The sequence below is a fragment of the Numenius arquata genome, chromosome 14 (genome assembly GCF_964106895.1).
Source record: "Numenius arquata chromosome 14, bNumArq3.hap1.1, whole genome shotgun sequence".
Classification (NCBI taxonomy): Eukaryota; Metazoa; Chordata; class Aves; order Charadriiformes; family Scolopacidae; genus Numenius; species Numenius arquata.
In genome coordinates this window covers 6,594,076-6,695,431 of record NC_133589.1, presented here as the reverse complement: position 1 = coordinate 6,695,431, position 101,356 = coordinate 6,594,076, and the positions used below count along the sequence as shown (strand labels likewise).

The window sequence follows — 101,356 nt, the reverse complement described above, 5'->3', positions numbered from 1 at the left end:
GCTGAAAAAGAACATTTCATGAGTGGTTCCATCAGCCCTGTGCTGCTGGTGCAATCCTGCCAGCCCTGGCAGGGATGTGCATGAGGCCCTGGCAGATGGGCAGTGTCCTCTGCTCGCTTGGATGAGTTGTACTTGTTGGAATTATTTACTGCACTGATCAATAAATACTATAGGCAGTGGGCTGTATTTCATGAACACAACACTATACACGTGCCTACTACTATATTTCAGGAGCGTAAATTACACCAGGGCATCAGCAGAAATTAAAACCAAACAGGTATAACTTAAAAAAATTTACACCCAGAATTTCTCAGCAGAGAGGGGAAGGAAGAAAGGAAGGAAATGACAGTTTAGCTTCAGATGATGCTCCTGGGCTGTGCCTCTCACTTAATTGGGCCTTTCTCCTGCCTCTCCCCAGGTGTGGCTGCCCAGCCTGGTCTGGGGGCAACCAGCACTCTGGCTTTGCTCCTGCCTCCAGCTGAGGTGATATTGGCCGTTTCCCACCAGCACGGGCAAGCCACCTGCTTTCCCCACATCCGCTCGCATGTGGGGACACAGTCCCAGGCTGGCTGCTGCCACGTGTGATTTGAGAGCTGCCTTTGGCGTGTCCCGCCTGCCATCAGCTGGTCCCGGTGGTGGCACACCAGCGTTTATTTTGCTAGTGAGCATATAGTCCAGCTGCATGTGCTGCAGTCGCTAGGTTGTTTGTTTTCCTTCAAAATGCAATATAGATCTAATTGTATGAAAACAAACTATAATAAATAGAGGGGTTATTCAGTGCAGCCCCCAAAGCGCAGGCAGCAAGCGCTCGATTCCCCTTCCCTCTGGTAGCATTTAAGCGTTTCCCCCGCATCGGTGACACAGACGTTCTTCATAAATCAGCGGAGGTAGGAGCACATTTGCTCCCCCGTCTTTGAAGAGGCGTCAGATCTCCGAACAGAGGCTTCTTGCTGGGTGATCCTCCGGGGCTGGTTCTCATTTCCTTGTAGGAGGTGGGTCTGGAGCCCATTTTGTGCATTTGGGAAGGCTTGGGGAGGGGGGGGAGCGGGGAGGAAGGGAAAGGAAAAGGAATGACTTTGCTTCGTTGACAAAAAAAAAAAAGCCTTGACACCATGAGCACTGTGCACCATTAACATCCTACTGACACAATTATTTACCAGAAGACGCACATATTGATTTGGCAGTAACCGCACACGGCAGGGCTGAGGCTGATGCTGAAAGACTCCATAAGTGTAGTCTGGGCTCACCACCAGCCTTGGCTTGGCCTGATCCTGCCTAGGTGCTCAGCAGACCTGACCCTGGCTGGGTTCAGCCTATGTTACTTTAGGTACTGTTGTGGCTTTTGCCCCTCTGGTGTCATTTCTGGCCTTGCTGAATGCCTAGACCCCTACAAGGAGGGCAATGGCACTAAGGGACATTATGGAGGTGGTGGGGAGCAGCTGGTGGTGGTGAGGGATGAGAGATGGCTGCGCTGCCCATCAACAGGTACACCTCCTACGGGCTCTGCTCAGCATCTTTGGAGACCTTTGTGAAATGTTAGCCCTTGTTATGGCTCTTTGCTAAGAATTGCGTGTGTAGCCCCTTGGAAGAGGGGATGGTGAAGGATGGAGAGAACATGGGAAGCCTGTGGGTCCCCGGATGGGCAGTTGCTGCTCACTGCTGTGGGGTTCCTGCAGTGCTGGGGGGCTCAGGAAGGGTCCTTGCAGTGCCTGGAGGGTCCTCATGGCTGGTCCAGCTGATGTTGGGGCTGGCGGGGGCCCTGCACTGTGTCTCCACTGTAGCAAGGGGTTGCCTTGCTGTGGTCAGTGCTGTCAGCCCTCGGGAAGAGCCTCTGGGTGCACCCAGCCTTTGGCTGCACTAACTCCCAGGTGGATTGGGATGAATGGTGGCACTAGAAAAGGGCAGCATCTCTGGCTGAAGGGGATTGCATCTTCCCTTGTGCATTTTAAGGGAAGAAAAACTACTTAAGCAAGGCATTGAAACCCCAGAAGCTTCTGGGGGTGAGCTGCAAGGGAGGTCAATGAGGGAGGTCTCCTGTTCAGCTCTACCCAATTTTGACTGTCTTGGAGCAAGGGTGTTAATATATGACAGCTGCATGGTGGCACAAGACATCCATCTCTGTACCCAACCACTCTCATACCCCTCCTAAATCTCTCCTGTGTGTGCATTAACTGGGAAAGACTATTAGAGATGTGTCCCTGCACAAGCTCAAGCTCCATATTAGGGCCAGGTTGTCTGAAGGGGGGTATAAGATGCTTTTCCTGCTAGCCCATCACCTCCTGTGGCAGCCTTGGGATGTCCCAGGCCTCTGAGGAGCTGGGCACTAAGGACAGACACACTTTGGACATGCCCTGGGAGAAACCTTTACCTGGGAAGGGCCTGGTTTCTGCCCCAGGAGAGCATCGCTGGCCACAGCCAGGACTGTCATGGTCATGCAGGCGGCCACAGCAGGAAGAAACTCCCTGGAAGAATTTTAAGGAATTTATCTGGCAGTTTTTTAAAGGTAATTGTAACACGAAGGTTGAGCTGGAACACTTCTGTCTTGCTGGGCTGTTTCCACTGAGGAGCTGGCAGCAGGCAAGCTGCTGAGTGAGGAGTCGGCGTTGCCATATGGAGCTCTGCTCTGGCTGCTTGCTAAAGAAAAAAATCATACGGGGCCAGGACTTGGCAGCCCTTCTCCACAGAGACCACTTGTGTGAATAAATGTTACTCATCGGCGTTACTCAGTGCTACAGGATCTGGCCCACATTCATAGGGAAGAACTGAATTTTGGCCTGGGTTCAGCAAAGCACTCACATATGTGCTCAGTGCAAAGCACACGAGTGGTCCCGGTGACTCCCTGGGAGAAATTTTGTGCTTAAACACACTCTTTGCTCGATCTGCGCTTTCATCTGACTTGACTTTTGTGCCTTGAGTCTCCCTTGGCTTTCCCGGTGGAGGCAACCTCCTTGTCAGCAAAACCTGCGCTCCTTCCATGTCTCCATCGAGCTTGGCGGAGACAGGAATTTTATATTTTATAAGGGGAGCTGGGGAATCGCTGAAGAAGGTTGAAATGGGGAGGCTGAAACAGGCTGGCAGGGCTACGTCTTATTTCTATTGTTAAGAGCAGGGAAGAGGGAGGAAGAAATTCACTGAAATTGGAACACTGGGCATTTAAAAATGATAAAGGAAAAACCAAACAGCCAAAACCATTTTTGTGTTTTATGCAAAAATAAGAGTGGGAACTTGTAGCCACAAGGTCCTCCAGAATCTGAGTGCAGAAGATGAGACAAAGCATGACATCCAGGTAATGAAGTCAGCCCCATGGCTGTGAGATGGGAGATGCTTTGGAAGGGAATCAGACTTGAAGGCTGGAAGTCACAAACCCACCGCTCTCAAACCAGCCCGGTTCTCCGCAGGCTCCCTGCTGCCTCTTTGAAACCATGGATTCATCCACGAGACACAAGATCCTGAGTTAGACGGCCTTTCATCTGTGCGGCGATGGCTGCTCCTCTGTTTCCCCACTCATCTTTAATCTAACTCAACCGACTGCAGCGGAGTTACATCAGGGACACATTTGGCCTCCAGTATTTACACATGCGAGTGCCAATTTCCCCTTTCGTTTCATAAACGGGTAGTTAAGTACATTAGCGAGCCACGTGAATCGGGACAGCGATCATACAGGCGAGCTCCAGAAAGGAAATACTAATGTATAGCAAGACAAGAACAAATTCAAAAGAATAGAAGAAACTCTTGTTAGATACGAAGCGCGTTGCCAAGCCAGTGAATCTGGATGTAGTTAGAGAGGTGTACAGTACACAGAAGAAGTCTGTAATATTTTATTCCAGGGATATATATTTCCGGGACAAGTTGTTAGATTGACCTCTAGCGTTCATTTTCTTAAGGGAAAATTTCTTGATAAAGTCCCGTTTTGATCAGGTCTCGTACCTTTGCACTCTGGACAGGCTTTTTGGGGGAGGTTTTGTTTTTCTAATGGATAAAAACTGAAAATGTCAGTGTCAGTCTGCAGGAATTTTCTAACGAGCTGGCTGACAGGCAGCCAGGCGTACAGTGGAAATGTTGACATATGATTACCTAGGAAGGGGCTGGATGCGGTCCTGGCTTTCGGAGGCAATGGGAGACTTGCCACTGCCGCAACCGGGCCAAGCGCTCAGCCAGGAGATCAAAGGTACATTTTTTGCTGGAAAGTTTAGCTTGGACGGGTCGTTTGGATTTCGCTGGTGCTCTGTTCACTGAATTCTGCGGTGGGGGAAAAAATTTTATTTACTCTAAGATCCCGGTTTTCTCTTACAGCCATCCCCATCTGTCTTTGAGAATTATGTCTCAAGTTTTCCTCCTTATGAACTGCTCGTGCAGCTTTAGACTTGGTTGGGAACTGGAGCAACTGAAGGTTGGAAGGGTTTCCCCCCGGTTTTGTTGCTGGAAAACGCTCATCCAATGTGTCCTAATTGGTATTGTTCAGTATCGTGAGTCTCAAACTGAAATCCAGATAGAATTTATTTGGTTTTGGTTTCATTGATTTGAATAGCTAAAAATGTTTGAATGGCAGCCAACCAATGCTAAATATCTTCTTTTTTTCTCCCAAAGCATTCTTGCCCAGTCTCAGGGAGTTGTCACTAAAACTATTTTTAATTGGCATATTTTTTAATTCATGATGTTTTGTTGGAAAATAGTCATCATTTGTTTGCTCATAGAGGGAGGAAGAAATTCTGGTCTTGGGGAAAGTGATGAAAATCCAAGTAATTTCACTGACCTCACTAAAATTATTTTGGAATTATGTGTGGGAGAAGTTATCCTCTATAGCCTGAATGCTCTCATGTCACTTGTAGGCTCCAAAAAGGAGCACTTTCTAGCTCTATAGTTTGAGGCAAGCTAAAGAGCAGGCTGAGGGCTTTAAAATCTTAGGCAATCAAGGCCTGATCTTCAAAAAAGCAAGGTAGAATATGACTGTGCAGACAAAGGGAAGTGAAGAAAAAAAGACCCGTGTCAGTGTTTTCAAGCAGCAAATTCCTGTACGGACATCTTATTCTGACTTTTTGCTAGAAAAAAGGTGGAAGGAATAGTTTTTGGCATACATTTCTTTGCAAACAATTCGCTTCTATCCAGAAGGTCTTAGATTTCAATTGTGGTGCTTAATTTTTGCTAAAATTCTTGGATGGCCACCTGACGTGAGCTGATTTCAGTGCACGGGCTGGCGCCGACGGCTTGCTTTCCTCTCCGGGTCGTGCCGGCTTGCCTGCGTTGCGTGACGTTCCTGCTCCACCCTTGCGCGAATGTTGCAGAAGGGATTAATTAGCATTGAAATAGTTATGAATTGAGCTTGCTGATGAACGGGCATCCAGGCCCTGCCTTGAGGAGCAAGGTCGCTGCCTTCCCCCAGCACGGACCACTGCAGAAATGCCATGCTTGCTGCATTCGCGCCCTGCGGATGCCATTCACTCCCTGCCTGCGGGGAAGGCTGGGTCTGTTTTTAAGCAGTTTCATGTGAATTCATCAGAGAGAACAGGGAGACTTTGTTGTCTTGAGAGCAGCTGCTGTTTCAAAACACCATCCTTCCTGGACTGCTGGAAAGGGCAGCACTTGCATGTCCCACATAGTTTTACACCTGAAAGAAAGATTTTTTTTTTTTCTTCTCTGCCGGCAACAGGGCTTTCCTCGTGCAGACGAGAGCTGTTGGCATCCTCACCCGAGCTCTTGATGCGTGGTCCCATCTGCTCACGCAGTCATTCGGTGCCTGAGCTGCCCACAGGCACACAAGCATCGTTTATGTTGCTGCTGTGTGGATGCACCAGCCTCAGGTCTCAATGTCTTCCCTGGACCAAAGAAGCCAGAATTAGCATGGATTAGGCAGGAACTAGCCATGGTTCATGTTCATTTTCATTTTAAAATAAAATGCCGTGTTGCTGCATTTTCCTGCGCTGCAGGAGGTCACTGTGCTGCTCAGAGTGAGGAAATCCCACTGAAACCGCCCTGGGAGGACTCCAGCACTGGGGACAAGGAGGGGGGAGACAGAGGGTAAAGTGAGAGATGAACAATGACTCCCCGTCGTGGTGATGGGCAGAAATTTAGATTAAATGTCCCTCAACACACTGAGCACCTGTTGGCTGCATCAGCACCTGCATTACTTCTGCTAAAGATGCCCATCATTACTCCATCAGCACTCCCGATTCGCAGCCAGTTCAGGTATCAGCCAAAGCCGCTGAACAGTGAATACCTTTAATAATTTGCTGCTTTTAAAGCATTCAGTCAGGCCAATTACATAAAATTACAGGTCTGCCCTTTTCATTTTACAGATTCTTTTTGTCCTAAGAATGTATAAATATTCAATGACCTCACTCAGTAAATGCTGTAGGCAGTGTAAAACTCAGAGAGCAAATATTTTCATATTGCTCTAGCTTTGAGGATCCTTTTGAAGATGATTTCTGAAACGTCCCTGCTAGTGCTGGACGGAGACTAGCTTCCCAGGCATGCAAACGATACTGATCGTCACGTAACAAATTGCTAAGTGAATTACGAAATGGCATTTGCACTCCTTGACCATGCCAATGAGTGTAATTTAAATAAATCCATTCATGAAGGCCTAATTAGCAGGGACCATGCAATTTGCAGCCATATATGGGAAGTCTCTGGTAATCACAGATTGAATCTGGCAGAGTGCTAAGTGCTGTTGAAGTGCTGGAGAGTTATAATCGCTCAGACCTTTCAGGGATCAAGCAGTAGATCAGGAAAATACTGAATTAATATTGTTGCCTTCCTGCAGGGGCTGGTGCTAGCACTGGAGAGCGGAGCAGGTCCTTGTGTGGTGCATGGCCCTCAGGAAACTGCTGCTGGTCCTTCTCTTGCCTCTGTTTTTCCAGCTGTCAAGGGGAGATAATGATGCTGATCTCTTTTAGAGACCGCTTTGAGGTTGATGGAGGAGGAAAGCTTGAGTAAAGCTGAGTACAAGTTGAGTAACTTTTGTTTTTGCAGGCTCTCTTCAGTGTTTATATTACAAATTCCTAACTTGGGAGAATCAGCTGACATGGTAAATTAGCAGGAGACATTCAGGTTAGACATTGGTTTATTATAAGTACCAATAAAGATGTTATTTGTTTACAGTAACTGCAGGAGTCCAAACTGCTGACTGTCCCCCATTGTGCCATGTGCCGTCCGAGTGGCAGAAGTCACAGCATCACTGTGAGACAGGTACATCAATCAGATGAATTCTCATCTCAGCATCTACAACTTAGAAATTCGGCATCTAATCACATCTTCCAGGGAAGTAACTCTGGTCTCATGTCCGCTGCCTTTCTGCCTGTGGCCAGATGGGTGCATCCCTTCATGCTGGCCCTGATAACATCTCCCTAGCAGGAGCTATCATGGGAAAGCAAAAAGCAGCTTTTTTTTTTTTTTTCAAAATGTAGATGCATTGAAAATGGGAGTGGAACTAAACCACAAAGCAAAACCACCCGATCATTAGACATCTGCTGAGGCTACAGGGACGGCAAGGAGCAGCACACAACAGCATCCTTGTTCTGGTGGCTTTGAAACAAAACAAAGCTTGTGGCCCTGGGCTGGGGATGCCGCCAGCGTTGGGTTTCACCTGCGCTTTGTGATGGTGGGAGAAAAGCAGATCAACCTGGACAAAACATAATGAAAGTGGTGACTGGGTTGGGCAGCAGTGCAGGATCCCACTTGGTTCAGTGAGGCTCTATTTAAGCAGGTGCTTATGTCCCACCAAAACCTTGCTGAGATACTAGACAAGCTCAACGCCTGCAATCCCATGGTCTGTGATCCTGCTTTTATCACCCTCTGCAGCAGTGGAGACCCCACAGATATAATTTCATATTTTTTTTTCCTGGTTTACCTTACAGTCACGGTGGTAGGAATAAGACCTCTACCTTTGCCATCATCTTCCAGCTACTGTACAAGTTCTCCTTCCCATTAGGTTAGGATCCCATCGCCATGTTTGTCTTCTGCTTGTTCATTAGCTTGAGATAATTAGCATTAACTTGAGATAATTAAAACAACAGAACTAATAAAAAAATTACTTCATTCTGTTTACTGGAGACTTCAAACCTATGGAACAAAGTTAGATCCATGGATCATACTGTATAAAAGGTGACCTAAAAAAAAAAGCCACCAACCCACCCAGGCTGTCAGTTCTCTGGCATGCCGTTTGTCATCAGCACAGTGTAATTATCATGGGCTTTAGTGACACAATAAATATGAGAGCACAGGTGGTATCCATTTTCAGCTGTTTAATTGAAGAAGTGAAAGATCCTGTAATATAGAGTCAACACAGAGAATTTGTCAGGCTACACTAAAAACTTCAATAGCCATGACCTTGAGGCTATAAAATTATTCATCAAGAGCAAAATTTTTTATGGTACAGAAGTGAAGTGTATCGATTTTATAAAAAAATAATTTTATATGCAATATAAATGGACAAAATGGCTCATTCCAGTCTTCTCCATGGCCTGAAAACCCAGGAATTCTGTGTACAAATCAATACAAATAATATCTTAAACCATAAATTTTGATTCATTTGTAAAATACAGGCTGCATTTTTTTTTCCCTTAGAGCTACCACAAAAAAAAAAAAAAAAAGAACTTAGGTAATGGTTACTCCAGAGCTTTCTGAAACTTACTTTGTCTTGCTGGTGTGTTGTGCATTTATAAGTGTAGCAGAATAAGTTTGACTTTAGACTCCAGGGCTGCTGTTTTGTCCAGCGTTAAGTCCAGGGACTTGAGACCTGTTAGCGATCCTGGTGAATGCATTTGGTTAGGAAGAAAATCTTCCGGGGCTTGCCACAGAGTAGCACTGCAAGAAAATACAGAAATTTTGTTAGAACAGTAAGCAAAAGATGCAATCAGGTGGTTTAAATTAACATCCTTCCCGGGAAACCTGGTGTGTGTGGGGATGAAGCTGCTGCCCCGGCGGTGGCGATGGGGCAGTGATGGCGGGGGACTCAGGAAAGCCCCACAGATCAGCAATGTGCCCTTGTTGCCAAGAGGGCCAATGGGATCCTGGGCTGCATAGGGAGGAGTGTGGCCAGTAGGTGGAGGGAGGTCATTCTCCCCCTCTACTCTGCACTGGTGAGGCCACAACTGGAATACTGTGTCCAGTTCTGGGCTCCCCAGTTCAAGAGAGACAGGGAACTACTGGGGAGAGTCCAACACAGGGCAACTAAGATGATTAAGGGATTGGAGCATCTCCCTTACGAGGAAAGGCTCAAAGACCTGGGGCTCTTTAGCTTGGAGAAGAGAAGGCTGAGGGGAGACCTTATCTATGTTTACAAGTACCTAAAGGGTGGGTTGAAGGATGATGGAGCTGGACTCTTTTCAGTGGTTTCCAGCGATAGGACGAGGGGCAACGGGCACAAACTGGAACATAGGAAGTTCCATTTAAATATGAGGAGAAACTTCTTTATGGTCAGGGTGACAGAACCCTGGAACAGGCTGACCGGGGAGGTTGTGGAGTCCCCTTCTCTGGAGATTTTCAAGACCCACCTTGATGCAGTCCTGAGTAGTGTGCTCTAGGCAATCCTGCTTCAGCAGGGGAGTTGGACTAGATGATCTCTAGAGGTCCCTTCCAACTCTGACAATTCCGTGATTCCATGATCAGAGGACTCACAAAAAGCAAAACCCAAGCTCTGCACTCTCGGCTCTCAACCTGATGCAGGGCTCACTGACTGAAACCGAAGCTGATGGTGCCGTGCTCTGAGCTGATCCCTCTGGCCTGAGCGCTCGTCCACAGGTACGTGAAAACCACAAGACTCTGAATTTATGGTGGGGTTTTTTTGGCAGCCCCAGGGCTGTGGCCGGTACCTGCCGCACGGAGCCCTTGCCACCCTCAGGCCTATGCTGTCCTTTGAAGGAGGGTCACTCACAGAGAGAGGGCATGGAGTCCTTTTCCCGCCCACGGCACTCACCGCCATTTTGTCTCCCCATCCCGAGCACCTCACCAGTTCCGTTCAGGGCACTCCTGTCCCGGCTGGTCTGTGTCTCCCCTGACCCCTCATGCCTGTGGTAAGGGCTCCTGCCTGCCCAGCCTCCAAGCTGATGCTGTCCCTGCCTGTGTAGGATGGCTGCTATTCATGTTGCTTGAGTTTGGGCAGGGAAAGAAATGAGGATAATGATGGGCCCACACAAGAAAAATCTCTTTGCAGTGTAGAGCTAGGCCTGGCTTCAGGGGTGCTAGCTCCTCTGGTGCCAGACACTGATTTGGGATGGAGTGGCAGTGCCAAAAGCTTTATACTTTTATTTATTGTGATTTCCATCTTGTCCTGTCTCTCAGGAGAAGGTCTGATCCTGGGCGGTGGTGAAGGTTCCTCAGCTGCTCTCAGGAGCTCATCCCCTGCCTCTGAGGGGTGAGTGCATGCTCCAACTTCCTCTGTCACGGCCTGTAGTGTTTTAAATCCTAAATTACCTCTCTAATAATCTTCCTCCAATACATGTGTTCCCAGTGCTGTTATCTTTAAGCTGATTCAGCTGTGGTATGAGGTATGTCATTTAACAATATTTAACTCCTTTTGAGGCAAGAATATTAACGTGCCTTGGAGGGATAGTTGAGGTGACTTTCCTACATAAGTGAACGTGAATTCTTCCATATAATGGGATGGGAATAGGTTTGAGGGCTCCATTTTTCAGTAGGTTTTTTGTAAGGCAAATTTGGGATATCTTTCTGTGAGAGTTTAGTTTGGAATGCTCTTTTAGAGAAATTGCTTTATTCTCAGATAAATGCTTACATTTTTGAAGTCTAGGTTGTCTTTTCTAGTGTGCTCAGCAGATCATTATACTAATGCCCAATGAAATAGTTAACAATTCTCACACAAGGTGCCAGGTATAAAGACTGTGAAAGCCATTCAGGACTTTTGTTATAAAGTTTGAACAGGCATCCTCTGAAAAATGTCAGCAGTTCTCTCATATTAAAGGTTATTACGATTTGGACAACTTGATGATTCCTTTTACAAAAAAAAATAATAAATAGAATCTGACAACTATTTGCTAAATATCAGTAATGTCTCTGAGGGTACCCATGAAATAATAAGAGGTATTCAGATGGGCTAACAAAGCGTCCATGGCCCGACTTTGGCATCAATAGAGAGGACCTGAGTCCTGAGAGTGCAGTAGCTCACAGGGATGGGCAGTAATGCTTTGTTGGCAGCCTGAAAATAACTGATTTTTAAAAATTTTATTTTAATAAATTCAAATATTTGCTACTTTGAGGAAGGAATGACTTCACATTTTAAAGTAGTTTAATATTAAGTCCAAAACGTCAATTAAGGTGGTTTGCAAACCAATGCTTTTCTTTCCTCCCATGTAAATGGCCTTTTATATACGAACTGCCTCATTAAATTCAGTTGGACTTCTCAGACAGGAGAAGGAGGGTAAATATTTTTCAGAGGCTGGTGCTAATGGAGTCTTTTAATGCTGAATAAATAAATAAATAAAAATTACAGACCTTTATTTGAGAAGCATAGGTAGAGTAGTTATAGTAAAATTCATAACTTACTTTGCCAAATACAAACAATAAAGAATTGTCTACTTCAGATGGCTTGAAATGCTTTTTATTGAAAACAGATGCTATTTAGGTCAAAACATTTATATTAAAAAATAACTTGTTATTCTCACTATGAATAGTTTTAAGTTATTTGTTCAGATTAAAAAAAAATATCTAAATTAGTTTTCTCAAGTTACAGATAAAGAATGGCTTATTCTAGTTCAACACGGGACTTTGTTGCACTTTCAGATCTGCATCCAAATCTTGCTCGTCCTGTAAGTCTCATAGACATAGTACTTTTGTTCTCAAATGAAATTGTATATGACTGTATTATATTACTGCAAAATTATGTAATTGATGTGTATTTAGATACTAATAGCATTAGTATAATTGTTAGATATAAAGGACCTTACCTTCTTTGTGTATAAACCAGCAAAATGAAAATTGATGCTGCTGTTGTCCATAGTATGTGGATACCACAATTGTAGATATTGACTGGACAATTCAATGTCTGAAAGTATCAGAGGCTTCTTTGTAATGTTTTAAATGGATGCTGAGTTAGTAAAGACATGTACAGAGTCAGCATTATGTAGTCACAATACATTTGTAACCTACAGGAGTCTTTCACTACAAGCTATGAACGTAGGGCCCAATCCTGCAGCCTTCGCTTGTGTGCTCAATCTCTCTGAGCTAAACATTGAAACAAAACTCTTGTTGAATGGTAGGGTGTTTTAACTGGATAAAAATCTCACAATTGCATGTCAGATAGGGTCTTTTCTGTTTCCTTAGAACAAAAAGCAGGTTTTGCAGTTGTCCGTTTGTAAGGAGCTGAGAATTTTGCTCGTGGGAGTCCAGGAGAGTAGGAGGAACCAAAAAATAAATAGCAAAGCTTTGTAGTTAGTAGATTCATATGCATGTTTGAGTTTGGTTTTTGCTGTTGTTGTCCTAATAATGAGTGAGGACCATCACCACTGGAGGAGTAACTGAACAAGTGAGTGTGCTGTAAAACTCAGTATTTTCCTCTTTTGGGTTTTAGATGGTTGAATAAAAAATAAAAAGTCTGGGAGAGTGCAGTTTTTCATTCTTTGCTCTCCAAGATGATGTTTTAATATGGGAGGGAGAAGGCTACATTGCTCTCTGTTGCAGTATTTCCCACTCTTCACTGTGTAGCCCAACCAGCGATAATGTGTCTTCCCTGCTGGGAGCTGGAGCCCGGAGAACAGCAAGGCAGCACTTCCACATGGATGCACTGCGGGCTGTGGTGCGGTGCTACAGCCCTGACTCTCCATGCAACGTAAAGTAGATGCTCATCTACAGAGCTGTATGCCCCATGCAAGTCCTGACACTTGTGAAGAGGGTGAAAACAAGTTTTCCTGTTCCTGCAGATTTTTATTGGGGGGGGGGGACACAACACAATTTAGCCCTTTTTTCTCATTTATTTTAAACAAGTAAAAGAGAAATCTCAGAAAAAGGATGAACTAGGAGAAGGAGTTTTATATGTTCTCACAGTGGTGTTGTATATTCATTCCAACTTTTTATAACTCCTGGTCTCCAGCAAAGCCAATTTAATCTGTGATTCACAGTTACTCTCAAATAGAGTGATCCAATAACTCAGTCAAAAGCTTTTATTTTACAAATAAAACTAATCTTGAGTATTGCAATTAGCAACACATAGTAAATAAAGTATTTTTATAAAAAACTAATTCACTAGTATTTCATGACAGAATGATCAGTAGGTGTTTAGGACATTAAAAAAGCTGAGCATGCATCATCCAAAGTATCAAAATGCCATATTTTTTTACTTTGTATTTATTCTTTAACAGTGAAATAGATCAAAGTCTCAGAGACTTGCAGCGTGTTAATGCTGTAGTCTTGTGATTTGGTTGAGTGGCCTTAAGCAATGCTCTGCCAAAAAAGGCAGTACAGCCGGCTTCCTCATTGCAGGCATGTTCCGCTCCTCCTCTCTTGGTGAAACTAGTGCTTGTGCAGTTGCACAATAAGCTGACCAAGGAAATGGAAGTTTTTCTATCCTCTTTCTCCCCCCACCCCACCCCCCAAAATAGTTTCCAGCCAGATCACTTCCTTCTGCCAGCTTGCTGTGCAGGCTTAGTGCTAATATGAGAGGGGTGACTACATTCGCAGCAGGGACAGGGGAGGTCTCTTTTGGAAACTGCAGATTTACACCAGCTTAATTCATGTGAAGAGTCATCATTAATGTTAGTTCTTCCGACTGGTGGTGAGATACAGGGTATGTTGTACTCTGATTTAATTGAAATGTTTGGTTTTTAAGAAACAAAGCCAAAACTAGAACACTAAAATCCTAATCTAAATTACTGCATGTTGAGGACAGATAGAAAACATTCTGTTAGATAGATTGGAAGAATTAGGATGTTACAGTGTTGTACACATACATCCTCTCAATGAGTTTGTTTCCACCAGTGTAGGATAAGACAGTTACCTTGCTCCATCTAGTGATTCAAAGGAAACTGGGAACATGAGATCTAATTTTTGAGCACGTCAGTATCATTACAGGGAAGTCAGTCTGTTTGCATTGCTTTGTGAACGGATGCAAAATTCAGCCTGTGTTGATTCTTAAATTGTTACACTGCCCATTGCTGCTTCCTGCTGGGGTTCCCCTGCTTGAATGAGAAAGTCGGGCAGTACTGTGAGTAAGGGCACATGTGAAGTGGAAGAGATGTGGGACACTCCGTGTTTTGAAAGACCCTTGCAGTATTGCAATGTCAGTCCCTCCTTCAGGTCCTTGCTACCATCCCAGCTTTCACTGCTTACCTCTTAAATTCCCAAACTAGCACTGCAATACTCTTCTCTCGCACTGAAGAGGACCATTTAAAAAAAAAAAAAAACAACAACACAAAACCAAACCAAAACACTACCACACAGCTATACTTTTTATATATATATACCTTCCTCTGTGTGTTTGCTCCTAGTAGTTGTGTTTGACAGCTGAGATGGGGGTACTTTTGCATGATAAAGGTTTAGTGAAGCAGAATAAGATAAATTTTGTTTTGAATCATCTAAAAAGTTCATTGCCTAAGCTCCCTTTGTAGTTGGTTGAGAGACAGACAGCACGAAAGCAGCACCTGTAGAAATGTACGTTGCTTAGATGAGGATAGGATAAATGGCCCTTCCTGTGGATGTACATGTGTGTATCTCGGTGCTGACAGCAGGGGAAACCTTGGACGCTTAACTGTAAAATAAATCCTGTTCAGAGTTTTCATGGTGCATTTAAGGAGATCTGAGACCTGTGTGGAGAGCGTGAAAGAAAAATATTGCTGCCTACCTGAGGAGAGATTGCTGTATAACAGCCAAAATTGTGAATGTTTTGGGTGAACTTTTGTCCTCCCATTGTCTTTAGAAACAGAAACAGATGTATTTCTTTTAATATTTTTATTAGTCACTCTTTTTTTTTTAAAGTAAAGTTGTATGTTTATGTTTTAGTCCTTAGTTCATATGGTACTATGGAATAAATAGATTAAAATGATTACCAGTCAGAAATATGTTTATTATCATCAGTAGAGTACAAGTCCATGAAATCTAATTCATCGTGTACATCTGTGTTTAATACTTGTATTCTATAATCTCTTTATTTTTTAGAATGTAATCGGTGTGGTTATTGGGAAAACAGATGTCAGAAGCTTTCCAGACAGAAAAAGTACAGTCCCTTTTAGCTATTTTTACTTCATTTTCTTATACAGTATAATTTGCCATATATGACTGAAATTAATATTTAAATGATAAACAGAGTTCTTAGTGTAAAATATATAGAATAAAAATGTGCGACAAAAAAAGAAGTGTGTGGCTAGAATCGAGATGAAAGAGCAGCATTAGTTTGGCTAAACCTTATCAATTAGAATTTCTTTGGAAAAAGTCAGTCATGGAAGCGTTGCAGGGTCTGAAGAAGATGATACCAATATGAACCTACTATCATATAGATGCTGCTGGAATAGGTTCTGGTCCCTTCATATTCATTCTCTCTTAAAACAGAACTGGTAGGGAGATGTCTTGGCACTGGCATCGTGCTGAGCTGCTCTAGTGGTGAATTTTTAAAGGAAGTCATCATCGTCACCAGAAACAGTTCTACATAGTCTGAAAATGTAGTGTTCGTATTTATGCCTCCGTGGAACTACAGTCAGACTATGCTTACTATATGCAGATCACTATACAGTTTTCATTGGTAATTTGAAAATAACATTGCATAATGCTATGTCATGGAAAGCTTTGTTAATTAGCTGTAAGAGAAAAGCGAGGACAGCATTTCTGAGACTTTGATACCCTCTTGACCATTAACTTTCCGTAGAACTGGAAACACTTTGTTTTATGCAGTTTAACCCCTTGGTACTATCTGGACAGTGACACTGCCTGTGGTCTGCAGCCTTTTGTATCATCAAAGCGGTCTTGTACACGGCCACAGCCATCTAAAGATAACCTACCAACTACAAAATTTGGGCTAGTATGTACATTCATTCATAGCGTTGCTTGATGCATTAGCCCTGTCTATGTGTTTGCCCATGCCTCAAATGTAGCATGGTACAGTTCTTTTATTTCTCTTGCGTTAGAGCGGTAAATTCATATGGTGCTACCTAAAGTTAAGTGATATATAGATGGGATGGTACAGGTACAACTACTGCGGGGGTTGTAGCCATCCCCATTCATGAACACCAGCGTGTTTACTGAACAGTCTGCTGACCTCTAGTGGTAGCCGCCAGATTGCGGGTAGTAAATTGCCAAAATCTATGAAAGCATCGAAATAATGGTTTTTATACTCGTATTCTAGATTGAAATCAAGCTGTACTAATGAATTGTAATAGTGCTCTTTATTTTTGCAGACATTGGGTCTGAAAGATACACCTTCACTTTTACTATTCGTGATTCACCGACTTACTTTATAAATGTGAATCCTTGGGGTAGAGAAGAATATATTAGATCACTTTCAGAAAGCTTTAGAGTTGGTGACTGTGGTAAGCCGGAGTTTATTCTTAACATGTTTCTGTTTGAATGTGTTTTTTTTCCAGTAAATCAGTGTTATGTGTTTGTGGTTTTGCTATATTTTTCTCTGAGGACTCAGAAAACAGTCTAATTGGAAACATCATTCAGTTATGTTAAATATAAAGAGGAAAGGAGTAAGATTTCAAGGATTTAAATTCAAAACCAGTAAATATGTCAACGAAAAGGTCAGATACAAACCCACTGAGTGCAGCCACCCAGAGCTAACCTATAGTTAATCAATCTAAATTCTTGCATTATATTCAGTTCTTATAAATTATGAAAAATAAAATCTTTGAAGTAGTTTGGTGTTTTTCTTTGTCTTCATTTAATGATAGATATGACTATGATTGTTCATCAAAACACAACAAAAATCTTGTATTTATTTACAGTATGTGCTTTTATCTTGTTAAATTAATAGAAACACTTTGCTCCCCTTGGTTGCTAGATCAGAGTGTTTGGGTAAAACTTGTGACCTCAATGAAGAGTATACACGCAAGAACTCAGCGTCATTTTGTTTCCATTCAATGTCTTGAGGACTCCAGTGGGACTTTGGCTATAATGTGAGCTGTCGGACAGATATGGTTTTCAGTATGAAAACATTTAGCAGTAGTTTCTGCACGTATCTTTTCCTTTCCAATATCAACCTTGAAAGCAACCATTTTTAAAAGCCACTTCTCTTTATATGTATCTGTATTCCGTTTTCTAACATTACTTATCAATGTTTTATTTTAGTTACAATTGAAAATCCTTTAATTCAGTCAAAGGAAGCGGAAAGAGAAGAAAAATTCAACCCTGTAACTCCTAGGTAAATTTAAAATATAAACTGGTAGATCTTTCCAGGATGACTAAAGTTAACACTTGCTTTAGTTGCCAGCCATTTGCAGCAGCATGCAATTGGTACAAGTATTTGGGGTTAGTCTGATGTAGCCCACCTTCCTCCCTGGGTTCAACCACGTACGGCCAAGTAATCTCAAAAGAGAATATATTTCTCAGAAAATGGTCTTTGGAGACTTGTCGTAAAGTAGTTATGCACTTTGTAACTAAACAGAGTAAATTTCATTCTTTGAGTAAAGCCTCCAAAAAATATTTGAAATTGATTTGATTTTGCCAAAGTGTTTTATCAGATATAACTGTTTTATGGAAGGTGTATTCTTATCAAAATCCATTCGCATGACATGTTTATCTAGAAGCTATTTTAATACGCTGTAATGCTCTTTGTTACTCATTTGGTAAAGTATTGTCATTTGTTTTGTATCATGCAATGTATATATGTTGTCTTTCAGTGTAGTCTCTAAAATGAACACTTTGAACATTGCAAGTCTTAATTTAGATATGTTTTAACTTAACTTACATATCTAAGATGCAGATGTTAGGTAAAGATAGCCTAATACACCTGTTCCTTAATTAGAGTTTCTTTCCTAATTGGTCATATTCTAGTACTTTTAATTATATGGCTGTTAAAGGAGAAGCCGCTGCCTGAGCATTCACCCCCCATCCAAGGAGTCACACACACACCACCCCAGTCTGCCACTGCCCGGAGCAGGGTCCCTTTCCAGTGGGTGACCTTAGGGAGCCCATGGGGGTCTCTTTCCACTCCTCACACATGCACAAACACGTACTTGCGGGTGCGCTCCCTCCTTCAGGTTCAACCCTAGGTTTCCTGCAGCAGAGTCTCAGCTGTTGGATTTTATAAAAATAAATAATTTAATTGAAAGGCTCAGCAGGAGGGTCAGCCCGGGCTGGGTGTCCCCAGAGAGTGACATTGAACAAAGAAATCCCTGGGTAATGACACCCCTGTGATCTCCACACCTGACCCTCACATGCTCTTCACACATCTTTTAGTCCAATGGTGATTTTTGGTCTGGGGTCTTCTAACACCTTCTTGGATTCCTTTATTGTGTCCAGGCAGGCTGGCCGTTGGCTGCTCTTACCTTGATGACTGGCAGTTTCTGCTGAGGGTTGTCTCCTCCCTATCTTCTGGTTTGTGCTTCTTGTGCACCTGCGCTCACTGGCAGAACACGGGGAACTGAAAAATCCCAGACTTAGGGAAAACGCTACCAGAACATCAGTGTGTTATTGACATTTTTCATATACTAAATGACTAAACACAGCACTGAACCAGCTGCTAGGAAGATTACTAAGAAAATTAACTCTATTGCAGCCTAAAGGCTTCGGTGAATCTTGCCACTTGTGCTAACTAAAGTTAGGCAAACAGCATAAATCACACCATGTTATAAACCTAAGTGATTTAAATGAATTAAAACTTACTTATTTAAGCTAAACAACTAGTACCTCTCAACAATGGCAGTAATAAGAATTTTGCATATGTGCACATTAAATTGGCAAGTTAGAAGTTTTGTGTTCTTGCTTGTTCATCATCTCTAAGCTTTGTAGCAATACATAGCTGTAGTTGTCTCGCTACTTACTTCCTGGCTAAACAGAAAGAAGTAAAAGAAAAAATGTCGGATATAAACTTCACTGAGGAAGAGAGATCCTCTCTAAATCTACAGATTTCATAAACATTTGTAAAATAAATTTATACTGAATACACTGAATGTATCTTATTTCCACTGGCTAATAGTACCTTATAAATATACTTAGGTCATCGGACTATTCCTTTTGAAAGCACCTGACAAAATCCAGTCTGACTGTAGTAGTGTCTTATTATGTCCTGATGCCAAATCCTAGTTACCTGGTTTACAGACATTTCAGAACTTATTTTATTTTTAGTGATTGATAAGGTCTGAAAGATTTACAAATATGTATTGTACATACATACGTTGCCAGTATTTCAATTCTAATTAAGTATAAAGTACACAATAAGTCTTCCTTAAGAGTATATAATTTTTAAAAAATAATTTTAGAACTAATTCATTCAAACTTTTCCATAGCTTTAGAGAAAACAGTAGAGGAATAAATCAACAGTTATTTTCTCATGTGAATTAACATTTTACGCTGTTAATATATTGGTGAGTGAAAGATTGATCAATGTGATTTGTTTTGTGCATATTACCTAGTTGCTACAAATTACTGCTCAGTGAAAATCATTCCGTGGTCAAAACTTCTTCCTGTTATGAAACGGACACCAAACTACTTTCTCTGTTGCATCTGCCTGTCAAGGACCCTCAGGATTATTATTCACTGGGTGATATTATTGCAAATGGACAAAGCCTCGATGGAAGAATCCTTAATGTGCTTGCAGCTGTAATGTCAGTAAGTGAAGAAGCCACAACAGAGTAGTGTTTCTCTACTGTACTGTGGGTAACTTAATTGACTTAAGTGTGAACCTTTGGGGACTGATAGTGGAGAGGAATCACTGGTTTTGTTTGTTTTCTTAGCTTGGCAGTCACTTCAGCTGAGTTACAATAATCACAAGAGCTATTTAAGACTTTCATCAACATGACGGGGGAAATTAAGGGAATGGAAATGTCCTGCATCAGTTGTCTTTTTGAAATCATGCATGTGCAAGCAGTAGATAACTTGAAAATGTGTAAACTGCAGATTTTTATAAAATAAAATATGTCACTTTTTCTTGAAATAAAATTACTGTTGTTAAACCTCTAGTGGTGTACATGGGTTGGGTTGGGTTGGTTTATTTTAGTGTTCTATAGGGTATTTTCCCCCCTTATTTAACTCTTCTGTTTTCTAGGTTATCGCTTTTATTCTCCTAGCAGAGGAAAAGTGACTGCTTCTCTTTCTCCTTAAAGGTTGGGGAACCAAAGTATTTTATGACTTCAGACAAAAGAAAAGGTCAGAGGTGTGAAGTAAAGCTGTATGATGAAACAGAGATGTCTTTCCCAATAGTATGGTAAAACGCTTTTTAATTCACTAAAATACACAAATTAATGCAAGAGTAGGTAAAGAAATTAACTATAATACGTACTGTTATAACAATGTCTCTTAGTTTAAATGTATTGTTATTCGGGTGGCAACTGTGATAAGGCAGCAATAAGCAACAGAGGCTTAAAAAAGAGAATCATTAGAGCGGCTGTATATATATTGTCTAGTTTTATGACTTACTGACAGACTGCTAGCTCATGAATGGCAAAATGCAGCTCAGTTCCAAATAGTTACATTAATGTGGAAATTTGAACTAATTCAGGAAATGGCATTTAAAAACAGCTGCAGAGGCAGTACATTTCTCCACAAACTTGGGAGGGGCGGGAAGAGGAGCATGCTTCATTTTTAAAGCCAAGCAGAATTAATAAGTAGAATGGAAATAGGTTGAAATAGTTTTTAAATGTTTAAAATAGCACATTTTGATATTACTTTGTCCGTATTTTCAAACTCTATCCTATTTACAAACATGACTACATCCATACCACTTACGCATGTAAACAGTGATTTGTTTACACGGAAACATTTGCGTTTTGCCCATAGTTTGTTCAATAAACTCGTGGCTTATCTACGTGCAAGGGTATGTGGGTATTCATTTGCACTGGGTTTGCCGTCCGTTGATCGAAATGCTCTTTGTTCCCTGGATAGGAGTAGCAGGATAGCATTGCACTCTGTGTCTTGAATTAGAAACTGTATTATCATTCAGTGTAATGTTTAACACAGTTAATGTATACACATGGACGCTAATAAGCAGCTATGGTGTGAAGTTTTCTAGCCTTTGAGCTGCCAGTGATGTTAATTTGCAGCAGCAGCTCTGATACTCTTGTTTCAGTGCTGGTAGGTCGTGATAGAGGGCTGTAGACTTCAGGAGTCCGCAGAAGCAGAGAGCAGGTGGTGTTATTGTGGCTACCCTGAACACTGCCTTTTGCGTTTTCATGGAGCTGTAGGTAGAGGCAAAGATTCAGGAAACCCTTGAGCAACAGCATTGTAGTGAAGATATTTCAGAGGCCATCAGTGAAGAAGCGGTTGAGCAGTGCTAGATGTAAAGTAAATATCTTAAATCTTTTTCCAAGGATTAAGGAAAAAAAAACCACCAGAACAAAACTGTTTTGGCAGTATTCTTGCCATCCAAACTTAGGAAGAACTGAATGAGATTTTATCAAGGGATCTAACCATCAAATTATCATTTTTGAGGGATACCACTGACCTCACTCTGGTCTGATCATCCTCAGTTACAAGGACTCCAGTGTTGGAAAGCCGGCGGAACATCTGGCCTAGTGATGTGAGCAATCAGCTTGTTCCCACAGAAAAGGCTGAGCTGATAAGCAGTTACTTTAACAGTTATTTGCTTTAGTTAGAAATTACTTTTGTCAAAGCTTTGAAATACGCACAGTATTTTTCCAGGTATATTCTGCATTTAATAATTTTGAACAATCTAATAGTCCTTTATTTAATCCTGTTTGGCATAGGATAAAATAGGGATTATATTAGACCATACATAAGGCATCCTGGCTGGCTGCAAACTGGATGCCTGTAGATAATACGTGACATTTCATTTGCATGTAATAAAGAAGTTGTGTCCCCTTTGACCAATTTAATTATAACTATATAATTTAGTAGTTTAGTACTAAACAGTTTGAGTGCTGTTTCAAAAATGTTTTTATACATGAACTTTTTTTTTAACTTAGTTGGGATAATGAATCTATCCAGCTTGCACAGACTTGGATCCCACGAGAAACAGGTATAATAATCTGAGTTTTATGTTTTTACTGTAGTTCTTAATGTGATACTTACTCTACAGTAAGAGGGTTTTGGGTTTTTTTTCCGCACAGTAATATTTGCATCAGATGTGAGAATAAATTTTGACAAATTTAGGAACTGTATGACTGCAACTGTGATATCAAAAACCATCATTACAACTAATCCAGGTAAGAGCTGTTGAGGTATTGCTTTGGTATTAGCCATCATTATAGGCTGGAATGCATAAATGAATCTAATGGAGGTCTGATTTCTTCTGCTCCTTGCTTCTTGTCTGTTACGTAGTGACCAATGCTTTTGGCCTCTACTTATTTATTTATTTATTTAATTTTATCTGAGCAGCCTTCATATATTCCATGTAGAACTAACAAGTAAAGCAAAGAAGGGAAAAACATCTCTTGGCTAATTCCAAGAGACATGTTAGCGCTCTCAGAATAAAAAGTTGTAAAATATAATTGTGCCGTTATTTTTACATGTTACATTTACTAATAACTTTTTAAAATACATTTTCAAGAAACAGCAGAAGCAAATGTTCTCTTCAGCTTCATAAAGGAGAGTGCTCAATTTGGAGCTTTGCATGATAAAATGGAGGAGCAGTCAAAAGAATCTGTTAACTGTAAGCATGGATCTAAACACTTTGATTTTATTTAACTGTATAGCGTAGTTTCATAGCGCAGCTGAACTATCAAGTTCTTGCTCTGTGTGTTCATAGAAACAGAACTAAGATACAGCTGCCTGGCTGAATATTTAAAGTTTGGACAGTTGTTACTGGGGCTACCCCTTATATTATCAGTTATGTATCTTCAGGGTTGGTGACTATGCCAACTTGCAGCCTGTCTGGCATGTTCTTTCTGTCTTGAATAAGTATGAAAAATGGAGAGGGAAAGTTTTTGGCAAAAACTTGTTTTGGGGGATACAAAGGTTAAAAATTAGATATTTTCCTGATTTGAGTCCCCTTTTATTTTTTTTTGTCCCCAAATGATAAGCCTGCTTCAAAAAGAAGGTGTGTGGGGCTTTTCTGGTGCTTCAGATGAAATTCTCTCCTTTTTATCACCTTAAGATCCATTTTGGTTTTGCTCTTCTGCTCTGTTTCTTTCTCAGACGCACTTAACATGTCTTTTAAATTTTCAGTGGAGACTATAGTTGATGTCTATACTGTGGAACAGCTGAAAGAAAAAGCTTTACAGAGTGATGGGAAACTTGAACCAGTCTATGGCATTATTTATGGCTACATTTCTACACTGGACATTGATGATAATGCATCTAAAGTTATTCGCAACAGATGGTAAGCCAACTGCCTGTTTTAAATTTGTATTAAAAAGTGCCTGTCCTTCTTCCCCTGACCCAAATTAGATAGAACAATATTTTAGTCTAGTTCCAGACAAGAAATAAAAGTCCTCTGGGGGATGCCATGTGGATTCCTATTGTGTAGACTTCCAGAAGTAGCAAGGAAGTGGGGTTGGCTTTATGAAGGACTTGCTCTTTCTGGTCCTAGAAGAGAGAAGTAGAAAGAAGCCATTTCATCTCAAACAGACTTAAGAGTTTAGAAGATGAAGAATTTTTTTTAAAGATGAAAAGTCTCTTGGGAAATCTCAGCCTAGAAAACAGTTTCAAGCAAGAAGGAATTGCATATATGCATTAATTGTCGTCTTATGTTTCAGTTCAATATGCCGTTTTATAGTGAATGAAATGTCAAACACATGCACTTTCTGCAGTGACGTCTCTTCAGATTTAAAGTCAACTTTTGCAAGCTTTGACATACTCGTTGATCTGACAGATCACACAGGCACTCTTTATTCTTGTTACCTCTCTGACTGTGTAGCTGAGGAAACATTAGGCTGCACAGTAAGTAGAAATAAATGAGGTTGTTCTTATTTGATCTGAGCTGTGAAGCTTGATGAAAATTACAAATATATGTAAATGTTCTTTGTATATATGTGTGTGTGTACATCAGTTAAAAAAATTGTGTATGGATATGGATATATACACATGCAGAACTTTTTAACAAGCCAAAAGTTAGAAGTCAGTAGCTGCTAATAAGAAGAAATGTGTTAAATGTAAGAGTGAATACCCAAATCAGAATACTGCTTTATTTTAATGAATTTACACTTCTCTGAGAAAATGGCTGCAATTCCTTAATTTTGATTCTTAAACACCCTGCAATATATTCTGATTAATCTGACTGTCTTGGTTACATATATTACACCAAACACTATGTTAAAGAGGTAAAATACAGCTTAGAAATGTATTTAAAAAATGTGTAAGATGCTCTTTTCATCATCGTTTTGTTGTGGAGATACTGTTATAACTCTATGCTGAAGAAGTGTTCTGTTATGTCCTGTAACTAACAGGTCCATGAGTTCCTCGCTCTAACAGGAGACAAGACGACTGCATTGAAATGGCAACTTCTTTTGGAACGAAGCAAGATTTATTTTAAAGTTAGCATTTAACGTTAATTTAAAACAGTGGCTGTTTCCCATTCGGTAGTATATTTAGTGCTGAAAAATTCCATGTCTGTTCTGCCGAACTTTTTAAAAATAAGGCTTAGTTTTTGTACATATTCTGAATATTCCAAGTAAATAGTCTTTGTCATAATTTCGGCATTAGAGGATGTCCCTGTAGGATCAGATACACAGGCCTCTTTCAGGCAAACGGTGAAAGACACAAATTGCTCTTAGCCAATACTGATTAAGGAGCTGATACTTCAAAGGCATGTATACATGATTTAGTTGCTGACTTGTGTGGCTGTAGGTTTATAACGAATAAAGTTATAACTATCAGTTTGCAATAATAAGGCCCAGTCAAGATATGTAATAGATTGTACGGTAGAATGGGTTTCCTAAGTATATTTCATAGCTACCTGTATTTTTGGAAATAATGTGATTAGGTATGACTAAAATCTACAATTCTCCTTAAAGCAACAACAATATTAGATTCACACACCTGGAAAAATTGTTAAAAGATCTGCTATTACTTGCAATGCTCTTCACTTTTTTTCATTGCATGCTCTATACTGGACTGGATTCCCTTTTCACAGAACTGCCTGTTCGAGGACAACTCTAAACTGACTCGCTTTTATAAACTTGCCCTTCTTAGCAAAACTGTTCCTACTCTCCCATCACCCCCACTCTCTACCACTATTTCCAGGAAAAAATGAAAGTATTTTACTTTGGTAGTGACAGGTATATAGCATAAAATATGTGTGCTCATACATAAAATAATGTAAAATACATATAACCAAATCTGTCAATTAAATGTGCTGTGTGATATTTGAAAATAATATATTTCGAAATGCTATACAGCAGTGAAAACAAAAACCCTTAATTATTTTTACAGGTTACTTTGTCACCCAGTTGGAGAACCGGACTGAAAGTGAATGTTCTTTCATGCAAACCGGCAGACCCTGCAGAGGCCAGTCAGAGTTTGTTGGGAAAAGAGACTGGAAATAAGAGATTACACTATTAATAACAGCTAGGAAAAAGACTTTCTTCACTGTATTATTAGAGGTAGAATGCTGTTGTCATCGTATTTTGCGAAGTATATTGTGATGGTAAAGAAGGAATTTGCAGTACTGATACCTGTAAGTGGGCGTCTGTGTTATCTTGTTAGTTCTACTGAATTCAACTCCTTACAAGGGGGATGGAAGCTTTCTCCACTCAGTTTAGAATATATTTGAGAAAATCAGAAAGAACAGAGTATAAGAGATCTGTTGAGCTTTTCTGTTTTTAACTGCCTTGCTACTTTTGTGTTAGTTCAAAAAATAAAGACCGGCTTTGAAATATTGCCTGGGTTTGTGGTGTACATTGGTGAGTCCAAACACAGAACTTTTGGCAACTGCAGGGGCTTGGAAATAGCCATGATGTTTGCGAGGCTGTTTTTCTTTAGGGCAGACTAAGTCTTATTAGCACAGAGTAATCAATTACCAGGGACCTCTCACAACCAAACCATCAAGCTAAGACTACAAGCGGCAGAGAAGGACGGACTCTTCTTCTCCAGGATAGTTGTTGTTAGGTGAACACAAAGAACCTAGGTATGTGCACTTTGCCCTTCTCCATGTCTTTTTTCCTATTTTTAAATCTATTTCTGTCCTTCGCTTCCCCTGCAGCTGGTGTATTTGCTACAGTCACCAGTCCTCAAGTTCTGACCATATTGGGAGTTGGCCTATTTCAAATGGTGGGAAGATGCCACAGCCCTTCTCTTGCAAAGTATTTGTTAGGCTAGAACTCCTTCAAGAACTCGGATCACCACTGGTTCACTGCCTACCTGCTAAATCGTTGGTTTGTTGCTCGATTGTTGGTTTGTGTCTGTGATTGTTGGTTTGTGTCTGTGTCTGTGGGTAGGGTGGGGTGTGGTTGTGGGCGTTTGGTTTGGTTTGGTTTTGGTGTTGGTGTTCTGGGATTTTTTGGGTGTGTTTTTTTTTTGTTTGGTGGGGGGTTTTTTGTAGGTTTTTTTGTGTTTGTTTTTTTTTTTGTTGGTTGGACTCGATGATCTCAAAGGTCCCATCCAAGCAAAAATATTATGTGATTCTGTGATAAAGCAACGTGACAGAGAGAAAACTACAGAAACAGTGAATTTTGACAAAGCACCACACCAAGACTGCATCCCCCTACTCATGTGAGCGGGAACAAGGCACTAAACGCAAAAAAAAAGTTGCCAGTGTTGGGTCACTGCGTCTCTCCTGTTGCAGCAATAAACAACTTGGGAGTATGAGCTGTTATGCCCAGAAAATGTTGAAGTGAATGTTTCCATTAATTTCGATCACAACTCAGCTCAGCAATCAATACACAGGGCTGGACACCAAACTTCAAATGATGCATTGTTGCTGCTGCCGTAGACGGTAATGGTTGAGAGGTGCAAAGAAATGGAAACGGTACAGGAAGTGAATTGAATTCTTCCTCTCTCAGAATTATTCACCCTAACTTCAGGCTCTGTTGGCCTGACTTCTCTGCCTGGCCCACCTCACGGAGTTGCAGCAAACTGAGCGCACAGCTTCCCTGCGGACAGAGGCAGGCTTACACCCAGGAGCGTTCCGACTTCTACGAGCAAGTGGCTGGCTCTGTTCAGATGTAATGGCTGAAGGCTTGTTTCAGTTGGCTTCGGTTCCTTGGGCTGCCTCTTGATGAAATCTGAATTATGTCTGCAGCATTCAGGCCTCGTCACACAGAGAACTTTTACATGTGCTTTCCGTCAAGTGGAAATGCAGTGAGATGAGACGTGTGCGTGTTTGCAGGACCCACTGCAGGTGGCGTGCGGGCGCGCAGCGCTGCAGACGCACGCAGCTGGAGAAGCAAGTTGCTAGAAAAATTTCTATTTTTTTTCTGCAACATGTTCTGCTTTCTTTTTACGATATGACTTGCAGTATCCTGCACCGTGCTGCTCTGTCACAGAGGTGCCTGTCTTTGGGCCACAGTCGTTTTCTCCGTAAGACTCTCCGAATGCACTTTTTAAAACAAAACTTTTCCTAGTGGTTATTAAGATCTGGCTCCAATAAATAGAAGCATTTAACTTTGGTGCTTGCACGTATGTAAAAAAATAATCCATCTGGTTTTGGTAGAAATTAGACAGTTCTGTGCAACCTTTGAAATTGTAAAGTCTTGACGTTTGAGGGGAAGGTTTTTAAATTATATTTTACAACTTTGTCACTCCATCGAATTGAAAGAGAACTTGCTGTCATGCAAACTGGTTAGAGAGTGTTAGATCAGCTGGAGCTTGGAAAGGGGAAAAGTCACACAGCACAGCTTTCCAACAGCTGGAAACAGTTACGAGCTCCAACTGTTGCGCTGCATTGTATAAGTAATGGCAACTGCTGCAGTTAAAGATTTTTATTAAAAATTTATTTAAATCAGTAAAAGTAAAGACAAGTTTACTGGTGATCTTTACCAATGAGCTTCTTTATTCTTGATCTTTTTGTATTATTTTATTTTTAGAAGCGTATTTAAAGCTCAGTTTGGGGAAAGAAAAGTATCTGCCAAGCATCTGGCACACTTCCTGCTGCATCATGGCCCTTGGAGTGGGAGGGAAAGCAATCCTCGTTTAATTTGTACATTTGAAAACGCACGGAGGAATCGTGAAACTAATCGAAAAAGCAAACATCTTTCTACTGTAGAACACCCCGAGGAAATTCTTTCTGAAGCTGTAATTCTTGATTTACTGTTACACACACATCTTTGATTTCACATAGCATGGGTGAGCTTTATCTCCTACATCACCATTTTAACGGTTCAATTTTTTGATTTTTATTTTAAGGCAATACATGGGCAAAGCTCAAAGCATCAGCAGAACAGAAGAGCACACGAGGTGGCAGCCAGCCCAGCTCCCCTCCCCAGCTGCCCGGCACCGGCTCCGTCCACAGTTCCAAGGTACGGTTTGGGTATTAACCATCTGCCCCAAGGCGGGTTGGACTCCAAAGTTCATGGCCTCACAGGAGACTGAAGCCTCCATGGAAACGGGGCTGTTTCAGTCAAATGCCTTTTGGGTCCACAGGTTATGTGTCTTTGATGCGTGATGTTCATTGGACGCTTGGGCCATGGAAGTGTTTAACATACAGGAGAGCTTGTGTGTCTCTTCGTTGACCAGATATTCCTAAAAGAGCTTCTTCTGACACAGACAGGGTCCCAGCCCAGCTCCTGGTTAGGATCCTCGCGTTTGCTGCGCCACCTTAAACCGCATGGAGAGGATGTCACTTAGCCCAGCCTCTATCTCATCGTTGGCCTGCACAGACCCAACTCCTTCGGGAGTCCCTGTCAGAATCAAGTCTCCTTCTTCCAGGGTGAATATTTTGCTGATGTAGCTGATCAGGTATGGGATGGAGAAGATCATCGAGGAGGTCTCCCCCTCTTGCCTCAGCTTTCCGTTCACCTTGAGCCAGATCTTCAGCTTGTGAGGGTCTGGGATCTTCTCCTTGGGCACAAAGTCACTAACCGGACATGACGAACCGAAGCCCTTAGCCAAGGTCCAGGGCAGGCCCTTCTTTTTGCACTCCTCCTGGGTGTCCCTGGCCGTCATGTCCAAGCAGAGGGCATAACCTGCCACGTGTTCCATGGCGGCCTCCTGGGAGACGGCCTGGGCTCTCTTCCCGATCACCACCCCCAGCTCCACTTCGTGGTGCAGGTTGTTGCAGTAGTAGGGCTGGAGGATGGGGGAGCCTTCGCGCACATAGGCCGAGGAAGGCTTGAGGAAGAAGAGGGGCTCCCGGGGCAGCGCGCTCCCCATCTCCTTGGCGTGCTCGGCGTAGTTGCGCCCCACGCAGACGATGTTCCTGCCCCACTCCCAAAAGCGGGCCAAGGGCTTGGAGGAGGCCATGGCCGCGACGGCTCTCCTTCCCTGGGGACGGCGGGCGCCCTTGGGACGACCTTGCCGGGCCCGGAGCCGCGCTGCCGCCGCCGCCGCCGCCTCTCTTCTTACCTTCCTCCTGCCCGCTCCCTGCCCGCCGCGGATTGCCCGGGGCTGCCGCCTGCCCCCCGCCTCCTTACCCGGGTTAGCAAATCGCCCGGCCCGGGCGTGCCGAGAGCGGCGGGGAGGGAAGAAGGGGGCCGGGCGGGCGCAGCACCGCCCCCGCCGCACGCCAGGCCGGGGCCAGGCCGGGGCCGGGCCCTGCCGGCCGCCTCCGCCGCCCTCCTCCCCGGGGCCGGCCGCAGGGCGGGGAGCAAAGGTAAACCGGGCCGGGCCTGGGCACCGGGCGGGGCGCGTCGCACCATGCTCGGCGGGGGCTGGCGGGGCCTCGGCACCGCCCTGGCCGTCCTGGGAGCTGGGGCCCTGCTCCGAGCCGGTACGTGGGGCGGGCGGCGCGGCTCGTCCGGCGCCGGGGCTGCACCCCGGTAGGACCCGCGGGGACGGGCAGCGCCTCCTCTGCCGCCGGGCCGGGCCGCGGGGGGCCGGGCCGCGGCCCCGGGCAGCAGGGCCGTGGCGTGGGGTGCGGTGGGGATGTCCCCTTGTAGCGGGGCTGGGGTCTGCGCGGTGACTCCCTGGGACCTGGGAGACTCCCTGGGAAGCTGGGACCTGGCCGGGGGCGGCGTGCGGTGCCCCCCCGTGCAGCAGAGACCCGGGGTTGGGGGGCATGCTGTGCCCCCGTGGAACCGGGAGCCGCAGGGAGCTGGGCGGCTGCAGGCACCCGGCCGTGGGTGGCCGGCCCTGGGGGTGGCGGCGGGGTTCAGCCCCGCTGGCAGCTCGGAAGTTTGACGGTGGTTTTTCTCTTCTCGTTTCCCGGCTCAGAGGTGCGCCGAGGTTTTTAAGCTGACTCACAGCCCCAAGTAGGTCAGTATCTGCTCAGCTGGAGCCTGGCTCTGTCGGTGGCTTTTCACATCGATAACCCATCTGGGAGGCTCCCGGGGAGTTTCTGGGCTGCCAAAGCGCTGGTTATTGCTATGGAAGGAGGGCTTGAGGGACAGGGGCTGGTATTTAAACTGGATTTGATGGATGGCAGAACATATTGGTAATGTAAACAACAACAAAAAAAAAAACCCACCAGAAACCAAAACTGTGTAAGCTCTGCATTTAAATGTAGGGCCTAAATTCTGAAAGTGTCTCCTTAGACTGGAGCTTGGGCTTTAGCTTCACAGCATCTCTGGGAAGTCTTGCCAGAGGCCTTTTGCATCACTCCAATTCTAAGACCTGGCCTTGACAACCAAGACTCCATTGGAGCTAACTGCCAGACTTGGAAACCCCGATGTTACCTTGGGAACAAGCATGTCAAACCGAGTTACTAGCAGCTCCTGAGTTCCCCAGGTTGCAGGGTGGGTGCTGTGCCTTCCACGCAGGCTTTGCTCCACCAGTGTGTGTGTGTGTGTGTGTCCTGCCCACACTGCCTGGACCCGGCTGTGATGCTGGCAGTGTGTGCCAGGTGAGCAAGTGAAATTGGAGTGGGAGTTGGACCTGGGCTTGTGGACCAACTTGCTTGGTATTGTGTGGAGCCACAAACTCGCTGCGTATCTAAAAAACATCTGCGTGCAGAGTACGTAAAGAGCGACTCTAGTGTTTTTTCTTATGAGGCAATACAGGGATGTTCATCTGGGTACGTGCGTGCAGGCATTTTTGAGTGACAGCCATGTTTGAAGTAGGAATTTTCCACTCTTTTCTGTAAGAAAGAGTAAACCAAAATGCTAAAGAGGAAATGTATGAAGCACCTATTTTCTGAGGGAACCTACTTTTTACACTGTGCTGCTGCCTGCTTGCCTCCAGTTTCCAGCATGTGTGCGTTTATATGATAACATTAACACTTCCCATCTGCAAACCCTTTCCTTTCGGCGACTCAAGCTGCACTAATGAACCATTCCAGAAAGCTGAAGCGTGTGATTCAAAAGCTGCTGGTGTTCTGCTCTCCCCAAGTCCTCTCTGCTTCAGGCATGAAGTCAGGACGGACGCGATACAAAATGTAGTGAAGATGAAGTCATTGGGCATTTTGGAGCAGACACGGGTGCATTACAGCGATCCTGAAGCGATCTCTGTTAGTCCTGGGCCAGAACAGGGCTTATGTATCGCTTGGGGAGCTCCCTTGAGCAGAACTGGCTCTGAGAACGTCCTTCTTGTACGAGCAGTGCTGGGCGTGCGTGAGAGAGCTTCTGGTCTGCTCGCCGAGTGGGCAGGCTGGAAAGGTGCCGCTTAGCTGCAGATGGGAATTCAGAATTAGTTTCATACTTAGTGGACGTTTTCTCATTCCTTTGTTTAAATTACATTTTAGAAAACATTTCCTTATGCGGTGGAGCTTGTTTGTTTGTTTTGCGAGAATTGCGAATTAAACATGCAAAGAGGCTTTGGGATGATGGCCAAGGTTAGAAATGGTTCATAGGAAGAAAGCATTTTAAGTATGTGAATAATTCCTTTGACTTGAAGCTAAGGTTGTGTTTTCTTTTGTTTGGTTTGGGGATTTTTTCTCCTAGTTAGCGTCTAGCATGCTAACAAACATGCAGTATATATAGCTCTTGTGACCGATAGCATCCAAAAAGTGCTTCGTGTTAGGGAGCAGTTAAAGAGCAATTGATTTTTTTTTTTTTTTTTTTTTTCCTATCAAGGAATAGTAAGGGATTTTTTTGTTCTTTTTTTTGAAAGGACTCTTCTGTTCCAGAGGAACACTCGGCAGGTATGGATGCTTTCCTCAATACTACGTGCCTTCACCATCAAATACCCAGTGCATGCCTACACTATCGTGTCTTGGGAGTTTCTTTGCAGCGCTGTGTTTAATTTTCCTACCATCTCCCCTTCTTATTCTCGTCCCTCATAAGCCACTGAGATGGTGGAAGCAGAAGAGGAAAAAGTCCTGTGCAGGACAATTGTAGCAGAGGGGCCTTAGAGCTCACGCTGCCCTGGGGCTGGGTTTGCAGCAATGCCATGCCCTGGTCGGAACTTGGATCTTGGTTTCGCAGCCTTGTTGGCCCCGTGGGTCTGTGGAGCGCAGGGGGGCTGTCCGTGTTGGCCGCAGCCAGTCTCTGGGGCCTCTTCTCTCCAAAGCAAGCTCTTATCAGGGGTGGGCAGGACTGACCTGTTTTGGGAGAGTGGGTCAGGCTGATTAGGAGCCTGGTGACCCCTCCCTTTGGCACCGATGGAGGTGACCAAGCACCGAGCGTCGGGAGCCTTAGGGAGAAAGTCTGTGGTGCAAAATGAAACAGCAACTGAGCCAGCACAGTTCAGACCAGCACAGTCACCTTCAGTGGTGTGTGAGGGCCTTGGGCGTTAAGACAACTGATTTCTGACTTGCAGAGACTTGATGCCTCTTTCCCTGCATGTATATGACCCAGGCCTGTGTTGCAGGGTCCCAGCAATGGAAGACCTTGTCCTCCTTGTTTCTTTTCTTTTTTTTTTTTTTTTTTAATGACAGAGCCTCTTAGGGCTTGGTTGCTTCTTTAAGAACTGCGTATCTGTGAGTTGAAGAGTGGAGCCTAAGCTATTTGCATCTGGAATTAGATTTGCTTCTTGGATCTGATTAAACATTTAACCAAAAGCAAACAGGGAAGCTCCACTGTTGCATCAAGATAGCCTGTGAGCAAGAGACCTGCTCGCAGTGCGTGCCTGGTGCCTGGCCAGGCAGGGAGCCTTGCCTTCCACAGAGGGACCCTGTCTTCTCTCCATGCGGGATGTGATTTCCCCAAGTAATGAACCAGATATTTCTGTTGTAGCAATGTGTGTATTTCTGTATTTCTCCTCTTTTTTTTCTCCCTCCTTTTTTGTCTTTTGGCTGTAACATGGGCTTTTGTGCTTTTTTTGCAAAGTCACTGTCCCATACTGACCTTTGTCCAGCTGTTCCCTCTCTGTTCTGCTTTCATGCCCCTTGAAATCTTCTCTCCAGTTGAGGTACAGCGCTTTCCCTGCATGAGCACATCTCTGGCAGCAAAGTATCTCGTCCCTCTTTGGTGTAGGGCACCAAGAGCCTCCCGTGCTGTGGGGCACCAGGTGACACAGGCAGACACTAAGGCTTTGTGCCGTGGTGGCCTCTCTCCTTTTGCTCTGAAGGAGGCAGGTTGAGCTGCCCATACCCTTCCTCTTGGGCCGTGGGCTGGGGGACCTGCTGTGCTCTGTCCCACTTGTTCCCCTCCCTGGGCTAACCTGTGGTTTGACTGTTTTGGTGTCCCCAGGCCCAGCGCAGCTGCGAGCTGTCTTCCTGCACACAGAACACGAGCAGAGGAAGTCAAAGACGGTCACACAAGCCGACATGAAGGTGGAATTGCTCCCAGCCCTCACAGACAACTACATGTACCTCCTCATCGACGAGGAAACGAAGGAGGCTGCAATAGTTGATCCGGTGCAGCCTCAGAAGGTAATGCTTTCCCCTGCACCTGTGAGCGGGGTGCTCACTGCTGCAGGCCTGGGAGATCCTTCCAGGTTGCCACATCCACGACAGAATTAGTCATGTGCTGACTCAGGCGTGGGGGAAAGGCAGGAAATACTGGCCATGCATAGGTACAGACAGGGCTTCACAGACTCTTCCGTGAAGACTCTTCTGTGCTTCTGGGCTCAGGCAGCTTGTCCCTGACTTCAAGAGTTATTGACCTGGTTTTGGTTTTTGTCCTTAGTTTGCAGTAATGCAGAAAAGAGGAAATTGGACTGAGGGCTTAGTCATGGCTAACTGGATCAGAGGCCTCGTGTCCTGATCTGTAACTATGACTTGAAGAGGGATGAGCTCTCTGTGGGCTTGCTGTCGTGGTGCTTTCAAACCTTGGAGCGGTCGTGTCCAGGTTACTCCAGGTGCTGTTAAGTCATTTCATGTGAGTTGTAATGCTCTTGCTGTGCCCTGTGCCTGCAGGTTTTGGATGCAGTCAAAAAGCATGGCGTGAAGCTGACCACTGTCCTGACCACCCATCATCACTGGTAACTATCTGCTGTAGTGGGATCCCTCTTCCTTCTGCATAAACACAAGAATCATTGCTTTTCTGGATCAAGTTGGTCTTTGCTAAGCAGGAGCTTAGGTCTGAGGAGAAGGATCAGAGCTCAGAAAGTATTCCCTTTGGCTCGCTATGATCAGATGCATTGTCTAGACTGCAAGCTCTGGGTGTCAGTGCCTCTAACCTTTAAAATTCTGACTTCTTCCAGGTGGCCAGTGAAATAAATGTGTGTGAAAGTAGCTGTGGAGCGTGGGAAGGAGCACGCTCACGCTGAGGTGTTAGGACATGCCTGTAAGGCATGCTACTCACAGTCAGCACTTGCGGGAGGATTACCTGCGTTGCAGATTAAGTCTGCCAGGGATGTAAAGATGAATGTTTTGCAGTTTTGCAGTGCTGAACCTGAGTAACCTCTCCCGTGGGTCATAGTGGAGCCACCTGTGTGGCTGGAGAGCCAGCCCTGATCTGGCAGGACCAGCACTGCAGCGAATGCTGAGCTGTTTGGACATCTGTGTGCCTGCTCCACGGTGTCTTGTGGGACACTGAATTACACATATCCCAGTTATCCCAAACTCTTCCTGCCGTAGTTACTGGAGAGTTGACTGTGAGCCCCTAAGGCTGGTGTTTTCTAACTAGGTATGAACTTGTGGGGGGTTGATCCTCTCTCTCACTGCCCTGGTTACTGGAGAAATGATATCCACTTGTGTTGATATGGCATATCCTTTGATATGAGGACAGTGTTACGTACTGGGAGAATAGTTGATCAGAAGTGATCATGTGGAAGTTACCATTGCAATATGAGTTAAGATGAATTTGTCTTCATCCCTACCCAAGTCCATTTTTCTGACCTTCCAGGGACCATGCTGGAGGAAATGAGAAGCTGGTAAAGATGGAGACGGGGTTGCGTGTGTATGGCGGAGACAGCAGAGTCGGAGCACTGACACAGAAAGTGTCCCACCTTACTTCACTCAAGGTAAAGGGAGTGAGCTGCAGGACTCAGCTGGGGGCGTCTCCTGTTTGTGTCACAGGTTTCGAGCTGGATCAGTGTGGGCCAACTTGAGTTAATATTGTGGTCGCAGCTTTTTTCCTTTCAACATCTCTTCGATGTAGTTGATAGTTTAAGTATAGCTTTCGCCCTTTTCCAGCCCTGTGAACCATAACTCCTCTGTCTTGATTTGGCTGGTGATACTTCATTGATGAGAACACTGGCACGGCTCAGACACCTGCATTGCTGGGTGTCCATGTGCTTCTGGACAGCTGCCTTACCTGGGGTGGTCAGAACCCACGCGTGAAAGGACAGGGCTTGTGCTCTGCTTAGAGCCTAGTTAGCAGCGAACAAACGCCAGTGGTCCTCTCTGAACGAAGGCTGGAATAGGGGGTGAAGAGGAAGCGGGCGAGCAGTGCTAGCTGCCTGCATTGCTTTTGCAGAGCTAAAGCAGCAAAACTTGTTGGAACCTATCTGTTTGTTTACAGACGAGCTGGCAGGTGACATGAACTGCTGTGAAATGCGCAGGTTGGCACGAATGTCACTGCTAGTCTTGGGGTGCGCTTTGAGGGGGGCAGCAGTAAAGAAGGGAGTACAGAAATACATGGGAAGGTGTGCAAATTAGGGCTGTGGGGGAAACATCTCCTTGGCCTCATGAATGTATTTAATCCTTCCCTTTTCGTGAGCGTTATCCACTTCTTCCCTTTGGCTTCATTTTTGTTTGGAGCTTTTTACACTTGATTAATTTTGTTTAGGATTTTTTGTTGCTCTGGATCTGTTTGCTCTTGCTGCCAACCAGACGCCGAGTCACTCTGCATGTAAATGAAAGAATCTGGCATTTCTCTTTGTCACAACACCTGCTAGGAGGAAACAGCTCCCTTCCAAGTTCCTGCCATAAAACTCTTTTGCTGGACTCTCCCAGGAGCAGAGCTGGTGTTTACTGCCCAGCTATGTGAGAATTTGCCTGTAGGACTGCTAGACCAATGTAATAGTTGCGATTCTTTTCTAACCGTACAAATGCTAGCAAACAGTAGCTTAAGCTCTAGTCTTCTGCCTTCTTCTCAGGTGGGATCTCTTAATGTGAAATGCCTCTGTACGCCGTGTCACACTTCTGGACACATCTGTTATTATGTGACTAAGCCAAATAGCTCCGAGCCACCTGCTGTTTTTACAGGTGAGGAGTTGGGAGGTTACCTTGCTGGCAGTCTGTGTTGCAAAGAAATAAGCTCCCCCTCTGCCTGTGTGCTCCTGACTCTGGATGTGCATCCATCCCTTACGGCCAGTGCAGCTGGTTAACATCCACATTATGCCCCCTTACCAAGTGCTACCAAGTAGTAGTTGTAGATGAAACTGGTGAAACCTCTCCGGGTTTGTAAACCATTGCTGGACACCCTGCAGGCAACACCAAGAGCGAGCCCTGGATGAGTCCTACATCTAGCATTTTCTTCTTTGAAACAAGAGCTGTTGGTTTACTGTCTCAGGCCAAACTGTGGCTGATTCCAAAACCTGTTGCTTTTCCATATGTTTGTACTCATGTCTGTAACAAAACTGACAGAAGAGAAAATAGGGGAGTAAGAAAGGGCTCCATCTCTGGTAGCCAGGTTCCGGATCCTGTTTTGGAAAGCAGGGTTCACCCTTCCCTGAGACTGCACCCAATCTCCCCAGGCTGCCATGTCATCCCTCTCCTGATGGGTGTTCTCCAGAGCTTGCACCAGCAGCAGGAGCAGCAGCATGGAAGAAGTAACTGCTTAAGCAAGATTTTAGGGAATACTGGGTAGAAAATGCAGAGGCAACTCATTTTTGTTCAGCTTCACAGCAGAGAGAACAAGTGTTCCTTGTCCACTCTAGAAAGGACAAGAGGGGACAGCAGACTGCCCACAGATAGGGAAGCGCTGGCATGGCTCGCCTGGCGAGGCTGTGGGGTTTCCTGCATTAGAAGTTGCATTTGCTGCGTGGGTTTATGTGTCTCTGAGCCCACGTGGGGCAGCAAGTGTAGCCTGGCTCTCCCTGTCCCTTCTGGTGAGCTGCAGTGAGGACAGCAATGGCAGGACTGAGCCCTCGGGGACTGTGCGTGCTCACGCTTTGGTGTGAGGAGCCTTGTCTGGTCCTGATTCCGTGTCGCACCTCCCTTGCAGGTGACACGCTGTTTGTGGCTGGTTGTGGGAAATTCTTCGAGGGAACCCCGGAGGAAATGTACAGAGCGCTGATTGAGATTTTGGGCAGCTTGGACCCCCAAACGGTACGAACCTCTCCTTTTGTTAAGTTAACCGACCAGAAACTACTACAGACATCAAAGAAACTGTCTTCCTAATAATACTGTTGTTCAAAAAGAGAATTTCTCATGTGTTGAAGGAATGAATGATTACATCAGGAATTGTCTTTGATGCTGAATAGCTGGAGTCCTCTGGGAAGGAAATACCTACCCCAAATACGCTTGTGCTTTGTGGGGAAAGAGTAGGGGCTGCTTATTAAAACCAAGGCTAGTGAGCTGGGATGCCCGGGCTTTTTCATTAGGCTTGCCCTTAAATTGGCAGATAGCACTGGCTGGTAACTCCTGGCACTTCTCCTGTGCATGTCTCCAGTGGAGAGTGTCGTGTGTCGTGGAGGGTTGCCTCTGTTGTTCCTGTTGTACCATGACATTGATGATGGTACCTGGCATTCCACCTCTGTACCTTCAGAGTTACCCGGTGTCACTTTTCCTTTCTCTTCCTAGAAAGTTTACTGCGGTCACGAATACACGATCAACAATCTCAAGTTTGCTCGACATGTTGAACCCAATAACGTCAATATCCAGGAAAAGCTTGCTTGGGCCAAGGTAAGCTGGTTCATCCTTTCCCTAGACTTGATGCTTTCATGGAGGCAGAGCCTCTGAGGAGTTAGAGGAGAGGAAGCAGTGTTGGGGAGAAAGAGAGGCTGAGGGAAGGGAGTTAAGAGCCAGGGGCTGCAATATGTTGTGTGACTAGGGGAGCGATGTGTTGGGGAGTAGGGTTAGTGTGTGGCCCAGTGTGTGTGTTTGCTGTCTGGCGGAGATGTGACCCTCCCTGGAAACTTCTTGGTATAATTACAGGTTGATGTCCACGTCTGTCTGGGAGGCTCAGCTCTGTCCCGAGTCTCTCTGTGTGTACCTCAGTGCTTGTCTGTCTATCTGTGTGGATGGCCCTGGAAAGGGCCTGGCCTGAGAAGCAGCCCAGGCAGTTGGGCGTAGCTCTAACCCCGTGTGGTTAATATACAGGACATTTCTCATTCACTAAAACATTCTTTCTTAAGCAGACATTTGTCCCTTGTTACAGGCAAAGTATGACAGTGGTGAGCCCACCATACCCTCCACCATTGCAGAAGAGTTTACGTACAACCCCTTCATGCGAGTGAGGTATGGAGGAGATGTGGGTGCGGGGATGGTCCTTGTGTTTGGAGGGGGGATGTGGGAAGGAGGAGGTCTCCAAAAAAAGAGCCATAACTGCCTTGCATATTCCTTTTCTGATGCCCTCAAGACTCTCCTTAAAATACACTCGCTGTCCTGGCAGACGCTTGCTACAGTGAAATTTGGAGGGTTGTGGTGAGCGTCTCTGCCAGTGCTGAGCACCCTGACTCAAGAGGAGAACAAGCTTCATCGGGTAGTTACGTTCCTTCATCAAGCAGCTTTTGGCAGACGGGCGCAGCAAAAGATGCTGTTCAAGGCATAAGAGTGTTTGCAATTTCCTCTTGCCAATGTTTAAACCAGAGGAGCTGATAAGCCTGTGCCAGAGCCCTGAGTCTTTGATCTTTAAGTGCAACATTTCCCCTTGATGCAGGTGAAATGTGACAGTAGTGGCTTCAGAGATGAGATTTTATCTTGAAGTCTCTGCATTTGCTGTCCCTGGTGTTCCCTCCTGGCAGGGAGAAGACGGTTCAGCAGCACGCGGGGGAGACCGACCCCATCCGAACAATGGGAGCCATCAGGAAAGAGAAGGACAACTTCCGAGTCCCGAAGGATTGAGCACTCTGCCTGGATCACTTTAATGTCAGTTTAAGTGTAATTTAGACTATTCAGATATTTTAGAGTTGAATCTTCTGTTGTGGTTGAGAGAGTCGTATTTAGGTTTTTATTTTTGTTTTAATTAAGAAAAAAAAGCACTTTGCCCTTGTTGAGATCTTCTACAGCATATTTATATTATGATGAAGAATATTTATCCTTCTGTTGCTGGCTCTCAAACTGTCACATGCAGATCATTTTACATATGTTGGTACGTGGCTCAAAGTCTGGGGTGGGGAAGGGTCAAACCTTGAGGTCTAGGAAAAAGCTCCTGTTATTTTTGTAGGAGCCAGATGCGAATGCAGACAGTGGGACTGGGGCCCTAGAAGTCTTCATTTAAAACAGACAAAATGCAGAAACTACATTGCCAGCTGAAAATTTGACCTTTGCTTCCATGCTGCTGCTTAAACAGTCTGTTGCTTCTGGCTCCACTAAAACCAGTTCTCGGCGACAGACCTGCTCTGCCAACGCCAGTTCAGGGCTTAGTTTGTGAAACAGGCAGGGTACTGGGGAGCGGCACACGCGGACTGTTCGGCTTTCCTCTTCTCTCTGACATTCCTTGTTGTGGACTGCAGTAACTTTTCCAGGCAGTGTCTCTGGCTTCCAGACTGCGCTGTTGCTTAACCCTTTCACTCTTAACGTCAGCCTCTTTGCACGTAGCTGCTTACTGCTCTTAAGTGTGAGCTGGATGTTACTTGTATTAGTACCACACAGACGAAGAAGGGATTTGTCTGCTGGTTCAAAACCCTGAGAAGAAACCCCTTACTTAGTGACTAACTGCTGAGCAGCGATGAGATTCCTCCAACAGATGCCTTGCTGCCGATAGCCGGAGCGGCTGCTTTGTACCTTGCCGTGAGTAATGTGGCAAATGAACATTTCTCAGCTGGGTGCCGTTCCCCAGTGAGAGAGCGGCTGTTGTGGGGAGCACTGGCAGCCCCTGCACTGGACCTGGGAGCCTGGGGGACTCCAGCTGAGGGGCCTGGCTCACAGCAGATGCTTTGTGCTGCTGGGGTTGATCTCCCACCCTGCAGCCTCTGCCTGGGCCAGCCTCTGCTAGAAAGGCCACAGTGGTGATAGAAGTGATGAGGGTGTCCACATATTGCCAGATTAAACAGGGCTCAGATCTCGGACCCTCTGAGAAACCACATTAGCGTGGAACATTTCTTGTTCTTGGTTGGTCCATGGGGCTTAAAAGCCATCCCTGTTCTCGGAGTTGTTCTCTGAGACCCCACTCTGCAGCCAGCTTGAAAACTGCAGGGAGGGAGCTCGCCCTCGGGCTGTCTTTCTCACGGGGAATGGTGCATCGAAGTGGATGAACAGGATAAACTTTGGGGGAAGACAAATCCAGATTTTTTTCAGTGAGTGGGTCACCCCCTTCCTGCGCTTCCCATCCTCCAGCTCGGTGGCTTTAAACAAGAGAGATGCGAGTGAAGGGTGGTAGGACCCAGCCTTGCGGGCTCAGCATCTGCGTTTTTGTCTTCCTCCTAGTCGTTATTTTCTTCCTTGTTTCTTGGTCTCGGCTGCGTACTGCAGCTCTCCTCAAGTACAAGACATTTTCAAACAAATGTTTTGCGGCTGAAACTAACAAAAGGTTAAAATGATTTTGGTTCCAGTTTCTCCCCCTCTCCCCAGTGCCTGTTGGTAAGTAACGCCACCGTGGAGTCCGTAACCTCCCGGGTGTCACCGGCGTAACTTTGGTCTGCTGTTCTAACGAACAGGCTGAATGGCAGCGTATGAGCGGGATTTGGTGTAGCACCATTTCTTTATTTGCTTTAAAAAAGGTACATTTTTATGTAGTTCAGAAAGAAAAGTGGTACCTAAAACTTTACTGCCTCCTTAACTTGAACGCTGTGCTGCTACAACGGAGCGTGACTGTACTGATGGCTGTTTGACAAATGAGCAAATAAATAATAACAGCTGTAAATCGAGCATCGGTGGGGTGGTATGGAAGAGGGGGGGGGTTCTTTATCTCACCATTTTAATTTTTTTTATTTTTTACTAGTAATCAAAGTCAACCAACTGGGAAACGTTTTTCTACCTAATCCCGGGGGGGAGCGGGTGACACTTTGAGATCCTCTGGGGCTTTATTCAAGGTCTTGTTACAACCGTGTTTTGTCTTCGAAAGAAGAATGGAGCGTGTTCAGCGCTTGTTTCCTGCTTGCGAGTGCTGTTCCCTCCTTCACAAGTGACCTTTGGGGGGACCACGGTCAACCCTGAAATGGGGCTTGTCCCCGGCTGGGACAGGAGCTGGGACACGGCTCTGCTCCTGCTCGTCCCCCGTTTTTGGTGCTTTTTGGGCTTGGGTGGTTCGGAGGATGAACCTGGAGCTCTGGCGTGGTGGTGCGAGACCCTCCCTCCTAAATACCAGTGCTAGTGTCCAGGTTTCCTCCAGACCATCTTGTGTCTCTGATGTCCCAACGCCTGGTGGGAGCCGGCACCCCCAACCCTTCCCGGGACAGGAGACCCTTGTCCCTCTCGCTCTATGACACTGGTGGTGGGAGTGGTGGGGTTCGGTGGGGATTTTTTTTTTGGGGGGGTGGTGCTGTTTTGGCAGCCCGGTCCCCCTCTTGCTGCCGTGACACCTGGTTGGGGGTGAGGGGCCAGGCTGCAGTTTTGAGGTCTGGGGGGGGACAAACACCCCCTGTCCCGGCTTTCCTCCTTGCCGGGCTCCCCTGCACCTTCAGCCTGGCAAGCCTGGGTGCTGGTGGGACCCGCTGCGTGAGAGGATGAGCTGTGGGGCCCCGCGAGTGGGCATGCGGATGCGGGGTGCCGCGGTGGAATATCGAGGGGGTGTTTCATCCCTCTGCCCCACACCGCGGGGGGGTGTGTGTGTGTGTGGGGGGGGGGTGTGTTCACCGGCAGCCGCGTTGCACCGGGGGCTGGAGAAGACGGGAAGCGCCCGGGCCCCGCGGCGGGGGCCGTGCGGGATGTCAGCCCGCCCCACGCAGCGTGACCCGCCCCGCACTGCACCGGCGGGGGCGGGACGCGCCCGCCCGCTGCGGGGAGGGGCTGCGGGCGGCGCCGCCCGCAGGTAGCGGCCGCGTCACGCGTGGGATCCGCCGAGGGTCGCGCTGGGGGCGACGCGGCGGGGCTGGGAGGGGGGACCGCGCACCCCCGCCTGTCCTCCCCCCGCGGCTGCGTGGGGCAAGGACGGCCCCCCCCATCCCTCTTGTTTTGCTGCGTGGAGGTGGGGCCACCCCCGTGTTTTGCTGCGTGGGGCCGGCCCCCCTTCCTCCTCCCCCCCCCCCCCCGCCGTGTCCCGCGGCCGGTGAAGGACCATGAAGGTGAAGGTGATTTCTGTCCTGGAGGACAACTACATGTACCTGGTCATCGAGGAGAGCACCCGGGATGCCATCGCGGTGGACGCCGCCGTCCCCAAAAGGGTGAGAGATGCTTTGCCCTCTCCCGGAGCGGTCGCAGCCCCACCACGTCCTGGGTGGGCTGTGGGGTCCCACTCGGGGGATGTGCCCGTGGTGGTGGCCCCACGTGGGGTTGGCATGTGGGGTCTTAGTGGGGTGCATCCGTGTGTGTGTGGAGCATCGGTGGACTCGACCCCTGTTCAATCCCCATTTGCACGACCCCCTCACCGTTACCTCCCAGCCCTCCCCATGCCCACGCTGGAAGCCCTGCAGACCCCAAAACAAGTGAGAATAACCTGAAATGGGCTGAAAAGTCCTGTTTTCCGGGAGGCAGCCTGTGGCCGTGCTGCTGGGGACGGGCAGGGGAGGTAGCGCCGGGGTCATTCCTCGCTGCCGTGACCCCTGTGTCCCCCTGCCTGGTGACCACCTTGTGTCACCCTCTGCTGCTGCACACCGTGGGAACGCTGTCGCGGTTTTTGAGCGTTTATTGTTGACACAGACGTTTCCTTCCTCTTTGAGGAACGTAATCAGGAGCAGCCGGAGGGTTTGTTAGCAGCAATGAATTTCAAGTTGGCATTAAGAGCCTCCTGGCAGCCGAGCCGTGGGGTTGGCAGCCCCGCACGGCCCCTCGCCGTAGCCGGGATGGGTGGCACGGCCACCGTCTCCCCACCGTGGCGATGACCCCAGGCACGGCCTGTGCTGTACCTCCCTGCTTACCCTGCAAAAGCACTGGCCATAAAATGCCGTCATCCCCGTGGGAGCAGCGTGTTCCCTTCCGCCTGCTCCACTCTGTGCGACGGGGTCAGCCACGGGGAGCCGAGCCTTCATCCCACCCTCATCCTCCCATTGCTCAGAGGTTGTTTCTGACTGTTTTCTCTGCCCTGGTCCGCTGGGCCTCTCGCCTGCGGAGCGGTGCCGTGCGGGACAGATCCTGCGCTGGCACAGGCATGGTGGGCGCTGGCTGTTCAGGGCTGTGCTGTGCGGCTGTAGCGGCTGCGGGGTGTGTGTCACCTCCTCTCCGTGCGCTCACTTCCTTCTTCTCTGGGTCCGTTTCAGTTGCTGGAGATCGTCAGGAAGGAGGAGGTGGTGCTCAGAGCGGTCCTCACCACCCACCACCACTGGTAAGTGCTGCTGGTCTAAGTGGGGGGCCGGGGCGGCTTTCCCCCGTGCGGGACCGGGTGCCCATTCCCTCCTCTGCTGGCGCAGGGACCACGCGAGGGGCAACGAGGAGCTGGCGAGGCTGTGTCCCGGCCTGCGGGTGTACGGTGCCGATGAGCGGATCGGGGCCCTGACGCACAAGGTGACCCACGAGCAGGAGCTGACGGTGCGTGGCTGCACGAGTGCCCCGGGGCTCGGTCCCCATGCAGGGATCCTGCCCCACGGGGCGGCTGTGGGGCTGGTGGGGAGCAGAGCTGGGTGATGGCGTGGTCCCACCGTGCTGGGAGCTAATGGGCTTGGTGCCTGGCCGGGGCCGTGCTCGGGCTCCCTGTGCCCTGGAATGGTTGTAGACGTGGCACTGTGGATTCAGGGTGGGATGGAGCTCTGGGAGGAGAAGCCCCATCCCATTCCCGGCCCATTTGGGATTGTGCTGGGGGACCTAACCCTCTCCTGGGGCCCCGCTGCTAAATTGGAGCAGACACGTGTAACCCAGGGCTCACCCAAATCACGGTCCCCCAGCATGTCTGCCACCTGCTGAGCCCTGGGTGCGCGATGCCGTGGGGCTTGGGGAGCTCCAGGGGGGTCTGGCTGCCCGTCAGGGACCCCAGCGAGGTCCTGACCCTCTCTCCCTGCAGTTCGGGGCCATCCGGGTGAGGTGCCTCTTCACCCCCTGCCATACCTCGGGCCACATGTGCTACTTCATGTGGGAGGACGGCTCCCCGGACGCTCCAGCTCTCTTCTCAGGTACCCCATCCTGCCCATGTGCACCCCATGGGTACCAGGGACACAGGGCACGCTGCCTGGGTGCCTCCCCGGCTTGACGCTCACAGGGCGAATCCAGCGCGTGGGGGCTCCCACCCGGTACCCCGTCCCTGGGAGCGGGACCAGGGTCCCCTCCGTGTCCAGACCCTTTTCCCCACAGGTGACACTCTGTTCGTGGGAGGCTGCGGGAAGTTCTTCGAGGGGACGGCGGAGCAGATGTACACCAACCTCACCCAAATCCTGGGGGCTTTGCCGAAGGAGACGGTGAGTGCCCCACATTTCAGCCCCACCCTGGGGAGGGACCCCAAAATCGGGAGGGGACTCAAGGCCGGCAGCGCTCAGGAGGCAGCACCCGTCCCCGGGGCTGGGGCTGCAGCAGGACCAGGATGGGTCGGACCCGGCACCGGGCGCACGTGTGACGCTGAGTGTTTCCTGCTGGTGTTGCAGAAGGTGTTCTGTGGCCACGAATGCACCGTCCGAAACCTCAAGTTCGCCTTAAAAGTGGAACCAGAGAATGAAATAGTGAAGAAGAAACTCGCGTGGGCCAAAGTAAGTGGCTGTGTCCCTGCTGGGGTGGGGACAGAGGAGGTGTTGGGTGCTGGCAGGTTTTTGGATGTCTCTGGTTCCTCGGCAGCAGCGGGATGATGAGGACTTGCCCACGGTGCCCTCCACGCTGCAGGAGGAGTTCCTCTACAACCCCTTCCTGCGGGTCACGTAAGCAGCGCCGGTGCCTTGGGGGTGTGAAGGGCTCCACAGTGGGTCAACCCCGAATCCAAGGGGTTGGTTGGTCGGTCCTGCCCCCAAACTCTGCTCCCCCTTCCTCTGCAGCATCACCCCTTCTCCCATGGCTTCACTAGCCGGTGGGAGATCCAAGCCCCAAGGGAAGGGAGGGTGCCTGGACACGAGGTCCTGCACTTCCCAGCACAGGGCACAAGACAAGCACAGACAAGCCCCGTGTGCCCCAGCAGCCACCTGACACGAGGATGTGACTCCCCCGTTGTCCATCCCAGTGTGCGCTGGGGTCCTAGTGGGGAGGGGTGTCCCCGTCCCGTCCCCTGTGGTCACAGCAGAGCTGGTCTCCTTGCAGGGAGGAGCCCTTGCAGAAGTTCACAGGCAAGACAGACCCGGTGGAGGTGCTGAGGACCCTCCGCACCGAGAAGGATAACTTCAAGAAGCCCAAGGAGCGGCCCAATCCCCAGGCCATGCTCGCATTCGACTGGGGACTTTTCAGCCCCTTCCTCGAGAAGAAGTGATCATCCGTGGTGGTGGCTCCCAAAGCGCAGCGTCCCCATTGTGGCAAGGGCTTCCTCCCGGGGCTGTGTCCGTCTGGCTCTGACTTAATCCCGTAAGACTCATTGGTTGGGAGCTGGTTTCTATCTTTAACCTGCTCGTTCCGAGGCTGCTCTGCTTTGCTCCCTCCGGCGCCGTGCCCGGTTCCCCCGGTCCACGGGAGCTTTGCTGAGTTCGGCCAAGCAGGTAAACCTGCGGGGATGTTTTGGAGGAGAGGACACTCCTGATGTTGGGGTTGGCGGGTGCGGGAGCTGCCGCCCGTCCTACAGCCCTTTTCCTGCGGGAGGGAGCCAAGGCTCCCTTGGGAAGGTGGGGATGCTCGGGGGATGCGGTGCTGTACCCCCCGGAGCAGCTGGCACCCTGCAGCCCTGCCACAGCTGGTGCTGCATCGGGACGAGGAGCGGGGACTTGGATGCACAAGAGGAAGCCGAGAAGAGAATTGGCATTTTCACTGGCGTCCGGCAGTACCTACTTGACTCCAGACCTGGGCTAACAGGAACCCTCATTACAGTGTATTTTTTTTTCCCCTTTTCCCCTTATTTTTATGGTAGGCCAACACAGAAAAATCGCGTAGGGATTTGTAACACAATCGCTGACTTATGGGAGCCATCCAAACCGCTTACACCGCACAGAGTACGCGCAGGTGACGTTCAGGCCTGGAGGAACGTGTGCTCTAACCCGCTGGCTGCGTGAAATGCTTTGAAGATGTGACAGTTTTCAGGCAGCAAACAACAATGTGCTGTTGGGCATCTACTGCTGCTGCTTTTTTTTTTTTTTTTTTTTTTTTCCCCCTCCATAGAAAACTGGAAAACTTCGCTGAAACTTCCCTTTCTGTTGCCTTTTCTTTAGAAGAAGAGCTGGGGAGCAGCTGGGACTCTTCAGCCTCTTCAGCCTTCAGTTGGTGCAAAATCAGTACTGTATTTTATTTTATTTTTAAGTCTGAGAAATGTGCAAATCTTTTATTGGCAGGTGGTGGGGAGGTGCATTACAAACCCAGTAAAGTCGTTTTCTTTTTTTTTTTTTTTGAGGAAAACATAGGGCTTGATGGTAGTGCTGTAAATAGCTGTGAAAAATCCCTTCGAAGGGTCTGGGCTCGGGCCGGTTGCTCCGTGTGGGACAATCGCACGTCTCCGGTTTCTTCTTGACCTCGGTGTGTGTGGCTGTCTTGGTGTTGCGGAGTTCTGCGGAGTTCCGATGAAAACACAGAGGTGCAGAGGGGTTGGTCCCGTAATCCCTTCCCGTTTGGTGTCACTTTAAAGTGTCGATTATGAATTTTGTAGCTCCTAACACTGGAATAGAGTTGACTTCAGGATCTTTCACGTGTGGACTCTGAACTGCATCCATTGCCACTGACGCCTGGTTTGTGCCCGTTTCTTCCCTTGCTAGGAATAGACTAAGGGTTTCCTTTTTTTCCCTTTTTTTAGTTATAGTGTTAGAATTTACTCTCCCCCACAGGGCGGGGAAGAATTAATCCTGCTGCACAAGTTGCCTCGGTACTACTGCCTCAAAGTTACTCAGTTTAAATGTAATGGTACAGTTTGTCCATGTTACGTGGGTGTTCCTCTGGAATTTTATTTATACTGGGAGCAGAGATGCACCCGTGTGTGTTCGGGGGGGGTTCCTGAACTGGCAGCGAGTGCTCACGTTGACAGCAGCTGAAAGGCCGGGAGGAATTCAAGCTGGTTCTGATACCACGGCAAGAACAGACACCCAGGAGCATCTGTAGGAGCCGAGGTCTCAGGGTGTTCTGAGCGGAGAGCCCTTTGACGGCTTTAGCAGGGTACACATTGGTAAACCCCCCCCCCCCAAGTGATTAATCTATATTTAATTTAGCTTTATTTATTTGTGCGCTTCTGGCCTGATGTGCATGTTGTCAGCGGAAACAGAATGGGTTTCTCTTGCACTGATGTTCATGGTCTCAGCACTTCATTTGGAATGATTTTGCATTAGCCGCGGTGTCTCTCGCTGCAGATGAAAATGCCCTGGTTTAGCACAACACTGTGTGATACAAATCTATGCATGGAAAAGGGCATTCGCTGAAACTACCGACCTGCTTGTAAAACGAATAGGGTGGGGAGGGGGAAGCAGTGGGAGATTCTTGCCTTATGAACACTGTGAATTCACTCATTGATCAGCAACACCTGAAAAATGTAAAGCTTTTAATTAAAACCATTTAAAAAAATGTCTTTTACACTGTTGGTTTACTTTTAAGAAAGAGTGGAGGAGGCTTTGAGAAGGACACAGGCAAGTACTGCCAGAGCAGCCATCACAAGAGGCAGCTCAAGGTCTGAGAGCTTTGCTTGTGACAGCCCTGAGCTCGGGGGGGGGGGGCAGGAACTGGGTGGGGGGGGTCATCTTTGATGAGGGTCCGGGCAAGGTTTCAGTCTGGGCTAGGTGCTGTAACCACCTCCATCTGTGTTTATTCTGAAGGACAAAGCAATATGGCAGCTTTGTTCTCAGTTCTCATCCACTTAACTCTATTTTCTGCACAGTCCTTCCTCCTCACACAGCAGGAACTGGAAAAAGGAGAAATATTGAAGCGATTCAATAACGTGATTCTTCGGTTCGTGTTCACTCACAGCTACAGCAGTAACAAGGAGAGGTTCCACATCTGCCCGTGTCCCTTCCTCTCGGGTTCAGGTACAGCTGTGAATCCTCCCACTGCTGCCTTTCCCTCCCCGTGCCCATTGTAACTCCAGCAAAAACGGTATTCACATTAAATAGACCAAAAGAGAGTTATTCATTCAGTTGTTTTTCTCTGAATAGTTCTGAAAATACCCGTATGTAGAAATCCAGACAGCAAGACAAGCACACGTCACCTCCAGTAACAACAGACCCAATCTGTTTCACATCCATCTGTCTTCTGGCAAGGCATGGTAACACGCTGCGTTAAACCAGATGTGCCGTTACTAACCTCTGGGATCGTCCTGCTAAACTGCTGCTTGTTAACGATGACATCTCACAGCCCCCTTCTATTAACTCTGGTAAAGTAACACCTTTCAGAGACACCAAGAACTTTGTCCTTCCTCGGAAAGAAAGCTGGCAATAAATTCTTACTTGGAACACTGTAAAAAAACCTGCTTTCTCTGAATTTAAGGATATTATCCATCAGTAAGCGGCTGTTGAGGATGGGGTGGATGTGACAATTCTGTGACTCTCTCTACTGTGTATTTAGGGAGAGAAAGAGAGATGTAATTGCCCACAGTTAGAGACAATCATTGTAATTAAAGGGAAAAAAAAAAAAATCACTCTAGCTTGTTCTTCGGAAACATTCATTCAATTCACATTTCAGCAGGCAATAAAACAGCCCTGGAGATGATGCTTCTCACGTGATCCCAGGCTGCTGGTACCCACCCCCTCTGACAGGGCAGAGAGACTGCAGCTGGGCCTCAAGGGCAGCCAGTCAGGGGCAGCGAGATGGAAAAACAGAACCCAAGGTCTAATTAGACCATTTATAACTAAATGAGGATGTCCCGACAGAGACAGCCATAAAACTTAGCCCTGTGACATACAGCGAGGCCTGGACCAGTAATACTGTCACGTAGCATAAAGTTCATCTCAGTGAGGCTACAGCAACCCACATCCTTCAGTACCTTGAATTCACCAGTTCTGGCAGGAACAGGGTGGTAAAGGGAGTTCCCATTTAGTCCTTAAAGACTGTGCAGGGGCTGGGATGCATTACTGCTTTTTTTGACGTGTTTTAAAGTAGTGTTTGGTTTTTATTTACATCACTTTGATAATTATAAAGCCGCAGGAATTAATATTGCCTGCCCATATGCACATTACCTTCTGATCCCTAATGAGAGTTAGAAATTGCCAACTCCCAGTGATGGCAGAGAACTGTAGCTGTCTTTTGAGAATCTTAAATAAAATTGAGTTTAAAAGGCACTGAGTATCTGTCTCTGGGCTTCACAGCATCAGTCCTTCACCATTTGATGTTAAATCCAGTGTTTGCTTTCTCCACAGCGTGGTACTCTGTATGCAAAGCTCTCGCAGCCTTCCCTGACTCCGCGCCCCCCAGCCATTGCTCATACAGTGCATTTACAGTCCGGTTCTTCTCGGGAATTTCAGTCTTAAGGGATTCGTACAACCTCTCGACCTGCTGAAGCTGGTCCTTGCTGGATTCACCATCTAGTTTGATCTGACCACCTCCATTTAAGCAGCCTGTGGGCAACAAAGCAAGAAAACATCAGAGTTTAGAAAGCCCTTCAGCTTTATCAGAAAAAAAAAAAACCTCAACTAAAGTTAATTTACTCTGCACCTGCAAACAGTTACAGAAATGACAACCCCATTATTAATTGTGGTTTACTCCCCAGTTATCTAACCCAGCAGGATGGGCTGCAGCCCTGGAGGGGAGCTTACTGGCTTGGTGTGCCCTAGGGCTAATCCAGGCTGCAGCCAGGTGAGCCAGGGCAGGCTGGGAACTGCCCGGAGATGGAGGCAAGAAGAAGCAAGGAGCTCTGGCTCTCAGATCCTGCCTCCGGAAAAGGGGCAGGACACAACCCTGGTGAGAGCAGCCCTAGAGTCTCAGCTGAAGGTAAGATAAACGTCCCTGGGGTATGTTCTGGGTTTGCTGTTGGGGTGGAGGTGGACTATGAGTCGAGTGTGTGGTTGCCCCAAGGGGGTGTCCTGTTGCTGAGCAGCCCCTCGGGGCTGGGTGTCGCGCGGACCCTTGGGGATAGAACAGTCGCTCAGAGTGCAGAGCGGCAGCTCAGCATCACTTCAGGCTGGGTTCAAGCTGCCTGTGCCTCTGCTGGCAGAGTTGGAGAGAAGCAGGAGGCAGAAAAAGGAAGGGCTGCACAAAGAGGAAAAGGGAATAAAATAGGTAGAGGCAGACTTTCTCCATCAGCCACAGCAAGCATTCTCTAAAAGCGTAACAGTCAGTTTTGGAGGAAGAATATTCTCATGTACCAAAGATCACAGAAAACCAGGAGGACCTCCTTAAAAGCACTAGTTATGCAAATCTGTGCAACGGAATTTAACTGTAATTACTTAAAACCTGAAGAATTAGTAGCTTCTAGGTAGGAAACATACATACAAACAACTTCGAAATTCTGCCACTGTGACTATCGCATCTCAAGAGTCTGAAGGCTTTGCCACAAAATCCAGGATGTTAGAAATTGCCTACTGTTCTTATAATTTAGGTATGGTTTCATACAGCTTTTTACATCCATGGACTATCAGTGCCATCCCTGTGCAGCCTTACCTGACGGGCAAGCCATGACTTCAACATAGTGATAGGGTGATTTCCCTCGTTTCAGCTTTTGCACCAAGTTCTGTATGTTTCGAAATCCATATGCCAAAGCAAACTGGAGCAGGACTACTCCATCCCTCTCCAGTGTCACCTCCTGGAAGTCCTTGTTTCTGAGGAACAAGAGCAGAGAAATTGTCTCATCCAAATTAACTTCTATTTTAAACTTCAAGGAGCCCTGTTCTAAAACAAAGCTTTTTGTGAAATCTTATTCAAGAAAGCTGCCCTAGTTCTTCTTTGCCACCCAAACAAAAGAGATGAAGGAACTGATCCTTTCCTAGTCTTGTTTGAGGACCTGCCACCTGAGCTGAGTTTGCTGAAGAACACCTGTGTTGAATAAATCCCCAAAAGCCAAGTAAATGGAGCCTGAACAAAAGTTTCATTGTGAGAGGCCTTCTGAGTTGGCTTCAGCCAACTTATACATTAGTGAGGCCACTGAGGAAAATTTTAAATCGTAGTGGGTCATAAAACCAGGGAGCAAACACCTATTGAAAGCTTCCAGACTCCTAAAGTTAGTGGAAATACCTGTTCCTGATAAAAGAATAAGTAATTTGATTTTTATCAAGTATTTCACATTGAGACTCGGGGGGACTGTTTCTTCTGCTTCCTAGACCAGAGAATCCTAAACATAAATATTGCTGATTAGGGATATAATTTATTACAAACGGTACCTTAATATCATAACTGAGAAGCTAAAAGGAATCTCAGCTGAATGAGCCTCCATGCCCAAAAAGACTTCTTGTCTTTAAAACAGAGCCCCAAAGCCCTGACACAACATTTTCTGTTCTCCGATAGCTAGATTCGTAACAAATCTACTTTACTGGCCTGATTGCAGGTGAGGAAGCCCAGATCCAGGCGAGCTCTGTCTTTTAAATTACTCTAAAAATTGTCTGCAACTTGATACTGGGAAAATCCATCAGGCCAGCATGAAGTGTGTGGGTGGTGAAGGGGCTCGAAGTCTCGGAGGGGAAGCTGCCTGGAGTGCTGGCTGATTTATTGCTCAGCGACTGTGGGAGTAAGAAGCCAATTCCCATGCCTTCAAGTCAAATGTTTAGCGTTGCAAAGAAAGTTTCAGCCCATCAGCAAGATAACAGCATGAGCAGAATTGCAATAAAAACAGTGTTTTCTGTAGGACTTTCAACTTCTTACTTTAAAGGTTTGTACTGAATTGTATCCACTTGAATTCCAAAGAGCTCCTTGGCTGCGTACTTGTAGATGTGCTCCAAATAGCCCCCAGAGCCACCTCCAGCGTGGCCCATGAGCTCCTCTTCTGCAGCACAACTGAACCTGGGGGAAAGGAAGAAATAAGCACTTTTAGTGGGAATCTTTGATAAAACAACCAGCACAAACACAAAAGTCCAGGGGACTCAAAGCCAACAGAAGAAGCCACATGACCTGCTCCCTTTGAGCTTCCAGCTTTTCCCTTTCTCCTGGGAACCAACTATTTATAGCTTCAGAGCTCAAGAGGTTTAACCCTGTGCTGCCCAACATCCTTTTGGTCACGCTCAGTGGAAATACCGTCAAATGCCACAGCAAGGCCTGACCCAGGCACTGCCAACTTAATCTTCATGTATCAAAAAGATGTTTGGGAATGTTTGTGTTACAAGAGCAATTACCTGATGTGTATTTTCTTAGCTTTCTGTTTAATATCTCTGCAAACATCCTGGGTTTATGCTTAGAAATGGAAGGAGGGAAATAATGAAGCCTTGGTGGTATGAGTCCGTGCAACCTCTGCTTCTCCTGGAGAACACAGCCTAGCAGAAATCCTGTCTCGGTCAAGAGACATCTCATCAGTGCTAAAGCTTTGCTGCAACATCAACGAAAGCAGAATTCATTCTTGAAAGCTCCAGTTCTGTGTTACGACACATTTTTTGAAACCAGCTACTTTAACTGTGGTTACTGGGATGCGAAAGGGCACTTCTGGGAGATATCAGTGGGAAGATCACAAGCCCAGAGAGGTGAAATGTGTCTTGCTGTGATTTCAGGTGCTTAAAGTCAAGTAACAAAGGTGAACAAACCTAACAATGCCAGGACATTTGCTCCATACACGGCTGTCCTTAACAGGATCCTGCTTCGAGTACAACACGTTTTTGGTGTTGAACAACCACGTTAACATGAGTCCTGTAATTCCAGTTCTGCACAGATAATGGCATCTCACTGACATGCCAAAACACAACCAACTATTCAGAGGTCAAGATGTTTCTTGAGAATAGCTCACCAGATGGAAGCCACAACAATAGCTTTTGTTATGAGGGAATAACAAGACGAGGGATCTGCTTGGAAACGCTCATCAGGCAGTAACACTTGCATTCTCCTCCTAACAGCTGCAGAAGGGAAAACACTTGAATTCTGGCCAAACAGTTTCAAGTCAAATCGAAGATGTTGCCTCTTCCAGATAAAATCTTAGGCTTTGGAAGAACTGCAGAAGGCAACACTTTAGCCTGCAATCGCCCTCAGAAACTATTTTTAATTTGATCTTGTTTACAGGAACTGAGCTTCATTAACAAAATGCTTGAGTGTGTCTGGCCTCACGTACCGCTACTCTCTTAAAATGAGGCTGCCAGTAAGCTCCAGTGCTGGCCTGGAGCAAACGGTTATACCGGCAAAAGTCCTAGGATTTCTGGCACTTGATCTCATTCTTGCTGCCAAATGTAATAACCTCTTAATGGGCTTTTCCACGTGCTGGAGGATAAAGCAGAACAACAGCCATTGGACTGCGTCTGTGAACGCTCCAAGTTCCGAGGAATACGTGCTGTTTGTAACCAGTCAATTTACTGAGTATGTTAAAGCGAGCACAAGGTTATAGAGGCACTTTATCACCACAAGCATGAGGCCTGGTGCTCAGAATGTACTCCTAAGAAGTTGGCCAGAGATTTTTATCAAGTAATTAGACATTCAGTTCTACGTTATAACTGACACTTCCATAGTATCATTTCCGAAGGGAGCCCAAACACTTCAGACTATTTTTTTTCTCCTCGGTGTCAGCGGTGTAACAAAAAAGCAGGTAGAACAGAAGTACTTGTGTACATCGGGACTCGACCGTGCAGACATTTATTTTAGCTGAGAATACTTTTCTTTTTTGATGTGAAAGCAATCTGTGTATGCTACATCAGAAAAAGACAATTAATCCTGGAAAAAGCGTGCATAAATACATCTGTGCTAGTAAAAGTGTTATGTGAAACCCACACCTACTGATCCCCTAAAATGTATTAGAAGGAAACTGAGGCTCTGGGCATGCACATTGTTTTAAATCTCTTTTTTTTTTTTTTTTTTAGTTAAGTATCCTTTAAATGGAAGTCATTGGATGGGAACAGTCTCTACCTCCCATTCTCCTTCTTTTCAGAAGCACAGGAGAGACCACTGTTTATAACAACTGAAACTAATGTAGGAAACAGGCCTCATGTAAAGACACTTCCCTTCACACCTCCGTGCACACACACGTGCTGAGCAGACAATTCTCGAGCAAACGCTGCCAATGGCCCTTGGTTGTACTACAAAGACTTGAAGCCTATTTAGAAATAAACCAAATTTCAAAACAAGAGAGGTACAGCTAAAAACAGCCCAGTGTCACATTCTACTCATGCCAGATGCTGCATATTTGGGGTATCAAAATCTCTCATAAAAACTTAAGGTGCCTGAGCGAGATGTATATTTTTGAACCATATGCTTAATTATCTTTTATAATTCTTTGAGGTTGCCAGACATGTAGCCTTTCTGTTTATTAATGTGCAAAGTGCTACAAAGACATTTCTTCAAACTGAAGCAAAGAATGCTTTGGTTTAGCATTCAGTGCGGAACCACCACTGCATGTCAATTTAGATGAGTAAAATGTGATTTTAATGTTTCTGTAGTTGCTTAGATCTCTGTGCAGTTGTCACTTAACCAGATGTTACTTTTCAGTTGAAGCAACTAAAGCCTCATCTGTTTTGCACGTTTTAGATCTCTTTTTTTTTTTTTTTTTTTTTTTTTAAAATAAAGACTCCTACAGATTAGGTGAGTGACCTAAATATTCCTTATTTATGCTTTAATTCTGGAATCCTTACAGTAGCTCTGATAACTAGGAACAGAGACAAATGGAGCACCGTGCAATAACAGGCTTTGTTTTAGCAAACTCTTTTATCCTGATTTAGATTCTTTCACTTTTCAAAGTTTGCAGGTAGATTTTTGTGGGATTCCACCACCTACACTGTGAGTAACAGTAACTGAAGTAAAAGACTGTCATGCAATTTGTACTGCTCTGAACAATTATTTTGCCATTATACTCTTACTGAGCTAATTGTAGCAATCCTGCTGATTTACAGTGAGAGCTGCTAATCCTTGGACTACTAAAATCTAGTTGTAGATTCTCCAAAATTGTGTTCTGTAGATTAAGTATTATAACGCACAATTGTACTGATTCAAATGACACAAGAAAAGAAATCAAATGCAAACACACAGTTTTGTGTAGAACAGTAGTGGAAAGGCAAATTCTGTTGAACTCTATAAATACTGGATAAGGAAAAACATGACTGAAGATGCAAATGAGATTTTGTTCTTACATGGTATCCAAAGGAGCGGGATCTACATCTGATAGAGATACTTTTTCTTGTTCCAACAGCTTTAGCACTTCTCCTAAAACAGAACCCAGAGATATAAAAAGTTCTTGTTTTAGGGATAAACGAAAACAAAATCCACAGACTGCATTTGCAATCTTTACCACAACATGATTTGAATTATTAAAGTGTAATTATACAGCAATATCCGTACCTACGTCCTCTATCAGAGACAAAGGGTTATTTAAACTAGCAAACGCCTTGCTCCGAGGCTTCCAGAAATTAGCCGGACTCCCTCTGGCTCTGCTCACCTGTGGTGATGACACAGTCCACATCACGAGTTTGGTACTCTTGGTTGAAAAAGTCTGGCCTTGAAGCCTCTAGCTTTTTGTCATAACAGGGCATCACTGTTACATGGTATATCTGGTCAGGCGTTAAGCGCTGGAAGAAAGACAAAGCTGTGCAGTTGGGTTGGCCAATATCAAACCTATCTGGAGGGAGACATTTTCCATGTACAAATGAGAATGATGAAACTAATGCCACCATGCCTCTGGAAATATTTCCCACTATTACTGAATATTTATTTTTATTTATATATACACATATACACACACTCATTTATATATACGTTAAATTATTTCTCTTATAAAACCCAATTTTAGTTTGTAGCAAGTGTCAGCAGGTCTTTTACACGTTTCCCCCCAGTTCCTTTTGCTAGTGCAGATGATCCAGACAAAGTCAGGCTGTGAAGTGAATTCCTAATTATACAGTCAGAGAATATGCTTCCTCCAAGCTACTAATTCCCAGCCCCTGATCTGGGAGTCAGACAAAAACCTCATGACCCTCCAAGAAACAAGCAGAGGCTGAGGAAACAAGTCATTGACTCAAGGCCATTGTTTCAGTGTCTTTTGCCAAATATTCTTAGTAGCTGCCAATTTTTGTAACAAGTATGCAGATGTCAGCATTTACTTAATGCAAGTGTTAAACCACTGCTCGTTAATGGACAATAAATCATACAATCAGAAGTGGTGCTTAAGTTTCTGACTGGACAAATCTAGGCTATTAGTATAACTCTAGTCTTTCAAATTTACATTTGGAAAGATTCCAAAGGTTAAAGACTGAGAACAGAACTTAGTCAAACTGAAACAGAACATTAAGTTGGGGACAAGCAAGTAATTTTTAGACAAGACATGATCTGCACGTATGCACTGGCTGAAGTTTTTGTCTTAGGATAATTTATTTTAAGCTGTTCATCAACTTTAAACAACACAAAAATACCACACATGCGCAAGATGGGAGCACAAAGACACTGAAAAATAAGTTTTTCTAGCCTTCCCAAATAACGGGCAAAGGTTTTAAGTAGTCCATGCAGCGTGCACTTAGTGTTACTGCCCTAGTTGCTAACTTCTCATTAGTTAAATTAGAAATGAGAAAGATGCTGCCTTTGCTGGCTTCTGCAAGGTAGTTTTTACCTTTAAACTCTAATGTGTGACGTGTAGCAAAATAAAAAAATATCAGCTTAAAGCGTTCAGTTTTAGCAGTCTGCCATTAAGCACAGTATCTTCAGACCCTCACCTGCTGTTCTGCAAAGTGGCCCTTGACCAAGGAGCCCATGACCTGCTGTGGAGACTTGGTGGTACTGATATAAGGAATGATGAAACTGCCATGGGTTTTCTCTGCATAGCAAATCCAACCTGGTAAGAGCGTAATTGGCAAATTAAATTAAAAAATACCAAGCAGCCCTTCGCTCTTCCCACCCTCCCCCAAACCCCAGGCTCAGTACCCATTAATAACCATTTTCAGCCTCACTTCAGCACAAAAAGCAAAGGACGTGCAACACGATTCATTTTAGAGATCATTAGGTAACTGTACAGACCACTACTGCTATTAACACCAACATCTCTTTGCATTGTGAAGACAGCAATCCTCTAAGTAAATTTATCCATTTAAACTTTTCTGACTAGCTTTTTGGTTTTTTTTTTTGTTGTTGTTCTAGTGTACTATTTGTATGCCATTTCCTTATTTCCATAACTAATTTAATGCCATACCTGGACAGGCAGAAGCCAGCATCGGCAAAGCCTTTTTGTCTTCAGATTGCTTTCGAAAGCGTTTTACAAACTCTTGTTGGCTCTCCAATAGGCTGAAGTTTCTTGAGAAAGTTGTATCAAAAACATAGTGCACACCTAGGCAGTACAGAAGCCGTGTTATAATTCACAAGAACGATACGACAAACTACAAGAAAAAGCCTCCAGTCAAACTGGGTTCAAGCTTATTTACATCTTATTTACAGGTAGGTCCCTGGGAGCATCTCTCTTACGAGGAGAGGCTGAGGGACTTGGGTCTTTTTAGTCTGGAGAAGACTGAGGGGGGATCTGATCAATGCTTATAAATACTTAAAGGGAGAGTGTCAAGAGGATGGGGCCAGTCTTTTTTCAGTGGTGCCCAGTGACAGGACAAGAGGTAATGGGCACAAACTTGAACATAAGTTCCATCTAAACGTGAAAAGGAACATCTTTACTTTGATGGTGGCAGAGCCCTGGAACAGGCTGCCCAGAGAGGTCGTGGAGTCTCTGGCTCTGGAGACATTCAAAACCCACCTGGACACATTCCTGTGCAACTTGCTCTGGGTGGACCTGCTTTGGCAGGGGGGTTGGACTAGATGATCTCCAGAGGTCCCTTCCAACCCCATGTGATTCTGTGATTCTGTATCAACCTCTGCAGTTGAGAGTGAGCCTTTTTCCCTAGCACATCAGCACAGTAAGACGAGCACAAGTGACAGGAGGACTGCAAATGTAAAATTTAAAGTTCCTTCCTTCCATCACTCCAAGTTTATTATGAAACTGAAGTTGCAGACAGTTTGTATTTTAGCTAATGCCAATTATGAAACATTATGAGTCTATGGGGAGGTTAAATCACATCGACCCTGTACACCCATAGCCGTTATGCTTAACGTATACCCCAGCAGCCCCCTCTGTGATTAACAGAACGCAACACCACTTGCCTAAACTCTTTAAGAATGAGGTCAACTTCTTTGCTGTTTCCAGAACACCCATTTTACATCTCGCAGCTAGTGAAGCTCTGGACTGTGGCGAAACAGAAACCACCACCAATTTCTGTTCGTTGGGAGCGGCAGTCTGAAAAAACAACGTTGTTCAGGCAATATTAATATGGCAAATGTGGAACTTTAGCACTGTAGAACACCAGAAAGTATCTCCCAGCTTAACTCTGACGTCATTAAACGACTACATTAAAGGTCCTTTCCAAACCCATGATTACTTTCTAAAAATCAGGAAAAGCACAACAGTCCACTGAGAATGTCCTCAAATCCTCCAGATATCCAAAAGGAATTTTTACGTGCACTGTTTCCGTTTCTGCAGATGCATCACATCAATCTATTAAGACTTTCAGACTCTGCAGCCTACCTGGCCATGACTCGTCACCTACCTTGTTAAAAGTTAGCATTTTGCAGAGCTCTTCATGGCTCTGTTGAGTGATTAAAACACTCTCTGCTGATGTAATGCAGCCGCTACAAGCTAAACAGTCATTCAGAGTAATTTTAGCCTTTTCCAGTTTTTGTGCTTCTCCATCCTGTAAAGAAACAGATTAGACTCAGTTCTGATCACAGTGTAGAATTAGGTAGCAGTTTTTCCCCCTTCACTAAATTTAGTAACAAAGATGTTGCCTTTTTTATGCTCTTGGTTTACCATTAAAAAAAAATACTTTTTATTTTTAGTATGATGATGAGGAAGACAAATATCTTTGAACTTTGCTGCTTTTAATAGGATTATTTGGCACAAAGATGCAGATATGCTGAGGAACTCCAGGAAAAATTGAGCAAGACCAAGAACATAACTTTCATCAAATACAGTGGTTTAGGCCACAATTATTTGTGCTATCACACATTGCTCCAAAACACTGAAATTATACTATCCCAGAAGCAAATAGGGTCTGTCTTGCTCAGTTTTCAAATTGTGGGTGGCTGAAGACCAGGATAGTGTGGCTGACATGCTACAGATGGCAGCTGCTGTTTTAAGCACAAAACTGCAGAGCACAGAGATCCTAAGCCTTTAAGCACCAATCTCCAGTGTGCATTGAATGTCACCCCAGGGAGAGCATGGAGCTTTGTCACCTCTGGCAGATGCTGCTCACGTTATTGAATTGTTCTGGAGCTGTTCCTTCACAGGAACTTGAATTTCGCTCCTTCCAAATAGATTGTGTAACCAGACTACTAGCTCGCTAACATTTTTAATTGATACTGAGTTTATGCAATCTTTCTGTGTGCAAAACTCGCATGGACGCCGATGGGAAAACCGTCTGGCAGCGTATCAAAATCAGTGTGTGGCTCGCCACTGGAAGGGAATATTTTTCATAATATTTGACCTGAATAAGTCAGTTTTCCCATGAGACTCTCCTCTTAAATGTCACTTCTCAATAAAGTCAGAAACAGACCGAGCAATTAGGTACTATTAAATTAAAATTTTAAAATAAGAAACCATTCTCCTTTGGAAGTGCTGTATCCCCCTTTCTTAAGTCAAAAGGTCATCATCTGTCTAAAGTTTAAAGTACCACTTCTAGATGAATTGCCAGCTTGGTTAACTAAGAAATGCTAACCTTTTCTTCGTAAATAGGAAAATCGTTCTGCAAAACTTGACATTAATTTTGGAAGCAGGAGGCTAATGAATTCTGCAGGCTATTTAACAAATACTTTGAAATATTATTAAAAAAAATCAGAGCAAAATTTAAGAGTATCTAATTGACTCCCTCAGTGAGTGATCGCTCTGCTGTATGATATAATGCAATAAGAAAAGACATTGTTGCAAATAATCTAGGACTTGCTAATACTTAAGTATCGGTAGCAAAATAGACTTCTCAGTTTTTATGTTCTTATATTGAAAATCATCACTAGTTAATGTCAGTGTTTCACAGCATAAAAGACTGACATAAAATCAGAATTACTGCTTATAAAACCAGGCAATTAAAAAGTTGGACTTTGGAAAAAAGATACGAGAATGCTGATAGCACTAGAGACATTTTTCTAACATCTTGGTCCTCTCTGAAGCATTAAATAGCTGTAGACTATTCAAATACTTAACAATACACTCATGTTTTCTGGATATTTTACACAATAATGAAGAAAAATCACACATACCTGATTGATCTGAAAGTAGCTTCCATCTGCTTCAATTCTGATCTTAGCCGCTGCTTTTCCAGGCTTTTTTTCCACTTTTACAGGTTTAATACATTCCTGATAGAGAAGTAAAGCCCAAAAGTGAGGAGATGAGCAACAAAGTATGGACGAGGTAGATATAAAAGAAATTAGAATGATCAAACCCAAATGCTAGTTCTAGAGCAAATGCCGCATACTCTACTCTCCCTTAAAATATGCTGGATTAATTTACAGCACCTGTAACCACCACGGGAAAAGGTAAAAGCAAAAACTGCCTACCCCTTTTTTACAGAAGGAACACTTTTCCAGCATCATACCAAAACCAGAGGACAATCTTGCTATTCTTTCTGAAGAACACAGCTATGTTTTACGGAGCCTTGCAAGGAGTGTAGTGTGTAGTGTAGAGCAGAGGTTTGCCTGCACAGTCCTCCTCTCTAAAATCTTACAGACGATCCTGCATTCTTCATTGCAAATTTTAACCGATGGAGGCGTGGTCACTAGAGTCAACATGTGCCTAGTGCCAATGAAGTTTCATTTAATGTTGAAAGGACTCTGACGACCTCAAATGGACTGCCTCCAGTTTTCTGTATTGTTCTGTGATGAAGTCTCAAGGGTGCTTTTGCATTTTGTGCAATTTTTGTTGTTTAGGCACCTTATCACTCCTTTGTCCTACTTTGGCAGCTAAGATTCTCTTTGCCCTTTACCATCCTTGCTCTGCCAACATTTTCAGTTTGTCCCCCCTAAATTAATCCAGCTTTACTACATTTTGCAAAATTTAGAGACTACCAGGAACAAGTCATTATGATTCTTCAGTTCTGCTGAGTAAAACCACAATCTCTACTTGAAGCAGAAAAGCGGGTTGCATTATTTACGTGAAAACTTCACTAGGAAATGCAAGTGCTGCAAGGAGAGCTAGTGGGCTTTGCTATGCCCCATTCCACTCATGTCATTTCAGGATAGTTTTTCTGTGTACTTGTCAGCAAATACATCCAGGATTACTATTTTGTACTTTTGCTAGTGCTTCAAGACTCCGAAAGGAACTGTCTTGACCCATCCTTGCTGCTCACCCCCACCTCTCTGCCACCCGCTCCTGTGCGCTGGCATGAGCATCTGTGCGGGTCAACAGCCTGGAAGGAAACTTGTTTAGGTTTAAACTTTCTTTTGGGGGAGCTCTAGATTAAGATTTAATAAAGCAGCTTCCAGATCGGGGTGGGAATGACCGACCGGCTCCTGGGCCAAGATTTCTCTATTCAGCTGCTTACAGGAGGTTACACCGACCAGCGCTGCTGCCCTCCCTTCCCTGCGCACTGGCTGGAGGAGACAGCGAGGACGTCTGAAAGGGCCGGTCTCGGCCCCTTTGCCGCCTCCCTCACGCTGCCAGGCTTTGCCCAGACCGAGAGCTGCTGTCGCGGCCTGGGGTTGTCACCCACCTCCCCTCAGCGCCATCTCCTCACCCTCCCCAGGCGGCGCTGGAGGGGCCCCCCCCGCGGCTCCCGGGGCGGGAGGAGGCTCGGGCCGGCCCCTCGCAGGGCCGTGGCCTGTCACCCACGGCCTGTCCTCGCCGCCCCCGGCCCACACGCACCTGTGAGGGCCCGATATAATCATCCAGGTCCGTCAGCTGCAGCACCCCGCTGAAGGGAGACGCCATCGCTGCCCGGCCGCCGCCGAGCGCGGCAACCAGCGCGGGGGTGGGGCTGCCACACTGTCGTAAAAGGGGAAACGCCACACTGCCGGAAAGGAATGCGGCGCGGGTGAGCGCGCACGCGCGGAGCGACCTGTGAGGGGAGGCGGTCATGGTGGTGGGTGAGGCAGGGTACTGTGCTGGCAGGCTGTATGCAGGGCATTTGTTGATTTATAGGCTACAGTGGGAAGTGTTTTAGGCTGAGGTAAGCTGTAGGCACTATAGAGAGGGAAGTATCATGGCCCTTGGCCTTATAAACAGTGTGAGGCCTGTGCTGTGCTTCTTGTTCTTGCAGAGAGTAAGTCCTAGCCCTTGAGCTTGTCGGGATGGCCTAGATACCTTCCTGAGGCTGCTCTTTGACCAGGGTTGCAGCTGGTGAGGTTCCTGCCTATGTGTCATGGGAATTTAAAGCTGTAAATCCTCCCAGAGCTGCTTGTTGTGTTCAGGCAAAAACATGATGTTTTGTGTATTAGAGGTTCAAAGCTCAGAGTGAGGAACGATTAGCTCTTTGAAGGAAACAATTTTATTGATGTGAGAAGCAGTGGAGAAAGTGGTGTAACAATTTTTCAAGATTGTAGTGGTGTCTCGCTGAGAACTTGGTGCCTTCTTGGTTGCAGACCCTGCTTGGAGATTTCCCTACATCAGTGGTGTTTCAAGGAAAGCCTTGCAAATTTGGGCTCTTGGAATACGCAAGCTAATACATATTAACACTTTACACTGTTTGTAGAAGTACCCTGATGGAAAGTGCCAAGTGCAGGGTGCTGTTAATCAGCAGAGCTGCGTGTCATTTCCAGGCATAGCTGTAGGCAGAATGCAAGGAGAAGCTGATAGTGTCTAGGGCCTGATCCTGAAACCACTGTGGAGTTTTCTCCTTGCAACTTCAAAAACTCTGATTAAGGTGTGAAGATGGGGCTCCAGGCAACATGCTTTACCAACAAATGCACCAGACTCTACAGATTTCTATGTGACTTCAGCATCCTGCAATTGCACCTCTAGATTATTGTTAAGAAGTGATGAGCTCCTAAGAAAGCAAATGCCCTTGTTGATTGAAGTGCTGCGTAGCTTTCTCTGTGTTAGAATACCTTGTCATTTAGGGGTAGGATTTAATCTTACAAAACAGTGTTTAGTAGCCAGAGGGGGAGAACACAGTAAAAAATCTGAAACGTGTGGTTTTTCATATATGTTGTTGCTCTTCCGGTTACAGGAGGTGCTGAAATAAATATTAAGGCACCTAATCAGTTCTGAATCCACAGAGATTGTCCACAGAGACAATGATCTGTTCAAGGGTCTGGAATAACTGTTTCACCTCCTGATAGCTTTCCCATAAGCCCATTTGGAAATGTTTTACTAGTGGAGTAGACTCCCAAGGGAAGGAGTGAAAGTCATCTGCAAAGTCAGTTACAATTAGATTATGCAAAGCACTGGGGAACATGGGCTGTGCAACGGTCCTGCCACTCCTTTGCAGCGAACTAAGTGTGACCCAGTGTGACTTTCCACTCGACTCCATACGCAGTATTCTGTGCAGGGATACAGCAGAGCTAGGAGGTTCCACTGCAAAATCTGGCACATAATTTCTTTCGTGTGATGAGATACTATTTTCTATCCAGTGGGAGAGAATCTGCTGTGAGGCAGCCAAGGAATAACCTTTTTGTATACTTTTGCTATGCAGATAGAAGCCTTTTGGGATTTGTTTGCATCCTAAGCAAGCATAAGAGTGTCAGCACTAGGGAAAACTTGATGGTAACTCCGAAGTGCGCTTTCACTCACCTGCTGATGGCTGTTGTGAGTATCCTTCTTCAAGGTGAAACCCAAAACTAGGTCCCAGCAAATCTTTCAGGCTCTGAGCGCTTAGTTCCTACACAGGAAAAATAATATGAGAATTAGATATATTCGTACAAAACGATGTAGCGTTACTGATTCAGTAGTTACATAATAGAGGCTTATGCTGAGCAGCAACGCCTGGATCGTGTTTGCTGTTCCCAGGCAGAGGGCACAAACCTGGCCCTGCTCTATACAGAGATGGTGGTGTCTCCAAGGCAGAGCTAGCAGCAGTGCTCAGTTTTACTATGTGCTATCTTAATTTCTTCTGGGTTAAGGCCGATGACTGTATTAGTGATCATGATGGGGTAGCTGGAGGCAAATTTGATGACATCTTGGGCTGTGATTTGGCTTTTGTGTAGGAAATTCTAATTCCTCTGAAGCCCAGTAAAACACATTTTTACCAAGAATGAACTATGGCATTGCTGATTACTCTGTACAGACTTTTAGCTCGGTACCTTAAATTTGGCATTGAAGCAAACGAGGTCTTGCGTGGAGGATTGTTGTATGAATTTCCCAAGATTTATATCAATCCAGTTTCTCATTCCTCTTTGGGTGTCACAGGCAATCCCTAGAAAGAGGAAATACCTACAGGTCTATTGACAAGGCGATGTTACAAACTAAGACAATCTATGTCCTTTCAGGGCAGCCATGATGATGCTAATGAAAGGCACAGAAGTAGGACACCATTCCTGCGGGTGCTGACTGTTTTAGATTGTTTGTTGAATTAAGAGACTATATCAGAGCCAGTTCTAACTCTGGGAAATATTCCCATGCAGTGGAAGTAGGACCCACAAACAGGACCAGTTCCAAGGAGATGAAATCAAGTGTGGACCTGCTCCATTCCTGCTCGGTGAAGTTGGCTCCAGCCACAGGGACAGCTGAATGAAGGTAGGAACCCATCACTGATATTTTGTAGCCTGAAAACAAACTCTGTGATGACTCTCTATCCTGTGGACTTTAGAATTATTCTACTTCTTTGGTGCTGTTACCTGTTGAATGTGATTGTTGGCTCAGGTAGGTTTTAATGTATCTGTTATATATGTCCGTTTTGGTGGAAGGTGAAAGAGACTCATAAGTGATGTTGAATCCTTTGACACTGGGAAATAAAAGAGGACATGTTTAGAAAGGAACTGCATTTGTTTGGAGTTCTAAGAAAGTTGACCCATTGTTTCCAACCTTCTGTGTGGCCTGGGTGGTGCCTGAGGCTGTCACATCTCTTAATTGCACTTAACAGAAGAGGCTCATGAATATTTGCATTTATATGAACAGAAAAATGTTTCAGAATATGTGGGACTTGCTCAAAGCTTTCCAACAGTGACAGGCAAATTAAGCGACCTGAAAGATCTCTATGCAGTTCCTGCCTAGGGGTTCCATATTTGGTTTCAGCTAATAAACAAAATGGCAAGGGAGTCAGAGCTCAGTCCTTCTGTCTTAGAAATCCAAAATATGGAGGTCTCAGCTGAAACACTAGCTTTTAACTGCAATGCTGTCATAATCCTGAGAGTAATGGCAAACTCACATTGCTTGATAGGAATCACAAGAGATGTTGATCCCCAGCCATCCCAGGTAGGTTTTGTTCATACCAGACAGCAATAAGGGCATCTTCTGCTGGAACCAGGTCGCCCAGCTTTCACTGGAGAAGTTTTGGAGTTCAGGTCTTAGCTTTAGTAGTACTGTCCTCAGTATCGCGTCTCTAACCAGCACGCTGGGTAATGAGGTCAGGTTTCCCTGTGGTATAAAGAAGAGCAAAACCATCAATATGGCTTGAGGCTCTGGATAAGTATTTAAATCGGGAGAGGCTATTTAGGGAACATCTGCAGCATTGTTGTAACAAAATTAAATTAAATTACCTGTCCCTATCCAGGGTTTCAGTCTATTTTCTTGCTCACTAGCTTGTCCCTTGCTGAGATCTCTCCTTATAAAGTTGTCTAGTATTTACCACTGCTCCTTTCTGCCTTTCAGCTCTGTTACGTGTAGACAGCTGCTACTGTATTCAGAGCAGAGTGTGAGCTGTACAGTGGAGGCAGCTCATTACAGCATAGACCTTCTCCTAGTACAGCAACATGGGAGTCGGAGGATACCTGGGATCCATTAGGACTGACCTGGCGAGCACACACATTAAACTGCCTCATGTATCTGTCGACTGTGTTAAAGGATCCGCACTCAAGTATTGCCAGGATTGAGAGTGTATCTTCCAGGCTGGTCAGTGTTGAGTTAACGGTCAACTGTGCCATCTCTTCTGGGGTATTGAGATCAGGAACTTTAAACTGAGAAGAAACACATGTAAAAGAGTTGTCCAAGGGCCATGTTTGCTTTTATGCCAAGACTGTGGCTAGGAAGTGACTCTAAAGCAAAGTCCTCTCCCAGGCAGTCAGGGAGAGAGAATGTTTTTGTGGTACTGCAGATGTTTGTGGGCAGTGCACTTTGAGAAGGAGAGAAAAATTAGGCTATGCTGGGGCAGATCCACATTTCTGTATGGAACAGTGAGGTGGGAGTAGTCTGGTGCCATAGCTGTTAGGAGGATAAGGGTGAAAAACCTTTCAGTTTTGTGTAAAGAGCCTTCCAGAGGAGAATGTCGGGTATCCCCCTGGAAATGGGCTGTTACATATGAGCAGAAGTTCCTTGCCTGTGAAGTGTATAGTTAGTTAATTAGTATAAGTAAAGTTGGTACCTCTTAAGCTTTAAGGAGAATCTGATAAAACTGCCTGAAAACCTGTAGTTGGTTAACATTTGTTGATTTGAGATCTGCCAAGGAATATACTTTTGGATCTTCAGCTTCCACTGTCTCTTGTGTGCGGCATCCATCTGCAATAGCCCTTTCGCTTCCACCTCATCACTTCCATTTCCTTTTTCCTCCCACCTTTCCCTGCTCTGTTTTGACCACTGTCTTACTGCCTTCTTTTCCACACTAATCCCTTTTGCAGGGATGCCTTGGCTGAGACCGTTCATAGGATGTTGCCTGCTCCAGTCTTTAAGACCCTAAATAAAACTGCCAAATAACCATCACCATGTTAAAAAGGTTTAGGTAAGGCTGGCTTGTAATTAGTGCTCAGCTCAATTGTTTCTAAAATTGAATGTGTGCTGAGTCTGTATCTCTCTCTGCCTGTCATATTAGGTGGTAGGTTTTTGTTCCAGGGATTCTGACCCCTTGTGTTAGCCCAGACAGTACTGTCTGTTCTCTGAGAATTTAAATAAAATGCATCAGGAAGCTGAGCTGTGTATTGCTGGTGTAAATTCAGCATCTTCTTTAGCACGGTAAAGATGTGGGACATTGCCAGACTGAATGTGTTTGTTTGTGTGCAGCTGTCTACACAGTTAAAAAGCAACCTTGTTCCCAAATCTGATTCTGTAAAAGTGGTGTTGAAGTAACATTACTATGTTGTCTTTCTCCTCCTATAAAACTGTTTATTTTGCTGAGGGGGGAAAGGTGCTTTTTCACTAGCTGCTCTGAAAAATTCACACCTAAAGACTTCCAGCAGTGTATTTGAGAGCAAAGCAGTCAATGCTAAACGGGTACAAAGCGCACCATGCCAAGGAAGTTAGAAGAATCGAGGCTTTCCCCAAGCCCTGGTGGGTTTCAGATCATGTGTTCTGATAGACCAGCATTCCTCACAGAATGAGGTAGATTGATGACCGTTCCTATTCTCTTACAAAGCAACGGTAAGAGTCTACAGTTTGCAAGCCTTTTTGAGGCATTGTTCGTAGACCAGAAACCTCTCACCAGGGCTTTGAAAGAAATTTCTTCTTTGCTGTAGTGTGTGTTCAAAGACAGACAGAAGTCACTTTCTGTAATGAAAATGAAGGATTTTTAATGTGGCAGCATTTGGCAGGGAACTTGCTAAGCAGAGGAGATGTCTGCAGGACACACATATCAGTGTTTCTCCTCTGAGAGCTTCAGCTGCAGAATGAATGGATATTGGATTGAACTGCTGTGGTGCAGATGGCAAATGGGAACACGGTCAAGTTATATTGCTCAAGATTCTGCTGGAAGTTGCTCAGATGTCGTGGATGTGGTAGGCTAAGATGTTTGGGGTAGAACAGTATGTTTATCTTTTGACTTGAGTTCAAGTAAATAAGGGAATTGTTGTGAATTTTGATAATGTTGGTGCTTAAGATAGTTGTCAGTTTCAGAATAAAAAATTTTCTTTATCAGTATAACTCCCTTGTAAAAGTTCTGTGTGTGTGCCAGGTATATGGCAATAGGGTCTACTTTCACTGTCTGTCTAAGGAGTTAGTGAACTGTTTCATGCTTTGGGATTATAGATTTTTTTAGTTTAGTTCAACCAGTAGCAACTAGTATATTTGTACCACTACCTACTTTATCAGTTTAAGTACCATCAATAAGACTGTCTGAAACAATATGAAACATACCAAGTGGGTTGTTCAACGTTACTTTTATTGATGATTGTATAGGTAGTGTCACACAAATTCTTTAAACAAAATCAGCATTTTAATAAATACTAGCATTGGCTCACGGAGTGTATGAAATTAAAACATTGTGTAAGGCATGTTTACAGCTGTGCAGGATTTTTTTTAGAACATCATATAAAGAGAAAATCTTTGTTTTTCACATGAAAGCGGAATTGTTGGATTTTCAAGTTGTACCTCAATTATTTCATTAATGCAATTTCTGTGTTTGCTGTGAAACCAATATTATAATAACATTTAGATACATACATCCCAATCGAATATTAGTCTAGCAGGATTCAATTCCTGTTGGTTTTTGTCACATCTTTTCTTAACACATCGTTTACGTTGTTGTAGTTACAGCTTGATATCATAATGTAGGCAGCTTGAAAGATTAATTCAGCGTGTTCTCAGGATGTGCAACCCATTGCTACTGATTAGACTAAACTCAGAGTACCAGAATGTATCCGATATTTTAGTAGACCTGAGAAAATAACTTCTAGTATTTCTGAAGAGAAAGTGTAATTTGAAGGGTCATTGTCTGGAGGAATTAGGAAAGGCAAATACCCACATGAGAAATTTTACTGTGATCTTTAAGCCAATTTGATTTTAAAGACGATTTAAAAGAAGTTCCCCTCACCACTCATAGTAGAATATGCCTCTCTATTTCAGACATAGCCAGGGCTGTGTCTTGGTTCTGATAATCAGTGATAACAATTAATATATTTCATCAAAGAGAGGCTGTGAAGAGAAAGGCAAGCAGCTGGAATGTGTATTTCAACCCCTGATGCTGCACATGGGTCATATCCGGTAATCTCTCCCATATAAACCTAAGGTGATCCCTGCTCTAAGAGATGCAGCCACTGTGTAAGGAATCACCTGCATCTTCCCCTTACTGATTATTCTAAACGCAAACCCCAGGAGGCGATCTGTTTTGCTTGGAAGCTGGTGCTAATTCTACTGTTGTTCAGTGCATAGACTAGTAAAACTTACTCCAGCGATGTCTGGGTAAAAGGTTTGAAGTTCACTTAGTTTAGCTACTGAACAGATCTCTCCCAGATTCTTTTGCAACCAGTCTTTGGTCCCAGTTGTTCCATCCTGGCACGCTGATCCTGTAACCAAAACAGATCCAAAGGGTTAAAAGCCACAACATATACTGAAGAAGGCATCTAGGGATCCCTCATGTGAATGATTAAGTATCTGCTAATAGCAGAATGGCTAATCTTCTTCCTATTGGAAGTGCAGGGTCTGATCTCCTGCACTCTGATTCACTTCCAGACTGGGGAAATGGTTAAACTAAATGGAAATCCCATTTCTCTGCTTTATATCCTATTTATTCTATAATATCATACCTCCTTACACCAGTATTCCCTGTAGCTTCAAAAGGAGAAGTGATTTCCTTTCCTCTTTCACAGGATTGTTTTGAACTTCCCGGGGTTGTAATGAACAGCAGGAGTGACTGACACTCAGTGTTGGGAAGATGTGTGATTGTTAGGGATAAAAATCTTCAATGTTTGGAACACAAAAGATGCTCCATACAAATACTGGTGTTTTACTGGGAACTTACGTGTAGGCATCTTACCTGAGTCTGTGAACTGGGCTGTCAAATAGTCCTTCTGAAACTCATACACATCGTGTTTCTTCCTTGCTGACAGCACTGGGTAGACTCCATCAATTGCTGCAATGCTGGGGAACAAACCATACAACAGATGATTTCCATGTGGATAAAGCAGCAGAGATCAGTGTAGTGGGGCGAGGAGAACTTCTTGATGCTGACAAACCAAGGGTGGAAGGTGCTAGTAGTTGGCCTGTAGCATGTGGGTAATCAGTTTTGTTTTCTGTCGGGCTGTATTATTTATGGTCTGCTTGAGATTAAGGCTTAAGATCTGGTATCCATCTACAAGAAAATGCCCCCTTTAAAGCAGAGTGATTGACTGATTTTGATTATACCCAATGCTAAACATGAAGATAAAAAGCAGCTCTTGCCTGATGAGTAACTAGTGATGCAAGAGTGACCACTGGTGTAGCAACACAAAGCTAAAGCAGCCCCACAGGCACTTACAGAGCTTGGTAGTATGGGCACGGCATGCTGAGGGGCAGCAGCTCCAGCACCGTGGCGTTCACATGGGGCAGCAGGACGCGCAGTCTGTGCAGCCACGTAGATGCGTCTTCCAGGGACATGTCAGTAATTTGTGGAAAGATGATCTCTGCTGTCATCATTAGCATGGTTTCCCGAACCTTAGTGCTTCCTAGAAAATCAGAGCTCTGAGGAAGAAATTGAAACAGGTGATGAGCAGAGCTGTTAGAAAGCCTTGAATATTGAAGGTAAGCCAAAAAAGTGGTGAAGGGAAAAATTGGCAAAATAACCACAATTTCTCTTCTTTGTTGCTCTCCTCCCCTTCCTTCCTCTCCTGTTTAACAATAAAAGTTGGAAATATGGCCTGACTGTGGCCTTGTTGGGGAGTTGACCTTGGCAATTCAGGTTTTCTTTTGTCAAGAGTTGGACAGAAAAGCAGCCCAGGTGCTTGAATTTCCTTTCCCTTGCACTCCCACAGCCACGGCTGTTATGGCAGTCAGCAGAGTGGTCTCACTGTGTATGGGGCGAGGCTGGGGCATGCTCAGGCTTCTCAGCTTGGCTTATTGTTAACTTGCCCTCAGCCCAGCAGGACTAGGGCAAGCGGCAGAGTCTCTTTCTCGCTCACTCACATGCAAGTGTTTTAAGGGATGTTAAGAATTTTAGGGGCCTGGTCCAGAACCCTTCATAAGTCATTAGAATATCACAGATCAGCAGTAGAGAAACCTTTACTGTTTATATCCTGGCTCCAGGTTGGAGTGGTGGGTGTGCTTCCCAAATTCCTCTGAGGAAGAACATTTTACACTGCTTTGTGCACAGAAGTTAAACCAGAGTAAGGGCTGGACAGAGGTAAGATCATTTTGGAGGAGGGTGAACTCCTTCTAGATCATCTGCCAGATTTATTTTACATCTGGCCATGAGAGTCCCAGAGTTGGAAGTCTGAAAGTTCACCTGTGACCTGTTCTGCTCCCCAGGACTCTTGTTATCATGGGCACTTGGGTTACTTACCTTCAGGACAAAAGTGTTGAAGTCCTCTAGGAAGACACTGAGATACTGGAGAGGTGCTTCCTTGTTCCCAATTACCTCCAGAACCGTCTGGATGGCTGAGGGGTTGTAGATGGTCTTGCTCTGAACAGTCAGCTGGGCCAGTGCCTCAGCTGAGAGAAGGTCTAGGGAGTCATGCTGAAAAAGACGGGGCACAGAGTGAGACCTGGAGACCAATCCACAGCATTGTCCTCATCATCATCTCTCTCTGCCCACCTGGGCTTTCACGTATAAGGAACATTAACTTCTCTCTGGACAGGGTTTCAGACAACAAGCAGTGCGCAGTGTTCACTGGGATTAAATTTAATAATAGCTGTCCTCTGCTGCTAGACAGGTGATTTGTGAGAATGTTCTCAGCAGACCATCTGTAATTTACTATCTGCTCTTCCTGTGTCTTATCAGCTACTGCTGTTTGGAGCTTGTCATTGAAATCCTTGCCTTCCTATGGAATTTATATTCTCCTGATAAGATGGTTATCTCCTCGAGGAAGTGCTTTTGACACTACTTTAATACTAAAAATTTAACAAGAAGAAACTCAATGAGAAAAAAATGGAAGCACATAGGAGAAAATGAGCAACACAAATAGCGAACTAATCCAGTTGAACTTTGTTCCTGTCAGCTTGTTTGATGGCCAAGAATAAAATGCCAGATATTTTGTATCTAGCCCTTACTCCGTGGAAGTTGCTCTTCAGCGTTGCAAAATCTGAGTATGATCCAAAAGCAGCGAATAAACCAAAATACTGTAGCAGCCATTCCCTGTCTGCGGCAGTGCCCTGGGTGCAGGCGGAGCCTACAAAAGGAAAAGCAAAGCTCAGAAGATACATCATTTCTTCCCCTGGATTGCAGAGGCCTATAACACTGTGAGTCCACGCTGGCCATGAAATATATATTATAGTTCATGTTGCAAGCTCCCTGTGGGATCCAAATGCTACCAGACAGGGAAAGGGGGAATCATTTAGCCTTTGAGCATACTGGGGTTGCCAGATTCCTTCCATGTCAGCATGTTCTAGTCTCAATTCTTGATACAGCTTCTGCTTTTTGACCTCAGCGTTCTGTGCCATCTGAGAGAGGTTTCAGTCCTCCAAAGAGGAGGATGGTACCTTTCTCTGACCGCTGTGAGCTGAAGGGCTAAGAATGTGGTTGAGGAGTGAAGGACGACTCCATTAAGAATTAGCAGGAGATTCAACACATTTGTCCTCCAGGGAAGCAGCTTATCCAAAGGCAGAGATGCTTCTCTTTGCTGACTTCAGGGGACCCTAAAGGCCTAGCACTGGTTAGGCAATTAACTGTCAGATTGCTAAAATGACTTTCCTGCAGAAAGAACAGGTCTGCGTGTCACCTGAGATCAAAGACATTTTATGAGGTGGCTGAATCTTTCCAACTTTCTGTGTTCCTGAATACCCAGAGACAAGCAGGCCCAGACATTTGTTACCTGAGTTCTCCAGTTGGAAGTGAAGAACTCTTTTTATGAAGGAGTAGATGTGTTCTGGATTCTCATAGGGCCCTTGGGCTTTGTGTTCATTCAGGATCTTCACTCTGCAGGACATGGATAGTCAGGGTAAGACAACCACAACCAAGTAATCCACAGCCAATGGGACAGAACCCACTGAGCTCCCTGCCAGTGAGTGGAAACATGTTAGGGCTGCATTCAGATGTTTCCACTCCCTTGATGCCAGGGAACAGATACTTCAATCGGAGTGTGACCCAAACTGCTTTTTCAGGAGACTAGGCTCTTTGGTTACTTTTATGTGAATTTGCAGGTATATGTGAGTGAAGGAGGGTCTCTGCTTAGGATCGTCTGTTTGTGGCCTGAAGTGTCAAACTGCAGTGGCTGCCAAGTAAGATCGTAATATTAATTCACCAAATGAGAATCTCAGGTTTGGGAATGGGTTTTTGGGCTAGTGGAACCTGCTCTCCTCACCCAGTGGTTGAGATTCCATCTTTACAGGCAAAGAGAGAAGTAAGAAGAGTGTCACTGAAATGATAATGGACTTGATACCTACATGGCTGCAACAGAGTCGCATGTCATATCGCTGGGTAAGAAACCAAGGTTCTGCGCATTGAGGCTGCTCAGAAAGAGGCCAAGCCTTCCTCCAAACCAGGCAACATAGTCTTCAGTAGAGAAGAGCTCAAATACTGTGCTTAAGTGACAGAAGATCTGTCCCAGGATGAATCGTCTCACGTCACCATGAGGAAGCTGAGATAGATTGCGCTTCAACCAAAAGAAAAAGATATTAAAAGTGCACAATTGGTAAAAAGGGGTCGTACCGAGGGCCAAGAAGTATGCTACACTTCTGAGATAACCCTGCTGGAGACTCATCTTAAGACAAGAAGATGTAATTAGTTTAATTTGCAAATGCAAAGATTGCTGCTGTGTGTGCAGTTTTGGTGATTTCTCTGGTCACTTGCATGTGGGTTTGCAATGACTGTCCATCCAGGGCTCGCCTCTCCTGGGTGGTTACGAGTGTATGTACCCAAACTGCCTGTGTGTCCTGCTCATCTCCAGCACATGGCCAGTGGGTACAGGATCTTGGGAGACCCTCTGAGGATGCTCATGGCGGTAGGTAGTGAAGGATACAGGGCTCTTACTGTTTGATGAAGGAAAACATAATACAATGCCTGTACAATGACTCCTTCGTTCTTTCCCTGAGACTTGTTAGTCTTTGTGAGAACACTGACATTCCTACTTGGTTAAAGAGTGGCTGTATTGCAGAGAACCTGTATCCCTACCAGGATGGGACCCAGACTGAGTATAAGAGTTGTGGCCTCTTTCTAGACTTGGAACCTCAGCTCCCACATCAGCATGCACTTCATGTGTGAACTGTTTTATTCCAGCCTCTTGAACAGGAGGTGAAGTTGCTACCTGCTTTGCAGCCGCATTGAATGCGTCCATGAAATCCCCAATGGTGTGAGAGCTTAGAGAGCTGAAGACCTTGCCTGCTTTGTCCATGTCACGCAGGACATTGCTAGCCAGTGTGTAAGCTGCCAGTTGCTCTGGGCTGAGTCCTGCCACAGCATCAACCTGTGAAATCAAGTGTTAAAATTACTGGCCTTGGCTTAGGGCAGGAGTGTTTGCTGGCTGTGAAAAGCTGTCAGGCAGGATTTGGGCATTGCACAGGGCTCTGTCTTGCAGAGTTACTTACGATGCTGAAGTCTGCATTCATGTCAATCAGGTCTCTGTATGTAGCCAAGGAGCTGAAGGAGCCCAGATTTGTTTGTAGCCAACCCAAGCTTCCTCTTGTGTTCTCAATGCATGGGCCACCTTTTAAATAAAGCATAATTCAAGGGTGACATAACCAGCAGTTCAGTTCCCCAGTGGGAATAGTATGAATGTGCTGAGACAGGAGTTACCCAAAATGTCTAGGTGCCTAGATCCCTCAGTGATAATTGGCATCACTGAAGTGACTAATGCCCAATGTGTACCTTTAGATGTGTAAGTACACATGGCTAAGCAAATAGCATTCCCGTACCTTTTGGCAAAGGCACAGAATGTTAAATTTGGGAGATTATCAGATATTGTGGTAATGGTAGCCAGAGAGGTACCAACAATGGTCCAATTCTCAGCTGGTGAGCTGCTGCTGTAGTAAGGGGCAATGATTAATACCAAGGCTTGTCCTAGCCTTAAGGAGAAACACAGCTGCTTCCCCAGATGCTTTTGTTCTCTGTCTCTCCTTGCTATAGAGCAAAAAGCAGTTGACATCTTCCAATTCTAATTGGATTGTGTTTTTCATGGGTAAATGCCCAGCATCCCGTAATTTTGTGAGTATGTTACTGCTTCTGACAGAGATGCAGGGAAGTTACAGAAGGGAGAGAGTGCAGGGTGTGTTCAGCATACCTCCCTGAGAAGCCTTAGCAGACAGGTAGCTCTTTGCAAAACTGTAAATGTCCTGGTGGCTGGCAGGGGACATCTGTTGAAAGCAGCCTTCTAAGCCACTCATTCTGTGAGAAGAGGGAAAGCAAGAGGTTCATTATAGCAGTAAAGCCTTGTTTTTGGTGACTGAAGACACCGAAAGTTTTTAACATGATTGCACACGAGAACTCTGCAGTCTATGGCCTGTTTTATCAGTAGTAACCAAACTTTTTTCATTAGATGAGTTTAGTTAAACAAGTATCATTATGCCAAAGTTGTAGTTGGATAGAGATGACGCGGCCCTGGTCAGAAACTGGAGCTGTGAGAGAATGAAGCTGTTGGGAGTGAAAACAGGAAGGAAGGGTGAGCCTGGGATTTTAAGAGCCACGATATAATTTTGTTTCTGTATTCAGACAGGACCAAGCAGGGCAATGGGAATTCCCTTGCTATGTGCAAAAGCTGAAGTAGAAAAAAGAAAGTGAATGCAGGCAATGAAGTACTCACATAATTTGGTATATTTTACAAGGTATGTTCCTTGGGATAGCTGCAAGGGCAGAGGCGTTTATGCTGCCGAGCCACAAGCTGAGCTTGTTCTGGAACCAGTCCTTGTACTGGGAGATGCTAAAAGTGGGGAACTGGCCTTGGAGTTTGTGAAAGATCGCACTGAACATGGCATCTCTGACTTGCATGTTTGCCAGGGATGATAAGCCTTCCTGCAAAACAAAGCAAGTGACAACACAAATCAGCTGTGACCTGATGCTGTTTCTCAGCTCTTGCAAGTGTGTGGGTTTGGGTGTAATAAAGCACTTGACAGGGAAACTGGCTCAGGGAAGATATTCTCTAGGTCCATATGGGCTGAAGCCGAATAGTTTCTGCAAGACACCACTCTCGCAGTTCACTGCGTGCTAAAACAACATCCCCATGCAACGGTTGGTATCTCACCTGAGAAGCAGTGGCCACAAACTCAGCAACAAAGGCAGAGATGTCCAGAGCTGGCTTGCTCTCCAGGGAGACCAGGAGGGTTTCAACCATGCTGGTATCATCCAGGACTCCGGGGTCAAAAAATACGTGGGCGATCTGAGTTGCGGTGAGATTGTCCCTTACACTAAACTAAAAAAAATCAATAGGATGTGATCAGAGAGAAGTAAAATGTTGCTGACAGGCAGAGACCTAAGCCATAGAGTTGGCTGAATTCCCTGCGTTGGGAAGAAGAGATCTGCTGTGGCTGCAGCAATGTCTGTTTATGGAATTAGATATCTAGGAGTGTGCTCAGCCTTGTGCGCGCAAGGAGCTGTAGCAGAGCAGGACCTGAGCAAAAGCAAAGCTCTCGGGTCTGAGTCAGAAAACAAACTAACCCCGTCAAAATCTGTCATTAATCTGATGAAATCTTCATAACGAGCGTTGGATGCGAATGCCCCCAAGTTCTTTTGCAGCCAGTCCAGACTTGTTTCTTGTTCCAAAGCACACGCAGAACCTGCAGCACAGGAGAACAAGAGAGCGTCACTTGACTCCCTCTGGTTTGCTAGAGTGCACAGGAATTATGAGAACCCATCTGAGATTTTGGCTCGTGTTACCTGTTACGGTGTGTTGGCTTTCAAGGAAGGTCAGCAAAGCACTACAGATGCCTTGCTGATTCATGGGCAACAGGGATGTGTATGCCTGGCTCAAGGAGGACACGCTGTGGAGGGAAATCACATGAGAAAGATTTAATTTCTGCTTTCTAGCTGGTGCCATGATGCTATAGATGGGAGAGAAACTCCAGCAGAAACAGTTTCATGAAATGGAAGAAAGGAAGAGGAAGGGAAAACTTTCTCTTTATGAAACAGCATGTTGCTTCCTTTCTTACAGGCGGTGATCTGTATGTGAAAGACTGGGCTGCCAAGGGCAGTTTGAGAGGTCTGTGCCCCAGGGCAGGATTAGCTTTGTGCAGATGTTTGTCTAGGCTGTTGTCAGAAGACCTTAGAGACTGTGACAGTACAGCCTCCCCTAGTGATGTCTTTGTGTACTTCCTGAATCTGTTAAACCCCTGAACAGCTCATGAAGTGGGTAATTAGCCTCACTCCCTGTGTTGCCAAATTCATTTCAGAGTGTTTTCTGAATAGCCAGTACAAACTGCTAGATCTGAACCATTTGCTATAGATACACAAGTCCTGTACAGATGCATAAAGCAGAGCTGTGCTGTGCCAGCCTGTAAGAATACAATTGTGCGAGAAAAGGGAAATTCGAGACCAAATGTGAAGTGCCTATTACGGGCCCAAACCTGCTGTTTGTTTTCCTGTGTCTTTCCTGGGTCAAAGCAGGGCTGTTGTTGGCAGCGTGGTCTTCCCTGCTTTGCCTGGCCCAGACACGACTGTCTGTGCGGTTTCCTTCCAGTGCTGCCCTTTGGAGTTTATTTCTTGGCTTAATCTGTTTCATTAACTGGATTAATTCCTCTCATCTCTTCCTGATATTTTTTCATCTTACCATTCCTAGTTGCAGTATTTTACAAAGAGGTAAAATCTATTTAGTAGAAATTATAATTGACTTTGTCCTGTATTAGCAAATGTTTTTATTTGCTTTTGCACGGTTTTACTTAAAGGAAGATCTGACCCTGGCTGTTTTGTGTACCCGATGGCACATTTCTTTAAATGATATGCTCTTGCACAGATGTTCTTCAGCACAGTGCTGCCCTGGCAATTCCTTACCTTCTGCTGTCAATCCCCTTTTTTATTTTGCACACAGAAAAGAGGACGCTTCCCTTGTGTACTTACAGAGCTCTGAAATTGTCACAACCAGAAATGTGGGACAGGAAGAGTTTGGTGTCCTCCTTGTCAGCACTTGGCAGGAGCAGAGCGAGTCTTGCAAACCAACGAGTCCATTCAGCAGGGCTGAAAGCTGGAAGTTCTGCCTCGATGTCTCCTGTGAACTGAGTGAGCATCTTTTTCCTTACATCGTTATTCTTAATCGTTGTTATTGCTAGCTGAAAGAGAGCAGTAATGAGCATCAGTGAGAAGGCAGGATTAAAAAGGGACCCCAGTGCAAAGCCACAGGGAATAGCATTGTAGAAGACGACTCTGAGCCACTCCCAGAGAAGGGAAGGTGCATCTTAGGTATGTCTTGTGAACCTGCCGTAATAGGCTGCCAACACCAAGGGGTACATGGTGCAGGGACACTCTGCCACTTCAGGGCTCACTGAAGGCACCATCTGCACATACAACCTCAGTGTTGCCATGAGCATGCACTTTGAGTATCATCCAACCAGTAAGTTTTGGGCACTGGAGTTTGAATACTTTGGGCCAGACAGCCATGAGGGGAGGTTGTACATGATATGCTTTGTTGCAGTTGTTCATACTTTGAGACAAAAGCTCAGAAACCATCTTTGAGGGTGTCTTTAAGATTCTGCATAGCTGAAGTCCAAACTACATGAGTTTATGTTGGACTTGCAGTGTTAATACCCCTACCTGGGCTGCCTCTCTGTTGAACTGGTCTAAATACTGATAGATTTCCTCTGATGGTTTGTTGTGTAGTTTTGCAAGGATCTCACACATCTCCTCTTCCTCATTAATGGCATCAGATGAAAGTGTCAGGGATGCTAGTTGGGATGGGGATAACTTGTCCAAGACATCCATCTGTGGAAAGGGACACAAAGCAGATAGCAACCTTTGTAAGCATGTGAGAGTGATTTGTAAATGCTGGTGCTTCTAAGAAGACTCAGGACAAATCTGCAAGGCTGGAATGTCTACAGGACTTGTAAAGTCCTTTTTCCATCAGGACATGTAGTATCCCATTTCTGAATATTACTGTGGCTCTGCTAGTGCCACGAGGCAATGAAAAGCAGTAAAAATGTTTGTGATGTTTGGACACTATTGCCAGAGTATTTTTTTTAAGGAAAATGACCCATCACCTCCCATGCTGTGTGGAGCATAAAGGCATCACAAATGCTGGCAAAGGAGTGTGTTTCATGGTGGAATTCCATCATGTTCTCACAGTGAATGCTAGTGGAAAAAAAAATATTAAAAATACTTACTCCCACAAAGTGTTTGTTCCAAGTAACTAAGTCCTGATACTCAGCATATTTGCTAAAATTTCCAAGATTTACTTCTAGCCAGTTCTGAGTACTTTGGGTTGCGCTGCCACATGCAAGACCTGGAAAAATAATGACACTGGGTATGCTGGGGACTACATACTCCTTCCTGATGTTCTGACTGGAAACCCTTGGTGCTCTTGCAAATTCCCATTAAACCTTTGCAGATAGCAGAATACTTTGAAGTCACATTGGTATGAGAGAGACCAGACAAGTAATGATGTTTTTGTGCTGTTGTCTAAATTGGGGCTTTTTCTTTAACAGTGTTGGGCAACCTAATGTTGTGGCTGGCAATGGTTAAACTTCCTAGTGAGCCATCCAAAATAGAGAAGGAGTTGTGAGAATCCCATCAGAAAGAGGGAAAACACCTTAGTGTTGGAGCAACAATGTAAGTATATGCTGCTTTTCCCTTTCTTGCCATTAAGAGCATCTCAGACATTACTACAGGAATTCCTGTATTCCTGAATCCTGCTGCTTCTCAAGCCCAGAGTGTGCTGGAAAGCTTTCAAAGTACATTCCCCAATTAAGACTTCTTATGCCCTTACCTGATTTCACTTTTGATGTCAAGAAGGTTTTACAGAATCCAAAAACGTGGGGAATGTTTTCTGTGGGGATGCCAGCATAGATTTTGTTGAAACCCTTCAACCTGCAGGAGGGAATGTTGGAATGGTCATGGGGAGTATTTTAATTTAATCAAATCAGATTTTTTCACTAACAAAACTTTTCTATTAGGAAAATTTCAACAGCTTTCATAATTATTCATTATTGCAAGACCTTCTCAGAGAGGTTCTTAGAAGTAACTGCAAAGTATCTTCAAATCAGACTGAACATAGCTTACCTATGTGATGAGGCCATTTTTATTTTTAAAAAAGTATGCTCTCTACTTGATATAATTGCTTAAGATAAAGGTCACATAATTGCTAAGGCTGCACTAATTAAAATCTTGTTGAGTTTCAATATATTTTGCATGCAAGGCTGAAAACGCTGAGTACTTTACTGTGGCTACTCCTGCTTTTCAGCAGGAGCATTACATTCTGCTTTAGGAATATGTGAATGTATTGCCAGAAAGTTGAAAAATCATCTACAGCGTAAATAAATAGAAATGCTCAGTTAAGATATGTGTATGGAGCAGGTGACTCACATTTGCTGATAGGAGTCGCATGAAATATTGACAGGTATCTCTGCAACAATCCTCTCATTCACTGTGTGCAACACGTTTTGTAGAGTATCTTGGAACCAGTCAGCAAAGCCAGCAGCTTTCATTTGGGGAAGACTAGGAGCTATTTTATGCAAGGCACTGCTTAGCAGGAGATGGCCAAGGTCGCTGCTCTGAAGCTCCGCCTGCAATCACAACAGTATAGTTGACATGTAATTTGTCATGCTAAGCTTCCCCCAATTTAAGATATTGTTCAGGATTATTTCATATCTCTCCCTTCATGCAGGAGAATTCACTGTAAAGGTGACTGAGTTAGTAGCACCAAGTTTTTTTTTTTGTTTTGTTTTGTTTTTGTTGGTTGGACTCGATGATCTCAAAGGTCCCATCCAACCAAAAATATTCTGTGATTCTGTGAAGTGAAGGACCCAAGCAGGGAGCTCTTAGAGTGCATACTGCTTGTTACAGGTCTCTTTTTCCTGAGCTATACTCAGCTATACTGATACTTCCCATCACATCCTGCTATGGCTTAGTATAGACCCTGGGAGGAAGAATAGCTTGGTGTCTGGACAGAAAAACAAAAGATTGCTGCAACCCCAGACCTTTAAGCTATCCAAGGATTTGACCTGTAGCCTCATCTCAGGCAGGTTTCCCTCCAACGACTAGGGTGAAGCTGTAGGATGAGCCCTTCTTTTCTATGGTCAGGGCTGGGGTTTGAGTATCAGGCAGTGGGCATTGATTCAAGTCACTGCAGTGTTTGGGTGGAGAAGCTTTGGAGCACAATAAGGGAAGTTACCGATGCCATGTTGTTCAGGGTGGCAAAGAACTTTGCAAGATCTGGTGGTGTGAGTAGGTTGTCCATAATGGTGATCATACTTGTTTCATCAGCCAGAGCCCCAGTTTCCAGTGTTAGTTGTGCCAGCTGAGCTGGAGAAAGCTTTTCCAGAGCTGACATCTGAAAAGGAACACAGAAACACCTCTATATTTGTAACAGGGATCACTGTCAGTGCTATGGCAAGAAGTTATGGATCAGCTGTGTTTATGTAGAGAGGAGCTGACAACGCTCGGATGTGACCTGCATCTTCAGTGTGTGACCTACCCCATTGAAATTTGGGTTGAGGGATGAGAACTCCTGGAGAGTGGCGTGGGCACTGAAATAGCCATAGTTGGCAGCTATCCATGTGCTGCTGTTTGCATTTGGGAAACAGGTGACACCTGAAACACAGAAGAACCCACATTCAGTAAACCAGTCAGCAGATTCCTGAGTTGTTGGTTAGCCTGGAAACGAAGCCTGTCTAGTGATAGGATGGGACGAACATCAGATCCACCTCAGCTGGATTCAACAGGGTGTTAGAGTGAGGGGAGCAAGCACAGTGCATCAGAAAGCATCTTGTCTGTTGCCTGTCTGATTTATGTTAGGACTCATACCATTGTCCATCACTGTAGCATTTAAGAGACTTAACATGTAAAATTAATTGCAATGACAAGATCCTAGTGGACTTCACAGAAGGTCTACACATTTCCCTTTTTTGCAGTTAAAGTGCTCTGGTTGTGTAGAGTTTTGGGTTAAAACATTGCAACCCAGGAAGTATTTGCCGAGCACAAAGATTAAGTTCTACAGTGGGAGAAAAAAGAAAAGCTCTTGAGTAGTGTGAGTGTGCTTACCTTGAGTATTATGGTAGGTCTCCAGAAAGTTGTGTATTCTGCGATGGATGGAGAGCCTCTGCTCATCTGTGTAATGCTCATACACTCTGTCCATTGCTTGCACACTGTATTGACACAAGAGCAGAAGTAGGTTATGGGCCAAACATCTGCAGAGAACACTTTTCCTTTGGAGGAAAAATTCAGGTCCATAGGAAATATGAGCTGAAAGTACTAGAGTCAGTAAAACTGAAATGTTTAATTTGGCCTAAATCAAACTGTTCCTTTTCTTCCTTGTTCCCTTGGTAACATCTTGAAAAATAAAATGAAGGAACGCTCAGACATTTGTGCTAATCTGATGAATGGTTTTGGCTGATGCGAAACTGTTGTGAAGCTCAGTACGCTAGAAGCTATAAGATGTCAGATAGTCTGGGGGAAGCGACCCTGTTGGTTTGACGGAGTAGCAAGAGCTTGGCCACTTTTAGGGAAGCTGCTCATGACTCACAGGTTTTGATGAGACTGGCAGTCAATGTCCAGAGGCAGGAGCTGCAGATAGTTGTCCTTCATAGCTGGCAGGAATAGCTGCAGCTCAGAACCAAACCAGAAGGCATATTCGTTGGCTGTAAAGGTGCTGAGGGGTAAGGATTTAAAAACCAAATCGAAGAGCAGCTCACGAATCCGGGGGTCAGGAAGGATAGTGAGATCCCTCTGGAAATAAAACCAGCACACAAAAATTGATTTTAGCAATTACTGCTTTCCACAGGTAGATTAAACTGCCCAGTAGCAAGAGCGGTTTCCTTTTCTCCCCATGATGCAGTTTTCAGGAAAGCCACCAGTGTTTTAGCGTGAATTCTGAGTTGAAGGAAAACCAAGGTACTAAATAAACATCGTGAGAGAAAATAACCTTTTTAAACGAGTAAGGTGTCTGCAGTGTAACCCATAACATAAATAAGAATGATCGCTTTGTCTGGATACTGCTCTATAAAGTCCAGGCATGTGAGCTCTGACCCAGCGGTCTAGAGCCCAGGGTTTATGTTGCTGTAAGAAGGAGAGTTTGTCTCCATTGTGGCATTTTTAGTGTTTTTGAGACTTGTAACAGGATGCAGTTCTCAGGGGTGGGAGCTTTGACTGTACCTCTTCTGCTGCAGCGTTCAGCTCCTTTATGAATTCAGTCAGCTCCTCAAAGGAGCGTTTCTCCATCTCCACCAAAATCTGGACAGTAAGGCGTTCCCTCTTAAATGCATTTGTCAAAACTGTCATCTCTCCTATTTGTCTGGCAGACAGAAGGTCGAGAACTTCGTACTAATGAGGAAAACACAGCAGAAAGTAAAGCCTAGAAAGCTGTTTGCTTATCTGCTATTACAGTTCTCAACCATATACGTAGTTCATTGTTTATGTTTCTGACTGATAATGACTCATCAGGGCCCTGAAGCCACCTGAATGTCCCCAATGGGCTGCACAGTGCCAAGGAGCCTTCCATAGCTTGAGTGGATAAAAACTGTAATACGTCCTAGCACAGAAGACAGGGTTATGCTAATCAGCAGCTGTTCTTGCTAACTAAAGTAATAGCCCTTCTATTCTCATTGTTAATCACACAACTTACTCTACTTCAGTATTAAAAACCTGAGTTCTTAATGAGTTCTACAGGGGAGTGGAAAGCGTTGTGCTAAGAAGTGCCTGTACTTGATTGTTACACTTATATAAAATGCATGGAAGAATCATGAACTCCATTTAATACTAAAAGCCTGGAGGGAGTCCTCCTGATTTCTTTCCCAAGGATCTTCCCTTGGGGATAGTTATGGAAGAGGATAATACCTCCTGGAAGTTCAGCTTGTGAAAAACACTCAAAACTTTTGATACCTTTTACAGAGCTGTCTGTCTGTGTGTGGAAACCTTGTAAGAAAAGGCTCATTTTGAGATTCTTAAATAGTCATGGGTTTGTCTTGGTTTCTATTCTTGGAGTGTCAGTGTTGGCAGAAACAAGGATAAAAGGATTATAAACTGTAGGGTTATGTCTGAAGGTTATAATAAAAAATTTCAGACAATGTTTTTCACTCACTGAAGTCATACCGGGACTGAAATACAGCACCAAATTTTCCAAAAACTGGTTACTAATTTTGTGCTGTCAGACCTACATCTGTGCTTACCCCATTAAAATCCTTGTAGAAGTCAGTGAGGTCACTGTAAGGAGCAAAATGTAAAAATCTGTAGAAGATAAGTTCCAGGAAACTTCGGCTGTTGTCATACGTGCCAGGAAATACCTTTTCTGAGAAAGTACAAGAAGTCTGTCAGTAGAGCGTGATAACTGATCTGTTTTGTCAGTGTTCCACAACGTGGCTGAAAACCAGGTCTGTGACCTACATTCTCCCTCAGTTCCGAGCAGCTGCAGACCATGGGGGATTTGGTGTGGAGAGGGCTTTGTGGAGCTGTGGGGGACAGGCGGGGCTGGGGGTCCCCAATGGTTGTGGGACTGGTTCGGGCACAGTGAGCCACTGTTTATGGTGCAGTTCTGGCAGGTACCAGGGGGTTTCTGGTAGGGTGTTACTGGGAGAGCCATGGTGCTGAGGCATCATGGAAGAGAACAGATGCCCGAGTGTTTTAGTTCATTAATTATGAGCTGCAATCAGTATTTGATGTTTCGGGGGAAAGCCAGTACTCTGTCCTGGGAAGCCCAATGACTGAAAGGCTTTGGGCTTCCTCCCCATGCTGTACTTGCTCCTGCCAGTGAATTCCTCTCTGACCCAAGGAGGGACAGGCAGTTGGCAGAAATTTTAGTACAGATGTGACAAACAGCTGCAATTCAAATATGCCACGGAGCATTGCCAAAAGCAGACCAGTACCTGAAAAAGTAAGTTGAGATCCCAGGATCCTTTTGATGAAGAGGTAGATAGCATGGGATGTGTTTTGTGGAAGCTCTGGAAAGATGTTATCTAGGCCTTGCACTCTGCAAGGGTCAAGAAATAAGATATCATCAACCTGAGACTGTAGAGAGTTGTAATAAATAAAGTAATAACATTATTTATGATAATATGTAGTGTAAGTCTTGCCTCAACTGTAAGACACTACAGCAATAATGGCAATAACAAGAAGTGCGAAAGGTACGGGCTTTATAAGGCGTGGGAGAGTTGCGTACACCCATCTCATGCAGAGTATGCTGTTCTGGAGCACGGAACAAAAGGGGTGGAGGGTAGTGGAGACACCAAAGCAGAGCACAAAATTCTACCTGAATATGCTCTACTGCAAAAATCAAGTTGACACTTTTTTTTTTTTTGCTTTTCTTTTTTCTTTTTTTTTGAAATCCATGTGAAATGCTAGCACTTATGCTGGGAAAGAAGTTGCTAAAGTGTGCGCTGCTTCCCCTGCCAGAGGTTTCCTGCGGTGTGAGGCTTGCAGGCAGCGCTCCTCAGCACATGGTACTCACATGGCCGTGTAGGCTGGGAAGCTGAGGTCTCCTGGGATTAACTCTAGCAGATCTGTGTTTATGCTGGGCAAGAGGAATCTTAAGTTCTCCAGGAACCAGAATTCATAGTCAAGGTCAGCAAATTTATAAAAGTGCTTGGAAAGGTCTGTGAAGAGCGTTGTCAGCATTTCCATCCGTACTTCATCATTTCCGATACCCGCAATGCCTTCCTGTGGGGAGTGGAAATGTCTGTTACTTGGGAGCTGTTTGGTGGTGGCACAGTGAGGGGGATGATGGCTCCCTTTCATCAGTGTCCTTGTTTCACTTGGCACCATGAGCAGGATTTACTCACGCATGAAGTGCCTGAGAATCACTGCCTTTTTAAAGGGGAAAAATGTTTATAATGGAATTTACAATACCTGTGTCAGAGCCAGATTGAACTTCATCAGGAATTCACTTATTTTAGGCTCTGAGATTTGGGGATTTTTAACCCTCAGGGCATTCAGGACATCCTGCATTGTGGTCACATTGACCAGGGCATCAGAAGTCAGAGCGTATTCCACCAGCTGCTCGATGCTCAGCACATCCAGAATTTTGGCCTAGGAAATACTAATGTCAGCCACTGAAGATCAGCTTATTCCCTCTTCACTAGAACTAGCTGAAATATTTTTTTCACAGTTTTCACACTTTTATTTTTGCAAATTGTGTGTGCGTGTGATGATTTGTAGAGGTTTGCTTATATCCTGAAGTTATTTCTCAGATCCCAGGCAAAGCTATTTCAGCACTGGGAAGGGTTTCAAAACACTGACATGTATTTTTGTGTTGACTGTCTGAGGGTATCCATTCAAAATTGGAGCTTCTTTCAATGTTCTGCTAGTTGAAAACATACTATTGTTTCTGCTTTTGGAGTTGCTGCATAGAAGTGGGAATATATTCTATTACAAATCTTGAAATGAAATGCTTTAATGCTCTCTATGATAAACATTTCCAAAAGCCCCAGTTACCCATATGCACTTAGTATAAGAGATCATACGTACAGGGTCAAAGTTGTTGAGGGTTGCTATGGCTTCTTGAAGGGCTATATTGTGGAAGAAGGATTTCCAGGTGACTTGTATCCATTCAGTAGTGGACTCGGTTGGACCATCTAAGTGGGGAAAAAGATGCAGTGACTCTCGGGGAATTATCCATCACAGTGTGTCCTTTTTAAACAATACAGCTATTGCAGAAAACTGGAAAACTCAGATCCCAATTGACTGAAAAGAGTAGCTGCCTGTTTACCAATACATTGCAGGGTCACTTCTAGCTCAGGTAAAGTCTGAGCCGCAGATGACTTGGATACCAGTGAAAAGTAAAAGGGAAATACCAGATTATGCTGGTTGGGTACCTTTACTCCTCCCGAGACATCCGTGCCTGACTAATGCTGGAATACAGGATGCTGGACTAATGGGATTTGTGTTTTTTCAGAGAAAAAAGAGACTTTGTACCTTGAGAAAATAAAATCAGTGTGTGATAAATAGCAATAGAGAGAGATAAGAAAGAAAAAAGGATCCTCAGATCGGGCTGAGATACCAGAGATATCCCTTAATATTTTTTTTTTTCCTTACAGTTTCCAGGAAGATACATTGTATCTTGGGACAGTCACCAGAGATCAACAAGGCATCCTGCTGTGAGGTACCATTGGAAATACAGCACTCTTTCACTTGGACAGCCCTCTAGGGCTCTCTTTTGTGTACAAGTCTATACTGGTGCTGTCTAATACATCCTGGGAGTCTACCAGCTGAGCCCCTGGTTTCCTGGAAGAATCTGTTAGCTGGAATGTGTGGTTTTTCAGTATTACCTTTCAAGACCTGGAGATTCCGTGCAATCCAGAGTGCTACATCTCTTCTAGAGGACTCAGTCATGTGTTGGTAAGTGTTATCAAGCGCAGTAACACTGGGTGGACAAGAAAAATGAATACATAGATGATAGATTCTGTGTAGCTTCCTCTAACTGGAATCTAGATCAAGAACAGTCTTTTCTCCCGAGCTACTGTAGCCAGTTCCTTCACCTTGAAATTTCTACTGAGGAACTTGTAATACTCCCCTCCCTGTTGTACAAATAGCATCTATGAACCAAGGCCTAGATTTTATATGGCCCAGATTTATAACTTCATCTTAAACTTCTGAGAAAACCACTAAGTTGTAAGAGCTGTGAAAAAGTACCCAGACCAGAGCCATCCAGGCTTGACAGCACATCATCTGTCTTTCAGGTTTTAACCTGACTCCGCAAAGAGTGTTGCCCTGTTTACTGGCTGAAGAGAGATCCCAGCAATGCCCAGGAGACTTACACAGCAACTAAGGAGTCATAATCCTGTGGCACGATGAAGGCGAGGGTTGATTCATTGATGACAGGACACAGGAAATACAGCTCATTTTGGAAGGTGATGTTCCAGTCAGCGGCAGTGAATGTCTTCATTTTCTCAGACATACTGGTCAGATACTGTAGCAGGAGCAGCCCAGCAATGTCGTCATTTGGCAGGACTGTGATCTTACGCTGAAACAAAATTATGTGGTGAACACATTGGTGCTAGGGCAGTTGGAACTGCAATGCTACTGGGGAGAGACCTCTATAAGTGGTTTTCTTGGCCAGAATTTTGATGAATTCAAAATGGAAATGGACAGTGCTCTAAAGATTCAATCTGTGTCACTGAAAGGACCTGATAAGTACCGATGTTTGAAGATTACTGTTGTAACAATGTACTTTCAAAATCATAGTGTTTACAAAGCTGTTTTTTCAACTAGTAACTTAAGATGGCAAGTATCTGCAGGGGAAATGGAAATGGAGATTGCAGAGAACATGGGTAGTATCTACCGTGCTTGCAGCTTTGGTGAACTGTGTCAGAATCATCTTAACATCCTCAGCTTCACTTTGCTGGAAGAACTGGACAAGCTGGACCGCTGCATCCATATGGGTCAGTGTGTCCGAGTATACCATCATGTCACCAATCTGGGTGGGAGTGAGGAGGTCCAAAATGGCATACTGAAGAAAGACAGAGGAATTGAATTCGGTTACCTCATACCTGGGCAATTTCATTTCCATCTTTTCTGGCACATCCTCTCTTGAGTGCAAAGATAACCTGGGTATGTACAGACTTACCGCATTGAAAGGTTGGTGGTAGAGTGAAACCAACTGAGTGTAAGGTGCTTCTGTGCAGAATTTTCCAAAGAATTGTAATAACCAGTCTCTAGTCGTGGCTTGGGTGGAGCAGGCAGGACCTATGGTGAGGGCACAGGAAAACAGGTAACATGGGAGAGAAGATTCAACTACACATCAATATCCAGGATTGCCAAAGCTCCTTGAAGGCAAAGGAAAGGGTTGAAGTCCCTGACTTTGGCTTTTGCATCGGCCCTCCCCTGGTGTGCTCTGCCCTCTTTTATTTTCATACTGTGAACAGGAATGAGTTCTGAGAAGGAACTCCTCTTAGTTGGGCAGTTTTGAAGGTATTGAGCAAAGCAAGAGATTGGTTAGCTCTGTCCCACAATTTGCAGAGGGTGACAGGGCTCACAGAGAATTAGCTGAAGCGATAGGGATTACCAGTGAGCTCAGACGGCTGGGTGAGGAATGCCACAATGTAGTTATACACATCTGTTTTGCCAGCTGCAGGGATTTCAGAGAAAACTGTATTGATCCCGGCAATTCTGTAGAAGAAAGAAACTTGGAGTAAATGAAGGACTCTTGGGAGCCAACACAATGCTCAACAGCTCTCATGAAATATTCTGGGGTTCTTCTATTCTTCTCTCTGGCTGTCCTAAAAATATCACGAGAATCAAAGTATGAAAGCCTGGCTTCATTTGTTGCCTGGGAAGTTTGTTATTGGTTTTAGTGGAATCCAAATGGACGTCTTCTAAATGTCTTGTGCCAAGAAAATGTTTGAGTGCAACTAATACCTGGATTTAGCAGTGTGTGGGCTAATAAATAAAGTAAATAAAAGCCAAATAAGGTGACTTGCCAAGACATGCAAGACAAATGAGTGAGAGGAGTGGGAGTAATTATCTTCTGGCCTTTTTCTGTAGCCATAGCACCTCGTTCATTCCTTTTGCTGTTCATCCACTGGATTATTCTTTTAATAAATGGTTTAAATCTCAGGCAACGTGGAACAGCCTCAGGCAGGGTGACCGTGACTCACAGAGACTTGTAGGAACTGCAGGACATGGTGTTGGGGATGTCCTGAAGGATGGTGGCATGAATGCCTGGCAGAACAGCCACGAGCCTCTTCTGAAACCAAAGGTGGTAGTCCTTGTCTGTGAAGGTGGGGAGCGCAGAACGGAGCTGCTCTACTGTTCTTGCCAACATGGTGCGCTTCACCGCCATGGAGATATTGAGGGTGTTGGCAAGAGGCTGCAGCAGGAACACAAAATGCAACTGTAAGACTCTGGGAGGATATTCAGAAACTGAGAGGAATATTTCTGGGTAATGCAGTTCCTATTTCTAACCCAAAAGTAATAGCAAATCATGCGACATCCATAAGGATTTACAGCATCGTAACAGTGCAGCCAAGACCAGACTAAATTACTTCAAAGCATCAAGTTACAAGAAAAATTTCCAGCAAAATCACCATAGAAGAATAGATATTTTTTTTGTGTGTGTGTGTCCCCACTTTAATCTTCTGCAGCAGGGAAATGTTTTGAAACTAATTCAGCACAGTGGGAGAAACAAACTTTAGTGTTCTCCTCTAGACATTCAGTTTTCAGGAATGTCACTCTTCTCTGTTTGGGAGTTGCCTGAGGCAGCCAAGCCGGCATAGCTCCTGATGCTTATACAAGATAGAAGAGGTTTTCTGAATTACTTTTGATTTATGATACTAAATATATTCCTTGACACCCCAGATTCTTTGCACAAGTCCTGTATTTTATAGCACAAAATATATGCTATATATAGCTATTTTATAATTCAGTTCCTACTGAGCCTCAAAAAATGGTTTGGTCAGCTCTTTTCTTTGCCGGGTGTGTTATTTTCACTGTCAAGATTGTTTTATTTTCTAGTTTCATGGTGTCGTTGTTCAAGGGAGAATTACAGGTCTGGCTCTTGCCCCTTTGTTACTCTTCCAGGTGTCACCTGGTGGCTTCTGCACCTTGTATCTTGGTGCTGGCTGTCGGTGGCCATCAGTGGTAGTTTAAGTGGATTTGCTGAGCTAAGAACTGTGACACCTGAGAAACAGGCATACAGTCCTTTCTGTCACCTCTGCTGCAGAGCCTGGAACAGGACTGGGGATACCAGGTATCGCTTGCTTTCAGCTCTTGTTGAGCTTTGTTGCTTCTCAGAGAATGCTGAGCACTCTGCAAAGCCAGGCCCCAGGGGAGCTCTGAAGGACTCAGCTGATGTGACAAAGCTGCTAAGTGCCTGAAGCTCCTCCTGCCTCCAGGAGGTCCTTCCAGTGTCCCTGTGAGTACAGCCCGGATGAGACTCTGCCTCCACACTAGACTGCTGCTTTCTCATCAAACAAGGTGGGAGCAGCTGGATTCTAAAGGGTTTCATTGTTTGCTATTTTAAGCGGGGGGGGGGGGGAAGATTAACCATTATTATTTCTGCAGGCCAGAGGCTAGCTTTGTACCATTCTAGGCATGCGCTTCATCTTCTGAATGAATGTGGAAAATTAAAAGCAGTTGCTCTGGTACAAAGCTAGCTTTCGTAGTCCTGGGAAAAGCTGAGTTAGTCACGATGCCATAACCCAGTAGCAAGTCTTCCCTCTGCCATCACATCTTACCTGAGGGAGAGACCTGCAGGGTCTGAGTCTTGCAGACTGAGACTTTGTATATCTTCTGTTGGCCTGATGAAAAGTATTGGGTTTACAAGAAGCCAAGAAGGGCCTTTAGCTAATTATTGTATTAGAGGAGTCTCAGCAAATAATTGGCACGGGGTGTACAGGCAGAACTGTGTATGTGGGAGAGGAATTACTACAGCCTAAGAAAAATAGTAGAATTATGTGAATTAATATGATGGGGCTTCAGGGACCTCTTTAAGCCTTATTCTTTTACAAAGGCTGGAGATCCGGCCTCTGTCTTTCAGGCAGTCTGAGGTGGGAAGGGGTTGGTGGGAGCTGTGTCAAACCCAAGCACAGACTAAATGTGTGAGGAATGCAACATGCAACAGCATAATCTCTTTCTTGCCTCAAACCTGCTGCAAGGTTCCCTGACAAACCTGTTGTATCACCTTTTACTCCAAGTTACTGCCCATTTACAGGATGTACAGGAAGGCTTCTGTCCTCACAGACCTCTCCCACTGAGCCCTGTTAACAAGCGGTCTGCAGTTACCTCTTGTAAAGCAGAGTTAAGCTCATCCCAGTAAGCGGCCAACTCGTGGAGACCCGGCAGCTTGGTTAGTCTGTCAAAGATTTGTTCAACGTTAGCAACAGAGCTGAACACATCTTGGGACAGCGTTAACTGGGCGAGCTGGATGGCAGTCAGCTCCTCCAGGAGCGCCAGCTGGAACACAGACAGAGAGAATTAATTATAAATATACATCTGTGTTTGCTTGAATTGATGCTGTTGATGTGTGTGTCTGCAGCTTTCCTTCATGCCTTGTCCTTTAGGACAAGGACTCTTTCTCCTCTGGCAGATACAGGTTATGATATTTCATGTTCGTGATGGAGCTCAGAGCTCCTTCTCTTGTTGGGGTGAGAGTGAGACAAGCCCCAGTTTAGGCTTCTCTGATACACTCCATGGAAATATCCCTTTAGTGCCCGTGCCATGGGCTGCCATGGAAACCAAACCAAGGTGGCTGATAATCAGCTCTAAACTCTTCAAAGTCAAACAGAGAATCTGGATCAGGTGTAGAGATCCTTTGGCCCCCGTGCAGGTGCTCTAGGTGTGCACCCATCCTTTCTGCTGGGTGTTGTCTTAAGGTAAAGTGAACCAACTCGCTGGGGACTGTTGGAACTGAAATGCAGGGGAATAATCAGAAACTGTAGTTGAACTCTTCCTGTGGCAGAGGGCAAAATCCTGGCTCTCGTGAAGAGGATGGAAAAATTTCTATTGTTTCTAATTAAGAAGGAAAGGGCAACGTGTTTTTATTTCGTGTTTGGTGTTCAAACTATTTTTAATATTCTGGCTCACAGGATATAAATCCTACTATGAATAGTATGACTATCTAAAAAGGAAATAGAAATAGTTCTGTTCTATGGTAGCAAAATGTCACAAAGTGACTAAATCGGTAGTCTTACCCCAGTAAAGTTTTCACAGGCAGCAACAAAGTCTGTGATGTTAGCCATGGAGCTGAATCTCCGGAAGTTGAGAGTCATCCAGTTTTCATCCATCTGGCAGTCTAAAATGGAGCAATAACAAATTATTTATGTTTCAGCTTAAGACTTGCAAAACCTAAGATCATTCCAAGGTATTTATGGAAATGATAGAGGAGATATTTCCACTTATCATATATCTAAGCAGTGAATCAACCTGGCTCTAACCAGGTTGGCTCATGTTGGTGCAGTTCCTGGAAGACTGTCACAAAGTAGCATCTAGTAATTTCATGGAAATCAGGACTCTGCTGCTTGGTTACTTTTCAACTTTTATTCCTTACAAGCTTTGTAAGAGAAGAATGTTGAAAAGGAAACATAATTGAATGTTTTAGTAAGTCTTAAAAGCAGTGTGTGCCTGTAATAAGACCACAGTTAATTTTTTATATATTTTTTTTTTTTTTAAATTGCCCCTCCCTTCAGTCAACAAGAAAATCTGGTGTTGCTTCTTCACAGGGACAAGGGCTGCTCTCCATTTCATATTGGGGCAGCTGCACTGAGATAGAACTGGCTCCTTGGGGCGTAATTGGGGTGCACCGTTTACAGTCTACAAAAAAGCATGGCTCCAAATTATTGAAAGCTCCTAGGCACAGGAGAAATCCACGTGTCAGTGAGGTCTGAGGGACACCAGGGGCCTGAACAAACTCAGTGGGAAGAAAAGGCTCACCTAAGCGAGAAAGAGTTTGAACAATCCATTGGGTTATGTCAGTCTTTGTATCTGTTGTCATGTCATCAAATGCGTAGTCCAGACCTCTCACTCTGCCAGACAAGGAGAGAGAGGGCACATGTCAGCATCAGTTATTTGCTGTGGTTTTCACAGATCCAAGCTAATAATCTGTTTTTATCACAGCCAGCCAGAAATGTCTTCTCTGATGGGACAGACGAATTCACAGCCATTCTTCTCGCTTGTCAGTCAGATCCCTCCCCGTAGCCACAGTGACATTTTCCTTTACAGTGCACACAGATGAGAAACTGAGCTGAACTTATACTCACATCACTTGTAAGAGTGGGCAGTCGCTGATAGCAGGCAGTGTCATTAATTCCTTGTGAGTGATGGAGCCTAGATACAAGGTCAGAGTCCCGTTGAACAGAGATTCCAAATCTGTTCTTGTCATTGAGGCAAAATGTGGCTTCAGGATCTGGAAAATGCCTTTGAGCATTATGTCACGCACTCCAGTGCTCGTTATGGTCTCCATGTGCATCTGGGGAGACGAATAAATGGGAAGTGATGCACTATTGGAATGTGATGAAGATGCTTATCTTTGGGTCTCAGCCATTATGTGTATTAGTGTGGCTTTGTTCTTGCAGCAATGAACAGCAGATTTCACGGGCTGGGCAGCGTCAATGAAAATATACTGGATGTTTTGCCTTTTTTCCCCCCCTTGCTGCTTAGACGGAGAGACTTGATAATTCTGCTTGTTTATCATATCATCATATTGTTTTATAGAAATTTGCTTTGGAGAAGTCTAGATGCTTGAGCAGTCAGGAGCAAGAGCAAATGAAAATGAGACCCAACAAGAAGACGGATGGTGCCCGTAGAAAATAGAGTCTGCAACTGGAGGAACTCTCTTACCTGCGCTAGGAGAGAATTAACTTCATGCAGAAAGGTGTGTAGTTCAGAGACACTCCGGGTTTGGAGGGTTTTCATGATCTCTGTAACGTCTGTCTCTGCGCTGGCCCTCGTGTTGTCGGTTAGGATACAGGAGGTGATGAGTAGCTTTCCTAACTGCACTGAAGTTAGCAAATCTGTCACCTCAAACTAAAAAGGAAAGGAAAAGAATGTCATCCTCGGGGCGGTTAAATGCTCCCCCCAGCTCTTGTCTTTCTGCATGTGAGTGGCCACTCAGAAGCTTACAAGTAACCCCAGGCCAGAGACAGTGCCCAACTGCCATTACAGAGTGACACAACGGAGCAGCCTTGTGGAAATCCAGTGGGAGCTTTGCTGGGTGTGATACCTACTCCGTTAAAGCTGGGATTGAGGCGGAGGAAATCACCGTAGTCGGTGTAAATACTAGAGAATCCAAAGTTGTCCTCTAACCAGTCTCGGCTGTTTGAAGTGGTGAATGTACAAGCTACTCCTGCAAGAGATAGTATGTTGGATGGTCAGAAGGTAACGGAGCCTCTTGGCAGGAGAGAGGGGAAGCTTTGTCTAACGTCTCAGACACTCATCGATGCAAGACAGCCAGATAAGTGTATGCTTTTGGAAAAATACCTCTCTATAAGAAGATGAGGTAGAAATGGTGCTGTAGCCACAGCTGGGCCTTGAAAAAGCTCGGAGTGGCTGTAGGGAGGAGAAAGCAGTGCTCAGGAGTGCCAGTCAAGAGGCTGAAGTTTCTTTCCAACTTCATATACTAGAATCATTCCACCATTCTGCAGTTTACCACAGAGTGCTCCTGGGAGAGTTAACCTAAGAGAGCACACGGGGGTCTGCCTGGTTTTGTAACCTGAAATTATGAGTATTATTGCTCAAAAGTAGTGTAAGGTTTTGGTATTCAAGTGCTTACAGGATAACAAGAGAAAGTAATATACAGTCATCTGTTACCTTCTTTTGCTGCTTGTCCATTGAGAAAATCCATTCTGGCCTGGTATACAGCTCTCTGTGTCTCAGGATCTAACTCATGGTGCACAGAATTCAGTCCTTTGTAGCTGTATATTGATAAAAATGAAAGTGATTTCAGTGTTTCATATCAGAGTATTTATAAGCCATGCAGTACCAAAAAAAGAAATATTTTTTTAGACCTAAGATAACTTTAGCCAGTGAGAGAAAAGTGAAATGATTTTGAGCCTTGCAGACAATTAACATTCACTTAAAGTGTTCAGGTGCTTTGTTCATGTCACCTGTGCAAGTTCAGCCATTGCTAGTAGTTATTTTCATTGTGCTGTACTGCGAGAGACATAACATTGTTTATCTTGAGGTCATAATCTAAAAATTATAATTTCAAAATCTCCAGGGCAGCATTTGATAATACGGTAAGAGAAGTGCTGTAGGTTCGTTTTGATAGTAGCCTTAGCAGCAACAGGCTATAATGTTTAGCAGTCACAGAGTTTGCCGTGAGGAGCTGTGCTTATGTATTATCTGTTAACTTTGTTTCTCAGTAAGTGCAGGTGACAGGTATACTCACATATCTTGGAAATCAGTGCAGCCTATTTTCGTCGGGAAGAGCCTTAATATATTTGCATCAGTAACAGCCAGCATCCGTTTCAGTTTCACCTGAAACAAGTCTTTCAAGGAGGGGGAGCACAGATCGGGGAAGTTCTCTCTGACTTTGGTTAGAATGGTCTCCAGCATTGAGTACATCGCACTGTGGTCAAGGGGAGGAGTCAGTGGTAAAGCTGATAACTCGGCCAAGTAGTCTTCAAGGTAGAGGATGTTATTGGTGCTGAGGACTTGGGTGATGGCAGCAGGGAGGCTGCTGTTGGAGAGCACGTTGCTGAGAGCTGTAAGCTGGGCTAGCTGGCTGGCGGTGAGGACATCGAGAGCTGTAAACTGTGAATAGATAGACAGATAGACATGACTGAAGACCCAGTGCAAGAGTTAAACTGCTGAACAAGTTGCCACGTGAGAGAAAGTCTTCCATACAGCACTGTAGTCACCAGATTGTTGAATATATGATGTAAGTTTAGTAGGCACCATGTGGGTGTGACTGCTGAAATCTGTTCACTGACCTGTAGCTCTAATCACCGATACTGCAATCCATAAGCAAGTGGAAGTTTCAGTCACTTTATCCCCCTGCTACTCTAGTGCTCAAGTTTTCACATCCTGCTGGGTGAAACAGCTGAAGGAAGCCCTATTTTCAAAGTGATTTCTTACCCCATCAAAGCTGCTCCAGCAAGAAGTGAGATCATTATATGATGCATAACTTTGGAAACTCTTCCAGTTGGTCAGCAGCCACTCTTTTGCTGAATTTTTTTCACAAACTGAAAACATAAAATAATTTGTTATTTCTTGATATACAGATAAGGATGCGTCTCCTTTGAGACCATGGGGATGGAAACGGCTTGGAGGAAGCGTACTGGGAAAAATGAAGGTGAGTTTGACCCAAAGAACATCACTCTCACTGATCTCCTCCAACATAATTTGACCTAAGTTCAGAAACGCTGTTTAAATGATCTCATTGTGCTGCAGAAAGCACAGGCATGTTACTGAATAATTTTTTTAGAGTCCTTTATCATCGGATCATCTTAGCAGCTAATTCTCATTCTGCGGACAATAGATGTTAGTAGTTTATATGGGGATCTGTTGAATCTATTGCAATTATACCAGGAAAATTTGGACTGTAAATACAGATCACTAACCGTATGTGGTAAGGAATCTTCTAATCCAGTCAGCTACCAGTTGCCTTGTGCTGTTGTCCATCTCGGAATAAGCAGTGTCCAGAGCTTGAACCCTGGAATTCAGAAGGGATGGGTGAGACAAAACCAGTTGCCAGCTGCTGGTATGAATAACAATTTGTTAGCTCATATTTCCCTTCACTTCTTTAAGTTGAACATTAGAAATTCTCTTTGGGTGCATGATAGAAACTGAGATAACCCTTTGGGTTCTAAGGTGAAGTTGTAGAGCCCTGTTCATATCCCAGCTAATTTCTTCACATCTCCATCCTACTTCACGTCTTCTTCCAAATTTCTACCTGACTCCACTCATCTCCTTCACCAGCTCCTCTCTCTGGGAGAGGTCCCCAAGAGGCACAGAATATAATAGTAAAAAATGTTATTTATAATAACATATATGCTAATAAATATATGTTGCTTTCTTACATGGCTGGAAGAGAAGCAACCATGTGACAGTGATTGCAGTGATCACACTGCACTGTGCGGACAGTGTACTGCATTTCTCTTGTTCTTTGCTGGCAGCTTTCACACACTGGGCCCCGAGATCTCATTCTGAGTCTGATTTTTTTACTGTTCTATGGATTGATCTTAATAAGACAAATTAGGAACGGAGATAGCTGGCAGAAAAGACATCAAAATTCAAGTTTTAAAAAGTACTGTTTGACAATGCAATGTATTTCCTGGTTCAATCAAACCACAGGCACGTGCATACCATCTAATTAGACCCTGAGCTTAGATCAGACATACACTGTGGCCAGGCCATCGCAAGTGACTGGAAGCTGTGCCATGCAGTCCAGGATGCTGGTGCCAATGGAGGGGAGGTAGGCATGCAGGGTCTCCTGGAACCAGGACGCCAGGAAACCTGCGTTTGCAACTTTAGGGTCAGACTTCACGACTTCCCATGCTGCATTTAACATGAAGGCTTTGGTGGCTGGTGCAATCCGGTCACTGCGGACCTGAAAACGAGACGGAAAATGCTGAAAGTATTGCTAATTTATTATGGGTATTATTGCCATGCTTTGGGGTATTGCCAAGATGAGAAACTCCTTCTGGTAGATTCTGCACCATCGCTGGGACAAGAATGCTGTCCCTTTCCCAAGATCTTCAGGTTGGTTGTTGTCATACAATTTGGCTCTTCTTGAGAAGATACAGAAATTGCCTTTGTGCTTTTAATCCCCATATGTAACCTCAAATGAGTTCATCTATACTGCCTTGAAAATTACTCCTCAGAGTAGCTTGAGCAAACCTATTTTCCTTGGTGCTGACACTGTACTAGGAGCGTGGACATGGCAAGAACCATGTCTGGGCTGAAAGGTACTAGCTTGTTTGGGTAGGCTGTGCTCTGTTCAACAGAGAGAAGTAGTAAATGCAGGTAGAGAGGGAGAATGAGGGAGGTGTTCAGCTGAGTAAGAAGTAGATTCATCGCCTTGGTAGCCAGACTCCTCTCCTGTTCTTGTTAAGAAGACTAAAATTTTGAGGAGGATTTGGAGGGGAAGAAGGGAAGAGGATTTGGAGGGGAAGAAGGGAAGAGAAGACTGGTTTGTACTGAAACTTGTGCTCACATTATGTTATTGTAGTAACAACATACAAGAGACAGGGCTGTAGACTCCCCAGGTAACTATTGACTAGTCTCTGCTCACATAACAGCATGGGGAAGAAAACCAGTCGAATACTCAAGCAACCTTGGATGTAGCCCCTGTGTATGGTCTGAAGAGGGAGCTGCTGGTGGTCCTCCCCTCTGATGCTGGTATTACCTGCACACTGATTTCATTCAGAGCAGTTTGCAGCACTTCACTGTTGACTTGTTGAAACAAGAGCAGGAAAGCCCCTTGGTCCAGAAGAGCAGTAGGGTCTGTGATGTAGCACGTGAGGATGGAGTAGAGTTGCCTTGATGTCAGCTTGATGCCCTGAGACACACACAAGCACGTTACGTCAGAAAAAGGGTAAAGATCTACAAGTGCAGGGTCAGAGTTTGCAGTTCTCTTGCTCTCCTTGTTCCTACAGACAATCTCTAGGGAAAGAGGGGTGGCCAGGCTTGCTGCCTTTTGCCTGATGGGAGTGATTTCAGAGCAAGGCCATCTGTGTGGCCAAAGAGGGGAAGGCAGATCTTACTGTGAATGTCTTAAAGAAAGGAATATCTGGGGAGATGGTAGGAGAGACCTGTTGGAGGTGACTTACCGAGGCACAGGCGTACTGCCGGAGGGAAGGGCTGCACCAGTCACCGCTCTTCAGGATGGAGCTTAGATTTGAACTGGAAAGGAAGCAGGAAACATTGAGCATTTTCCATTAAATGTCTGATGAGAAAAGGGATTGGTGGGCTGCAGAGGGCTCAGGTTCTCTTGGGGAAGCTTTTGGGAGATGGTATTTTAGCACTAACATAATCTCTCCCAGGCGGTGTGGATACCAGTTCCCGGGGTGCCTACCTGCTTTCAGAGGAGCAGTATGTTGGAGCTGTGAAAGAAGAAAGAAATGTATGACACTAATATTTTAGTCCCTCCCTTTGAGGATACGTATGATGCTTTCCTTTGGGTACAGAAAGTATTTAGAGTCCTTCCAGTTCCACGTTTGACAACCTCTCCCTTCAGCTCCTTGTGTTTGCTATTCACATTGTGTGGGAAATTATGGGTGGATAATAGTGAGTGTTTCTTTTCAGTGCTGGTCTAAGACTGCTGAAAGGCTCTAAACAGTCCTTAAGTAACTGATGCAGAAATTTTACATGGTTTCCATTCAGGGACATTTCCTAGAGGCATCAACTTTCCTGATACTTCTATTCTGCTTTTTTGTGTGCCTAGAACCTGTCCAACAACTCAAGTGTACAAATGGTACCTTAGATACAAACAAAATTTCACTTACACATGAGGAATGCTGGACACTGGGAAAAGAAAAGAGAGAAAGCAGTGGTTAGGACAGAGTAATCACGACATGAAATAGTGTGTAATTTACTAAGGCTGCTAGCTACAGAGCAATGACTCCTGTGTTGCCTTCCCCTGTTTGAATCAGGCAAACCATTGGGATGGGTTGAAAGCTGCCCAGTACCACAATGCATCCACTGGTTAGACTGGTTGCTCTCAGGACAGACCGACCGGATTCTTGGCTGGTGCAGGTCAGTGTCCTGGGGGAGCTACACTCTTACTCCAGCCAACAGATCAGCTTTAAAGCAGGAATCCTCCCTGGCAGCAGTATTATACCTTCTCTCCTCCAGCTCATGGGTTTGTGGAGCTCTGGGAAGTATTGCAAGTGTTTATTAGTGACCTCATGGAGGTTCCCTTGCATTAAATTGCTCTTAAGCAGCTGTTGCTGAGTGAATAAGATGGGATTATGACTATTATAAGTGACTATTACAGGTAGCTGGTGTTAGTTTTAAGTGCCTGCTGTATGATTGATAACCCAGAAACAAAGTGATGTTTCAGACATACCTGATTTAAACTTCTTACGCATGGCCCTAAAGAAAAGAAAAAACACAAGTGGAACAGTTAGATGAATGGAAATAAACAGATTTTCTTCTAACTATCACAGGCCCCCACAAAAATGCAGGAACAGAGACAAGGGAGCATGAAATGAAGCTCATTTTTCATCCTTCACTGGTTTACACTCATCTTTCTTATGTACTCAGCTACATACTAATACTGAGCATACATCCTAGTGATTCATGCTATTTTTGTTACATAGTACTCCGTGTTCAGTGTTGGAGCCCAAACCATGCTCAAAGTCTT

General features: G+C 45.0%; 5 protein-coding genes across 9 annotated transcripts; 3 read left to right on the top strand and 2 right to left on the bottom strand.

Moving 5' to 3' along the window:
• The first annotated feature begins 11,690 nt into the window (after positions 1-11,690).
• Positions 11,691-25,551, top strand: MEIOB (meiosis specific with OB-fold). Its single transcript, XM_074158741.1, has 13 exons — positions 11,691-11,759; positions 15,100-15,157; positions 16,332-16,463; positions 17,224-17,296; positions 19,509-19,704; positions 20,199-20,299; positions 22,017-22,069; positions 22,161-22,256; positions 22,601-22,702; positions 23,218-23,371; positions 23,748-23,931; positions 24,438-24,524; positions 25,423-25,551. The coding sequence occupies exons 1-13, from the start codon at positions 11,691-11,693 to the stop codon at positions 25,549-25,551; spliced, it is 1,434 nt and encodes a 477-aa protein (XP_074014842.1).
• A 2,355-nt stretch (positions 25,552-27,906) lies between these two features.
• Positions 27,907-29,518, bottom strand: FAHD1 (fumarylacetoacetate hydrolase domain containing 1). The gene has a single exon (XM_074158611.1). It carries the CDS (start codon positions 29,386-29,388, stop codon positions 28,717-28,719), a length of 672 nt encoding a protein of 223 aa, XP_074014712.1. The 5' UTR covers positions 29,389-29,518; the 3' UTR covers positions 27,907-28,716.
• A 140-nt stretch (positions 29,519-29,658) lies between these two features.
• Positions 29,659-41,320, top strand: LOC141472057 (hydroxyacylglutathione hydrolase, mitochondrial). Of its 4 annotated transcripts, XM_074158834.1 has the most exons (11): positions 29,659-29,737; positions 30,298-30,339; positions 32,131-32,161; positions 33,651-33,832; positions 34,319-34,383; positions 35,250-35,367; positions 36,445-36,553; positions 37,515-37,618; positions 38,093-38,194; positions 38,670-38,749; positions 39,256-41,320. In XM_074158834.1, exons 4-11 carry the CDS (start codon positions 33,728-33,730, stop codon positions 39,353-39,355), a joined length of 783 nt encoding a protein of 260 aa, XP_074014935.1. In that variant the 5' UTR covers positions 29,659-29,737; positions 30,298-30,339; positions 32,131-32,161; positions 33,651-33,727; the 3' UTR covers positions 39,356-41,320. The 4 variants fall into 4 exon arrangements, with proteins under 4 accessions (XP_074014935.1, XP_074014936.1, XP_074014934.1 ...); XM_074158833.1 differs by lacking the exon at positions 30,298-30,339 and having other exon boundaries at positions 29,665-29,737; XM_074158835.1 differs by lacking the exons at positions 30,298-30,339; positions 32,131-32,161 and having other exon boundaries at positions 29,664-29,737.
• Positions 41,321-42,669: 1,349 nt separating this feature from the next.
• On the top strand, positions 42,670-45,923 carry LOC141471695 (hydroxyacylglutathione hydrolase-like protein). The gene is made up of 8 exons (XM_074158331.1): positions 42,670-42,774; positions 43,807-43,871; positions 43,957-44,074; positions 44,544-44,652; positions 44,831-44,934; positions 45,118-45,219; positions 45,305-45,384; positions 45,758-45,923. Exons 1-8 carry the CDS (start codon positions 42,670-42,672, stop codon positions 45,921-45,923), a joined length of 849 nt encoding a protein of 282 aa, XP_074014432.1.
• Positions 45,924-48,109: 2,186 nt separating this feature from the next.
• On the bottom strand, positions 48,110-62,588 carry CIAO3 (cytosolic iron-sulfur assembly component 3). 2 transcript variants are annotated; one of them, XM_074158409.1, is made up of 11 exons: positions 62,493-62,588; positions 60,893-60,988; positions 59,188-59,331; positions 58,745-58,877; positions 57,792-57,926; positions 57,319-57,437; positions 56,055-56,184; positions 55,750-55,822; positions 52,361-52,498; positions 51,167-51,324; positions 48,110-50,124 (listed from the first exon to the last, which is right to left on the bottom strand). In XM_074158409.1, the coding sequence occupies exons 1-11, from the start codon at positions 62,556-62,558 to the stop codon at positions 49,886-49,888; spliced, it is 1,431 nt and encodes a 476-aa protein (XP_074014510.1). In that variant the 5' UTR covers positions 62,559-62,588; the 3' UTR covers positions 48,110-49,885. The 2 variants fall into 2 exon arrangements, with proteins under 2 accessions (XP_074014510.1, XP_074014511.1); XM_074158410.1 differs by lacking the exon at positions 62,493-62,588 and adding an exon at positions 61,190-61,380.
• Between the last annotated feature and the right edge of the window lie 38,768 nt (positions 62,589-101,356).

What these genes read in the sequence shown, in the direction of transcription:
- MEIOB (XM_074158741.1), top strand. Translation starts at nt 11,691, where the DNA reads ATGGCTTATTCTAGTTCAACACGGGACTTTGTTGCACTTTCAGATCTG. An exon ending in TTCAACCCTGTAACTCCTAG is followed by an intron (nt 17,297 to 19,508) that starts GTAAATTTAAAA and finishes CATATTACCTAG; the next exon opens with TTGCTACAAATTACTGCTCA. An exon ending in TGCTTGCAGCTGTAATGTCA is followed by an intron (nt 19,705 to 20,198) that starts GTAAGTGAAGAA and finishes TTCTCCTTAAAG; the next exon opens with GTTGGGGAACCAAAGTATTT.
- FAHD1 (XM_074158611.1), bottom strand. Translation starts at nt 29,388, where the DNA reads ATGGCCTCCTCCAAGCCCTTGGCCCGCTTTTGGGAGTGGGGCAGGAAC.
- LOC141472057 (XM_074158832.1), top strand. Translation starts at nt 29,782, where the DNA reads ATGCTCGGCGGGGGCTGGCGGGGCCTCGGCACCGCCCTGGCCGTCCTG. An exon ending in ATCCGGTGCAGCCTCAGAAG is followed by an intron (nt 33,833 to 34,318) that starts GTAATGCTTTCC and finishes CTGTGCCTGCAG; the next exon opens with GTTTTGGATGCAGTCAAAAA. An exon ending in GCCACCTGCTGTTTTTACAG is followed by an intron (nt 36,554 to 37,514) that starts GTGAGGAGTTGG and finishes CCTCCCTTGCAG; the next exon opens with GTGACACGCTGTTTGTGGCT.
- LOC141471695 (XM_074158331.1), top strand. Translation starts at nt 42,670, where the DNA reads ATGAAGGTGAAGGTGATTTCTGTCCTGGAGGACAACTACATGTACCTG. An exon ending in ACGCCGCCGTCCCCAAAAGG is followed by an intron (nt 42,775 to 43,806) that starts GTGAGAGATGCT and finishes GGTCCGTTTCAG; the next exon opens with TTGCTGGAGATCGTCAGGAA. An exon ending in CCCACGAGCAGGAGCTGACG is followed by an intron (nt 44,075 to 44,543) that starts GTGCGTGGCTGC and finishes CTCTCCCTGCAG; the next exon opens with TTCGGGGCCATCCGGGTGAG.
- CIAO3 (XM_074158409.1), bottom strand. Translation starts at nt 62,558, where the DNA reads ATGGCGTCTCCCTTCAGCGGGGTGCTGCAGCTGACGGACCTGGATGAT. An exon ending in ATTATATCGGGCCCTCACAG is followed by an intron (nt 60,989 to 62,492) that starts GTGCGTGTGGGC and finishes CTTCTCTATCAG; the next exon opens with GAATGTATTAAACCTGTAAA. An exon ending in CCCGCTCCTTTGGATACCAT is followed by an intron (nt 52,499 to 55,749) that starts GTAAGAACAAAA and finishes CCTTTCCCCCAG; the next exon opens with GTTCAGTTGTGCTGCAGAAG.